The following is a 144,179-nucleotide window of genomic DNA, read 5'->3' as shown; positions in this document are numbered from 1 at the left end:
CTATAAGTATCTTAAATGGCCGAGAGTGTAAGATAGGTTCATCTCGACCCGAGCGTAGGGTGTTTTGCGGAAACGAGGTTTACCGAGCTAGGGTAGACAGTGTGTGTATACCACGTGATAAATTGCGTCATAAATGCTACGTCGGAAGGCAATGTTTTGATTTGAAAAAATAAACAAAGATATCTTCACTTTTTATTTACCATTTTAAATGAAACATAGCGCAGTCTACGCAGCTTACGGACCCCTGCCTTCGATCTTTTACCAGATTTTGATTGAGAGTTTAGTTTCTTTAAACACTTCGACAAACCTTTTCACAATACGGCCGTCTGACGGAGCACTGTCAAAACATTATTTTGGTAACAGGTTTGTCGAAGTGTTTGATGAAACTAATGACTTTATCTATTTTCGGTAATAAAACAAATGCGGTACTCTTTAAGCGGCATAGACTGTCCTTTGTTTAATTTAAAATGGTGCTGTGAAACAAAAGTTATCTTTAATTTAAGACTTCATTCTAAGCAAAATGTTGCCTTCCGACGTAGCGTAGATGACGTAATTTATCACGTGGTATACACACACTGGTAGATGCTCAGTAAAACAAAAAATGTATTTTTTGCTGGAATTCTTTGTGCGTAGTGAAAATAAATGCGTATGGATATGTGGTAATTCGTGGTTGTCATGGATATGCGCGCAGTGATGCAGATTATGTTAAAGTCAAATCGGTCATGAAAAAGTTCTGAAAAGAATGAAGAATTATTTCTTGGAAGGTGCGTGAAAACTTTTTTATGGTGACATTTGAAGCGAGAAATAATGAATAAGCATTCTAAATATTGCCACAAGACAAGGTTTCTATGATTCTACAGACTACAGTCTTCAAACAGGTAGGTAATTACAATGTGATGACTATTAAAAAGGAGTTCCATACGGGTACTTGGTTTATCTTTACCCGTGGGCAAGATAACAATTTCTAGTATTGTTAATTTTTTGGATCTACTTATTTGAGTTGGAGAAAGTTTATTTTTTAATTGATTTAAGGAAAATAGATAGTTCTAAAGAGTCAAATGAAGTATTTTATACATATAAAATAAGATTCATAGCTGACCTCATGCTTATTGGTTTTCATCAAAACGAAGTGGATGGGAAAGGCAAAAAATAAATAAAATATTTTTTCATTAATTATTTTAATTTTGGCGTACAATCTTTTGCAAGGGTAAAATGCTTTTTACAGACTGTTTATTTCCTTGAAATAAAAAAGGACTTTAAAAAGTTAAATTTTACTATGATAACAATCATGGTAAAATATAAGTGATAAGTTTCTGAACTTAACTAATGTAATGGTATTACTGAATTAATAAGTTTATTAATTGGAATATTTACAATCGAAATATAGTGTATTTGAGAAAATGCAAACGTTGGAGAAACATAAACATTAATGGTTTTTCAGGTTTTATGGTTTAACATTTAATCCACTGTGTTTTTTGGTTCCGTGGCAACCTAAAAACGCTATCTGTTGGTGCAAAGTTTGGGTGCAATTTTGTTTCCACTTTTACAATCTACACTTAGCACATAAATACATGTGATGTGAGGTTAGATATAACAATAACTAAATAACCAGACTGTTAGCTGCTTAATACATCTTGGAATTAGTAAGTGAAATAGCGATAACACATCTATCAATAAACAAATAATCGTTTAAACAAATCGACACATGTTTTAAATGGCCTAACAGGTTAATATATTTAAAATGGTTTATTATAACAGCTTCAAATTTGGCGAAGGGTTTATTCATCTTATTCATATGAGATTCAAAACTAAGACACCTACTTTTTCTATCATTTTGTCCTGGAATGCAATTCATCTCCGATCTCACAAGAGTTACAAACATTACAAATTATTTCATGAAGTTTTACATTACGCAAATCGGAGATAAGTATTACACATTATAGAATAAGTTTGGATGTGTGTCCCTCATATATGGTGACATGAGGTTAGAAGGAAGGGGGAGGTGGGTGTAATCGTCTCCCTTAAAAATCAAGGCGGATTGTTTGAAATGGTGAACTCTTATGTGTTTCATTCTTTTGCATCTCTCCAATATTCACATAAAAGTATTCACTTTGACAGTTAAAGGATCGGGGAGATGCGCCCAGTTATGCTGTTCACAGTGTTCGTGAATTTCCAATAAACTACTTATTGTGGCTCACTTACGAAAAACAAATAAAATAAGAAAGATAAAGAAACAACAGTGTATTAAATTCATTTGGTTATTTTCGTGAAAACTGAAAATAGAAACAGCCGCCACTAGTACAAGGATATTTTTGTTGGATAGTGTCGAGCATATTGACACAAGGAACTATTCTTGAAGAACGTTTAAATACAAATGCTTTTGAACTAAATTCTGTTCAACTATTCATTCGTAATTGCTAAACAAAAAGTAACTTTACACATCGATTACATGAAATGCCGCTAAGTAGTAATGGCTTAGCTAGACATGTTTTATTTAGCTCAATTTGTTTCACCACAAATCAAATAAGTTTTATTCAGCACGGCCTGGTTTCCGTCCAATCATTATTTATTCAATTAAGGGAGAATGTCCAAATGTGACTATGAGTTGAGGAGAAAAGCGCCAATGCTCCACTAACCACTCACGTTAACAAATGTTTGTCCCTAATAGTATCTTTGTTGTGGTGAGTATCACTTTCAATGATCAGTAAAATTGATTATAAACATCATTATCATTCATAACTGTTGAATATTTATTTTAACCATTAGATCATCATTGTAATACCATACCCGCATTGTACTGCATTATTATCTCTTGTGAAAAGATGTACTGTTTTGTTTCTGTTCTGTTTCTATTCTGTTCGTTCTGTTCTCTTATGTTCTGTTCTGTTCTGTTTTGTTCATCATTAAGAATGCGAAATAAATGTATCTGTGTAAATGCACGATCGCTTGAGCGCGAATGATACTTCGTTCGTTTGTTTTACGTGAACATACATATATTACGGTAAGGCATATTTCACACGCCTCAACCTCGGCACAACCTGACCGTGCCAGTAACCACTCCCAATCACGAAATAGATGTTGAATGTACATTTGACATTGACAGTGTTATACTGATGCATTGCGTGTCTGGTTTACTGCTCCAAAGCCAAAGAAAGCGACTTCTGTTTTATCACAGTATATGCCACTACAAATGTCATGTATGGCCACAACACTGACTTCAAAATAAAATCCGTTCTCGTATTTTATTCCCGTTCTGAAAGCTGAATGACAGTTCACGCAACAAGCTTATTTCAGGACTTCTAACCACGGCATTTGGCGAGAATTGTTGGACGAGTTGATTCCTTAACCTCCTACGTCAGGGAATGGAAAAGTGTCAATTTGACGACAAATGATATGATATTAAATTCGGGGCATATGTGTGGGTGTATGGTACGTTAACATTATACAAAACACACATAAGAATGTCATGAAGAACTTGTTTCGAAATACAACGAATGACTCAACAGTCAATTTAAAGGGGTGGGGTGTCCTCGTGGAATTGCCGGTCGTAAATGGTAGAACACATGTATTATTCAGTAAAATCATTTTACGTTTCTTTTGCTGCAATATGGGGTCACAAGACATCAGACATTCACATATTTGTGTGTCGGATACCCGCAGTACATTTATATTATCATTAAAAATGATATCTTTTAAACTTCTGGCCAGAAATGTTGACGTGATTGATACATGGTTCCAAGATAAGCTCACGTGTGTCGGTCGTCTGCCATTTATGCCATCTATCAATATAATCCAACCGAATCCGTTATATGGTCCAGAACGAATTCGCTTACTTAAGAGATATGGATCGGTTAATTATTTGAAAGACTTCTTCCAAACCAATCCCATTCTTCATGTGTTTCTGACTACTTGAACGGCAAATATTAATAATGTTTTGACAAGAAGTAATGAGCCAACCTAAGATTTAATACGATATTGATTCGGTTCAGCACGAGCGGCATCTTTGAAATAAATTTTGACTACGGAGACTCTTAGAGAACTTATTTTCATTTTAGCCCAAATGTACTGGTATCTACGGCTTAAATAGTTGTAAATAACTGTTGGTAGCTGTAGATAGCCTTGATTATTGTACATACCTAGTTTATTTTGTTCACGATATTTGCTATAATTTGACAAAACGCAATCAACCTTTTTGGTCCGAATAATAATCTCAGTGAATTGACACGATGTTTTTGATTTGACCTACATGTAGTGCGGGTTAACGTTTGATCGTAGCACAAGGTAGACTTTTGGTACCTTTGAATTCGTACATTAAATGCAAGTATCTTAACAAAAGTAAACGTCTTTTGGTACCTTTTTGAATTTAGCTGATACACATTCACGAATTTTAGAGACATGCTTATATCAATAATTGAAATTCCTCTCTAGTAAGAAAAAGGATAAATGAAGAAGGTAAACTTCCTAATCACGTGGTCATTCTTTCAGTTTTATATGAGGCTATATAACAGTATTATTTTATTCAAAACATGCTTGTAACTATATTGAATAATATTTGTATCTGATGTTTGATGCCTATCGTGTAATCAACGAGCCTTTAATGATGGCATTGTGCTAGTAAATTAAAAACCATTTTCGTTTTACTCACGGAAAAAATACAGACAATAGTTTTGATGTTGTATTGTTCGCGAAGCGCTTTGTTTCCTCAGGAAATCACTACAAGCTTTCCTTTTTCATAAAATTACAGCGTACTTGTTGTCGAAGTTACTGACAGCATGCCAAGCGTTCTTGGCCGCCAATTCGTCTAGGGAAGCGGGCAGAGTGACGACGAATACAGCTCACCCAAATGATACAGACGACGACTGTACACAATGTTAGCATTTTACTGGTCAAAACTACAGTAGCTGTTTATCAAAATCAATGCATTTAATACGTCTGCCAATACGTTGTTGATGATTACTTGAAGATAGCATGCCAAAGTACACGGTTTATAATGTGAACGCATCATTAATGTGCGCCACTCATAGATTTTATTATGCTGTTCACTTCAACGCATAATTACAGACCCCCTACAGAAATCACAACATTTGTGCTGAAACATATTTACGCATCATTGCTGATTCTATTTCACAGACTAAAATTATCTTTCGTGAAAGAATATGACAAGATAATTTCGAATCTAACCCTGAAATCACATTAATTTAACGAAAACAGGCATGTAAAAATCATTGCGGCTCTCTGTAAGAGTAAGAAATGAACGCAAGCAGTATAGGCGTTGTGCACATTCATAAATCGATAACATTAAACATGTCCGATTAATTTAAATTTTGATAGTTCATGTTGCCGAATTTAGCCGGAGTGTTTATTTAAAAAGTTTTCTTGTTCGTTCATATGGTACATGTGGTATATGTAATGTGCTGTCGCCGATATAGTATATTATGTCACGAAGTGCAGCATATTCATTGACAGTACAGTATTGGATCTTCAGTATGTTGCTTATTGAGATAAAACTTGATTATCCGTCAAGGCCGGTCGGTATTCACAAAACATCATAAGTCATTTCCCTAAGTTAAGTATCGTACAGTTCATATGATATAATAACTTGATAATATCTGAAATACTTTATTCTTATTAATTGTATGTAATATACTACTTTTTTTATAAATAAAGCTGATATTTTTTCTTCAAATTTGACTATGAAAATGTAAAGAATTCGACTTAAGATGTTATGAATACTGGCCAAGGTTCCACATGAATCGCAAATGTAACATTGGAACATGGATCGTTGAAGATGGGACTTGGCGTAGCATATTCCAATGTACAGTATCACACTTAGATTCCAACTACCGGTAACAGTTGGAAACTACCGGTAACAGTGGAAAACTACCGGTAACAGTGGAAAACTACCGGTAACAGTGGGAAACTACCGGTAACAGTGGAAAACCTTGCTGAAAGGCATCGTCTGTGTGTTTCACTGAAATCGATGCTCTAGCATTGGAAAGTCTGTGCAACGGGAATGCCATTTCTTTTGAAATCTGATCATTGAAATAACCACACTGTTTCTGAAAAGTAAGTATAGTATACAATTCATATAAACATCATTTTGAGTTGTCATAAATATAAATTTTTCCTTACACAGGAATGATGTTTAACATAGGCATACAATATCAGGAAATATGTTACCGATTGTCTAAATTATAACAGAAAGACATAATGAAAAAATATCATGGACCCCAATCATAAAGGGCTTACACATTTATGTTCGTATCGCTACGCGTATGTTTTCGTAAAGATTTACTGAATGTGAATGAATCTTTTCTTTTAATAAGAAGAATAAACGGTGACAAGATATCTTAACATTTCGTATATTACTGTGTCCCAACATAGGCAAGCTCACGGGAATAACATGTCTTATACTACCAGAAGACAACCTACATCGTTGAACCACACATGCGGTTTATCATGACAGGTATAATTTTGAGTTTTTTTTCTCGGATTCAAACTATAATCAATCAAACTCAGAATATAAGTGGGAAAATACAGGTAAAATCTAACTATTCAATTATTGTAATGATATATTTTAAAGGGGTTGCCATGATTAGTAGATACTTAAAGATCGCGGTCAAAAGTATAAATGTTTAATTATAAACGATGACGATCCGTGCTTTTTTTGTCAATAGTGACCAAATTAAGTATCCTGGCGAAAAGGAATATATTTCGCCTCATTTCTATGAACCATAGTCTGTTCTAAATATGACGTTGAATAGTTTTATTTGAAATTCCCATTTCCCCATTAAAACGCGTACTTTTCGCGATAATGATTAAGGTGAAAACAACGTTTTCAAATGTTTGAATTTGCGATTGTTTTATAAATCTATCAGTCATTAACCCTCAAAGTGTTTTAAAGACATATATCGCAATTTATAGCGAGTGTTCAAGAACAAAACTATTATAAAAATGTATTTTTCTTCAAAGAAATAAAGGAGTTGCAATAGTAAAAAATGAGTAAAACGATACTTTATGTTATGCTATCCAACATATTCACTTTCTTAAATATGAAATAGGTTGATTGTCGAATACACTTCACTGCCTTATGGATATAACTTAAGGAAAGCCAACAAGCAGCCTCATTGATGGTCTTAAAGATTTAGTACTTAACATATTTACAGTTATGGTGCATTGGTTCAGTATATATTAATAAATAATAGCACAACAACACCTACGATCGTTACCATCTTATTCAGGCTATAAAACATTGGCGGTTGTTGCAGATGGTAACGACCTCAAAAATGTATATATTATATCATTATAATTAACTCCTCATGTATCTAGTTAGAACGATTCACTTACTTTCCGATTGAGTATAGTTTCATTAACCAGATGATATAGAAACTACAACAAAGGTGCACAGCGGATTTCTGAATGTTTCTTTAAAACCATCAACGGTAATGCAGATCCCGTACCGGACTTACGTCACGTCTCATTATTATTTCGCCATTGTGATGATCAGACTTTACATCAGTTTTCGATTTGTAATAAACGCTTAAGAAGAATTTATCTATAACAAGCTGTTTTGTAGAATTCTCCCGCAATGTTTACAATAAGATCATTAGAACGGCATTTGGTTCTAATATTTGTATGTAGTAATATACGAACAGTCAAATACCAGAGTGAAACAACCATTTTGAAATAACTCGCGAGGATCTTCGTGCGCAGCGCTGATACATGAGGTTGTATTCTTAGCCAATAAGATGACCTGAATTGGAAGAATTAAACGGTGTTACTGTAATACGTTTAATGAGGTACTGGAGGAGTTATAGTTGATCGCATACATCCTTGATAATTAGTTAAAGTGATTGAGTAGTCGAGCCATCACGTCATACTTAATTAACCGCTTGACTGAAATAAACTGTAATTGTATTTCAACTCAAATGTGTTCAACTCAAATGTGATTCGCTGTTTTCCGCAGCCTTTTATTACTTTAACTCTTTATAATTGATGTGGAAATCAGTAGAACTACTTAACGTTTGATCTTGAAATCCTGCTTCATTATGAATTAATTTAATGTATGCCATTGATGCTATTAAAGATGCTTGTTTCAAGTTGTACTTAAACTTCCATTAGCTAATTACAATTGATCTGGCAGCATACAGAACAAAATTCTTTCAGGCAATATATATACTGATAATTAGAACCTTCCTTCCAACTCAGCAAAACCTCGGAAGGGAATCGGAATAAACGTGTGTTTTGTTTCCGGTAAAATTAAACTGCCTTACAAAATTTGTGTTTGCCGATGTGAAAATATGGGATACATCAAGAGTCGTCATATAATAGACAATTTTATCTAACGAGTTTCTTGGACTATTTGAATAAAATTGTGCATTGCATGATGACGAGTGTCAGATCATTTTTATCAAAATTATTTCCAGTAAAAATGTCAAAAACGACCTTCCTGTTTCATCTGCTCTATTGATAAGCCGAATACCACAAAACAATGCCATTTTCCGCGCTACATGCATTGCGGAAATGTAGTACCCGTAATAATTTAAAACCAGAGATGAGATCTTTTTAATCCTGTGTTTAAGTAGAATGCATGTTAAGGTGATATCCATAATTTGTGAAATGTTCATGACGTCATTTCCTGTTTAAATACATTAAGTACCGACCGTCTTTATTCTTTAAGAATGTGCTCACGAAATCAAGTGGAAATACCACGCGTTCCTTTTAAGATTTCTTATACCTAGAATATTGCCAATTAAGCAATTAGTTTTACCAGTTAATTTGTTTACAAACAGGCGGACTTATATATATGTTCTGACCAATAGAAAAGAGCAATGCTTTATTACATATGTGTAATACAGAGAAATACATGATGACTATGTTACCAGAAACTGGGTTTAGCATGTAGTATATATGCTCATGCCTTTAAATGTTTAAATGTAAACAGCGTAGTTAATTTGTTAATTTTCGTTCTGCTCTTTATATAAAAATACATTACTTAACGTCCTGCTGGGGAAGGAAGATCCAGGAACTTTTCCATGCCACCACAAATTTGGAGGCGGCACGTATAGTAACACTTGTTCGTCTGTCCGTTAATATGTTGGTAGTCACTTCATTAACCAACTGAGACAAACATTTATTACGAACGTGAATACATATTGTTTGTCGAAGATCGTATGCATCATTTAAAGGAGTTCCTTCAGATGAGCAGGCATCACGGGCAAAAATCACCACGGAAAAATTATGTGCTGCGTTATGTTGACAATCGTGACCATTTGTTAACTTTTCTTTCTGTATATCGGTGGCCACAGCCGGTTGGATAGCGCATCAGAGTCAGAATCAAATGCTTTGATTCCTCCACGGTGCTTGATAAGTACTGGATAGCATCCTGAAGGAATGATTATATGTTATCATCGATTTGATTCATTCTTACCATATACGTTCTCGTACGGAAAGAAGGATCTTGTGACGCATTCGTTGTTACCAGAATATTGTAAGTATTCTTGTTATTTTATGCGCCATACCAGTTGAGACACGTACAGTGGTCAATATATGTACGACAGTTAGTCCGTACATGCCTCTGGTTGCTCGAGGTGCTCAAACCGTGTATTTCGAATTGCTTAAGCGTCAGACATCAGAGGGAAGGAGTTTGTGATGCAATGATTTTGAAGTTTGGCTTTGTTGCTCTTGTCTTTTACGAAACTCCGTATGAACAAAACAAAATGAGAAAAGGACTGATTATCTGTACACGATTAGTGTGGGAGTCTTCAAGTCCTACAGAAACTCTTTTAGTGTTTCCCTGAAATACGGGTCAGCACGTTTCAAGGCATACCGTAAACTTTCATAATTATTCTATGTATTTAAAAAGCTACATTCAACGTTTAAAAGAAACAGATTCGGAGGGATGGACAGTACGTCAGTTAATACCAGTAATGACAAACGTAATGATCCGAGCAATTGATGAATTCTTACTGCTCATAGTTAAAGTTAAAAACAACATTATGCAACCACCAGATTACATGAAATATGAAATACATTTTGAAACACTTCTTGCTTATTGAAAAAGTATTTCCGTAGAATAGACACAAAACATTATTAAGACATTGTTCTCATCGTCGTTGTTATGTTTTCTTTTCAAATGTTTTCTGACATCCATTAATTAACAACTGAGTTGAACGAGCATAAGCAGACAATACATATCTGTACTGTGATTATACAAATTATTTTCACATGTATATCGTCTAAAGATAAGAAAGAGTCTTGTAAAAGCTCTCCGATTTAGGCAACTACAGTCGCGGACGATGCATATATTTAAAAAAAACAACAACTATGTTTTCTTTTACTCGTGTCTTAACCATCAGTGGGGGCCCTGATTGAGCAAACATTAACCTTTATGGTGATAAAATTGTTTATTTGTACCGCAATATATTTAACAGATGATCATAGCCCAATCAGATATAAAAGATCTACGACCGTTTTTCGTTGCATCTAACTGATCCTCATTTAATGTTATCAGAGTTGCACCACATTGTTATTTTATTCTTGAAAGCAAAAACACGTGTTTGAATGGTTGGTGTGATATAATTGCAGTTGCTTTTGGTTTTAGAACATATGCAGAATGGTTGATGTTTTGATGTAGAGATGTGCTCATTCAATTACTATTCCAGGCCTTTACACGGGGTTTTCATGAACTCAATATATCATCAATTTCTCGTTATGAAAAAAGATAGAATAGGATGATAAACCCGGTAGTGTAATTATGTTATTTACGAGTACATTTTCAAAAAATTGACCTTAAAAAGCATGACCATTATCATAAAAAATGCAATTTAGTATTTCATGAATATAAAAATATCCAAAGACAAAACGGAAGAAGATTGGGGTATCGTTTGGTATTTGTTTTTTTACGATTATCATAGAAAGTCGTTACATTCTGACGGACATCTTCCGTGCACATGTTTTTGTTGGAATTCGGCGAAGCAGTTCAAGATTTCAAGATTTTCAAGATTTATTTAGCTCATGGGTTATTACAACTATGTGATCAGAACAATTACACCTTAACAAACAATTAATTAAACATATATATATAAACAAAAGTAGAAATATATTACATACAGTTTCCTATAATAGGAAATACTAAGACAAGGAAGTCGTACTGTTTTAAAGGAGAATGACTATTTGACATTAGATAAAAGGGTCTTACAAAATATAGCCAATTTTTAATAAGTTCTTTTTTTTGCATTTACTATCCATTAATTGATCTAACTTAATACAATTAGAATTACAACAAAAGTACAATTTAATATTTTTCTTTTATCATCAGAAAAATGTTGACATTAAAACAAGTAATGAAATTAATCACCTAAACGATTACTACTACACAAATGGCATGTTCGACGAAATCTCTCAACATTTTGACCACGCCCTACTTCAATAAATTTGTGATTCATTTTTCTAAATTTAAGCAAATACAATGAAAGATTCTTCGGTAGTATATCAATATAGCTTTCAAACACAAAATCTTTTTTGTATACTTTATATATTTGACATTTTGGTGAATTTGAAACAATGCTATACCAATTTTGAATAAATTAATCAGATAATCTGTTTTTAACCTCATTCTTAAAAACAATAACACTATTGACATGTTGTAAATCAAAGTACATACTTAATCCTAAATCATTTAAAGCATTCATAGCAAAGGAAAGCCATGGGAACGTCAAAGAAGAGGTAACATCATTGTGCAAAGAATATGCAGTATTATACAATAAGTGACTAATTTTGCTGCTGCTCACATCAGCAGAATTCCCTATTTTACTCCAAAAGGTCAAAAGCCTACTTTTAGCTTGTAACGAAATTGGTTTTAAACCAATGATACCAACACTTTATAACATCACGTGACCTATGAACCAATCTCCAAACAAAGACCCTTTTTATTGATAAACACTTAGACCGTGATAAACATCTTCTAACACAAGACAATAAAAAGGTAAATCGCATCATCAGAATGTCAGAATAGTGATGGCTATCTTGATATTTCAATTCACAGACGTTAATGGAATATCTCCTATTAAATGAAGATGTCTTTCATTATATTCTATTACTTTCAACAGAATCCCTACACTATTTTACAGAGATACATGTATTGTTCTCCCAAATGGGAGTAATTATTCGCAGGTCTCTGTCTTTCTTTTCCATGAGTACCAACTGGAGATTTAATATGCGTTATATGATATATTACTTAAGAGAGATTTCCTTCATGCAATATTCTGATTGTGTACTATTATGTTTGTTCTATTATCAAAATGATCAGTTATTTAGACACATCAACAAAAATGCTCTGTTTGATAATTAATTTGAAATACAGTAAGTTATCCGGAAATGTCATTCATTTCCTACAATATATATATGTGTTTTTTTTCACAATGCTTCTTTCAAAAGTTGTCTTTGTTTGGTTTGTAACATGTTCAAATATTTGTAGCGTTAAAGTGACGGTAACCACAACCCATGTCTTTGAATGTATTCACAACGACCGCGAAGTTGGAGTTATGTGTACTTTCAATCATCAGTAAAATCTTCTACCAATCATAAAAGCCTTACACCATTATTAACAACTTGAAAGAGTGAAAAAGGCGATAAATATAATGAAATTCAATGCTTCCTTCTTTATTACGTCGTAATGATTTTGTTCTGTGATTATATCACTTGTCTATTTATCCACGGATTATTGTCACAATAATGCCTTTTAATATGTCCCGAACTTTGTGTAGCTGGAAATGGAAACTGTTTGATTGATATCAAAATTGTTAAGACCAATATTGAAGGTTGAGAGTAATGTTTTGTACTACCATATATTCCAGCTTATCGATCCAAAAATAACGTGCATATATTAAAATATCGGTATGACTTATCCGCACCCTACTTATAACACGATTAGCTTGCATATTAAGTTCCGCCTACTTAGTACCGATCTGATATAGGAACTTATTGACGAGAATGAAGAGAACACTGGCCAGTATGGCACACTATCTGATACTGATAGACTTAAACATCTCTTTGTTGAGCATTGTACAATACCTGATGAAGGTAAGAAACCCCTCCCTCCCAATTAAATCCAAATTATATGAATTATTAACAAATTTCAATTCCAATGCCTGTAAATTAAAAAATAAAAACACACACAAAAAACCTTAATATTTCTTGCAGGGATATCAATTTCTTATGATGTGAGTTGCAAGATGATTTACAACGTTTAACAAGACGATATTTCAAGCAGAAAGTATTTAAAAAGACACTCAGATACAAAGAACGGGCCGTGTATCAACCATCTTTCAAGTCATTATTGCTGAACCCTCCCGAGAAAAAAACATTTTGTAGTACATTTCACATTTCTTTTTAACACGAAAAACAAAACTTGGAAAAGAACAGTGTTTCTTCTTCAAATATTAACATTAATTGGTTTTTAAAAGAGCATCGATTTTTTTCTCGTTCTACAAATTATGTTATAACTTATTTGATTTGTAAAGATAGAATATAACAAATCTTATATATATATATGGTCTCCATCGTTGTTCAAAATAATACACGTATTCAAACAACATGAATATTAATTACTCTACTTCTGACCGATTACCAGCCGACACATCTAGGAAATGATTTAAAAGCCACACGATATGTAACATGTCATAATTTTTTATATCATTGTGGCTTCCAAAGAAGAGTTACATAATAGATAAATATAAAAAATAGGAAGTTGTATGCCAGCAAAGGTATTAGCTGATTTCTATTTATCATTTGAAATTTTATTTTCAAATTATTGACTAAATAAAAAACCAGAAGCAAACACATACGTCTGTATAGGCGTGCTTAAAGCTGCACTCTCACAGATTGAACGTTTTGACGTTTTTATTTTTCATCTTGTTTTGAGAAAATGCATGGAAACCACTTATATAAGACTGTTGACAAAAATCAGGTTTTCATATTTATAATACAAATTTATGCTTTATGCATTTTTCTGAACGCGTTAGTTACGCTTTTAGCCATATACCATTAGTTTTCGATTATAAATATGAAAAACTGTGATCTGCTTGTCAGCAGTCTCTTACCACTGGTTTATAGATATCTATGCAAGAATCGGCTCATTCCAAGACAAAATAAAAAAGTTGTCAAAACGGTAAATCTGTGGGAGTGCTACTATTATTGTTCTAAAAGCAAGTATTCTTAAAATATGTACTGTCGTACGTTAGAACAGTTTCGCAAACATACCTTTCACTGTATTTTGCATCAATCATTGCTGCCATCGTAATAGTTCTATGATTATGTTAGACAGCCACACATACCTCGCGCACATGCGAATTAAAGACAACATGCATTGTAGTTATCGCTGCATGGTACCAGTTGTATGCTATAAGTTGAATTGTTATTTATTGTAAATGCACTATAATGATGGATATTTGACTGGTTATTAGATGCAACTTCACAGAACAAACCGTCTACTGCAAGTTTGATGCTGAGGAACAGATGCTGTATTATCATTTATAATTAACTCAACATCATGTTGTCAATGCGCTATATGAACGTCTAAAAATAATTCTACTTTCACGAACTAGTCTTACAAATGCTTACAGATGTTTTGAATATTACGCGTGACTTGAAAAACATGCGATTTTATGGGAAACATATTGATGCTAAAACGCGATTCAGAGTTAAACTAAATGATCATACGCCCGCATCCGAAGGTAATTAATAATGTTACAGAACGGATATTCTTTCTTTATTTCATGATCTGACCGTCCATGATTTGACGAAGTGTAGTTTACGTAGACAGAATAAAATGCAATATTGTTCTGTCTAATAACAGACCGGAAACAGTTTATCATATGACGTCATAATAACGCTGAAAAATCACAGCATAATTGACCTGTCTTTTTATGAAAACAGTATATCATATGACGTCATAATATATCCTGTGTACGGTTTCACAGAGGTGACATCCGCAACAACACTTAATCTATACTTAGTAACTTGTGACCACGTCTTCGTAATTTGAGGCCACAACATAGTATCTTGATGCCACAACTTAGTACATTGTGGCCAGAACATAGTAAAGTGTGGCCACAACTTTGTAACTTGTGGCCATGACTTTGCTAAGCCAATCAAAACAGCCTTTTATGGTTATACCACAGTTACCATCCCTGATAATAAAACGCCATCCGTACCCAGCATAAGTGAATACTATGGACAAAGACACAAGTGGCCTCGAGTATTGTGGCCACAATATAAATAAAGTGTTGTCACCTCTGTACCATAGTACATGTGACATCATGTAATAAAACAGTTATTTACTTATAAGCTGTGAGATATGCAGTTTTTAATACATATGTTACTATATATAGTAACACATTTGTACATGGATTACGCGATTATTTGCATGACCCAGCGATTATCAGTTTTGCGACCCGGGCCGATTTTCGATTATTATTTTGCGGCCCGTAGAACGTTCGCAAGTTAATTCAATTTTCGCCTTAAAATCAATTTTGGCTACTGTTTAATAATGCCTTGACTAAATAATCAAAATTTATTGATCTACTTGAACATATTTATTATTAAAATCCTAAAGGGAGGCAAACGCGAACGCAGTTTAGGAAGATAGATATGCTAGTGTTTGATAACCAGTGTGGCGTTTTTTATTCTGCGTTGACAATCAGAAAACAAAACAAAGGAAGCGGCAAAATTAAATTTACTTGAAAAACAGCAACTGTTCATACATGTTGACATCAATAATACGAGGTATTGGTTTATTTAAGTACAAACAGTCATTCTATTGCTAAGTGTTCATGTTTATTGAATTGAACTCAGTTATTCAGGAAAGGACAGACAGATGTCAGTGATTCGTACAGAAAAAATCGGATATACGTTGTGGATTTTTCATGGTGTTCAATTGAAATTGGAATGGGAACATAAAAGTGACAACAAAATGTTGTTTGCCTGTTCGGCCCACTCTCAAAAACTATATAATAAAAAGTAAATTTAATTTGAGAGTGAGTTGACTCATCGTAGTCAAGCCAGAACGAAATAAGAATGCACAACTGGATTGCAGGTAAACTTTAAAAAGCAAACTTTAAACTTGCAAAATAAGATAATCAACATGTATTATGTCTCGGGCCATTATGAGTCACTCGGGCCAATTATCACATAACGGCCCGGCTACGCCGTGTATTAACCTCTAATATTGACCGCAAAATCATTATTGACTTCGGCAACCGCCTATTAATACTAATTTTGGTTAATATGACAGCATTTTTCACAGCTTATACGTAAATAATCATAACTTCAACTATGTTACTATTCTAGTGACACGGTGGCTATACATTTCGGTTTGTTTAGGTAACAACACAAAGGAGATTTTGTTTACATTACCATTGTTTAAGTTACATATAAAATACAGCTTTGAAAGATATAAGTTTGCCTATAAAGGTTCAACCACATGTTGGACCACAAAAATCACAAAATAGAGTTTTCTTTAATTTGTGTTTTATGTTTAAATTTGAATAATAAATCGAAATATGTCAAGGAGGCAAGGAGTCATCTGGGCAGGGTCTTCTTGTTAAACACGTCAATTCACTTGTGTATATTACGATGTTTGAAAAGCAATTCAGTAGATTTTAAATTGTTTTAAACTATCAGTAGTTAATCTTCGACTTCCGGGTCAATCAAAAACACGTACAGAAGAAAATGATATCTATATCTCTGGTATGATTATCTGTTGAAAACGGCCAGAGCATATCATGAGAAGCAAGTCAGATTATTGTTATTAATTATAAAGTATTTTGTACGAAAATAGCCGTTCTTGTCGAAGACCTTCAATAACAGATAGTTATTTATAATGGCACACACAAAATAAAAATCTGTATTAGGAAATAAATCATATAGAGCAAATTAGGTCAACAGACAGCTCTTATGGATATCGAATTAAGGAAAAGAACCACAAATACTTTCCTTTCGAATCTCTGTCAACATGTGTTAGGGATTTTGTTAATAGTAATTGAGCTACATTTGCTAATGTTATCATTTAGGACTTTCATGCCAATCTAGGTTTGGTAAGAGATATTCCATTAGCGCCTGTAAATCAAATCACTGGATAGTTATCACTATTCAATTGTTTTCGCATAATGTTGCCAGGGATCATGTTTAACAATACATAGCGAACTTTCTAAATATTTTATGCACATCTTTTAAAATACAAGTATGTATTTTCTTTCAAATACATGTGTAACCATTATTATTATGATTAAGTTAGACGAAAGCAGTGAAAATAATATGAATACGATGAACGAGTTTCTCACATAACGTTGCAGAGATTGCATACATATTAAAGGCTTCAGACAAGACGATATTTAAAAAATATCAACGACGGACAGACATCGGATAAACGATGATCACAATATTTCACATTGAGCTTTTCGTGCTCAGGTGAGCGGAAAATGAGCTTTTCGTGCTCAGGTGAGCGGAAAACAATCAAGCGATCAAACGCCACAACACCACTAACAACTACCATTATTACGTCTACAAATACCATTACCACACGCAATGTCTCCAATCATTGCGGAATTACTGCTCCTATAACAATACTTATATCTTAAATTACAACAACAACAACAACAACAACAACAACAACAACAACAACACTCGCAGCACCAATTATTCTTACATTTACCGCATCAAAACTTTAATCAACAACAAATATCTATACAGTAACAGACGCTCAGACGTAGTAGTTCCTAGTTTGAATCTCGGTCGGTGATCGTTCTTACAGAACATTTCCCATGGACAATCAATACTGGTGAGTTTGAACCAGGACGCCGACTCGAGAGTGATTAAAGAAAATACCAGCTTCCTTCAAAATGAGCAAATATAAAATTATTAAGACAAACTTAACACACCGACGCCTATAATAACAATTGAACAAGCAAACAATTACCTTGTCTACGCCTACACCGACCACCATTCTACCGACAGCAAGCAAACAATTACCTTGTCTACGCCTACACCGACCACCATTCTACCGACAGCAAGCAAACAATTACCTTGTCTACGCCTACACCGACCACCATTCTACCGACAGCAAGCAAACAACTACCTTGTCTACGCCTACACCGACCACCATTCTACCGACAGCAAGCAAACAATTACCTTGTCTACGCCTACACCGACCACCATTCTACCGACAGCAAGCAAACAATTACCTTGTCTACGCCTACACCGACCACCATTCTACCGACAGCAAGCAAACAATTACCTTGTCTACGCCTACACCGACCACCATTCTACCGACAGCAAGCAAACAACTACCTTGTCTACGCCTACACCGACCACCATTCTACCGACAGCAAGCGAACAACTACCTTGTCTACGCCTACACCGACCACCATTCTACCGACAGCAAGCGAACAACTACCTTGTCTACGCATACACCAACCACCATTCTACCGACAGCAAGCGAACAACTACCTTGTCTACGCATACACCAACCACCATTCTACCGACAGCAAATAAACAACTACCTTGTCTACGCATACACCAACCACCATTCTACCGACAGCAAATAAACAACTACCTTGTCTACGCATACACCAACCACCATTCTACCGACAGCAAGCACAACAATTCCAACACAATTCCCAGCAACGACCACACTTCCATCTACCACTATTACCCATACACCTACAATTCCCAGCAACGACCACACTTCCATCTACCACTATTACCCATACACCTACAATTCCCAGCAACGACCACACTTCCATCTACCACTATTACCCATACACCTACAATTCCCAGCAACGACCACACTTCCGTCTACCACTATTACCCATACACCTACAATTCCCAGCAACGACCACACTTCCATCTACCACTATTACCCATACACCTACAATTCCCAGCATAGACCACACTTCCGTCTACCACTATTACCCACACACCTACAATTCCCAGCAACGACCACACTTCCATCTACCACTATTACCCATACACCTACAATTCCCAGCAACGACCACACTTCCGTCTACCACTATTACCCATACACCTACAATTCCCAGCAACGACCACACTTCCGTCTACCACTATTACCCACACACCTACAATTCCCAGCAACGACCACACTTCCATCTACCACTATTACCCATACACCTACAATTCCCAGCAACGACCACACTTCCATCTACCACTATTACCCATACACCTACAATTCCCAGCAACGACCACACTTCCATCTACCACTATTACCCATACACCTACAATTCCCAGCAACGACCACACTTCCATCTACCACTATTACCCATACACCTACAATTACGACGCCAACAAGAACCATTCCACTATTCCTTCTTATACCACTATACCCTTAGAGCAACAGCGTAAAACAAAAACAACAACATCAAATTAACTCAACTATCTCTAAAGCAACCGCAACTGCGTCTACGACTGCAGCCAAGTTGAGAACTAACAGCAGCAACAACCAAAAACACCAACATAAGTAACGATTATTCATAACTAGAATATAATCGCATACATGTATATCAACAAAATATATTTGCAATACTGACAATAGCAATCTGTTTTGTTAAATTTGTTAAAAAAATCATACAGTTTCTGACCTGTGAGGAATATGATTCCATGGTATGCAAAAAACCGGCTTCAATCACAAATTGCCATTAACAGGACATATATGTTTGAAATGTGTGACAAACGAGATCTTTTTCCCAACTGTGAAGAATAGGATCATATGTACAAGGGAAGAATATGATCTGGGGAAAATAAAGTCTTTCACAGCACACTACGCAGTTGTAAAATGAATAAACATTGTGCAGTTTTTATATCTAGAAATAAATAAGCTTTTGGAAATTACATGACAACAGCTTATATCTTTACACTAAGGATTTTACCACCACTGAAACTTTCATAATACAAACACTAATTATTTTGAATCTTCACTTTGATAGAAGTAAAGTGGGGTTCATTACTAGGGCGTTCAATGTTTGTTGGCACTTAGGGATAATATGAAACATTTTGAGTGTATGAATACTGTAGTGCGGCTGACAACACTCTTCCAGCACTGTCGAAACACGATGGGTTCTACTTATAGCATATTTGATTTTTAGTAATGAAAGCTTATATATCTTAGACTCACTATACTTATGATATTCATTGGTCTTCATAAGTATAAATTCATTACAGACTACATGTATAAAACAGGTAACACCAATATAGTTCCGTATACTTATATATAGTACGCATTTCAAACATTTTTTTTTTTAATGTTCAAATGCATATCTCAAAACAATTTCTTTCTAAAATGTTCAAAATATAATATGAATTATCAATCATAAATATATAACAATAACACAAAACTTAGCAGCTCCTGTATAACACAAAGGCAGCACTTATGAAGGTATATAACTGCTACAGAGTATTTGGTAAATACTATTTATAAAATATAATTATAGTAATAGAAACAACAACAAAAACAACAACAACAACAACAACAACAGTGACAATAATAATAATAATAATAATAATAATAATAATAATAATAATAATAATAATAATAATAAAAATACTACAACTACTACTACTAATAATAATTTTTTCGTCATCTATTTCCCGAAACAAGCATTGCCATTCATTCTTTGAATGCTCAAACCTATATTTGTTTACAAGAGAAAGTCGCAATAACTTGCCCCGCACAAGGCGTTTACCTAAATCTTTGGCATTGTATGCATGGTCTTCATTCAATCGGATATTGCCATTATTTTCAGAGCAAAAGAAAGCGAGGTATTTTCAGACATCTCACGGCGTCGCGATGCGCTTTGAGAGGGTTCACTATAATCCGAGACAAACACATATCCACAAAAGTACTGCACTTTAGAATTGAAGGGCACTATTCACGAACACACAAATAAAGCCGCCACATGATAAGAGTGTGGTAAAATATTGACATTCTTAACAAACGTATATAAGTGTATAAGTGTACATCAGTGTTCTCTTGAATACTTAATGGGAGAGTTCCATCAAAACCTTCAAGAAATAGCAGCTGTAAAGAGCTTCGTTCATAAGCTTTTTGTAAGCAATTAATTTTAAAGACAGCTGTTCTGGTATTACCTTCATGAACGGATTGGTAAGACCAAGTTGAGCATGAGACATAGTTAAACTGGTCGACCAAGTACCAAACTAGTTTTAGAATGATCGCCCATAGAGGTTGTAACTCGGAATACGTAGTAAGGACAGTAGACCTGAACATTAATTTTCCATTCACACCACAGTCTTGGTTTCGTTGAAACTGTTCATTGAAGGAATAATTTTATTTCCATGGATTTTTTTATGACATATATGTAATTCGGCAGACCAGTACATAAATAAATAAACCTAGGATATTGTAACACATAAAATACAATGTTATTGTGAGGTACTGAAAGAAAAATAATAGGTCGTTAGACATTAACTTTCATTACTTTTGCAGGTCCGTGTTTTTGAGTATCATCAGGGCATTTTATTTTGTTGAGTTGAATATACAAATTCTTTATTGTCCCTTTTCGTTTCAATATAAGGCCATGGGAAGGCTGGCAGCGTACAATGATTACAATGACCACTAACACAAGACAACCAAGCTCACCTGTTCACTCTTAACTGAACCTTCAATGTCAATCCTTCACATAAACCATGAGGCGCATTACTATTTTTCATTGAACGAACACATTTTGCTTTCAAGGTCATCAGTTACGAACCGTGTCAGTTTTGAACGGCCTGGTTGAAACATGGCCATTATGAACATCTGTGTATCCTCGACCTATAGCCTTTTCAACGTAAGTTTCCAAGGGTCTGATAAGAATATTTGTGGCAGATTTACTTTAGTTGAGTCCTTTTTTTCAAAATCATTCAGGAGATCAATGCCTGTTATTTATTATTGTGACGTCACTAACTTGGTCGGTAGGGATTTGTTTTGTATTTAAGTCAAAATATATATGTTCAAATAATTGCATGACACAATAGCCGGGACGACAAAACCAAACTAAAAGATGGTGCCTTAAATTGTCAGACACGTTTGCTGATAAATCATTTTCACGCCTCACTCAGAATCGTAAACTTTAAATTGACACAAATCCTTTACCAAACGTTGGTTGTATAATTTGAATAGTGGTAAACGATTTGGAACCTTTATTTGGTATAATACAAAATCAAGAGGGCAGAAAGAATACGCATACTCGAATTTCTACAACTCATTGGGCATATTGTTATATCATCATGTCAATTTAAATATTATTGATGTAACATGTTTACATGTATTTATAAACGTATACCGAGGAGCCATTGTTGATTAATCAAATGTATAATTTCCACCGTCTCCGTGGCCTAGTGGTTAAGCACCGCCTACAGAGCGGAAGGTTTAGGGTTCGAATCCTGGCCGCGTCATACTGAAAGACGTTTTAAACGTTGGTGCAAATAGCTACCTTGTCTGGCGCTCGGCATATAAAGGGTAGTGCATGGGAACGTGGTGTACTCAGAACTGGTTTAACACAGGAAAGTTGTAGCCCGTATATCGGTTCTTTACACCGAGCACGTAAAAGAACCAAGGGGTCTCTTCGAAAAGAGCTAGGTATCGCACCCGGACTTTCTTGTATCCCACCACTGTCTCTTCCGCGTGCTGTCCCATCAGCAAAAAACAAAGGAGCCCGTTTGAAATAAGTGCTTGCACTCTCAAGGGTTGTCCTTGACCGCAAATTCTAAAGAAATACAAATACAAACACCATTGGTGCTTTCGCATTTGTACATTTGCTCAACTCAGTGTTTCATATAAATTACTTGCTCCGAAGACGTTCAGTTAAAAATATCTTAGTCGAAATTGTTTTTAGTTAACCAAGAACCACCTGAGCATGTTGGGCTTCGTGGAATTGACATCAAAACAACTTCGCTGGTTTATGTTGTGATTTTTGAATTGCGATTCTAAGACTTTTAAATTATCAGTAATCAGTAGTAGGTATCATCCTAATTTGGACTTGCTAACAACAAAAACATGTACAAATCAAATTTGCCTTTGTCATGATATCCATATTTATCAAATGCATATCTTGTGGAAATTACAAGAACGCATTTTAAGTTATAAGCCATATTAATGTAAGCAAATGTTTGTTTATACACATATAGCAGTTTTTTTGTTGAAGGGTTTCAATAACAGTTCGTGATTGACAAATTCACATATAAAATAAAACTCGCATTCACACAGCAAATGAAATTACCAGCCGGTTCTGATGAGAAACTTGTAAATAACTACTAGAACTTTCCTTTCAAAACAATATCCTTGTCAATTATGTTTCTGTTAATAGTAATTTAATCATTTGAGACCTCCGTTATATTGATGTTTCCATCATAAATATTTCTTTATCGTATGCCAATAGTATCATTATTCAAAAGACTTTCTGGTGTATAGAGTCTTTTTCCCACGCTTTGAGGAAATATTATAACATCAATCAGATTGATTCGGATAAGGGTTGTGCGTAAGTCGGCGTTTATATCGATAATCCTTGATGACATTTTCAGTAAACGGTTTAGCGTGTAAGGCCTTACAAGTAAAATATCGAATGTAACGTAAATGACAGAACACATGCTGGTTTAATGTTAATGAACAAAACTGAAGAATGTTAAATCATACAAAAACAATGGCAGCGCACTACATTCCACTTATTACTTTTAACATTACACATACCTTGTTACAAATAAACTTTTGATACAAAAATCTAATTAAACTTACATCTTTGAACTATGGCATTATAACTACTTAAATAACATTCAAATACAGAAAATAGTTATATGGGAAAGCTCTGCACATCAATAGCAATATAACTGGGTTAAATGGGTCAAGATAGGGTTTCATCAGAGCTAAAGCTTGAGTTTGATTATTCATCAATATGTTTTAGGCACTGAGGCATCATTTGTTATAACCACACACGTGGCCGCAACAAAGCTTTATAAATAAGATCAGTGGAACAGCAGCAATAAATGGCATGGTACAGTTTTGCGTTGATTAACTTTTAAGTCTAAAAACTTTCAATTTTTTAAAGAAAATATATGAAAAATCAATGATACTGAAAAGATCATCGATAAAGTTTTTCGCAAGATCATATCCGTCACGTTCATCACATTACGGTAATATTGTACATTGAAGAATGTAGTATAAAGCCAGAGGCGTATCATGCCAATTCTAATATTTTATATCTTGGGTTGAGTTAAAGGAATACATAAATATATATCTTGATGTTATTGATCGTCTGCTCGATTATGATTACAAACAACCCCCCCCCCCTCCCAAGAGAGATCATTGGCACACACAAAATACATCCAAGGATAAAAACTTTCTTTTGTCAAAAATGGTGAGTACACCACTGCGAACATCCTGTCTCACTGCATTGCAGGTTGTATTGGAATAGATGTAAGATTTGACATTCGTTTCTCTTTTATTCTCCCGCGTTACCCGATGTTAATCAGGCACATACTTTTATTAATTGTTCAGCTCGGTTTTTATTCCTTAAGGAAATAGTCGTGTCACAATAAAGCCCGTATCTCTGGCTTTAATAATTGTTGTATCCCTCATTTTCAAATGAAAAAATAGAAAATTTTGAAAATTAAATTGGCGTTTACAAAACGCACATATAACGGCATTGGAAACTTCAAATATTTTATATATTACCAAGAGTTTTAGGGAGTTTTAATTATACATAAGCATGAAAGAAATGGCTTTACGAGCTACACATTCGATAAAGACTGAATTGCGTAAGAGACAGTGGTGGATTTGTTTAAAAAAACAACAACAAAAGTATGAGAAATTTATTCGGAAGAATCTGAACACTAAATCCAGTAACATTCAGACAAAGTCGCAATACTATCACGATGGCAGCTGTTCAAACAGAATACCCTCCAGAAGTAAACAACACTGCGAGTGTTGTCAAAGCAAAAACAAATATGATAACATTGTGATGGTTATTTTTTTTAACTGTGATGAAAATCTTGACGGATAAAAAACATAACAATGTGATGGAAATCCAAACAAACAAAATATAAGAATGTGATGGAAATCCAAACTAACAGATTCTAACATTGTGATGGAAATCAGAACAAACATACTATAACACTATGATGGAAATCTAAACAAACATAATATCTATCTATCTATCTTCTTTATTTCCTCCATTACTGAAGATATACAAGTTATGTACAAATTATTACAATAAACATATTATAAATGGAAGGGTTACATAATGTTTAAATAAAAAAATAAATAAAAAAAATAAATAAAAAATGGTGATGTACAATGCAGCATATATGTAGTTAACACAATATGTGTACAGCTTTTGCGTGTCGGTCAGGTACATGCATTTACATATGTATACATGTATATATTTCTATAAACGTCAGCAACATGTCTTGCGTGCCCTACGCATTACCTTCCCTAAAGGGGGACTTTAACACAGTCGAAGATGAACTTAAATGATCGTTTGAGGAAAACAAGGTTTTCCTCTTCATTCAACAGTGGTAAGATAGGAGCACCGAGGAGTCTTAGTAAAAAGAAAGTTCCATCTAGATGCAATAAGTCTGCTAGGAATTGCGTCCCAAAAACATGAATGTCACTTATAAATGACGTGCGTAATGTCGATGTCGCAACGCATACATGTACACTATGTACTAGCACATCTGTCATTGGAAAAGAACATTGATCGCAAATATTATGCTGGAGTTTGACGCTGCGGCACCAATGCCTTGCAATAGTGTTCATTATACATCTGTATCCGCTGTGAAAACACACTTTGTATACAATACATGGACGGACGTTTGGGTGAAGAACCCTAAAATATTGAAAACTCTCATCACAAAGCACACGCGAGTTCCACTTGCTCTCTTCAAACTGGTAAACTAAGGTCTTAACGTGGCTCTAATCTAAACAAACATAATATAACACTGTGATGGAAATCTAAACAAACATAATATAACACTATGATGGAAATCTAAACAAACATAATATAACACTATGATGGAAATCTAAACAAACATAATATAACAATGTGATGGAAATCTAAACAAACATAATATAACACTATGATGGAAATCTAAACAAACATAATATAACACTATGATGGAAATCTAAACAAACATAATATAACACTGTGATGGAAATCTAAACAAACATAATATAACACTGTGATGGAAATCTAAACAAACATAATATAACACTATGATGGAAATCTAAACAAACATAATATAACACTGTGATGGAAATCTAAACAAACATAATATAACACTATGATGGAAATCTAAACAAACATAATATAACAATGTGATGTAAATCCGAACAAACCGAATACTTATATAACACTGTGAGGGAAATCCAAACAAACATAATACAACACCGTGATGGATAACAAAACAAACATAATATAACACCGTGATGGTTCTCAATACAAACAGAATATATCAGAGTACACTTTCGTCAGGAACGAGACAGAGAACCTCTCCGTAAAATCATTTTAGTCTTAAAGCGTTTTATCTGTTAACTCTGTTTGTGACAATTTGTTTTGATGTCTAAGGACTTTACTACGATAAAAGTGTGCGCGTTAGTTTGTTCCTGGAATATCATCTGAATATGTTCAGTAGACCGTGTTTGTCCCAGAGATCTCATTAATCTGTTAAAATTAAATATAAACGGTAACCTGCGGAAACGTATACACCTTAGGATAATCACTAAAATAACGAATGATAAGGTGGCCAAAAGTGAAGTGGAGAGTCTCGGCCAGTCGTTTTCTTTGCCCTCCATATAACCCATTTATTTGTCATTCTGATAAATGCGTTTGAACGTTAGTGAATCATGTTGGCTTGCAAATTGAATGGAATGCCAATGCGAGAATACACGCTGTCATCTCACAGGGTGGAACGCAATTGTCCTCAGAGAAGAGTACAATAACATAATGTGTTCATTAATATCTCAAAAAAAACCAGTTTAAATAAGAACAGTAATATCTTATAGCCATGTCTTTTTTTCGGCTGAAAAATCAACAAGCAGTTAAAGAAAGTTAATTATCCTGTTACTTGCATACAAACCGGTCCAATAACAAGGTGCCGTGTAATTGTTAGTTTTTGTAGAATTGTAGACCGCGTGATGATTTTCTTCAATCAGTTGGTCATATGACTGTGCAGCATTCAACGAAAGTTAATTCTATTTCTCTGATGAATGACAGAATCCCACTTACAACAGAAACGAATTATCCCCTTGCCGGTGCAGTTCCTAGCATCCAGCATTTTATCCTTTAATATCGACATGAAATAAATCCATTTTATATGTGGCGATTGTTTGTAAACACTCGTTTTTTTTGAACCATGACCTGTTCACTGTAGTCTGTGACTTTCGGATATTTAATATATTTTAAATTTTGAATTGCTATTGACGTATTGAAATGCAATTAATTTGACTATGAACCTATGGAATAATATAAAAAGTTTTGAGAATTATTTTTGGGGCAAATTTCAACAAAGATACCTAGTGAGCCGATGTCAACAGGAAAAAAAAACTGTTGTCCCCCCTTTTTATGTACTTATTAATTTTAAGGTAATTTATCGTTGTTTAATAAACAAAGCAACAGGATAAATAGAATACTAGGTTAGTGCCGTGGATGGAGAAAGTTTGCCTGGCTCGGCTACGAAGTTCATCGGGTTCGCCTTTCCATATAAACTTCCACAGTTATAACCTAGTATTCTCCATATCTTTACAGTCAACGTCGTTTGTAAGACGTTCTCTGCGATAAGTAAAAACCAGCACTTATATACTGTCAATTTTAGTATTTCAATTTCATTATACAGTTTAAATTTCAATAGAGAGTCTCTCAAATATCTATTTTGTCTGGTATGACCAATAACCTGTCGATATAAGCTGCAGCTATTCGCACGTTGTAAACTGAAATATTCAGTTGTACATTTTCCCTCAATTAACAGAGGGGTAAGTAAGTTTATTTTTGTGACACGAGTTTAGGTTTTATAGAACAACTATAATGTTGAAATTAAATTGAAGTATCTCTATGATGATAAAGATGATACCATTTTTTATCAAATGAGAAAATTTTAACATTAAATAAACTAAAAAAATATTCTTTAAATATTTCAATCAAGCTGTAAATAATTTTCTGTTACTGTTTATTAAACAATGAAAACTACAGGGACAATCTCAGTATTCAATTAGATAAAGATCCTTGATGAACGTCAATTTCATACCAATCACGTGTGTATGTCATTGGTAAATGTTTGGTAAACTGCCTTGGCACGGTCGAGGCAGTATAATAACTATCTTGTGGTGCTTAGCGGTGTGTGGGCGTACGACCTCACACTTTCAACATTGATCTATAATTGGAAAGTTAAACGTATTGGAATTAGGGTCATCGGAGTAACGTGCATGTTATTTTTCTGAATTTTCCCCATTTTCCCTATCCCGGACATAGTAGTTGGGATTCAAGCGCTTTCTGGTGGCTGTATACTATCTCACCGTACGTTTTTTTATCGTGGAGTTAATTTTTGTTGTTGATATCAATTGGTAAATCATAAAAAAAGATAATCTCCCAAGCGATTTGGTAAGTGTTGCACCTACTATTACTGTCAATGAATGCCAAATCAAGCCCAGACTGCTGACACAATATTACCCAAACCTGTAATAGTCAGTGTTGCACCTGATATTGATATAACAGTGTCAACGGTAACTCCTAATCCAACAAAAAATGCTAACAGAATACCACCTAAGCACTCAAAAGTTAGTGGTGTACCTAATATTACTATCAATGAAAACTCCAAATCAAGCTGAGACTGCTGACACATATCAGCCACTCTTGTTATATTTAGTATTGCATCTACTTTTACTGTCAATGAAAAGTGTCAATCACACCGAGACTACTGAGTTTATGCGTTTTCAATGTATTTTGTTCTTTAGAATTTATTAAAGATGGGGATTAAATTGACGCTCTAAGCCTTGATCGGGTCCCGATGGTTTCCAGTTTCTTTGCAAATCGTTTGGGACCAGTGTAACATGCTCTTGCGTACGTTTGGTAAAATATTATGATTCGCGGCTTCTTCCGGTGGTTTCCATTATATTCCTATATGTTTATGTCTTCGTGTGTGGTTTCGAAATATTTCTGTTAGAGAATGTATATTGTTTGTTCGTCCACGATGTGACGGTTATAATGGTTTATAGTCAAGCTCGACTTTGTTTTTTGCTTGTCCTTGTTGTTCTTCTTGCATAATATTGAAAACATAATTACATCGGTTACTTACCAGTGATGCACATTCCGAACCATAATCAACAACACTGACTGAGAACTAAACTACCAAATTCTAATGATGTAATTTGGAAATGAGTTAGTATACACAGAACAACTATGTTTAAACAATAATGGAATAGAGTCGCACAATTGGCTAAATATACTGCAAATATAAAATGCCATTCAAGATGCCAATTTTTATCAAGAGTTTATTTAATATAGACAGGTTAAACAAAAACATAAAGCTGAGAAAACAATAGCCATTTCTATTTTTTTATTATTTTAAATTCACAGAATAACTTTTAATGAATCATACACACAATAGTATAGTGGTAATAAAAACGGTTCCTGACATCATGCCAATGGTAAACAGGTGACATGAAATGTGCATTTATGCTTTTCGATGGTTTATAGACATTTTAGAATAAAAATGATATTACACTGAATAAAGCAGTGAAAAAAAATCACTGTTTTGAAATTTTAGCACGCTATCATTTTAAATCAATCATCGGCTTGCACGAGTGGAACACATTTCACCGAAGTCATTTCCAAATTGACTTTCGTTCGCATACAGTTTGCCGAGTTAAACTACAATAAAATGTAATTTTAAACATTTAAAGGGATCTTATCTAAAGAAAGAAATGCCAGTTTAAGTGGAAGATCGCAATGCATTTCACCTCGTGAACTCCAAAATTACATGTTTGACTTGTAGCTACGCCACTCGTAAAATATAGCATTTGGTGCATCCCGAAAAAGATAACGAGCTTATACTGAAACTCCTTTATCCTGTTTGAGTAAAATTGTAACATAAAAGTACAAGAAAAGTAGAGATGGTGCGACAAACGTTAATAACTTAGTCGTACCAAAATATAAACAGTAAAATTAATGTGGGTCTAAAAGGATAAACAGTCAGCTGCTGTTCGCCTCAAAACGATTATACTCCTGAATACGTGGACTGTTTTGTGGCTGTATCTCGACTCCTGTAAAGACAAACTTCATCATATTCTTCATAACGGTATTTCATAAATCATATGTGAAGAACATAATGAAAGAAAAATATGCAAATATATCGATCTCGACTTGCCAATGAGGTGACTCAATCATTTACCGATACAGATATTGTGATATGCTTGTAATGTGTTTTGTGGGAGTGTGTGTCTTTCGTTTAGTGTTTTTATCCTTGATTCTCGAATTAAAATTTTGATCATTATTTCTATTTGTGCGCTTTCTGTTAATAAGAAAAAAAAGAAATCTTCTCCAGTCTTTTGTTTTCAACTTTAAACAAAGGTAGAAAGTAAGTTTTGTTAAGTTGAAGATAACCCTTTTCTAAAACCAGATTTCTCCAAAAGAGATTCTACGACATACCGGCACCCGGTTTGAAGAGAATACTGTATTGTGCGTTTTACAACGCTCTAGACACTGTCTATTACGACCAACCCGGATCACCACCAGGATTTGAGGAGAAACAAAAAACGTTTTATAACGTAACAAGTGCACATAAATAAAATATACTAAACTGTCGATACTGTAGTTATGAGGACACATGAGAACACATTTTTGATCCTGAATATGGCATTCGTATATTTTCATCTTATCACAAACACATTTTGAAAGTTATAGGGACAATTAAAATAACCTTATTTGGACAATTTAATCTGTTAACATTTGTCTAGATCTATGGAGTGAATTTCCCAAATATGTATGCATGTGTGCACGAGTGAAATTCAATTAAATGGAAACATTGATTCTGATAATGCGTGTTATGACGGGATATAGGTTCTTATGTGAATCTATGTGCTAACTGATGAATACAGAAACACTATTCATATCTTTAAACCATAACATACATACGTTATGATAACGTGATAAATAAAAAAGAAAGAACATATTGTATAACAATGGTTATTCACTAGAAGAGACGTTTAGCTCATGAAAAGCTTTCACAATTTTTGAAACACAGTAAAATAACGAAGGTGATTGGGAGGCGACTGGATCACGATAACAAAGTCTATTTTCAATGAACACACCTGGAATTAAGGTTAGAATTTATGGTGGGCATACTTTTGAAGGTGACCTTATAACCATCGTTAACCCCACACGTTTCCCTGGCCTTCTTGCAGCGACAATGGAGACAGGTCATCACAACCTGACGGAATGCCTTCCGGAACTTGTCTGAAATCAGATTGGATACATTATAATCTAAAGATGATACAATAAGAAAAGTAATTGCTCTGAATGCAAATATTGTTGCATTCTTTAAGTGTTCCAGTTTGCCGCTTTCTTAAAAGCATAGTTGGGTGTTCGATATAAACGTCAATGACATTAAGGTTAGTGTTGTCTATTCCGAGATCAATGATAGGCAATTGACATTATTGTTCAGATTTAGTTATTACATTAGAAACGACATTGCCGTTTTAGAAAAGATAACACATACTTTTAAATACATACTAGGCGAGAAACATGCATCCAAAGTATGAAAACAGCATTAAGAATTGATTGTCAAGTGCAGTTATCGAACATTAGCACAATCTAAGGTGGTGTTTATTTTCAGGTTATCATTGAAACATATTTTCAGTGCCTAGAAGGACCAGGTAATAACTATTTACACTGTGGACAAAGTACTGGCCCAATACATTATTTATCGTCAGTTGTTGTGAAAGATAAATCTATTGTGTAAAAAATAAGCGGTGAAAGGAGAAAGGAGAAACAGCAAACTAGGAAAAAGTATTAAATGGATGGAGTTTGATTTGAATTAGACGTCAATAACCAGTAATATATTAGCTTAATGAAACCACACCTTTGATATATACTCACCACTCATGAAGTTATAAATGATTGGATTCAGACAGCTGTTAAGAAATATAGCAAGATGGGCAACAAGAGCGAATGTTTTGACGTTCTCCACATCATTCAATACACCAGCATACCTAAAGAACGAGAACAATTTGGAAATACTTAATTCTAATAGCATTTCCGTGGAATAGTAAATAGAGATAATTATTTCATTGCTTCGCAAAATTACTATACTTATATTGTTTTTGTTTGAAAAAGGGTTTCTACAATTCATCATTATAAGTATATTTCTTTTGAAAAAAAAACCCCAAGTCAAATGGTCTAAAGTAGATAAGTTCTATTGTACAAGTTGTTCGATTTTAGGCATAGTAATAAAAGGGCTGCATTTGTCAACATTACCACAATGCACTTTATTACAATTCTTTTCGTATCAATATAGTTCGTTGTTATCAAAAGTTATGCAAACACGGACTGTACATTGTTTTAACAAAACATTTATACGGCGCATAAAACAATTCTGAATTCAGGTTCTTACCGCAATATATTCAACAGATGATTAGGTAAAAAGCACAGCGCAAATAGAAGAACAATTGCAAATAACATTTTCGCGGCTTTTTTTCTTGCATCTAACTGAGCCTCATTTTCGTTTCTAGAACTGCCTAACATTGGCCCTTGTGTTCCTGAAAGCAAACACAATCATTGTTGTAAGCCATAGTTACACTATAGTTATATATTCGGAATGACCGATTTTTTATTTAGAAATATGATTATTTTATCCCAGCCTTTTTACAAGAAATAGACTTTTGAGTAACGAAGAATATATCATTAATTTCTCGTTATGACAAATATTGATAAAACAGAAATACAGATGAACGATTGTGGTATAATACGAGTACGTAATTAACGATATTCATTTATGATGATTTCACCGACTCATGGCGTAATGTCTATCAACTTGTTACACTGAAATTATAGCGTTGAAGTTTTGTATTCGTCGCCGATTCGCAACTATATCAACCCGAAATGATATTTCAAAATTCTCTATGGATTGAAGGTTTTGGTCAAGGTTGAATTTTTTAAACGCCGGCGACGATAACAAAGCCCAGGACGAAAACAAGGCTGTGACAATATATCAACACTTTTCTTCGGAAAACATAAGAGATCAAGCGTATTCAAATGGATACCCAGTTATCAAACTAAGCATAATTTGGTTCTGTCTACATCAAAACCAAGTAACAAAAGGAAAACATTTCGAATGTTTTAAAGATAAAGTTGCAATACAATTTAGCTCATTAAAATAAGTAAATAATCAATTGCATTAGCATATCTCAATTTTAACTGGAAACGCTGTCGCTTTGCTGGTTTGATATGAATTCTCACGGTACATCACAAGCTGTTATGAACGTTTTCATTACGTATCAAAGGACTCGAAACGTATGGTGTAATACAAGGTTTGTGGCATCTCTATGTCCCCCAACATAAGAAAGATTTCTTTTCGAAGAAGCCATTATCATGTATATTATTTATTATATCACAATTATTTTAACAATCAAGCTAGTGAATACTCACTTGGTTCTCCCGGTACTCCGCCAGTGTAGAGTACGTATGCAATATGGGTGTATGTGAATCCCATCAGGCAGATCGGCAACACGTACAACCCGATGATCAGGCAGAATTGCCAAATCATTAAACCAGTTAGCCCCAATTTCACAGGATAGCAGGCGGCAAATAATACATATTCGTGCCATTGACGCACCTCCTCCGCAGCGATTGTTTCGGGCAATGCAACGCACGAGGACAGTAGCCAAATGCCGAAAATGATAACACGTGCTCGCCGAACGGTGCTATGGAAACTGAGAGGATGACAAATGGCGTACCAGCGTTCCACAGAAATGGCTGTCAGCGTGAGCACAGAGACTGCGATGGATATCGTCTGGAAATAATTATTAAGCGAATATATCCCTGTTTTGACATTGAATTAATGACTTTAAAATGTTTCAAATACATTGTTTTAAGAATCATTGATATTGTACTGCATACTCGTAACCCCCCAGAAGAATTAAGTACACGAATTAAGTAGATTTTCATCAAATTATAAAGTCAAAGCACCAAAGATGGAAGCTTGAAATAAAAGAAATATGATCAAAATGGAATCTCAATAACTTATAAAGATTAAATACTTAAATTTCTCTGTAAGGTAATATTTGTACAATGTCAACGTCATCTGCATTGAAACGAAAACCGCTTCATTTCTACAATCATGTATGTTATCACACTCGTAACTGGGCATAAATGCTTTTGAAATCCACAGGAAGGCTGCTGGGCGTATTATTTCTCTGCAATACGCACTTTAAGGTTAAAGTGGAAATGCGTAAGTGTAATATTTAATATCAAATGAAAAACCCTATTAAGCACTAATAATTGGTTTAATGTCTAAGGGTCAGCACATTTAGAATGAATGTTAAACCTACATCTAAGTGATGGTGTTTATTGCAAAATGCGTTATGCGCCTAATCGGCAAGCCAATACGAGGTTTCAATAACATCATTTGAAAATGATCTCAAAAGTCCTTAACTACTATTATTTTCTTACTTTAATAAATAAGGTGTTCTGTTATTTTACGTGTTCTTTCTTGTGGCCATTACAAAATGTGAACTATAAGATTGTTTTTCAAAATCTGATTTGGTTTAGTTTAGGTTTTCACATAAGTATTAGCTGTAAAGTATCAGGTGATAGCTTAATGTAATGCGATTTACAATTGAGTAGCGCACTCAAATACCAGTCTTGCTTTTTGCATAAATATTGAAGTATTTTGCATTAAACATATTTCGTTTTCAAACTTTAAACCACTCCTTCAATTTCACTTTTATGTGACACCCTTTAAACTTATTTGCACATGCAATTCTCAACTGATGCAGTAAAGAGATGTGTAAAAAGTTTAAAGTAAATGTCATTACTGAGGACGTTTGTTAACAGCATACGTAAAAGCTTCTGATTTCCTGAAGTTAGTTAAATCATCAGATCGCTTAACACAAGACAAGACAAAGATTTCAGATTTATATTTAAGATTGTATTTAAAGGCGCTAATGGGAAAGATCGTTTAGCATTTCTGGATGGACACATCCATAAAATAGAAGTCTTTAAACAGTACATAAACAGATGAAGCACAAAAGCCCGAACATATTTTGCCAGAGACACTGTTTTCCAAAATAGTTCTTGGCAAGTGAATGCTATTCTTTTCCTGAATTTGACACTAAAGACAGCCGACAGGAGATTTAATTTGGTGATGTGATTTATATCCCGCGAGTTATTTTCTTTTAAGATATTCTGTTTGTGGTATTTTAAAAAAAGTATCTGTAATTAAAACACGTCAACAAAAACTACTAAGTTCGTAAATTATTATGAAGTTTGTATGCGGTATCTTCATTTTTAAACGTTAACACCGCCTTTCCACCTTTACATGTATTAGATTTGTAACATACTGCTTTCCTATAATTGTAAAAGTCACAATGTCTATTTTAGTGCATTTTATTGATACCTCCTAACAAGTTAAACAAACTTCCTCATTGCAATTATAACGCCTATTACATACTGAAACATCATTTTATATCTAGAATTTCCTGTCAATATTTATGAGAAAAACTTAAGAAACAAGCTCAGTAGCAAAAAGTTTAAACATAAACCCGGTTTAATGACACTGGGCAACCGCCAAAGATATAGAACATAAAAACAAAAAATCACAAACAAGGAGCATGGCAGAGCAGCACAAAACTCCACAAACAGCACAGTGCATACATACTATATATAAAAACTAGGTATGTTTATCAAGGATTGTTAGGTACCGCCTTGGAACGGTCAGTAAAATGTATATTTACTGGGGATTTAAACCAGTTTAAGTGCATAAACCTCACTCTTATGCCAATGTATATTTACTTGGGGTTTAAACCAGTTTAAGAGCACAAACCTCACTCTTATCCCAACAATCCTATACTATCTAATTACTACTTACTACAACTTGATTTGCCACGGTACTTTCTGCGGTTGCGTTATTTTACGATTATTTTATGTTTGCGTTTAATTTACAACATCGCCATGTGCATTTTCAAGCAGACACAACATTTAGTATTCAATTTGACTCCAAAATGCAGAATTCCAACTGAAAAAAACAGTAATATTATTTTAGTGCAAACCATCTACATCTTTAAAAACACCTTCCTTGGTTTGCTGGAACTTTCTAGTGTTGATGTTAATCTACTGATTAAATATATCTGAAAAAACAACAACAACTGTATGCAATATGTAACTTGAGTAATGATTCCGTTCCAGTTTCATTCATTCGAATATTAAACAAGCATAATATTGTACATTAGCATGCCTTCCAAGGTCATAACCAATAGTTCACTAAGATTGAAATAGTTGAGATTCCAGTAGATAGAAATACTTACTTTCGTGCAGGATTATTTAGACTTTTGACTTGAATCGATTGATATTCATATACCGTGCGGAATGATTAAACACATTTTAAGGAAGCCCGGGTTCCTCAACATTCTTGAAGCATATGTAATCATTTTTAGAGATGATATTGATGCTTCCATTTTAAACACAACGTGTCAGAAAAAAAGACGGAACATGCTAAATACATATATATTTGTCAGTAATGATAATATATAAGCGTCTTCCAGTGAGTATATACTTGCAGTGTGCCTAAGACTGTGGTATTATTTCATGGTTGATGGCATAAAACCCAAACTAGAGTTAAACACAAAGAACACGATGAAGCAACGAAGGCTTGTAGTAAAGAAGTATTTTTTATCACCATCGCTCTCCATGTAACCGAAAAACGATAGAAATATTACTCTATATAAACATGATCCTGCAGACAAACTACTGATGTACTGAAAAACGTTTTGTTTTGTACTATTAGAAGGTGGATTAGAAAGATATTTACCGTTTAGTGTAATATTGTATTCGGTCAAAGTACTCTGGAATGGAAACATTTTCAACGTACAGTCAAATTCCAGATGGAAAAATTAAAGTAAGCCCAACACATTTTTTGGACAACTAGACAATCATGGAGTACAAAGTTGATTGTAATACAATGAAAGCTACATGGACATCCCTAGCAGCCACACTTTCAAGAATGTCTTGTTAAAAGGCACAAGCCTAATGCACAATAAACACTGAACGAGATACACCCAGCTTTCATAAATCACACACTGACCACACAATCACCAAGACATCTTTATCAAAGTATGGTGGGTTCACCGTTTTCAAACGTTCAGCGAAGCAGGTTCAGTGGGAGTGTTAGACAGTTGTGTACATAACCTCAATAAAACAAACCATTTCAGCTTATATGTCAGACATTAACAGCAATCAAATAAATCAAGCCGGAGCAGCAGTGCCAACTCCTCGAAGATATGAGGACTCATACAAGCCTGAAGGACAGTTATCCGACGCAGCTTAATATAAGACTCAAACAACGTATCATATCCAGCAACAAATATCGTACCGGTTAATCATCATTCACATTAAATTTGAGAAAATTGAAATTTTACTTGTCAGAACATCCATAATTCTTATATCTTTTTTACTACTTTGTAGGCATTGGAATTTAAATTCGTCGAACATTTTCAAACTTTCGTCGGATATTATACACCTATAAAACCCATACACTCAACATTCAACTATTTTGTAAGAGAGGTGAATGATTCTGTTTGTATCTGGTACTCAAAATTACAAGCAAGCAAAATGCTAAATACAGGCACGGGCGATACAACAATGTTCATGTAAACGTAACACTGAGAAAACAATTAAGTATAGCAGTTTATGTTCATACGCTTTGTTGATATAGATCTAATGGAACACTCCTTATATTTCCAAGTAATCTCATGCAGATAGGTAATCATTTAACGGAAATTAAATCCCCAGTGGGCTCACATGGGTATCATATTCAGTGACGTACTTATGTCGATGTTAAAATGTGAGGGATTCTGTTGATAGACATTTGAGTTCAATTTAGTAATGTAATCGTGTTTACCCCTTTTCGTATCGATGTGTCAATCTTGTGTTTCGTTTTTAGAAGTCTTTTTTAAAAAAAATGTGTAACGTTCCGCTGTAGTCGTAAGTGCGTTCGTAGTACTTTGTTGTACTTGATAATAGGCAAATAGGCATATCCAGGTCTCCGTGTGGACGGAGAATATACTATGTGTAAGACCAGTCGACCGCTTCAAAGTTAAGCATGCGTTTCTCTTCAGGGATCAGTTGGCCTTGTTGGCCTCGTGTGTTTCGAATGGGTTCAGCGTTGGGATGAATACTACAGAAACAAGCTCAGTAGCAAAAAGTTTAAACATAAACCCGGTTTAATGGCACTGGGTAAACGCCAAAGACATAGAACACACAAAAATGTCAAAAACAAGAAACATGGAAGAACAGCACAAAAGATCACAAACAGCACCGTGCATACATACTATATATATAAAACCACTAGGTATGTTCATCAAGGATTGTTAGGTACGGCCCCAACAATCCTAAATAAAGAAAAAAAACGTAAAAGGTAAATCTTATCAAAGTATGCATTAACTTGAGGAAACAAATAATAATACCATGTCAGTAACGGTTTCAATATCTGCTGGAGTACCACAGGGTTACATATTTGGACCCCTACTCTTTCTTGTCTTTATAAATGATATCGTACGGGACATAGAATCACCAATATTTCTTTTCGCAGATGATACTACCTTGGATATTATTGTCGATGATCCTAGGTCTGCAGCTCAGCAACTAAATGATGACATGAACAAAATCCATTTTTGGGCAGAAAGGTGGCTTGTATATTTCAAACCGGCGAAAACCGAATCATTTTTAATATCTCGAAAAACAAACAGACAGGCACATCCACCTATGTATATGGATAATGTTCAAATAGCGGAAGTTACTACTCATAAACATCCTGGCGTGACATTCGCCAATAACTGTTCATGGCATGAGCATATCAACTCCGTCAAAACCAAGGCATGGCAACGTATTTACATCATGCGATCATTTAAATACGTCCTTGATCGCAAATCGCTAGAAGTCCTATATAAAACATTTATTCGGCCACTGTTGGAATACGCAGATGTAGTTTGGGATAATCTAACGCAAGCTGAAGCAGAGGACTTAGAAAAGGTTCAGTATGAGGCAGCGCGAATAATTTCCGGAGCAACGCGACTTGTCTCCATTTTAAATCTTTATATACAAACAGAACTTGAATCTCTGAAGGAGAGAAGACGTAAACACAAACTCACTCTTTTCTGCAAGATTTTTCGTTCTCTTACTTCAGTCTATCTCACTACACTTATTCCATCGCGAGTTGGTGATACAAGCTCGCACAATCTTCGGAATTCTGTGAACCTTCGTAATATTCCTTGTAAAACTCTGGTGTTATTCAATTCATTTCTTCCAACCACAATATCCTTATGGAATGCACTTCCGGAAACTGTTCGTTCTTCGACATCCCTGCCCTCCTTTAAATACAACCTTAACAAGAATAAAAAAACTGTTCCAAATTTCTATTATGAAGGCGATCGCAAATGGAGCGTCATACATGCAAGCCTGCGGATGCATTGTAGTAATCTTAATGAACATCTGTTCTCTAAAACCATTATCAATAGTCCAAATTGTCAATGTGGTGAAATCGAGGACACCTACCATTTCTTTCTCATCTGTCCCCTTTATCGTGCACAAAGGCATCATCTACTCGAACATCTGTCTACTATTTTGCCTATGTCACTTCAAGTACTACTGGTCGGTTAAAAAAATGCCACAAACTTGACCAACTCAACAATATTAAATCACGTTCAACACTACATTCGCCAAACTAAACGCTTTCGATCTACTTAGGATAATAAGAACAAACCAGATTCTGCAACTGATCTGACCCCTCTCTCCCTCTCTCTCTCTCTCTCTCTCTCTCTCTCTCTCTCTCTCTCTCTCCCTCTCCCTCTCTCTCTCCCCCTCCCTCCCTCCCTCTCCCTCTCCCCCTCCCTCCCTCCCTCCCTCCCTCCCTCCCTCCCTCCCTCCCTCCCTCCCTCTCTCTCTCTCTCTCTCTCTCTCTCTCTCTCTCTCTCTCTCTCTCTCTCTCTCTCTCTCTCTCTCTCTCTCTCTCTCTCTCTCTCTAGTATAAGCTTATAAGCTTCCTTCTCAATTCTGTCGTGAATATTTTGTTATGTGCATTATTGATTATGCTCTAACCTTGTGTATTTCTCAAAATGTACTTGATGAACTAAATATTGTTTAAACCAAATAATAATAAACTTATAGGTAAACCCCAAGTACTTCAATGATTAGAGATCCCAACTCTATCTGCAGACGGAGGAATATAACTCAGAGTACCTAATACAAATATTTCTCACGCTTTGAAAATTTATAATAAACTTATGTGATAAAATGTGTGTATGTCCCGTTTGTGTACTAGTAAATCATCATAACCTTTTTTTGTGAGACAGCTCAAATGAACTATTTTAAGTAAATATACATAAATGCCATTACATGAATGTTACATAAATAGGTTATTGGCGAATACAATATTTATGTGAAAAACTACAGAAACGAGCTCAGTAGCCATAAGTTTAAACATAATCTGATTACACCACAAATACATAATTGAAACATAAGCAATCAAAACATGAGTGGAACAGAACAACACCTAATAAAACCTGTGAGGATCGGTTTCTAATATTGTGTATAACTTCACGCCCAACCCAATTGTATATCAATACAAAACCTTGCGGTGGAGTTTGATATGGTATTTTAGCATGAATCTATCATTTTCCCCACAGGGAGGCCTTCTGTGGAATAAAGACATCTGTTACAGCAATATGCTGTATAAACAGGAATTTGAGACATCAACCATCATAGGCGCGCATCAGTTTATGCCATTGTTCATCTTTGGATTTAACAATGCACATGTTTTCTTATATTAAATCACACATACAATATTGTTTTAAATAACATCGTTTAAGTAACACGCAAGCTGTTATTTTTAAGAACACAAGTGCCAATTATGTTGATCAAAATAAAGTTATTTTCTCATTGAAGAATATTGTATTAAGCGAAAGACTCGTCATGACATGATATTTACGTATATTCACATTATTGGTGTTTGAAATGGTAATTATTTCACATATAGAGGTATATATATATATATATATATATATAGTGTACGAGGGTAAAACACATTCATAATGATCTGTCTAACACACGCCTTCTAATTGATTAAGTCGGCGTGTGCATGAAATACATTTTTTCTGCTTACTGAAGAAACGCTATGTCAAGTGTTTTTTATGATATAAATTATTGACGTCTAAGGAAGTTTAATCCCTGTTTTATGGTTAATAATAAGGTGATATATACAGAGACAGGCAAACGTTGAGATATATGGACCATAATATGGCCTTAGCCGACATCATTAAACTATCAGTCTGTAATCAATATTAAGACATGATGCTTAAATAAATTATCTTCATCGATTAATTACTTAAATTTGCACTGCACTACGTGTTTCATGCCGCTACATACGAGGGTTTATTTACACAGGAACGATTTTGTCCCGTTAACGCAGTGAATGTGAATGTTGTGTATGGCCACCAAGCCGGACCAGTCAGTTTGCTCCGGGATTCCTCTCACAAAAGTAAGAACAATTGCTCGCGCAATATCATTCCATTGAAAATAAAATGCATTAGCATTAGTTTAGATGACTTTCTTCACATTCGTGGTAAAATAAAATGTATATTTTTGAGATATGAATTTTGCGGTTACAAACTGCACAATTCATGACTTCGAAAACTGAATATTTATGCAAAAAGCTACAGAAACATGTATATATATATATATATATATATATATATATATATATATATATATATATATAAATAATTGGTATTTTATCAAGAATTGTTAGGAACCGCCTTGGAACGGTCAGTAAAATGTAAATTTACTGGGGGTTTAAACCAGTTTATGTGCACAAACCTCACTGTTATCCCAAAACTTATCAATAAAACAAATAAAACTAAAAATAAATAAAGGTAAACCCCAAGTACTTCTATGATTAGAGATCCCAACTCTATCTGCAGACGGAGCGAAACAATACAGAGCACCTAATACAAATACTTTTCAAAGATACGATGCAGTCGTTGTTAGAAACCAAAATCATCACACACAGTTTGCCTTATAAAATAAAAGGTTTAAAACTGTGTGATCATAGAGTTTCATAATAAAAAGAATCATTGTACTAAAACTGAGAACAAATAAAGAAAAACATTATTAAAAATAAAAGCGACTTATATAATGCTATTCACTCCTTCCAAATGATTTGAAAACGTAATTTTTTTGAAGAAAATAAACTCACAGCCAAAACTCCCGGAGTCAGTCAACACGTGTTCGCCAAAAAAGGTTTTAAAGATAACATGAATTAGCAAATTCTTCATAAAAATCAAAGCACTGAAAGTTTAGTTATGAAAGGATGCTATATTCAACCCAATATTTTGTTTCAGATATTCATCTTCAAAAACAAGAAGGCAAGTGCTCTTCAAAATATTGCCTTTATATCCACGGTTTAAATAAAATCCAAGTAATTCATTAAGACTATCTGCCCAACTACCTGCTGGAAACATTTTAATTTTACGATTTTTCTTTCATCACCATAAAATCGGGATGAGCAATACTATCAGCGATTTCAGACTACTATTGTACTTTGATATGATATTATAATGACCATAAACAAATTTTGAGAAAGTTTTCCTTAATTTAAAATATCTGAAACCCTGTTTTAGAAGTTTTTGAGTCATAAGTTTACTTTAAAGTTTAAAGAAGGGTAATTAATTATTTTAAAAATAAAATCATCACGTTTATCATAACGATTGATGCTCAATATATCTTTTTTTTACTTCTAGTTGCAAATCTAAATAGGATGCTTTTAAAACGGATGTATTAGATTTATTAAGTTGCAATTGTGAAGGGTATATCGAATGAATGTTATCTGTAAACACAGGATTATCTAAACTTAGAATATCATCAATATATCTAAACGTGCTATTGAATTTATCAACATGAGCTAGATATCTAGACTTCAATAATTTTAACATATATTCACTTTCATAGCAGTATAAAAAGAGGTCTGCAAGTAAAGGTGCATAATTGGAACCCATTGGAATTCCAATAGTTTGCTTATATAAACATTTACCAAATTTAAGAAAAGAATTATTGAGTACAAAATTTAAAACTTCAATGACATCTGTGCATGTCCAATAGATATATTTATCTGAGCGATTATTAGTAAAACAAGCTTTTTTAACATTAACTGCCATGTAAATAGTTTTCTCCCTCGCAAAAGTTTTTTCGATAAGAGGAGTCAATTTGTTTGTAACTAAAGATTGTGGAATAGATGTATAGAGCGTTGAAAAGTCATAAGTATTAAGTACTGAGACTTTATACCGTCTATTTTCAAAATCATTAACTAAATCTAAAGAAGTATTGATAGACCAAAAGAGATTAATTCCAGAATTCTCATAAACTTTACTACAGTATTTTTTCACATGAAACTTTATAGCAGTTAAGCAGGATGTAAGTAAAATTGAAACTTGTTTAGTAGAGCAAGAAATAGAATTAACAATAAATCGTGATTCATACGGATTTTTATACATCTTAGTCAACCAGTGTATTGTAGGAATGTTTTTATGATCATCATTCAAAAGAACTTGAAATTTAGCATTATAATCAATATGATTTTTAATAACACTTTCTTCATCGAGTTGGCTAGAAATGTAAGTTCTGGAAGATTGTAACTCTTCAATAATAGTATTTACATAATATAAACGTCAAACTATGATTACATTATTAGCTGCTTTATCAGCTGGTACAAATACAATTTTTTATGTAGGGATTTGATATCCATTATCAACTTTGGAGTTATCGAAATAGACTTTGGGCGAAGTGCCAACGGATTATTGTTGAAAAACTCTATTTTCTTATCTATAAGGTCCAATATTTTATTCATCCACTGTAACATTATATTTTTTTACCGAACATTTAGATAAAATAAAATATAATATAGCAGCAAGGAAATATGGCTTTACGGTCAACGCCTACTATTTAGACCAACTGGTTCAGGAGACGGATGTGGGAAATAAATGAGAAAACAACAACAATGATTCCGCAAGATTTCGCTAAACAATAAACCAATTAACAGACAGGCCAAACCCGTAGGCGAAAGGATGATATAGCACTTGTCTGCTTTTCATTTTGAGATATGAAATTGGTGATTACAAACAGCACAATTAATACCTTCGAAGACTAAAACGGTTTCATTTTTTACCGTTCATTTAGACGATTAAGATTATTAGATAGAAGCAAAGTAATTATGGCTTTACGGTCAACGCTTACTATCGACTTATCTTTCCGCACTATATGGTTTATATTATGATTGAATACGATGCAAATCAAAATATTACATACAATGGCAAAAACTGGCCACATCAAATTAGAAAAACGTTACAAGAACTTGGATTAGAATAAATGTGGATAAACAGATTTGATAATGATATTCCTTTTCTTGTCATAAAACAAAGATTATTAGACATGTATTACCAACATTAGTACTCAGATATCAACAATTCTCGAAAATTAAGGTCGTATTGTTTGTATAAAGTCGAGTTTAAATTAGGACCATACTTTGATAACATTAATATTTTGAAATATAGAATCGCCTTAACGAATTTCAGGGTGTCTGCTCATAATTAAGCCATTGAAACAGGGAGAAACAATAATACCCCTGAAGAACAAATATTGTATGTGTATTGTAATATGCAGGTTATAGAATCAGAGTATCATTTTTTATTAGTATGTCCAGCATATAGAGATTTACGTTTGAAATATTTTAAGTCTTATTATTGTAGATGGCCTTCTTTATACAAATTTGAAAAATTAATGTCTTTAATATCAAGACCGGCATTAATCGGTATTTCGAAATACATATATTTTGCAATGAAAAGAAGAACTTGACTTGTTTTTTTTTGTACAAAACTTGTTTTACTTTCTAAAATGCATTGTATCTTACACATGCTAAATGTTAATACCACACTTCGTTCTCCTCTGAATGTTATACTTTTACTACCATCCTGTTTGTTATCGCTATAAACTTTGTAAGTTTTTATGCGAAATATACAAATATTGTATTATATTAAGATCAACTGGTTCAGGAGACGGATGTGGGAAATTAAAGTGAAAACAACAACAACAAATGAATGGAAACATGAGTTCACATGATTTCCTTGAACATTAAAACCATTACCAGCGAGGCCAAAAGCTTTATATATCTTACCGTACAATTTCGCCCGTATTTAATTGTTTCAATGCATAACGAATTGCATATATCGCTATACATTACGAGTAAGTGATAAACATAAATCATTGTAAGCATGGTAATATATTTGAACTACTAATACTTACCCTTGTTTGATAACCAAAACCTAACAAGACCGAGGATTTATATTTTGTTTATTGGTCTTTTTTGTTTAATACTTATGTGAAAAATACAGAAACAAGTTCAGTAGCAAAATGTTTAAACATAAACCCGGTTTGATGGCACTGTTTAAATCACTTTAACAATTACACTTGCTCTCACATCTGCTTATGTTTTATGACAACCATATTATAACTAGTTAAACATTTAAATCAAAAGATAACACCGCTCCAATATCTGCCGAATTCCGCAATTTTATATTTCTTACTTCCTAAAATGGAGACTAATTGAGCTGGCTGCCTAATCTAGGCAATACATTATGTAAATTAATTAGGAACCATACTGGCAATAAATTATTTTTGAGCATTTGTGATTAAATTATTTTCCAAAGAGAAGAAATATAAATCATAACCATTAAAATCATTCAATCAATCTATCTCTATTACGAACTGTATAAATGTATGTTAACCGTGCCATAAAACTGCTCTGTCTTTGTAAAGCGATTGTTTGTTAAGAAGTATTTCAATTTATCAATTAAATTTGTAGAAGCCTTTTTCGATGACAAAATGCAACGCAGTTATTTAAATTATAATAAAATACTTTCCAAGCATTTATATGTAAGCCCTTTTGAGAAGCACCTCATGTCAAATATCGTCTAAATTCTAAATCGACTTTACGTTAATGGACATATAGCAACGTGGCTTTAGGTGAACATTAATTTAGCTAATCAATCGGGCATTTTGGAGAAGATACCAATGTCAAATATCACACAAATTCTAAACCGATGTTTACGTTTAATGGACATATCTTCAAACTTGTAAAATTATTTCGAAGACAGAGTATGTATGTCTTCAGCTGTCATTTCCGAACACCATACATAGCATTGTAGATATTGTTATGCAAATCCAAAAACTAAGACACGCAATTAGTGTTTGTGAATGCCGAACAAAACGTTGTATTTTTACAAAAAGTATAAGCCAGACACAATAAACGTTCATAGTAATGACAATATGCATTGATCACATACAGGGAAAAACAGTTCTGATGGATGTAAACACTGTCGATGCATGCCTTATGATTAATAAATGAGAAGACGCTTGTTGACATTATGCTGCAAGACATACTTAGAACAAGAATACCGTTTCTTAGATGCCCTTGGCTCTAAGTAGTGGTAAACTAGAATAATTGCACAAAGCCATAACTGTGAAGTGTCTCCAAATGATTACAGGCTTTGTCAATTGCCCAGTTGATAGCATACTTGAATACAAAGGTTTTCTTTATATTTTATTTACTTCAGTCAATAAATATACTGCTAAGTTGGATGTTTTATTTAACATACTAGTAGGATTACAGAAATTCCATTGATTGAAATGACAGGCCTTGTCATTAGAGAACGAGGATACTAGGTATTAACTAAAGGTAAATTTTTAACACCATATTACACAGAATACAACATTCATATACATTTGCAATAAAAATAAATTAGAATGCATCGTACGAGTGTGATTTGTATATTATGAATATGGTATTTTCTGTTTAGCACTACACAACTATGATTCACCTTGCCAACATTGTTTATTATCCATTTCCGTATTTGGTATTATCGTTAGACAGTTTGTTTTTAACAATGCATATATACAATTGAGGTCAGTTTCAAATTATCTAGAAGCACAAAAAACGTGCAGAAATTACTATATGTTGAAACATACCAAAAATATGATGTGTTCAAACGTATCAGGAATAACAATATGTTCAACATTCTAAGACTGACAATATGTTCAACATACCGGGATTTACAATATGTTCAACATTGCAGGAATTACAATATGTTCAACATTCTAGGACTGACAATATGTTTAACATACCAGGAATTACACTATGATCAACATAACAGGATTAACAATATGATCAACATAAAAGGACTTACAATATGTTCAAACATACCAGGAATTACAATATGTTCAACATAACAGGAATTGCTATATGTTCAAACATAACAATAATTACAATATGTTCAACATACTAGAAATCATAATATGTTCAAAATTCCAGGAATTACAATATGTTCAAATCTACCAGGAAATACAATATGTTCCAACAAACCATGAATTACAAAATGTTTAATATACCAGGAATAACAATATGTTTAACATACATTTTCATATATTCAAACAAACCAGTAATTACAATATATTCAAACATATCAGGAATTAAAATATGTTGAAACATACAAGAAATCAAAATTTGTAGACATGTATTCTAAAAATATATATTTTTCTGTTACTTCAAAGTTTCTCTAATAGTTCTTTAAGATGGTAAATGGTGTTGATAAAAAAGTAAAACAAAAATGGAATTTGCTTTTATTAGACTTAAGTTTTTTTGTTTTGTTTTCAAAAACCTAAAAACCTATATGCAAAGCAGGCAACAATTTCAAGAATAATCTGTTTAAAGGCACAAAGCGAATATTAATAAATGTTGGGGGCTTCCGTCTTCAAACGGTAAGCAAAGCAGGTTCAGTTTTTTTTTTAAATATATGTGTACACAACCTCAATAAAATAAGCCAATTCAGCTGATATGTCAAACATTACCAGCAAACGAATGAATCCATTCATAGGAGCAGCGAAGAACATATGGTACAGGCATACAAGCCTGACGGAGATATATCAGACACAGCTAAATTTCAGGTTAAATACCATGTACCATATCCAGCAAAGAAAAACAACGTACCGGTTATTCATCTGACAAATTGCATTTGGGAACATACAAACTTTAAATGGCAGAAAATCCGTTATTTTTATATATTGTTTCACTACTTTGTTGGCATCGGAATCGGAATTCGTTTATTGGTCGAACCTTTTCGGACCTTCGTCGGGTATTATCCACAAAGACAGAAAAAACAACAACATACACTTAAAATTCAAGTTCTTTGTAAGAGAGGTGCAATATTCTGTTTCTGGAACTTAATATTACAAGCAATCAACATCTTAAATATTAAGTACAAGCACGGTTATCATGAAATCGTAAGACTGAGAAGAGACTGACTATATTTCAAATCAAAATTAAATATAGCAGTATATGTTGATGCGTTTCGTTTATGTAATAGTACACTCGTTATATTTCCAAAACATCTCACGCAAATACGCAAATACTAAATCATCTTACGCAAATTAAATCACCACTCTTCTCTCGTGAGTATCGTGTTCAGAGACTTACTAATAACTACTTTTCTTCGGAAACTTTAAGTAAAATCCCTGGACATTCTTCGCTATTCTGTTGTTCGGATGCTACGTATTCAAGTGCTTCTCACACTCTGGTGTGAAATACAAAAATAATCTGATTACACCACAAATTCATAATTGAAACATAAACAACTAAAAACAATAGTGATACAGACTAACACCTAATTAAACCTGTGGTAAGGATCGATTTGTAATGCTGTGTATAACTTCACGCCCAACCCAATTGTATATCAATACATAACCTTGCGGTGGAGTTTGACATGGTATTTTAGCATTTGCACCACATGGGAGGCATGTTTTGAAATAAAGACATATGTAAGAGCAATATTCTGTATAAACAGGAATTTGAGACATCAACCATGATAGGCGCGCATCAGTTTATGCCATTGTTCCTCTTTGAATTAAGCAATGGCATTCTTGTCTAAGATTGAATAACACATTCATACATATTTTAAATAACTTCGTTTCAGTAACACGAAAGCTTTTATTTTCTAGATCACAAGTGCCAATTATGTTGATAATGATACGTTTCTTTTGCATTGAAGAATGAAGTATTAAGAAAAAGACTCATCATGATAATGATATATTACATTCACATATATTTACATTTTTGGTGTTTATAATGGTAATTCCTTTACATATCAAGTGTACAAGGTTAAAACAAATCTGCCTAACACACGCATTCCAATTGATTTTGTCGGACTGTGCATGCAGAACTTACTATGTTTTCGAATTACTAAAGAAAAGATATGTTAAGTGCTTATATAATATAAATAATTGATGTCTAAGGAAGTTATATCCCGTTTTATGATTTATAGTGAAGTGATATGTACAGAGGCAGGCAAACCGCGAGATATATGGTCCATAAAATGGCATTTAATTCGACATCATTAATTTATCAGTCAGTAATTATTATAAAAAGGATGCTTTTGCCAATTATCTGTATCATTTGCTTAAATTTACGCTGCATTATTGTACGCGTTGCATGCCGCAACATATGTGGTTTGTTTGCACAGAAACCATTTTGTCCCGTTAGCGCAGTGGAACACGCCTCTTCCAGTGTGTCCCTGGTTCGATTTCCAGCTCGGGTCTATATGAGTTTTTTCTGTAGTCGCCAAGCCTGACCTCTTTTATACTTCATGTTACGTCTTCATAAGAGATGTCTGTCATTCATTTTAAACTGTTGATACAGCGCTTGTCTGATTTGTATTTTGAGGTATGAGATAGACGATTACAAACTGCACAAATAATGACTTCAAACACAGGAACTGTTTTATTTTACCGAATATATTGATGATTCAGAATTGAATATAACAGTAATATAATATGACTTTACGTTCAAAGCTTACTATTAATGCCGACTAGTTTAGGAGACGGATGTGGGAAATGCAAGAGAACACAACAACTAATAAATGGAAATATGATTTCACAAGATACGCCTGAACATTAAACACATTATCAGTTAGGTCAAACCTGTAGGCAAACGGATCATAAAGATGTAATACTTCGGTGGAATCTATCAAACCAAAGACGAAACAGAACACAACGACATTGTGATGCTTATCAAAACAAACATAATTAACTATAGAACGAATGAGACAGACAAAAACTTCTGGAAGGGAGGTGATGATTTTGTTTTGAATATGTTGTTAGTATGATAACTATATAATAAATAATTAAATAATTAAATCCAAAATTTACACCAATCAGATATCTGACTACACCTATCTTTTTTCTCCCTAAATGGAGACAGATTGAGCTGGCTTCCTAATCTAGGCAATACATTCTGCAAATTGTTGAGGAACCATACAGACGTTATTATTGAGAATTTGTCATAATATTATTTTCCAAATAATAGAATTATAATTTTTATCATAACCAATTAATTCATGCAACCAACCTGTATCCAGTTCGGATTGGATGATGTTTGTTTACCGTGGCATAAAACTGCCATGTCTTTGTAAAGCGAACGTATGTTTAGGAGTATTTATGTCAAATCATAAAAAACACACAATTCATCATATTTTTCATAGCATTTGAATCGAAGCCCTCGCAATTCAACCAAGCATTTTCGAGAAGCACCCCATGTCAAATATCTTCTAAATACTAAATCGATCTAACGTAAATGGACATACAGTAAAGTGGGTTTAAGCGAATTTAAGTTCACAATTTTTTCAGAAGCCTGTTTGGATCATTAATGGCAACGCAATTGCTTAAATCATAATAAAATATTTTATCGTAATTTTCTAAGGATTGAAATGTTAGCCCTATCAATTTAATCAGACATTTTCCAGAAGCTACACATTTTCAAATATAGTACACATTCTAAACCGATCTTACATTTTATGGACATATCGTAAAACTTGTAAATTTGTTTAGAAGACAGAGTACGTATGTTTTCAGCTGTCATTTGCGAACACCATACATTGTATTAAACAGAGGTTGTTGATATCGTGGTATAGTTCTGCACAATGAAGACACTCAACAATGATATCGTATGGTTTTTAATGCAATTCATTATGCATGATATTATAGCGATGCTTAAAATATATGGATTTTTATGATGGTAGCAAGAGCCATTAATACCCATATTGAGACTTCTTGAGAGACAGATAATAATGGAGCAGAACCACGTGCCAAACTTGCCAGAAAATGAATTGCCTAAAAAAACAACATATAGGAGCAATTTAGCGTTTATATGAAAATCAAAACAAAATATCATTGTCTGAGAGGATTATCCTAGAAAGTAAGTACGCTATCAGAAACGCTGGTAATGCTAACCGAAAAAAATATTGCATTATCAAGAAGCTATTGTGAATGCTGGAATAATCGTAGAAAAAGTAAAAGCCAGACACAATTAACGTTCATTTTAATGAAAATATACATTGATCACATACTAGGAACGATAATTTTGATGGATGGGAGCACTGTCGATGCATGCTTTATAATTATTAAAAGAGTAAACTCTGGGTAAACTAGTACTTAAACACAAAATAAAAACACTCATACCATTACTTAGATGTACTTGGTTCTAAGAAGCGGCATACTAGAATAATTGCACATAGCCATAACTGTGAAGTGACTAAAATCATTACATTCTTTGTCAATTACCCCGTTAATAGCATTCTTGAATACAAAGGTTTTCTTTATTATTTTTACTTCAGTCAGTAACTATACTGCTAAGTCTGGTATTTTATATAACATACTAGTAGAATTACAGAAAACTTCATCGTTTGAAATGATAGGCCTTGACATTAGATGGGCAGACGAACGAGGATACTAGTTGATAACTAGCGGTACATTTTGAACACTTCATTACACAGCATACAAAATAAATATATACATGCATTTAATATATAAAAAGTAACATAAGAATGCTTTGTAAACGTGTGTTTTTGTATTATTTGTGTTTAAGACAAATGATGAGAAAGACAAGTACATCATATTTTAATATTTAACTTTCTTGATGTTCCACGGTCTCGGTTACCACGGTCAATAAAAAGTAAATTGATACATGTTTTTCTTATATCCGTAAAAAATCATTTTAAATTCTCTTGAAGCATATGAAACGTGCAGAAAATACTACATGCGCAAACAAAGCAGAATCTTTGATGTATTCACACGTACCAGGAATTACAATATGTTTTACATACCAAGGATTGAAAATATGTTCAAACATACCAGGAATTACAATATGTTCAAACATACTGGGAATTACAATATGTTCAAACATACCGGGAATTACAATATGCTTAAACATACCAGGAATTACAATATGTTCAAACATACCAGGAATTCCAATATGTTGACACATACAAAAAATCACAATTTGTAGACTTACATTCTAGAAACATTTCTTTTTTCTGTAACTTTAAGGTTTCTCTTACATTTTTTGAAAATTGTAAATTGTGTTGATAAGTAACATTACAAAAATGTAATTTGTTTTTATCATACTTAGTGTTTTTTTTTTCAAAAACGTTTGTTTCAATCAAATTTGACCCCCACAAAGTGTTTCCTAAAAGAGTTTGTTTATAGGCGAGTTATATCGAAGAAAATATTTTTTAATACAATTTAAGGATGCACGATGGGTGGGGAGAATTTTTGAACCCGAAACATTTGTTTATGGCATGGTCATGCGTGTCAATACTCAGTTGTCTTAGCCTACTTACTGGGTAAAAGTTAATCAGAGCTTTTGGATGGTGCACCGTACGTAGGAATTGACCCAATTATAGGAGCAAACATATCTTTGTACATTACTGCTTTAGCAAAATATATTGGTTGTTAAATTATGTGATAAATTAAGTACCTCCTCTTAACAATATTTTCTAAACATTTTTACTAGTAAGTCATAGTAAACCCCGCAGTAATTTCCATGTACATAATGCTCCTTACAACTTTGCTGTATAAATGTATAACATTATCATCCTTAATTTATATTACTGAAATAACTAACCGTTATACAGTGATATGTAAACTAGCGTTTGGATTAGCCGTACAGACGGGAAAATTATTTGATGCTATCATCTTACTAGTATGAAGTGCTCTTATCCATCTTACTTATTGTACTTGTCTGCATGAATATTAAGACTTTTTGTAAATAGTTTTTTCCCATGTGTTACCTTTTTCGAATATGCATGTATTTCAAGGTCACCAATTCATCATTATGTACTGTTTTATTATGTATGAATGCTTTTCATTTCTAAATATAACTCATTGAAGTTATGTTTTATGATATACCCGACTTAAAATAAATATCCTTAAATATTGTATCTTGTATCTCATATATCAGTGCTTTACATATCTTCTCCAATGTTAATCAACATAAATACATATGGTCTAACATGAGTGATCTATAAAGTACACAATCATATACAACTGATAATTATAAAAAATATATATTTATTAAAAATAAGAAAAAAACAAATTGAGCTTATTTCTTTAAAACAAGATCATTTTGATGACTTATGATATACGCAACAGTGTGTTTAAATGATTTAAATTAAAGGTTGTCCATGGATAAAGACACTTGTAAAGAAAACCAAATGCGTATAATATGTATAAATGAAGGTACCTTTAACAAAAAAGAAATATATTTGCTTTTAATTGCTTTTAAACAAACATTAAAAATGAGGTGTATAAGGCCCTTCTCAGTTTGATGTCACCCTTATGAAATACACTGAATTTGTTATTTTTTTTCTATATATTATCAATATTTGTCTCTTTTACTTACCATGGTAAACTGGTTAATCTTACACATAACTGTGCCTAAAAACCACGTTTCGGTTATATCAACCAGCAAAGTGAGCGGCAAACACATGACTATAACGGCAATATCCGCAATGGAGAGGTTTACTATGAATATGTTGGTCACAGTCCTCATGCTGCGGTTCTTCCATATCACGCAACATACCAGCACATTGCCCACAAGTCCGACCAGAAACACGACAATGTAAGCTGCAATAAGAATCCACTGGCTTGTGTCCGGAAAGATGCCGGTGGTGTACATATAGTCAAAGTACTCGCTTTCAACCATGCACAGGTCATTGTAATAGCAGTTCCGATTGCCCACAGCTGACATTACATAATTTCCGCTATTGTTCATTTCGATAAAACGTCCAGAATCATTACCCATTTTCGCAATTTTGTTAAATTTCAATTCCACTTACAATTATTTTTCCAACTGATAAAACTAAAATGAACACTATTTGACTGTTCCTTGTGGATGCAAAGCGACAATGCAACAATTCCCGCGAGAGGGACACTTATCTGCAAGCCTCTCTGAGTTCCACTGGAATGATAAACCAGCGCAGTACCATGGGACTCGTAAAAATACTGCCATCTCAAGACACATAAATACGAAATATAAGATGCTGTAGAGAGGATAAATCCGATTCTTCAATAAAATATCTGTTAGTGAAGCAAGAAATAACAACTTAAACTGAAAAGATAAACGATCGTAATTCGGACAGTTGATGGCATTAACCGTGATTGGGATAGTAAAATCAAGTTTTATGTGTGTCCTAATCCTGGCTTTACATCACTTTTCCATTGCGCGCAAATTATTCCATTAAGGATTATATGACAAATAATGTAATTCTCACAATTTGTTTAAGGAAGGAACATTATATGACAGACAGTGAATTTTTTTTAAACCTCGCCTAAAAATCTAATACATTTTAAATTTCACACATCGCAAAATCACAACAAAACGGACTTACCTATTGCGTTTAAACGTCCAAGGTTTTTTAAAATTTAATAATACACTCATAATATGAATCCAAATTTCTTTATTAAATGATTAAATTCGGAAATAAAATGGATATATTTAATCTGAAAGTCTGTTTTTTTTTCAGAACAAAACTAAAACCCATCACATGTATCTGTAAAGAATTGATAAATTATTTTCTAATAAATCAGTGAACAGTATCTTATGAACTGTGCTTTTTAACAAACTAAGTAATCCCGTACGTACGTAGACTGTTCTTTCCGAAAAGTTCTGTCATTGTGTTTTGACTATCTAAAATGGTGTCGGGTTAATAATGAAAAATGTATTTTAAACAGTTTTGTGATATGAATCGAGAACAATATATATGCAAAAAGCTACAGAAATACGAGTTTGAATAAAGATAACAACAACACAAACATCATTTTTTATATATTTGGCTTAAAAATGCTCATTTCACGTTCGTTAAATGTTAAATTAATATTAATCCGTGCGTAAACCCGCATCCACACCTTCTCTCAAACATTGCTCATTTTCTCATTTTTACATGAACAGTCTATGTACTTTTGCTTTTATTACTTGTGTTTTCATAAACAAAATTATATGCTATCCAATTGCTATTTGCATGGCAAACTTTTTCTTAATGAGGTTTGTCTTGAATTATTAATGAATTTATAGAACAATACGAACCAATATTACTTGGGGAAAAAGAAACTTCATACGAGGGGAATTCAATATGCACTGCTACTAAAGTTCGTTTACGACTAATATTTTATATCTAATAATGTCCTATATCTACACGTTTGTGATCCATATGTTTGGTATACAGAGCAGCTAACAGAAGTATTAAATTCTAGTATTTCGAAATTTGTAGCTGGCTTACTTCATACCCACCAAAAGAACACTGCAACACTTTTATAACGATCAGTCGTTACACGTTTGTGTTTGCGATGAATGTAATAATAAGGGACATTCGGGACATGCGAACTTACGTTTGAAATGTACTTAACATGTGCTACTTTCCCTTTAATCAGATTCGAAAATGGATCATTCTTTTCATGAGAGTAATTAATTGTGTTATATTTTGTTCTAGTCAAGGCTTATATCGGAATCAAGAAAACTTCGAGACAGTACAATAATGACCAGTTTCAGTTTAAACAAAATATTGAAGGAATATTTCCAGGAGCTCTATTCAATACAATTCTTATCCTTATTCTTTAACACGCCTGTTTGCTTTTATTCACTTTATTTACCAGTTATTTTAACACTCCAAACAAATTACTTGGATTCTAATTTTAACTTGCACCTCACTAAAACCCGCTTTCACTTCTCATACCCAATCAGGTGTCACCCTTGAGCTTGCTTCAGTGAAAGAACTGTTATTGGAAGCTTCCTTAGCGCCTTCGACCCGTGCTGTGTATTCCAAATCTTGGACAAAATTCAAAGATTTTCATGCCAACTTTGCATCAAATCAAACTGTTCTGCCATCATCTTCCGACACAATCACCTCATCACCCCCTTAGTTGCCCATCTTTTTCAACAGGGTCTTGCTCTTTCCACAATCAACAGACACCTGTCGGCCATTTCTAACTTTTATTCCCTTTTTGGGCTACCCTGACCATTGTGTGAATACCCCCGCAGTATGACATTATTTCAAGGTGTGACCTTTCCGCACAAAGCTTCACCTTACCTGCAAAAGCTTAACTGTGCCTTCATTGTACTGAACTTCTTGGGTGGGGGGGGGGGGGAAGGTCCCTTCAAAAAATGGTTACCACATTCACCACAGTTTAGGTCATTTTCCAACGAACTTCTGGTAAACGTTGATCTCCCCCAATCCCATTGCAAACTCCACAGTTTTCAAATAGGGGCTTGCACACAAGCAGCACTCCTTGGTGTCCCTGACAATGAAATCATGCGCATAGGGCGCTGTAAGTGAAATGCTTCCCACCGCTACATCCGTCTTCCCAACATCACTTCTTAATACTTTGTATCTCTGACCTGAATCACTTATTCGTAGCCTACGAAATACCTTTTGGTTTGTTTTCACTCTGGGTTATTTTTATTTTACTACCTTTGAATTTTTAATTTTATTCATACGACTTGCATATTTCTTCTATTTGAGTATATCCTTTTTGTACATATGTTTTAGTTTTGCCTTATCATTTTAACATATATCCGTAACTGCCTTGCGGCATATTTATTGTGTACATTTCAAACTCTGTGTGGTACTAATGTTTCATTTTGTACTTTTTTGTGCCGTTATTCAAGTCGTATTTCATACCATGTGTTTACAACTGCCTATGTTGCATTCTGAAGTTTGGGAATAAATGATATACTGCGTTTTGTCACAATAATCCGTTTATGATGTGTTTTGTCCCAATATTCACTTTTATAGTACTTTTTGGGTAATTCTCCAGGTCATATTTCATGCAATCCGTAAACCATTTTGCATAATATTACTGTTTTGTCTCTCCTTAAGTTTCTGAGTATATACCTTTGCAAATATTCCGCCTAACTTTTGGTTCACTTTGTATAACCGTTTGACGATTGGGGTGTAGTCTTACATCTTGCCTTCTGGCCTTTGGGTTATGGCCACCTTCACTTGCATCATTTTTGTTGCTTCACACTATTTTGTTTTTTCTGTTCATAACTTTGTAAATCATCAAACGTTTTGCAAATTTACAACCTCGCTTCATTGGTTGGACCAGCTTTGTGATTTCTGTTTCACCTTCACTTTTTATCTAGATTTGAAATTTATAAAGAAATCCGTCTGGCAAAACCTATAACTGCCAGACATTTTCAACCATTTCAAAATTACTCTTTATTTCCCCTCTAGCCACAAATTAATTGCGGAACCTTGGCTGTGCAAATATAAATCTTTTCATAATATATTGAAATATTCAAAAGATGTTTCCTTTGAATTAATAAGGAATATGGTCTAAATGCCGTTAGGATGAAGAGAAGTATCTCTTATGATATGATATTAATGATGTTTCTTCGCTTAAAATGTTACTATACGTAAGAGGACTTTGAGTTTTGAAAAGTAAAAACAAGCTGTGTCTTACGTGACCAATATATGTATTTCAAAATAAAAAATATAACTACTTGGATAGGCAAAATTGAACGCATTTACATATTAATTTGTGTGTTTAGGTGTAAATAACCAAATATACCCTTCGTCACAAGCGGATTTCCCCATTCACATTCCATTTGATTGTCAAAGTAAACTTTTGTTTGTCAAAATCGACGTAAAACACAATGCTGCACCTCTTAAGAACTAAAACAGCCAAAGTGTGTTGTAATTAAAACATTTTTGTTTCGGTAAATGTGGAAGGGGAGCACGACCAAAATTGCGCCTCACACCCTATTTATGCCCCATCTTACAGCACACCTGATAATCTTTGCATTGTGTTTAAAGTCCATCCAAACATAAGGAGGAATATGAAGTCGACTTAACGTAACTTTTAGTACAACCATGTCAATAAATAATTTATCCTTGTATAATTGATATTTCTATATATTTCATATTCAGAAAACAACGTTCTTGGTAATGCGTTAGTCTTCATTGTTCCTGTTTTTACTAACACTTTAAAACTGATTAATATTTGTTTACAAAGAAATAATCTAAAATACTCTCACAATCATTGATATCTTATAAACAGAAAAGAGCAAAACAGACGTTTTAATTAGAATTGTACAACGTACATTGAGTACAAAACATATTGGTCAACGTGTTTATATGTTCTCAAAAGTTTATGACGCGTTTCTAATCACCGGAGCTTATTTGACGTACAGCAACAACATAAAAACAAAACAAACAACAGCATCAAATAAAATCAACTATCTCTACAGCAACTGCAACTGCGCCTACAACTGCAGCCAAGTCGAGAACTGACAGCAGCTACAACAACAACAACAACAAAAACAACAACAACGATAACGATAACAACAACAACATCATTAACAACAACAACAACAACGACACAAACGACAATTCTTTACAACTAGAATACAATCGCATATTTGTATATGAACAAAATATATCTGCAATAATGCCAATAGCAATCTGTGACAAATGTGACTTGAGTTGTAAAAAAATACTTTTTTGTTAAAAAAAATCATACAATTTCTGACCTGTGGGGAATGTGATTTCATGGTACGTAAATAACGGCTTCGATCACAGGAGCTGTGAAACATAGGTTCGAAAGAAGCATTGCCATTTATTCTTTGAATGCTTTAACCCTTATTTGTTTACATGAACAAGTCACAAAACTTGCCCCGCACAACGCGTTGACCTTAAGATTTGGTATTGTATGCATGGTCTTCTTTCAATCGGATATTTCCATTATTTTCAGGAAGAAAGAAAGCTAGATCTTTTCATGCATCTAACGGCGTCACAATTCTCTTTGAGAGGCTACACTATAATTCTGGACAAACACGAATCCACAAAAGTACTGCACTTTACCATTGAATGGAAATATTCATAAACACATAAATATAGCCGTCTCATAATAAGAGTGTGGTCAAATATTGACATTCTTAACAAACGGTTATAAGCGTACATCAGTGTTCATCAAAACCTTCCAGAAATAGCAGATGTAAAGAACTTCGTTCATAAGCTTTTTGTAAGCAATTATTTTTGACGACAGATGTTCTGGTATAAGCTACATGAACGGATTGGTAAGAACAGGGTTGAGCAAGCAAGATAAACTGGCCGACCAAGTACTAAACTAGTTTTAAAATGATCGCCTATAGAAGTTGTAACTCTGAATTCGTAATAAGGACAGTAGACCTGAACATAAACTTTTCATTTACACTGCTGTCTTGGTTTCTTTGAAACAATTTTATTTGATTAGGACAGACCAGTTGTCCGTTTTCTTTAGCATCATCAGGGCATTTTTTTTACATACGTGCCGATCAGATGTGCTTTCCCTATTAAATATGTTCCTTACGTTTAATAGTACACAACATAATACATAAACATGCCATTCATATTCTTCTTTTCTAATAGAAAACAATACGTGTACGCAGAATTTGGCCCCAAAACAGGATGAAAATGCCTTACGAAAATGGATAGAAAAGAGATAATATTCAAAGTTTCTCCCTTGTTATTTCAGAAACGAGCATCGACTGTTATTCGTTTAATTGTTAAACCTTTATTTGTATACACAACAAACTCACAATAGGTTGACCAACATACCAAGTATGCCATTAACTTCAAGACAATGGAAAGCGGTCAGCCGCGGAACTGTAGTTTAATTACATAACCAGAATCATACATCTTTCTCGGTATGTATATATTGTTTAAGTTCTTATAATATTAATGTGTTTGCTTTTTTTCTTGCCACTTTTGACAGCCTGCCTATTACTCAAATAAATAAAGATTTGATTCAACACATTTTTTCGTTGTCCTTTTTCGTTTCAATATAAGGCCGTGGGAAGGCTGGCAGCATAGACATGATTACAATGACCTTTAACACAAGACAAACAAGATCACCTGTCCACTCTTAACTGAACCTTCAATGTCAATGCTTATTATAAGCCATGAGGTGCATTACTATTTTTCATTGAATGAAAACATTTTGCTTTCACGCTCATAAGTTACGAACATTTTTTTAATCAGACCGGTCGAAAACATAGCCATTATGAACATCTGCGTATCCTCGATCAAAAGCTTTTTCAACGTAATTCGTACTTTTTCCAATGGTCTGATAAGACATTATTGTGGCAGATTTGTTTTTGTTGTGTCCATTTTTCAAAATATAACTCCAGGGATCAATGCCTATTATTTATAATTGTGACGCCACTTACTTGGTCGGTTGGAGTTTGTTCTGTATTTAAGGCACAATATAAATGTTCAAATAATAATAAGACAACAAACACAAACAGAAATAAACAACACTGTGATCGTTATCAAAACATAATCAAATATAACTACATTGTGATTGTTATAAAAAGGAACATTATATAATACTGTGATGGATATCCAAACAAACAGAAATAACACTGTGATGGAAATCCAAACAAACATAATATAACACTGTAATGGAAATCCATACAAACATAATATAACACTGTGATAGAAATCCAAACAAACATGATATAACACTGTGCTGGAAATCCAAACAATCATAATATAACACTGTGATGGAAATCCAAACAATAATAATAGAACACTGTAATGGAAATCCAAACATGCATATTATAACTCTGTGACGGAAATCCAATCAAACATATTATAACACTGTGATGGAAATCCAATCAAACATATTATAACTCTGTGACGGAAATCCAATCAAACATATTATAACACTGTGACGGAAATCCAAACAAACATATTATAACACTGTGACTGAAATCCAAACAAACATATTATAATACTGTGATGGATATCAAAACAAACATAATATAACGCTGTGATGGAAATACTAACAAACATAATGTAACGCTGTAATGCAAATCCAAACAAACATATTATAACTCTGTGATGGAAATCCAAACAAACATATTATAACTCTGTGATTGAAATCCAAACAAACATAATATAAATCTGTGATGGAAATCCAGACAAACATAATAAAACACTGTGATGGAAATCCAAACAAACATAATGTAACTCTGTGATGGAAATCCTAACAAACATAATGTAACGCTGTGATGGAAATCCTAATAAATATAATATAACTGTGATGGAAATCCAAACAAACATAATATATCTCTGTGATGGAAATCCAAACAAACATTATGTAACGCTGTGATGGAAATCCTAACAAACATAATGTAACGCTGTGATGGAAATCCAAACAACATATTATACCTATGTGGTGGAAATCCAAACAAACATATTATAACTCTGTGATTGAAATCCAAACAAACATAATAAAAATCTGTGATAGAAATCTAAACAAACATAATAAAACACTGTGATGGAAATCCAAACAAACATAATGTAACTCTGTGATGGAAATCCTAACAAACATAATGTAACGCTGTGATGGAAATCCTAATAAATATAATATAACTCTGTGATGGAAATCCAAACAAATATAATATAACTCTGTGATGGAAATCCAAACAAACATTATGTAACGCTGTGATGGAAATCCTAACAAACATAATGTAACGCTGTGATGGAAATCCAAACAACATATTATAACTATGTGGTGGAAATCCAAACAAACATAATATAACTCTGTGATGGAAATCCAAACAAACATAATGTGACGCTGTGATGGAAATCCTAACAAACATAATGTAACGCTGTGATGGAAATCCTAATAAATATAATATAACTGTGATGGAAATCCAAACAAACATAATATATCTCTGTGATGGAAATCCAAACAAACATTATGTAACGCTGTGATGGAAATCCTAACAAACATAATGTAACGCTGTGATGGAAATCCAAACAACATATTATAACTATGTGGTGGAAATCCAAACAAACATAATATAACTCTGTGATAGAAATCCAAACAAACATAATATAACTCTGTGATGGAAATCCAAACAAACATAATGTGACGCTGTGATGGAAATCCTCACAAACAGAATCAGTGTGATGGATATGAAGACAAACAGAATGTATTAGAGGACATCAGTAATGAGACAGAAAACCTCTCCTGAAAAGCATGTAACTTTTAGTTTTGAAAGCGATTTTAAACATGTTTTTTGTTGACTCCTTTTGTGACAATATCTTTTGATGTCTCAGACCTTAACCAGGATTGAATATTTGCGTGTTCAATTGTTCCTGGAATATCATCTTTTTTTTATCATTAGATTGTGTTTGTCTCAGAGATCACATTTATCTGTTGAAATTAATTATAAAAGGTTATCAGCGGAACCGTATACACCTAAGGCTTATAACTATAATACCGAATGATAAGGTGGCCAGAAGTGACGTGGAGAGTCTCGGCCAGTCGTTTCTTTTGCCCTTCATATAACTTATTCATTTGTTATTCAGAGAAACGCGTTAAAACGTCAATGAGCCATGTTGGTCTGCAAATTTAATAGAATGCTAATGCGAGGATACACGCTGTCATTTCACAGGGTCGAACGCAATTGTCCTCAGAGAAAGAGTAAAATAACAGTACGTTTTCATAAATATCTCACTAAACATGCGCAATAAGAACAATAATTTTTTATTGTAATGTCATTGTTTCTGATATAAAATCAACACGCAGTTGATCCTGACAGTCATCGTCGTTTGTAAGACGTTATCAGCGACAAGTAAAAATCAGCCCTTATATACCGTCAATTTCAGTATTTCAATTTCATTATACACTTTCATTTCAAATAAAATGCTTGTGTCTCTCAAATGTTTGTTTTATCTGGTATGGCCTATAACTTGTCTATATTAGCTGCAGCTAACTGAGGTATTCAGTTGTGCAATTTCCCTCAACTAAGGGAGATAGGAGTATGTTTATTTTCGTGTCATGAGCTTAGTATTTTTAAGAACAACTATATTGTTGAAATCGATGTCTCTTTATCGTGTATCCTTCTTCTTTGTCAAATTAGAGAAGTATCCATACTATGATGATGTTATTTTTATGTCAAATAAGAAAATTTGAATATCAAATAAATAAAAGAATATTGTTTATATACTTTAAAATCCAGCTATAAGGAATCCTCTGTTCCTGTGAAGTAAAACAAAGAAAACTACAGGAACAATCTCAGTAGCCTAAAATTTAACCAAGATCCTTGGTCAATGCCAAATTCAAACCAAACACGAGTGTTTCTGTTCTGTTATGATCAACAAACATGAATCAAATATCAAAATATTTTCATTGATAAATTTCTGGTTAACCGCCTAGACACTGTCGATGAAATTTAACTTTATCTGATTGTGTTTACCGGTGTGAGGGCGCTCAACCTCACACTTTCAACATTAATCAATATTTGCAAAGTTAAACATATCGGAATCAGGGTAATCGGAGTAGCATGCATGTTATTTTTCCTAAATTTATCCAATCTCGCCTATCCCTGACATAGTAGTTGGGCTTCAAGCGCTCTCTGGTTGCTGTATACTATCTCCCCGTACTTTGTTCCCGTGTGGTTATTTTTTGTTGATATAAATTGGTAAATCACAAGAAAGATAATCACCCAAGCCACTTCTAGTAAGTGTTGCAACTGTTATTATTGGCAATGAAACATCTCATCAAACCCGAGAATGCTGACATTACACCACCTAGGCCTGAAATGGTAAGTATAGCACCTACTATTACTGTAAAATCGAGAATGCTGACAGAATATCACCAAAGCCTGTTATGTCAAGAACAGAACAGAACAGAACATATTTTATTACACGTACACTTGACAGTTTTTTGGGTTAATTTACATATAAATATATCAATATTACAACTATACTATGCAGTGAGCGACTAAAATTATTGACATATAAAGGATTAACTGAAAATAGTTCTATTGCAATTCATCAAAGTGTGTACTACAAGAATATTTGACTTTCGTATACGTTTACATGTTGGAACAATCATTTCAATTATATAAGAATTACTAACATGACATATACAATATTAAATTTCTAAACATAAGGGTAAAACGTAATTTAAATATTCTAAATGTTAATGAAAAAACTACTTATTACGATGCACAATTAATAATCGGGTTATATATTAATTAATAAAGTATATCAAATCTTGAATGCTTCCGATATAGAATTACCTAACATAAATGCTTCAGATTTATTTTGTGTATTAAACAGCTCTACAGGTTTAAACATACTACGTCTATAATAACGTTTAATATACGTTCGTCTTAACAGAGCATATGGTGAACACTTTAACATAAAGTGATACTCATCTTCTAATTCATTAGAATCACATATTTGACAATGATGCAACTTTTATTCTAGTCTATCATATCTATCAGTATGTATTCTTAAATTATGAAAACAAATACGTAATTATATAAAGTGTTGCACTTACTTTTACTGTCAACGAAATGTGTCAATCAAACATAGACTGCAGAGCTCATGCTCTTTCAATGTATTTTGTTCTTCAGAATTCATTGAAGGCGGGGTTTAAGCCCGATGGTTTCCTGTTTCTTTGCAAACCGTTTGGGACCAGCTGAACTTTCGTTAGTGAGGCACTGGTGTATGTTTGGTAAAATGTTATGCTACGTGGCTTCTTCCGGTTGTTTCCATTATTTTCTTAAATGTTTATGTCATCGCGTGTAGTTTCGAAAGATTTCTCTTCGAGAATGCATCTTGTTTTGTTCGCTCTTGATGTGACGGTTAGAATGGTTTACAGTCATGCTCGACATAATATTAGTTTTGTGCTTGTCATTGTTCTTCCTCTTGCATAGTATTGGAAACATAATTATAGCGGTTACTTATCAGTTATGCACATTTCGGACCATAATTAACAACATTGACTGAGAACTAAAATACCAAAAAGCGTCAATTTTAAATGTTGTGATTTGGAAATGAGTTCCTATACACAGAGCAATTCTGTTAAAACAATAATGGAATAGAGTCGCACCATTGGCAAAATATACCTACACCATACAATGCCATTCAAGATGCCAATTTTTATCAAATGTTTATTTAATATAGACAGGCTAAAGAAAAATTAAAACTGAGAAAACAATTGCCATTTTTTATTTTTTTTATATTTTACATTCACAGAATACCTTTAAATGAATCCTTCACACAATAGTAAAGTGTTCATGAAAACAGTTCCTGAAATCATGCCAATGATAAACAGGTGACATGAAATATTAAAAAGAAACATTTTTACATGAGTATTTATTGTATGTTTTTCGGTGGATAGAGATTTATCAGTGAAATAAAGTGATATTACACTGTGTCAAAAAGTGAAATAACATACTGATATTTTTCACTGTTTTTAAGTTTTAACCCGCTCTCACATTGAATCAATCGTTAGCGTTCACGGTCGCGGACACGATTTCAAGGACTTCATTTTGGAAATGTCTTTTCGTTCGCATACAATTTGGCGCGTTTTTTTCCTGAGAAACTAGAATAATATGGGATTTTAAATAGTTTTAGGTATCTAAAATAAAGCATTAATTGCCTGTTCCAGTGTAAAATAGCAATACATTACACCTCGTGACCACCGAAAATATATATTTTACCTAGGCTACGCCATTCGTAAAACATAGCTTATGGTGCTCACTCGCTGTAACGGATTACGATCTTACACTGAAGCAAAAAAATATTCTCTCTGTATATCTATTGAATATAATGGTAGTGAATGATGAAAAGATGGTGCGACAAACGTTAAGTAAACTAGTTCCGAACAGTAAATTCAATGAGATTAATGTTGGTCTGAAATGATAAGAAAGACAGCTGCTGTTCGCCTCACCACTATACCACTGAAGACGTGGACTGTTTTGTTGCTGAATCTCGACTCATGTAAAGACAAACAGCATCACGTGTAATGGTATTTCATAAATCCTATGTAAAGAACATAATGAAATTGAAGAAAAATATGCAATTATATCAATCTCGACTTGATAAGTGATAGAACAAGTGTGAGGTTATGGCCAAACTGACTAGTAAAGCCCCAAGTAGACTCGAGTTCCAGTGAACTCTTGTTTCGCTGACCGTTCCAAGGCGGTAATCCCATCATGTAGCACCAAAGCAATTTTGATGAGGGTGTGGTTTGTTTGTGGTGTTTGTATTTGTGTATGTGATGTTGATTTGTTTGTGTCTATAGTTCATTGTCGTTTGGGCACTTGCTTGTGCCCCTAAACAGTGATAAGTTTTGCATTTTCGACTACAGGGCTTATCCCTGTATTTTTTGTTATATTGCCAAAGAGATTACCCCATTATTTACCAATACCGGCTTGTCCCTGTTTTCAATGTTTTGTAATGGAAGTGTGTCCCAAAAACTGCCACAAAACAAAGTTAAACTATTTTCCATTATAGTAAAAATATAATCGTGAAAACACTGGGATAATATCAAACGAATATATTTAGAGAAATAAGCTGATTTCAAGAATACATATACAGAGGTCATGCTTAATCAAACTGCTTTATATTTACAGTGAATGCCTAGAGCGTAATAACAATTTCCACATAGCTGGGGTAATCTTTGTGGTTAATCTTCAAACCACTTAAACGTAATAAAACGGGCATAGCCTTTGCTTGTATAGACACGGAAGCGTATTTTTGCGTTAAGTTCGTTTTATACGTATTAAAACGCAAATGTGATCCAAATTTTGATTTCTGCGCTTTCTGTTTATAAGAAATAGGAAATCTTCTCTGTCTTATGTTTTCTTCGTACACATAGGTAGAACGTACGTTTTGATACGCTGAAGATAACCCTTTTCTAAAACCAAATTTCGCCAAAAGAGTTTTTACGACGTAACGGTACCCGGTTTTGAAGAGAATGCTTTTATGTACGTTACAACGCTATAGACACTTTCTATTATGTCCGACCCGGATCAGCAGGCTTTGAGGAGGTAAAAAAAGCTTACATTTTATAACGTAACAGGTGCGCGTAAATATAAGATATAAAACTATCGATACTGTAGTAATTGTATGAGGACACATGAGAACTCATTTTTGATCCTGAATAAGTCTTTTCGTCTTATCACAAATAAAATTTGAAAGATATAGGGACGATTAAAATAACCTTATTGGGACTATTTGATCTGTTAACATTTGCTAGACTGCTATTTGTCTAGATCTATGGTGTAAATTTATATTATACACTAAACTGTCGATATTGTAGTTATGAAGACACATGAGAACTAAATTTTGATCCTGAATAAGTCATTCGTATATTTTCATCTTATCACAAACAAATTTCGAAAGTTATTGGGACGATTAAAAAAACTTTATTTGGACAGTTTAATCTGTAAACATTTGCTAGACTGCTATTTGTCTGGATCTATTGTGTGAATTTCCCAAATATGTATGCATATGTGCACGAGTGCAATTCAATAAAATGAAAATATTGATGTTGATAATGCGTGTTATGACGGTTTATAGGTTCTTATGTGGCTCTATGTGCTAACTAATGAATACATAAACATTGCTCATATCTTTAAACCGTAACGCACATACGTGATGATAACGAGTGATAAATTAAAAAGAAAGAACATATTGTATAATGATGGTTTTTCACTGGAAGAGACGATTAGCACATGTATAACTTCACAATGTTTAAAACACAGTAAAGTAACGAAGGGGAGGGGGAAGGATCGACTGGATCATAATAAGACTCTCTTTTTTCTTTGTTCACACCTCATGGTAAGGTTGAAACTCATGGTGGGCGTATTATTGAAGGTGACTTTGTAACCATCGCTCACCCCGCACGTGCCCCGATTATTCTTGCAGCGACAATGGAGGCATGCGCTCAATACCTGGCGGAATGCCTTCCGGAACTTGTCTGAAATCAGATTGGATACATTATAATCTAAAGATGATGCAATAAGAAAAGTAATTGCTCAGAATACAAATATTCTTTTATTCTTTACGGGTGTGAGTTTGCTTTGCAGCTTTCTTAAATACATCGTTAGTTGTTTAATATAAACGCCGATGACATTGAGGCTAGTGTTGTCGATTCCAATATCAATGATTCTTAATAACAGGCAATTGACATTATTGTTCAGGTTTAGTTGATACATAATTGGCTGTTCATTAAAAACGCCATTACCGTTTTAGAATAGATAACACATATTTATAAATACATTCTGGGAGAGAGATCCATCAGAGGGAATATAAGTATCTATCATGTGTTTCCGGTACGGATAGAAAAAACAGACCCGAAAAACATGATTGATATTTTTTCTTGCATATCTAAATTTATCAATTAGTGAAAAAATGACGTAGAAAACGAAATTTTGTACAATTACACCAAAAAGCGCGTGCGACGTTGTTTACTGACGTCATAGAGCGCAGTAATTTTAAATAACTAAAAATAGCGTTTTTTACGATTATTTATATTCAATTTTAATTAAAAGTCTTGCTAACATATATATTCGATTGCGCTTTATTGAAATGGCATAATATGCTTTTCATAAACCATACAATAAATGAAATAAGAAATGGCGCCTTGTTGCGCGTGACTCATCTTACATGGGACATGTAAGATGGGGTTTTCCAGTACTGGTCACATGACCGGAAACACACGTCCGGTATGCAAGAAACATGCATCCTTGATTGTCAAGTTATCGAACTCTAGCACTAGCTAAGGTTGTGTTCTATTTCAAGTAATTATTAAACCACATTCAAGGAGCCTAAAACAACCAGACAATAAATATCTACACTTTTGACGAAGACGTCTTTTTGCAGCACAACACTTTACTTAACGTCAGCTGTTGTAAAAGATAAATATATTTTGGAAAAAAATAAATTGTTAGGAGACACAACAAACAACAAACTAGGAAAAAGTATCAAATGTATGGAATTTAATTTGCAATAAACGTCAATCACCAGTAATAAATTAGCTTAATAATAATACATTTGATGTATACTCACCACTCATAAAGTTATAAATTATTGGATTCAGACAGCTGTTAAGAAATATAGCAAGATGGGCAATAAGGGCGAATGTTTCGACGTTCTCCACATCATGCAATACACCAGCATACCTGAAGAACGAGATAAATTAAGAAATAATCCATTATAATTAAATCAGCATTTCCGTTAAATAGTAGATATAGATATTTGCTTAATTGCTTTGCCAACTACTATATTTCTGTGGTTTTTATTTGAAATAGGGTTCCTACAGTTCATCATTATAAGTATATATCTTTTGAAAGAACACGACAAACGGTTTGTAGTATATAAGTATTATTGTACAATTTGTTAAATTTGAGGAAGGGTTATATAAAAGCTGCATTTGTCAACACTACCACCATGCACTATATACAATAACAGCTTTTTACCGCATCAGTATAATTCGGTGTTATCAAAGATTATACAAACACGGACTGTGTATTATTTCAACAAGACTTATATACGGTGCATAAATCAATTATGAAGTCATGTTCTTACCGCAATATATTCAGCAGATGATTAGGTAAAAAACATAGAGCAAATAGAAGAACAATTGCAAATAACATTTTCGCGGCTTTTTTCCTTGCTTCTAACTGAGCCTCATTTTCGTTTCCAGAACTGCCTAACATTGGTCTTTGTGGTCCTGAAAACAAACACAATCATTATTGTTAATTATTGTTACACTATAGTTCAAAAATATGCGAAATGATTTTGTGATGAAAAAAAATGTTAATACTATCCAAGCCTTTTTACAAGAATAATAATTTTCAGTAATCAGAATATCATTAATTTCTCGTTATGACAAATATTGATATAACAGAAATACAGATGAACGATTGTGTTATAAAACGAATACGTCATTAATGGAATTCATTGATGTTGAATTCACCAACTCATGGCGTAATGTCTATTAAGTTGTAATTCTGTAATTAAAGCGTGGAAGCGTTGTAATTATTGAAGGCCGAATCGCCACTATATCAACTGGAAATGGAGATTTGTATATCCGATATGAATTGCGAGTTATGGCCAAGGTTAAAGGTTTCAAACGTCGGCGCCGATGACAAAGCAGAGGACGAAAACAAGGCTGTGACAATATATCGACATTTTTCTTCGGAAAACATACCAAAATAACGTATTCAAATGGATATCAAGTTATTAAACTAAGCGTCATTTTGGTAATGTCTACATCACAACCAAATAACAAACATGAAAACTTGAGTTCGAATGAACATAAAATGTTCGAATGAACATAAAATTGCAATATAATCTAGCTCATCAAAATTAGTCAAATTCCACTGCATATGCAGGTGTAATGCAAGGTCTGTGACATCTCTATGCCCCCATCATAAGGATTGTTTTAGAACAAGCCATTGTTAATTGCTGAACGGTGGACTGTATATATTTACTTTTGAAATATTTATGATAAAAAATATTTTTAACAACTAAACTAGTAAATGCTCACTAGATTCTCCCGGTACTCCGCCAGTGTAGAGTACGTATGCAATATGGGTGTATGTGAATCCCATCAGGCAGATCGGCAAGACGTACAACCCGATGATCAGGCAGAATTGCCAAATCATTAAACCAGTTAGGCCCAATCTCACAGGAAAGCAGGCAGCAAATAATACATATTCGTGCCATTGTCGCACTTCCTCCGCAGCGATTGTTTCGGGCAATGCAATGCACAAGGACAGCAACCAAATGACGAAAATGATCACACGTGCTCGCCGAACGGTGCTATGGAAGCGGAGAGGGTGACAAATGGCGTACCAGCGTTCCACGGAAATGGCTGTCAGCGTGAGCACAGACACCGCGATAGATGTCGTCTGAAAATAGTGATTAGGCGTATATATATCCCTGTTTTGACAATGTATGAATGACTTTTAAAAGTCGCAACACCATTGAAATACATTAGTTTTGAGAAACATTGATCTCGTATTGCATACTTGAAACGCTCCAGACGAATTAAGTCCACATCTTTCATCAAATTCAAATATCAAAGCACCAAAGATTTCAACATGGAAACCGGAAATAAAGGAAATACGTTCAAATGGAATCTCAAGAAGTTAAAAAGATTAAATATTTAAATATTCCTGTACACGTAACATTTGTACATGTCCAATAGTGCGTAATCGTCTTCGTTTCAGTGTCAACGTCATCTGGACTCAGCTTTATTTCTACAATCATATATGTTGTCATAGTCGTAACTGGGCATACATGCTTTTAAAATATACAGGAATGATAATGACGTATTATGTCTCTGAAATAAGCACTATAAGTTTAAAGTTGAAACGCGGAGGTGCAATAATTTAATATCTCATGAAAAACTTAAATTAGCACTAATAATTGGTTTAATGATAAAGGGTCAGCACATTTAGAATGAAAGTTAAACCTACATCTAAGTGATAGTGTTCTATACCAAAATGCGTTCCCGTGAAATCAGCAAGGCAATACGTGGTTCTGGTAACTTCATAATAAATTATCTTTTACTTCATTAACTACTATCATATCTTACTTTATTAAATAAGCTGTTCTGTAATTTTACGTGTCTTTTTCTGTAGCGATTACAAACTGCGTACTACAAAAGTGTTTTTCAAAATCTGATTTGGTTTAGCTGTAAAGAAACATGTGATGGTTTTGCATCTGCGATTTACAATTGAGTAGCGCACTCAAATACCAGTCTTGCACCATTTAGCTTTCTACATTTTTCGTTTTCAAACTTTTCAAAACGTCATGTTTCTTGTTTGTGATTTTATGTTCTATGTCTTTGGCTTTTACCCTGTGCCATTAAACCGGGTTTATGTTTAAACGTTTTGCTACTAAGCTTGTTTCTGTAGCTTTTCGCATAAATATGTTTGTGCACACAAACTGGTTTAAACCCCCCAGTAAATTTACATTTAACTGACCGGTACCTAACAATCCTTGATTAACCTACCTAGTTTTTTATATATAGTATGTATGCACTGTGCCGTTTGTGGAATTTTGTGCTGTTCTTCCATGTTTCTTGTATGTGATTTTTTTGTTTTTGTGTTCTATGTCTTTGGCGTTTACCCAGTGCCATTAAAACGGGTTTATGTTTAAACTTTTTGCTACTGAGCGTGTTTCAATAGTTTTTCACATAAGTAATGCAATTCTTTACTGATATAGTCGAGAGAGTTTAAAGTAAATGTCATTACAGGGGACGTTCGTAAACTGCATACGTATAGGTTTCTAATTTCCTGAAGTTAATTAAATCCTCAGATAGTTTAACACAAGACAAGACGAAGTTGAGACCATCTTAAGATTTATATTTAAAATTGTTTTTCAAGGCGCTAATGGGAAATATCGTTTAGCAATTCTAGATGGACACATTCATAAAACCGAAGTCTTTAAACGGTGCATTAACAAATGAAGCACATAAGTCCGAACATATTTTGACAGAGACAAAGTTTTCCAAAGTAGTTATTGGCAAGTTAATGTTATTCTTTTCCTGAATTTGATACTCAAGAGAGCCGACTCGAGATTTAATTTGGTGATGTGATTTATATCTCGCGAGTTTTGTTTTCTTTTCAAGATATTCAGTTTGTGTTATTATGAAAAAGTATCAGTTATTTAAACACGTCATAAAAAACTACCCTTTTTGTGAATTATTTGGAGTTTGTATACGGTATCTTCAATTGTAATTCATACGTAAACACCGCCTTTCCACATTTGACTGTATTAGGTTTGTAACATACTGCTGTCCTATAATTGTAAAAATCATAATGTATGTTTACTTTGTCTGTTTTGGTGCGTTTTATTGATACCTCCTAACAAGTTCAACAAATGTCCTCATTTCTAACGTATAGTGCTCCTATAATTGTGAAAATCATAATGTATGTTTACTTTGTCTGTTTTGGCGCGTTTTGTTGATACCTCCTAACAAGTTAAACAAATGTCCTCATTTCTAACGTATAGTGCGTAATGATAAAAAACATGTTCAAGTAATACCGATCTCCTTAACATTCTTGTAGCCAGTCATATGCTTTTTCAGACGTTCTTTAGATGGATGTTCCAATTATAAACTGAATATGTCAAAACAAAAAGACAGATCATGCTTAATACATATAGATTTGGTAATTATGCTAATATAAGCGTCTAAGTGTGCCTAAGATTGCTTATGTGGTATTATTTCATGACCGATGGCATAAAATCCAAACTAGTGAGAAACACTGAGGACATGATGAAGCAACGAAGGTTTGCAGTAAATAAGTATTTAAAAAAAAATCCCCATCGCTGTCCATGTACTTGAAACTCAAAAGGAATATTGATCAGAATAAAAATGGCATCCCGACCACAAACTCACTTCTGATGTAAACGTACTAAAATTCTTTGTATTTGTATGTCGATTACTATTAAACATGTAATATCCCAAATGTTTCATAAACCTTAGAAGGTCTATGAGTTAAATGCTTGGCGTGTAATGTTGTTTTGTCTTCGGTCAAAGTACCCTCGAATGGGAACATTCTTACTGTACAGAAAAATGTCAAATGAAAACAGTTAAAGTAAACCCAACACGTTATTTGGACAACTTGATAGTGTCATTTTATATTATTATATGCCTTTTAATTTCACGTCTCGTTCGGCGAGTAAACACATATCCGCATCTGCCTGCGGTCTCGACGAATACGTGTTTAACACCGAAATCGACGTGATACAGGTTACCAGAAAAGCGTCCTATTATAATATTACCTATTACCTGTACTAAAAAATATTAAATGCAAAGTTGATACAATAAAACATACAGGGACAAGCGCAGCAGCCATAATTTCAAGAATGTATTCTTTAAAGGCCGAATACTAATGCATAGTAAACACTGAACGAGAGACACACAACGTTCAAACAACACGCACAAACCACACATTCATCGACATATCTTTATCAAAATGTGGTTGGCTTAAAAACATAAACTCAGCATTCAACTACTTTGTAAGAGAGGTGTATGATTCTGTTTGTGTTCATGTAAACGTAACACCGAGAAGAGACTGACTATATTTCCAATCAGAATGAATATAGATATGGAACACACGTTATATTTCTAAAGAAATCTCTCGCAAATACTTTCATATTACGCAAATTAAATCACCAGTCGATTCTCACGAGTATCATACTTAGGGACTTACCAATAACTACTTTCATTCGGAACACAATTTCTATGTCAAAATGTTAGGGATTATGTTGATAGTAATTGAGCTCCATTTAGTAATGTTATCATATATACTTCTTTTTTATGTGTCAATCTAGTGTTCCATTAACGACTTTGAGTAAAATCTCTGGACATTCATCACTGTTCTGATATTCGGATGCTACGTCTTTAAGTCTTTTTTAAGATGTTTCTCACGCCCTGGGTTTTCATAAATTGTTTATGTAATCACATGGCTTAAGGTTCGAACTTGTATGTAGGTCACGTTTTTGTACTGGTAAAACATGATTACCCTTTCTTTTGTGAGACAGCTCAAGTAAACTTTTTCAAGTAAATATACATAAATGCAATTATAGGATTGTTTAACCAATAAGCTATTGGCAAATACAGCAAATAATCTGATTACACCACAAATAAATAATTCAAACATAAACAATTAAAACAAGAGTGGTACAAAACAACATCTAGTAAAACCTGTGGTGAGGACCGGTTTGTAATGCTGCGTAAAACTTGACGCCCAACCAATTGAATATAAATATAATATGATATATGACCATATATTTTGACTGTGTTATATATAATAATTAATGATTAAACTTTACAAAACCTTACGGTGGAGTTTGACTTGGTATTTTAGCATGAGTCTATCACTTGCCTCACAGGTAGGCATGTTGTGAAATACAGACATCTGTTAATGCTTTGTTCATCTTTCGATTTAACAAGGCCATCTTTTCTTAGATTAAATACCACATACATAAATATTTAAATAACATCGTTTAAGTAACACGCAAGCCTTTCTGCTTCAGTACACAAGAGCCAATTATGGTAATCATGATACGGTAACCGTATTTTTTGCATTGAAGAATGTAGTATTAAGCAAAAGACGCGTCATGACAATGTAAATATTTTGTTTCAAAAGAACATCTTCAATCACTATATAACCTTTTTAGCTACATGCTCAATTATGATTTCATACATACATATGCTGGACAAGAAATACATCCATGCTTTAGAAAGACAACAGTTTTGGTTTGATTGCGACTGTTTATGAACAACAATGGTTGGTGCGACACTGTCAACGACCCCTGAAAGAGGTTTTCTTTTTCCACGAACTACCAAGTGATAATAAATGATCCAAAATGAACATAACGAAGTTAACTAAGGAGCAATTGCGGACGACATGTTAATGGCTTTAAATTTTTCTGTAGCATGACAAGCGTGCCATAAGTGCTTATGGCCTATCACTCACCTGTGCAACAAGTACGTTTATCACAAATACAAGAGCTAACCCTGAAAAAAGATGTATACATGTTATAATTTTATCTGAATTAACAAACGAGTAACACTTGTTTCGAATGTAAAATACTTAGTAAACAACTCACAGGCAAAACAAATGGCATAAAAGACAAATAACACTCTGCTATTATAAGGAGAAATACTTGCTTCTTAATTTGACCATACATTACAAACCTCGAACTTTAAACAAAAAATCGAATTTGTCAATTACAGACGACATTTTTCCTGCAATGTCAGGCAAATTGACAAAAAAGTTTCAATTTAATCGTGTACATAGACAAGTTTCACGTATATGATTTGTATCTAAACATATATTTACATTTTCAGTGTTTGAAATGGTCATGATTTCACATATCAAGTGTATACGGGTTATACAAATCATAATAATCTGTCTAACACACGCATTCCATTTGATTTACTCGGCGTGTGCATGCAATACCTACTCTTTTTCAAATTACTTAAGAAACGATATGTCAAGGGCTTTTATAATATAAATAAGAGACGTCTAAAGAAGTTTAATCCCCGTTTTATGTTTTATAGTAAGGTGATATGTACAGAGACAAGCAAACGTTGAGATATATGGTCCATAAGATGGCATTGAAGCCGACATCATTAATCTATAAGTCTGTAATTATTATAACAAAAAATCATGATGCTTTTATCAATTATCTTTTATCAATCAATTACTTAATTTTGCCCTGCATTACGCGTTGCATACCGCTACATACATGGGTTTGATTACATAAACCATTTTGTCCCGTTTGCACTCGCCTCTCACCAGTGTCCCTGGTTCGATCTCCAGCTCGGGTTTATGTGAGTTTTGTCCGTTTTCACCAAGCTGGGCAAGTCGGCTTTCTCCGTGTACTCTGGATTCCCCTACAAAAATAAGAGCTCATTCTCGCGTAATATCGTTCCATTGAAAGTGCATTAGCTTAAGTTAAGATTACTTCCTTACCAAAAGTTGTAAAATAAATTTAATAATTTAAACTATATCTCTTTTATAGTTCATGTTACGTCTGGCCAATGTGAGTCAAGCGTTTTATACTCATTGATAAAGCACTTGTTTGAAGTTGAATTTTTATCTTTTGAGATATGAAATTGACGATTACAAGGTGCACATTTAACGACTACGAAAACTGAAAATGTTTATGTTTTACCGAATTCTTAGATGTTTAAGGATATAATATAGGACTAAAGAAATATGGCTTAACGGTCAATGCTTGCTATTAAGATCGACTGGTTCGGGAGACAGATGTTTGAAATAAAAGAGATGAAAACAAGAACAAATGAATGGAAACATGATTCCACAAGATCTCCCTGAACATTAAACACATTACAAGCCAGGCCAAACCTGTCGGCAAACGGATCACAAAGACAATGGAATCTACCAAATCTAACGGCAAAACAGAATATAACAACATTGTGATGATTATCAAAACAAACATAATAAAATATAGAACTAATGCGACAAAAAGCTTCCGGAAAGGATGCGATGATTTTGTTTTGAATCTGTTGTTAGACATAAAGAACTCTTTGCACTGACATTTATTTGTGGCCATATTGTTTTGGTGTTCCTAAACTCAATCAGAGTAGACTGTTTTGTTCCAAGCCCGAAGCAGAGTAAATGTTGTTCCAGTAATATAAAATTTTAAGCATGCTTTAACATATTAACTAAAGCTTTATAAGTAATACTGTATAATTTCCCCCGTACTTAGTTGTTCCAATACATAACTAATTGCACGAATCGCTAAACACTTCGAGTAAGTGATCAACATAAATCATTGTCGGCATGTTAGAATAATGGAACTACTAATACTAATCTTTATTTGATAACCAAAACCTAACAAGACGACAACTTATATTTTGTTCATTGGACTGTTTTGTTTAAATCATCTAACAATTGCACTTGGTCTCACATCTGCTAAAAATTCCACGTATGTTTTATGATAATCATATAATAATTAGTTAAACAATTTAATCCAAAGTTTACACCGCTCAGATATCTGCCGAATTCCGCAATTTTATATCTTTTCCTTCCTAAATGGAGACAAATTGAGCTTGCTATCTAATCTAGGAAAAACATAATGTAAATTGATTAGGAACCATACAGACAATTTCTGAGCATTTGTCATTAAATTATTTTTCAAAGAGAAGAAATATGAATTTATATCATAACCAATTAAATCATTAAATCAATCTGTCTCCATTACGGATTGGATGAATGTATGTTTACTGTAGTATAAAACTGCTATGCCTTTGTAAAGCGAACGTATATTTACAAATTTGATTTTTTCAGAAGCCTTTTTCGATGACTAAATGCAACATATCTACTTAAATTATAATAAAATACTTCATCATAATTTTCTAAGCATTTATATTGAAGCTCTCGCAATTCAACCAGGCATTTTCGAGGAGCACCCCATGTCAAATATCGTCTAAATTCTAAATCGATCATACGTTAATGGACATATAGTAAAGTGGGTTTAAGTGAAATTCACTTTACAGGTTGTATTTTTCAGAAGCATTTTTCGATGATTTAAGGCAACGCAATTTCTAAAATCATACTAAAAAATATTTTATCGTAATTTTTAAGCATTTAAATGTTAGCCCTAGCGATTCAATCTGACAGTTTCGAGGAGCACCCTATGCCAAATATCATACACATTTTAAACCGATCTTACGTGTTATGGACATATAGTAAAACTTGTAAACTTGTTTAGAAAAAAAGAGTACGTATGTTTTCAGCTGTCATTTCCGAACACCATACAAAGAGTTTAACAGCGGTTGTTGATATCGTGGTAAAGTTCTACACAATGAAGACACTCAACAATTAGTTCGTATGATTTATAAACTTATCTGTATATACAGCATAATTTAGTTTGCATGATATTATAGCGATACGAAAAATATATATGGTCTATTATGACGATAGCAAGAGTTATCAATACCCATACTAAGATATCATTAAAATTGTGAACTCCTTGGATAACGTTCACATACATGTCTACTTGAGAGTCAGATAGTTATGGAGCAGAACCACTTGTTATATAGAGAAAGAATGGCATCAATAAACAATACGCATGAGCAATTTAATATCAATTTGATATTCAAAACGAAATAGCATAGTCTAAGCGGAACATCCTAGAAAGTTAGTACGCTATCGGAAAACATTGGTTATGCGAACCGAAAAGCTAAGATACACGATTTCCACGATATTTTTGTGAATGCTGAACAAAACGTTGCATTTTTGCATAAAAGGTTAAGCCATACACTGTCGATGCATGCTTTATGATTAATAAAAGAGTAGATACTTGGTGCCATTATGCTTCAAAACATAGGTAGAACAACAATTCTGTTTCTTAGATGTCCTTGGTTTTTAGTAGGGTATACTAGAATAATTACACTTAGCCATAACAGCGAAGTGACTCCAAATAATTACAGTTTTTATCAATTGTCCGGTTAATAGCATACTTGAATACAAAGGTTTTCGTTATATTTTATTTACTTCAGTCAATAAATATACTGCTAAGTCAGATGTTTTATTTAACATACTTCATTAATTGTAGGATCCATCGTTTGAAATGATAGGCCTTGAAATTAGATGGGCAGACGAACGAGGATACTAGGTAGTAATTAAAGGTAAAATTTGAACACCACACTACACAGAATACAACATACATATACACATGCAATACATATACAAATAACTATATTATAATGCATTTTAAGTTTTTTTTATATTATGAATATGGTAATTTTCTGTTTAGCATCACGCATTCATGATTCGCCTTGCCAAAATTGTTTATTATCCCTATCCGTGTCTGTTATTATCGATGCGTGTTAAAAATCTGAAGTCAATTTTAAATTCTCTTGAAGCACATGAAACGCGCAAAAAATTACTTGTTCAAACATACCAGAAAAGTTGATATATTTAAACGTACCAGGAATCACAATATGTTCAACATACCAGGAATAGCAAAATTGTAACATAATATAAATTACAATATGTTCAACATACCAAGAATTACAATATGTTCAACATACCAAGAATAACAATATGTTCAACATACCAGGAATAACAATATGTTCAACATATCAGGACTTACAATATGTTCATCATGCCAAGAATTACAATATGTTCAACATACCAGAAATAGCAATATGTTCAACATACCAGGAATAGCAATATCTTCAACATACCAGTAATAACAATATGCTCAAAGAGACCAGGAATTACAATATGTTCAAACATACAGGAAATAAAAATTTGCAGACATACATTCAGAAATATATGTTTTCTGTTCAAAGTTTTGCTTATATTCTCTGGTAAATGATGTTGATGAATAGCAATACAACAATGGAGTTAGCTTTTATAAGACTTAGGATTTCTTTCTTTTTTCAAAAACCTAAATTCTTGAAATTCTAAATTATGAAACTTTTCACATAATGCTTAAAACAGTAGCTTTTTATTTTCTTATTTTGTCATTCAGAACAAGACTTTTTTTTTGATTGCTCACTCGTCCTTAGTTATGCTTGTATTCTCTACGGAATATGTTACTGTCAAACTTTATTTTCAACAAAAGTTTTAGTTTGTGCATTAAGACTTTTTAAATAACCTTTGGCTAATCAAGTTTTTGTTTACATTTTATTCTTGAAATATGATTATGTATACAGAATGTTGGTACATTTGAGAGGAAACGCTATCAAATGAGTGAAATGACTTAACTAGGACTCTTTCATTGACCTCTTATTGAAATACATTAGTCTATGTTGTATTTTAGGGTAAACAGAATAGGTACCAAAGCATTGTTAACATAATGAATACCCATTACATAAGAAACGTTTAAAGAACCTCGGACACTTTTATATGCATTTGCATCATAATTGTTAAAAATAAACGTTCATAATCATGTTCGTATATTACATGTTTTAAATAAACTAAGTTTAACGGATAATCCAATGTTTTTAATTCTCAAATGTTTGATAACTTTTCGAATTGTACTACTGTATGTAAGGTATATACGAATTCATTTTTTGTTAAATAAAAAAATTACCCCCTCCAAGGGTATCCAAACAGAGTTTCTTTATAGATGTAGTATATCTATATATATATATATAGTATATTTTGAGGATGCACGCTTTGTGGGGGAAAAGTACTAGAACTGAAAACATCTGTACATGGCATAGACATGCATGTCCCTACTCAGTTGTCTTAACCTACTTACGGAGTAAATGTTAATCAGAGATTTGGATGATTACCCGTAGGTAGGTATTAATCCAATCATAGGAGAAAACGTATCATTGAACATTACTGCTTCAGCAAAATATATAGGTCCTTCAAAGTACGTGATTAATTAAGTACCTCCTCTTAACAATACTTTCCAAATATTTTTTTCTAGAAAGCTATAATAAAAAATAAATAACAACATTTATTACCAACTACACATTACTATACCATGCTGTAATTCCCATGTACATAATGCTACATGCAACTTTGCTGTTTGAAATGTATAGTTTTTTCATCCTTAATTGATATTCCTGAAATAACTAACCTTTATACAGTGGTATGTCAGCTAGCGTAACCGTGCGCGTGTGAATAAGCGGTACAGCCGGGAACCTTATTTGATGTATCATTGTATGCAGTGCTCTAATACATCTTACTTTTTGTTATTGTCGGCATGAATATTTACGGTCCATGTGTTACCTATTTCGAACTATATGTTTTTATTTCCAGGTCACCAATTCATTGTTAAGTATGTTAAATATGCTTGTTATTCATTTCGGAAAAATAGCTCATTGGGCTAATGTGTTTAAGTTATCATATATACGACTTTGAATAAAGATTCTTTATGTTGTTGTCTTGTTTCCCTTATATCACGTTTACCTATCTTTTCCAATGTTAATCACAATCAAAACATGAGGTCTTTAGGACTATAAAGTTCATAATAAATACATTTGCGATTGACAAATTTAGTGATATTTCTCTAATGTTTGGGTACTTCAATGACATAAGTGGTACACTTATATATTTGTGTTTCATTTAATAAATTATTAAATATATATTTATTAAAAATATATTGAGCTTATGTCTTTAAAACCATGTCATTTTGATGGTTTTTGATATATGCAACAGTGTGTCTTAATCAATTTAGATACGCAACAGTTTGTTTTAATAATTTAGATTTTAAGTTGTCCAAGGATAAAGACAATTATAAAAAAAAACAACAAATGCGTAGCATAGGTATGCATAAAGGTATCTTTAACAAAAAGAGGAATATACGTGACCTTGATTGCTCAAAAACGAACATGTAAAATAGATTGGGTCCGAGGACATTCCCGTTTGATAATACCCATATCAAATACACTGAAAACATGTTATTTCTATCTATATAGTATATACTATTCAGATGTGTCTCTTTTACTCACCATGGTAAACTGGTTAATCTTACATATAACCGTACCTAAAAACCACGTTTCGGTTATATCAACCAGCAACGTGAGCGGCAAACACATGACTATAACGGCAATATCCGCAATGGAGAGGTTTACTATGAACATGTTGGTCACAGTCCTCATGCTGCGGTTCTTCCAAATGACACAACAAACTAGCACGTTGCCCACTATTCCGACCAGAAACACGACAATGTAAGCCGCAATAAGAATCCACTGGCTTGTGTCCGGAAAGATGCCGGTCGTGTACATATAGTCAAAATACTCGCTCTCAACCATGCACAGGTCATTGTTGTTGCATTTCCGATTGCCCACTTCCGTCATTACATACTTTCCGCTATTATTCATTTCGACAATATATCCAGAATCATTTCCCATTTTCTTTATTTCAATACAACTTAAAACCATTTTTTTCAACTGATGACACTAAAATGAAAACTATTTGACGTTTCCCTGTGCACGGAATGCGACAATCCAACAATTCCCGCGACAGAGACACTTATCTGCAAGCCTCTCTGAGTTCAACTGCAATAATAAACCAGCGCAGTACCCTGGGACCCTTAAAAATACTGCCATCTCAAGACACATAATTACGAATTACAAGATGCTACAGAGAGGAAAAATCCGATTCTTCAATAAAATATTTGTAGGGAAGCAAGAAAAAACAACGTTAAACTGAAAAGATATACGATCGTAATTCGAACAGTTGACGGCATTAACCGTTATTGGGGTCGTAAATTCAGATTTTATGTGTATCCTAATCTGGATTATTCCATTAAAGATTATTTGACAAAATTATGTTTGTTTAAGGAAGGAGCATTATACTTGATTATCTTTCAGTTATTGCTATCGATTTCAGACAGTAGCTTATTCGTTTTCTAAAAAAATGTCTACCAGTCTTTGATAACTACTAACAATCTTGTGAGTTTTAGAACAAAATCAAGGAATATCAATAGTTCGATTTTAAATTGCTTTCTGTTGAAAACTCTTTATTATAACATCACCTAAAATATATTACTGTATATTTTACACATCACTTTGAAACAGACTGACCTATTGTGTTAAAAACAATCGTAATATGAATCCAATTATTAAAGTCGGAAAATAAAATGGATATAATTAATCTCAAAGTATGTTTTTCAGAACAAGACTAAAACCCATAACATGTACCAGTAAAGGAGTGATCGATTATTTATAGAATAATACATGGTTGACCATGGCTTTTGGTTGATAATTGCCCAAGTGGAAGGAATAATTGCCCCGAGGGCTTTAGCCCGAGGGCAATTATTTTCACTGGGGTAATTATCAACCAAAAGCCATGGTCAACCATGTATTATCCTGTATAATACATATGTTTTGTAATTTGTCAATGATTTCAAATGGATTTATAAACGTGATCTTGTGGAATAATGAGGGATATGTAATATAATTAGCATGAAGTCTGAAAGTCTTTAAATTACATACTGGGTTTGAATGACATTAGCTGCGAAAAATAACGAGAGACTGGAAATCAAAATAGCAAACCTTTTCGTACGTGTTTTTAGAATAAGCGTGCAATTTTTCCATTCTTCAAATATTTCCTGTTTTACATCGGCTGATTGTGATGTTTATTTCAATAGATGAGCACAGCTAGGGTCGATCAAGCCTAGGAGCAGTTTCATAAGAATCTGGGCTTGAATGACCCTAGCCACTACGCTGGAATAATTAACATTTCTCAGCGAATAAAGTAAAACAAAACGTTTCAACAAAACATTTCCTTGTCTCACTGCTGTATAACCTTTATCGAATGTAAACATCCGTAGTACTCGTTACCGAAACACGGAATGTGTCATTATTTGTAAAACTATTTTCACTATTATTGCACTGATAGTTGCATTTTAATCCCTTTAAAGCTCTTAATAATGTTTAAATGTTTGCCTACCAAGAATGCGGCGGCCATTTTTATTTTCGTGAAAATGACGTCATTGTGCACGTTTTCGTCTTCGTCAGGCAATTATGCCATAATCGCCCTGACGTGCCGTGATAATCTCACAGGCGGAGACGATAATCATTATTGCGCGAACGAATTACTATGGTAAAATGTTACTATTTATAGTAACATGTGTATTATTTTCTAATAATACAGTGAACAGTATCTAATAAATGTTGCGTTTTAACAAACAAAGTTATCCCGAACGTTGTCCTCATTCTGATTACTAGATTCCCTCCTACATTCCGGATCTGACATTGTACCTCACTTACAACAGTTCCGATCAAACCGAGATGGTTATTTTCATACTTTTGATGAAAGCATATTTCCAGTTAAGTAGTCTGTTTCTTCCGAAAAGTTCTGTTATTGTGGTTTGACTATCTAAAATGGTTTCGGGTTAATAATGAAGAATGCATTTTAAACAGTTTTGTGATATGAATCGAGAACAAGTTTGAATAAAGATAACAACAACACAAACATTAATGTTTTATATTTAGCGTCAAAGTGCTCGTTTCACGTTCGTCAAATGTTAAATTATTTTTAATCCGTGCGTAAACCCGCATCCACACCTTCTCTCAAACATTGCACATGTTCTCATTTTTACATTAACAGTCTATGTACTTTTGGTATTATTACTTGTGTTGTCATAAACTAAATTTTATGCCATGCAATTGCTATTTGCACCGCAAAATATTTCTTTATGAGGTTTGTCTTGAATTACTAATGAATTTATAGAACAAAACGAACCAATATTACTTGGGAAAAAAGAAACTTCATACGAGGGGCATTCAATATGCACTGCTACTGAAGTTCGTTTACGATTAATATTTTATATCTAGTGATGTCCTATATCTACACGTTAGAGATAAATGTTTTTGGTATGCAGAGCAACTAAAAGAAGTATTAAACTTTAGTGTTTCAAATTTTGTAGCTGGCTTACTTCCAACCCACCTAAAGAACACTACAACACTTTTATAACGATATGTCGAGACACGTTTTTGTTTGTGAAAGATGAATGTAATGATAAGGGACATTCGGGACATGCGAACTTATGTTTGAAATGAGCTTAACTTGTGAGATGTGAGACTTGCCCTTTAATTAGATTTGAAAATGTATCATTTTCTCCATAAGAGTAATTAAGCATACTACTGTTAATTAGCATGCCTTCCAAGGTCCTAACTAATAGATCACTACGATTGAAATACGTGAGATTCTAGTAGATAGACTATCAGAAGAAAACTTACTTATTTTCGTGCAGGATTATTCAGACTTTTGACTTGCATTGAATCGACTGAAACTATTCATGTATCGCGCGTAATGATAAAAACATGTTCAAGTAAGACCGGTCTCCTTAACATTCTAAAAACCAAAAGTATCCCTTTCAGACGTTCTTGAGATGGATGTTCCCATTATAAACTAAATATGTCAGGAAAAAAGACAGAGCATCCTAAATACGATATATATATATTTGTTAGTTATGCTAATGTATAAGCGTCTACCAGTAAGTGTGCCTTATATTGCACATGTGGAATTATTTTATGACCGATGGCATAAAATCCAAACTAGAGTTTAACACTAAGAAAATGATGAAGCAACGAAGCTTTGCAGTAAATAAGTACTTTCTAAATTGTTCTCGCCATCGCTGTCCATGTACTTGAAAAACAATAGGAATATTAATCAAAGTAATTGCAGACACGCAGGTAATCTCGACTCATGATTAAATACTTTAATCTATATGCTTTTACTGTTTACATGTTTCTCTATAATCATATTTAAGATTTCGTTATGACAGTTGCATGTTTTTAACGGTAATATTCATTTGTTGCAAACGGCGATACAATACCATTCAGTTATTAAAGGTAACATGCAACTAATATTTACAGTAAAATAGGATGTATGTTGCACTATAGAAAATTCATTTTATTATGTTCAAGATAGAATCAAGCATTGGCTTTAATTATTTTTAGGTTTAATTTGCATCAAGTATGCCATCGCCTGTCGTTGGGAAAACTTTAGAGAAGAAGCAAAGTATAAAAACATATTTGTAAAAGGAAGTAACATGACTTGAGGTCAAATATGTCGGTAACACAAGACCGCCAAAAATGTTGCCTGTCTGTAAATAAATTATGTCGTCATGTTGTACAACGAGACTAGCTGTTAAAAATGTATCATAAAAATGTTTGTGTGTTACATTTATGCGTGTTAAGGAACGAAAAACATGTATTTTGTTCCTTTACAATGTTCTTGTCGTGTTTCAAAATTTTATCATGAAAATTCAACAAAAAACTATGTACGATTAATTAAACGAATTTAATACGAATTTTATTAATTACTCGGAATCCCAGGTTCAACCAGAAAAAGCGTTTCATATAGGTCGCCCCCTCACATTCACGTGATCCTGACCGCAAACTAACTACTGATTTAAAATGTACTGAAAATCGTTCTGGTTGTAAGTCGACTTCTATTATACATGGAGTATTCCAACTGTTTTCTAATTTTTAGAAGGTCTTTTAGTGAAATTGTTACAGTATGATGTCATTTTGTCTACGGTTGAAGTACCCTGGAATGGAAAATGTCTACATATACAGTAAAACATTTGAAGAAGAAAGTTCAAGCAAAGCCAACATGTTATTTGGACAACTTGGTAGTGGTAGTCTATCTACCTAAATGATAAAATTCAAAGTTGATTGTTATACAATAAAACCTACAGGGACAAGCCCAGCAGGCAACAATTTTAAGAAAATCTTGTTTAAAGGCGCAGCAAAAATATCAATAGATGTTGGGGGCCACCGTCTTCAAACGGTCAGCGAAGCTGGTTTAGTGTTGTTTTTAAATATATGTGTACACAACCTCAATAAAACAAACCAATTCATCTGATATGTCGAACATTACCAGCAATCGATTGAATCAAGCCAAAGGAGAAGCGCCATCTCCTCAACGATACGGTACAATCATACAAGCTTGAAGGAGATCTACCCGACACAAAAAATGACAAAAAATCCATTATTTTTATATCTTGTTTCACTTCTTTGTTGGCATTGGAATCGGAACTTGTTTTTTGGTCGAACCTTTTCGAACCTTCGTCGGTTAGTATACACCTAGACAAAAAATAACATACACTAAATATTCAACCTCTTTGTAAGAGGGGTGAATTGTTCTGTTTGTATCTTGAACTAAAAATTACAAGCTAGCAACATGTTAAATATTTATTACAGGCACGGTGGTCATAAAACGTGACACTGAGAAAAGACTGACTATATTTCAAATCAAAATGAAATATAGCAATATATTATACCTTACATAAATATGTCCCTTCTTTGTATATATAAAACAGATCGGTCCTTATATCACTGTATTCTTATTAAATTCCAGTTTTATGACGTCAGCGGTCTATATCATATTTTGGCCGGTCCAGACCACGCCAAAAAAGTAATATGGACCGGTGACGTTATACTACTGGTAAGTGCGGCTTGCTATTTTCATAACGGCGAAAATTTGTCGCAAGAAAACTTTATTAGCTTTGTTCGATAAAACACATTTAAAGAGCTTTATTTTTTCCATTGAATGGTTATAAAAATGTTCGGTATAATATAAGAAATATTTACACACCACTTCGGCCATATGACATTATAAGGACCAGCTAGTCAGCCACCGCACGTTGAATGAACCTCGGCTAACGTCTCGGTCTATATACATTTTCGGTGGTTGACTGGCCGGTCCGTATAATGCCATATGATGTGTAATATTTCTTAATTATGTTGATACGTTTCGTTGAGATAATGGAACACTCGTTATATTTCCAAAACATCTCACGTAAATGCGCAAATACTCAATCATCTTACGCAAATTAAATCTCCACTCTTGTCTTATGATGATCATGTTCAGACACTTACTTTAAGTAAAATCTCTTGACATTTTTACTATTCTGTTGTTAGGATGCTACGTCTTCAATTCCTTTTTTATAAATGTTTCTCACGCTGTGATATATCATATAAATCTTATGTAATCAAATGGATAAAAGTTTGAACTTGTGTGTAGGTCCCGTTTTTGTACTGGTAAATTTTGATAACCCTTTTTTGTGAAACAGCTAAAACGAACTAATTCAAGTAAATATACATAAATGTCATTACATGAACTTTTAACAAATAAGCTATTGGCGAATACAAAAATAATCTGATTACACCACAAATACATAATTGAAACATAAACAATTAAAACAAGAGTGGTACAGACGAACACCTAATTAAACCTGTAGTGAGGATCGATTCGTAATGCTGTGTATAACTTCACGCCCAACCCAATTGTATATCAACACAAAAACTAACGATGGATTTTGACATGGTGTTTTAGCATGAGTCTATCATTTGCCCCACAGGGAGGCATTTTGCGAAGTAAGGACATCTGTGACAGCAATATGCTGTCTTAACAGGAATTTGAGACATCAACCATGATAGGCGTGCATAAATGTATGCCATTGTTCATTTTTGGATTCAGCAATGGCCATCTTTTCTTAGATTAAATAACACATACATAAATATTTTAAATAACATCGTTATAGTTACTCGCGAGCTGCTATATTCCATGACACATGTGCCAAATATTTTGATCAAAATACGGTTATTTTTTCATTGAAAAATGCTGTATTAAGCAAGAGACTCGTTATGACAATTATGATATGATATTTACGTATTTTTACATTTTTGGTGTTTGAGATGGTAATTGTTTCACATATCAAATGAATGACGGTAAAACAAATCCATAATAATCTGTCTAACACACGCAATCAAATTGATATAGTCGGCTTGTGCTTTCATTACTTTCTCTTTTTTCGGCTTACTTAAGAAACGATATGTCAAGTGTTTTTATTATATAAATTGTTGACGTCTAAGGAAGTTTAATCCCATTGTTATGGTTAATAGTAAGGAGATATGTACAGAGAAAGGCAAACGGCGGTCCATCAAATGGGTTTTAAGTCGACATGATTTAGCTATCAGTCTATTGCAAATGCATGAGTTTGGATGGCTTTCTTTACAATCGTTGTAAAAAGTATAATTTGAACTTTGTTAAAAAATCTTTTAATACTTTATGATTCGTCTTAATGGTCAGCGTGAGTCAATCATTTCAATCTAATGTCTGATTTTTATTTTTTTGAGATATGAAAATTAATGACGTCAAACACTGTAACTGCTTTATTTTTTATCGAATATTTAGATGATTAAAATGTAATTTGGCAGCAGAGAAATATGGCTTTTCGGTTAACGCTTACTATTAAGACCCATTGGTTCAGGAGAATGATGTAGGAAATACAAGAGAAAACAACAACAATTGAATGGAAATATGATTCCACAAGATTTCACTGAACATTAAACCAATTACCAGCCAGGCTTAACCCGTAGACAAACTGATCACAAAGAAATTTGCCTGTACTACGATGAAATCTATCAAACCAAAGACTAAACAGAACACATCAACAACGCGATGGTTATCATAACAAACATAATGAAATATAGACCTAATGAGACAGAAGAACTTCTGCAAAGGATTTGATGATTTCGTTTTGAAATTGTTGTTATACATAAAGAACTCTATGCGCCGTCCTTTTTTGTGGCCATATTGCTTTTTTGTTTCTAAACTCAACAAGAGAATTTGTTCAAAGCCCGTAGCAGAGTGAATGTCGTTCCAGAAATATAAAAGTTATATGCTTTCTTTAATCTTCAAAGCTACAAAGTTTTCAAATATTTTTTCTAGAAAGTTATAGTAAATTTTTTAGATAATAACGTTTTTTATCAACTACGCAATACTATACCATGTTGTAATTCCCATGTACATATTGCAACTTTTCTGTATGAAATGTATACTATTATCATCCTTAATTTTTATTCATGAAATAACTAACTGTTATACATTGGTATGTCAACTAGAGGAACCGTAGGCGTGTGGACTTGCCGTACAGCCGGGAAAACTAGTTGATGCTATCCTCTTACTGGTATACACAGCTCTAATCTTTCTTACTTATTGTAATTGTCTACATGAATATGAACGACTTTGGAAATACATTTCAACATGTGTAACCTACTCCGAATTATATGCATGTATTTCAAGGTCACCAATTCATCATTATGTACTGTTATATTATGTATGAATGCTAGTCATTTAAGAAAATAGCTCATTGAACTAATGTTTTTTATGATATATCCGACTTTAAATAAATAACCTTAAATAGTGTATCTTGCATCTCATATATCAGTGCTTTACCTATCTTTTCCAATGTTAATCCAAATTAATACATATGGTCTAACATGAGGGATCTATAAAGTACATTTTTTATGTATAAATAATCAATATTTTGTTCTTATACTCACCATTGTAAACTGGTTAATCTTACATATAACTGTGCCTAAAAACCACGTTTCGGTTATATCAACCAGCAACGTGAGCGGCAAACACATGACTATAACGGCAATATCCGCAATGGAGAGGTTTACTATGAATATGTTGGTCACAGTCCTCATGCTGCGGTTCTTCCAAATCACACAACAAATCAGAACATTGCCCAATAGTCCGACCAAAAACACGACAATGTAAGCCGCAATAAGAATCCACTGGCTTGTGTCCGGAAAGATGCCGGTGGTGTACATAAAATCAAAGTAGTCGCTCTCAACCATGCACAGGTCATTGTGGTTGCAGTTCCGACTGCCCACATCTGTCATTACATACTTTCCGCTGTTATTCATTTCGACAATATATCCAGAATCATAACCAATTTTCTTTTATTTCAATATCGCTTACAATTATTTTTCCAACAGATAAAAATAAAATAACAACTGTTTGATGGTTCCCTTTAGATGCAATGCGACAATTCAACAGTTCCCACTTACATGTATCTGCAAGCTCAGTTCCGCTGGAAAAATAAACCTGCGCAGTACCCTGGGACTCGTAAAAATACGTCCATCTCAAGACACATTCATACGAACTACAAGATGCTGTAGAGCGAATAAATCCGATTCTTCAATAAAATATCTGTTAGGGAAGCAAGAAATAACAACTTAAACTGAAAAGATATACGATCGTAATTCGGACAGTTGATGGCATTTACCGTGATTGGGATAGTAAAATCAGGTCTTATGTGTATCTTAATCCTGGCTTTACATCAATTTTCCATTGCGCGAGTATTATTCATTTCAGGATTATTTGACAAATAATGTAATTCTATCAATTTGTTTAAGGAAGGAGCATTATACTTAATTATCTTTCAGTTGATGCAATCGATGACAGATAGGAGCTAATCTGTTTTCGGAAAAATTGTCTACCAATCTGTGATAACTACGTACCATCTTGTGTGTTTAAGAACGAAATCAATGAATAAGAATAATTTGATTTTTTAATTGTTCTCTGATGAAAAATATCTTTTAAACCTCACCTTAAATTCTATAATTTATTTTATATTTCACACATCGCAAGATCACTACGAAAGGGACTGATCTTTTGTGTTTAAAAGTCCAAGATGTCTTGAGATTTTTAAAAATAAAATAATACACTCATTATATGAATCCAAATTTCTATATCAAATAATTAAAATCGGAAATAAAATGGATATATTTAATCTGAAAGTACAAAACTAAGACCCATAGCATGTACCTGTAAAGAAGTTATAAATTATTTTCTAATACATCAGTGAACATTATCTAAGGAATGGTGTTTTATAACAAACAAAGTAATCCCGTAGGTTGTCCTCATTTTGATAACTAAGTTCCCACCTACATTCCGGATCTTACGTACTACATCATGATTCCAATTATATCAGTTCCGATCAAACCAAGATTGTTATTTTCATACTTTTGATGTAACCCAATTTCCACTTTAGTAGTCGTTTTCTTCCGAAAAGTTAAGTTTTTTTTTTTTTACCATTTTAAATGGTGACGGGTTCTGTAATGAAGAATGCATTATAAAACGTTTTGAGATATGAATCGAGAACAAGTTTGATAACAATAACACAAACATTATTTTTGACGCTCATTTCTAGTTCGTCAAATGTTAAATTAATATAAAGCAGTGTTAGAAGGCATCGGCGTAAACCCATTTGCCTTGAGTTATTAATTGATATTTAGAACCATAGGGACCAATATTACTAGGGGAAAAACTTCTTACGAGGGGCATTTAAGATGTACTGCTAATGAAGACCGTTTATGATTAAAAAATTATATTTATTAGCGTCCTTTATCTACACGTTAGAGATTTATATGTCTAGTATACAGAGAAATTTAAAGAAGTATAAAAGTCTAGTATTTCGAATAATGTAGCTGCAAGACCTATTTTCATTAATATGTCAATATACGTCTGTATACTTCTTAGACAGTGAAGAGGACTTTTAACATTGCAAAGTACAAACAAGCTGTGTATTACGTGACCAATATATCTGAATCGAAATAAATAATATATCTATTTGGATAAGTAAAAATAAATAATCGTATTTATCATTTTGTTGGTATGTTAAGTGGTAAACAAAATATACCGTTTGACAAGCGTATCCGCAATTCACATTCCGTTTAATTGTCGAAGTGTACTGTAGTATGTCAAAATAAAACACAATGTCGCACCTCTTAGGAACTAAAACAGCCAAATGGTGTTGGGGAATGAAGTACAAAATCCCACTCCATACAATGTAAGAAAATACCTCTCGGCTAATGTGGAAGGGACTCACGACCAATATTATGGCCCACCCCCTATTTACGTCCCATCTTACAACAAACCTGATATTCTTTGCATTATGTTAAAGATCCTTCTAAACATAGGGAGGTATATGTAGTCGACTTAATCTAATTTATAGTACAACCATGTCAATAGTAATGTATCCTTAAAAGTATAACTAATTTTCTATATAGTTTCTATTTTGTAAAATCATCGTTCTTAGAATTGCGTTAGTATTCATGGTTTCTGTTTTATTGACATCTTCAAACTGATTCAAAAATATTTAAAGAAATACATGTACAATTTGGTTTTCCAATTAACTCGTAATCAGATTCTTCCCAAAACAGAAGAAAGACAAACAACACATCAACATTGTGTTTCTGTGTCATATAGTGTGATATATTATCAAATATCACGGGACGAACGAGTTGGTTAACAATATTTATCTGATAACCGATATCTAATTGAAACATATAGCAACAGTACAGAAAGGTTAAGGACAGCATCTGCAGCAATCAAATTTGATAATTTAAAACTGCAGTAAAACTATAAAAATCAATTAATGGTAAATTAGGCCAAAACAATAGAAAAACACGTGGTTAGGTAAGGGCTCAGTTGAAAGGTTGAAAAATACTTAAGCATCCAAAATTTTAATCATAGTGATTGTATTTTAGGATTGTATGCCTTTGTTGCTTTGCAGATACATAGATGCATATAGCCTATGCAAATTAAGTATAACCTTGTCGTCTCGGTTATTGTTCTTCTCAACACAATGTGTGCCCAAGAACAGGAAGGACGTTGTTCCAGGAACCTTGGAATCTGTTTTAACGGTTTATCCAAGATTCTTTGATTGCTAGAACATCCCCGCCTCTCTGGATTCAGATAACCTTCCAGATTTTAACTGATACATTTGTTTAAAAATATCAAATGTTGTTGTGTGACCAGTGAAATGTTCCTAGATATATTTAAAGACTTTCCATAATTGGGCAATGAAAAGCAGATATTTTTAATATTTATATCAATAATGTAAGTACTCTTTTATAAATGAAACTGAATCAATGCGCCTTATTTATAAGTGACACCCAATTATCATAGGTTCCTCCTCCTTATTTGTTTATGTTTAATTATAGAACTTAATCTTGGAGCGTTCTTTACAACATATATCATGTACGACTTGATCACTATTGACGTAATGTTGGGCGTATACCTTATACTGAACTTTTATTGTACTACATACAAAATCAAATACAAAATAATATCCAGGCATCTGATACGTTCATATAATCGCATTTAAACAAAACGACAGGAACAAGCTCATTTTCCCCAATATATCGTAATTTAACAAGCAAAGGGTGTGTGTTTCTTTTCAAATGAATAATATATATTTATATGTGTTTTTTATATAATTAGTTCTAAGGTATATAGTTTTACACCATATACCTACAGAGTAATGATTCAATATTGTCTATCAAAAAAGCAATCAGTTGCTAACCAATAGCGTTTCCGTTATGTTCTCTGATCAAATTAAGATCATACTAATTAGTTCGTCAAAAGTCGTAATGTGGCATGGGTTCAAAGTCATCCTGTACGTTGTCCTCATTGTAATTACTTTTTTCCTTCCTGTATTCGGGAGCTGACATTGTGCGACATCATTGCAAACCTAGATGTATATTTTTATACTAGTGATGTAAGTAAATTTCCAGTTAAATGATTCTTTTTGAAGTTTTTTTTTCTTTTTTTCTTTCTAATTTACGCATTTTGTTTGAAATCTGATTACGGATCACGCGATCTACGCCATCTGCTTTGCAACAAAACGAAACAATCCTTTTGTTTTGTGCCAACTTGCATTCGACTAAAAAAATTCAAACATGTTTTTGTGGCTTTTCAATGACATCATTTTAAATAAGAAATCATAACAAAACAATTATAGATTGGAAAGTGTCAACTGTTTTTGTTCTTAAATTAATTTCTACACTTGCAGATTTTTAGTGTGTAATACAAATTCTTTTCAATTCAAAACTGATGTCAATAGTTTTGCGCCGCTTTTCACGACAGTTTATTTTACTACAATTCTAAAATAATTTTATATGAAAAACTACAGAAAGAAGTACAGTAGTCGAAAGTTAAACATAAACCCCGTTTAATGGCACAGGGTCAGAGCAAATGACATAGAACACAAACACAAACAATTACAAACCAGAAACATGGAACAAAGCACAAACAAAAACTAGTGTGTAAAAATGGTTGTCCGGTAACCGCCTCGGAACGGTCAGTAAAATGTTGATTTACTAAAGGAGTTAAACTAGTTTGTATGTACGACCTCACTCTTATCCCAACAATCTTGAATAAAGTAAAAACATAACAGGTAAATCTTAGTATGCATTAACTTGAGGAAACTAAAGAATAAAACAAATGATAATAAACTAATAGGTAAACCCCAAGTAATTTTATGATTAGGGATCCCAACTCTATCTGCAGACGAAGGGAAACAATTCAGAGTACTTTTAAAAAACTTTTCAAAAACTGTTCAACGATATGATGAAGTTATTGTTTGAAACTGTAAAAATCCTAAACAGGATGCATCAGCAAATAAAATGTTTAAAACTGTGTGATCATAGAGTTTCATAATGAAAAGCATCATTGGGAATAAACAAAGAAAACAGTAAAAAATAAAAATACAATATATACTTGCCAAAATCTTCCTAACATCATATGCGCAAATATTCCGAGTGAACCAAACGAATGGCAAAAAACAAACGGTTTTAAAGATAACACGAATCTGCAAATGTTTACTTAAATCAAAACTTTAAGCTTAGTTATGTAAGGACGCCATATTTCACTTTATAGTTAATTTTATAAGGAATTCATTCTCACAAATCAGAAGGCAAATACTCTTACCATTATATCCACGGCTTACATAAACTCCCAGTAATTCATTTCATGAAACTTCTGACATCTGTTCATATTCTAGCAAATCTTATCAACTTTGAAACAAAACACCATATGATGGTAAACTAGGAACATCTCCATTAAAGAAGAGTAATTCTTTATTTTAAAATTAAAATCATCAAATTTATCATAAAGATTGATATTCTTTTTATCTTCTCTAACTTCGACGTGCAGATCTAAATAGTATGCTTTAGATTGGACGTATTAGATTTATTAAGTTGCAGTTGGGAAGGGTATATCGATTTAGTATTATCTGTAAATACCGAATTATCCGAACTCTAAATATCGTCAATATATCTAAAGTATTATTGAATTTATCAACAAGGGCAAGAACTCCAAACTTAGATATTTTAACATATATTCACTTTCACAGGAGAATAAAAGGAGGCCAGCAGGTAAAGGTGCATAAGCTTCACCAAAGAAAAATGTTTTGACACTGTCTGGATTATTTTAAATTTGAAAGGAGAATGCACTCAAAATATTCGCCGATAGTAGGTAACATCTACGGATAAAATACAAACGAACAACAGCTGATTATTTTCACCAGACGTATGTCGAAATAGATCAACATGACATAAACGCGCTGAATTTAACAGCAACATTACATAAAATAGCATTAATCAATTCTTGACTATAGGCATAAGTAACATCAGGGCCACTGTTACTCAGGCCAGGTCATAACAAAAGTATTTTTATGAAACATTTAATAACAAAATTATCAGCAAATATCGTATGTTCAAAACATAACAAAACAAACAAACATGTATATTAAGGAATATAAGAGTTCGAACGAGTATTCATAGTTCTATAAACAATAAACGTAAATTAAATCATTCTGGTTTCCATTGTTTAGTTATAGTTAATGCGTTTGCTCATAAAATAATCTATGTATCTGGTGTTAAGCGTTCATATATAACATACCAGTTGAAAAATGTATGTCAATCAGGTTTTATAAAATGTATTTTGAAATCAAATGCTTTATGCCTAAAATTTACAAGCAAAAGTGATATCAGAACAGATAGTTATAAAATAGTTGTTGGTTAACGTGATTGAGTAAGCTAGGTGGTCAAAAGGTCAACTTGACCCAGACTAATTAGATTTAGGATTATAAATATTATTGAGCAGCGTATGACATAAATATGAGGTACGGTTTAGTTGAAAAATATAGTTACGGTTTTAATATGTTAATAATGTAATATGTTAGAAAGAATTTGTAATCAGAAACAACAAGGCAAACTTTTTGTAAAAAGCAATATTGCTGTTAACAAAATTGAAAATTTCAAGCAGATCAATTTTAACATTAACAATATTGTTTGTCTCTAGTACAATAGAACATATAAATAAAAGACATTCAGAAATTCTTCTTTGACATTTTCTCTTATTTGTCTCTTGTTTGTCTCATTGAAAAAATTGCAGTCTTAATGTTACATATGATAAATGTTTTGCTATTAACTTTAATTGAAATATCTCATCCTTGGACTGCCAGACAATATTTTAGCTTCACCAAAGTTCCGAGCTATAATAAGGTATCAACAGATCAAAAATAATTTGAAAAAGTTTTATATAAACAGCAAATTATAACTGTTTTAATACTTTTTGACTATATTTAAACATCGGGTCACAACTCGAACAATCACAACAAACAGGACTCTTATAGATTCATCTACAAACCACCTTTTCGCAGTCAAATTACCACACTAGGCCTTTTGCCGGTTGGTCATCTGTTCATCTTGCAATGATACAATGAGAATTATAGGGACAAGCCCAGAAGCGACACCATTTGTTATGCCCATGTTTAAAGGCATAAGGTTAAAGCACAAGACAAAATACCACAGACATAGCACATACAAGACACCAGACATTCCAGTCATGCATCGACTTGGCGCAGTCACATTAATACACTGGACCTTAATGTCCGACAGAAGCTCACATATGCAACCCCGATTCAGAAGTTCAGCTTACTTACTGTACGTTCACTGAAACCACATGTACACCCTTTCCGAGAATTGCATGGCACAGAAGATTACAAAGATCTGTTGACTGCTCTTTTTATTCCAACGATGCGTACAGCTCACTAGCAAGAATAAAACAATCTTAATAATCAGCACTGTTCCGATCACCACTCTTTTAACAAACAATATCTTATTTCTAATATCTAATTTAACAGTTAAAATATCTAAGAGAACCGAGAACCGTGACTTTTACACTATCGGATCACGTGATCCAACAGATTGGATTAGGACAATGGATTATTATACTCCATTATTATTTTACTAGGAAGGTTCACCTAGCGCACATCAATTTCATCACAAGCTTAAACGGCTTATTGTGAATTCCTTTACACATACACAGTAATAATTCTTAAAATTACCAAATGGAATAAAAAGCTTACTACTTTTAAACATGCTTTGATCCAAACAATACAGATCGGTAATATCATTTTTAAATAAGTTTGTAATTGTACATTAATAAAAAGAAAATGAAACTTATCCTCCACATTGATACAAGATGGGCATTTCCTCTCAACAATTCGTCCGTGTTTGTTCATCTAATAGTCTCAATATTGCATCAACGCATTTATAATCTTAACTCAGTTTACACGTCTTAACCTCTTTCATATTAATAAATTTATCTGAATGTTTTACCATATTCCTGTTATAAACTGATAACAATAAACAACGGGTTCTATTGAGTGATGTCATAGAAATTAAAAACATCCTATTGTATAATAGTATGATGATAATCTCAATGAACGTTGTAACGATAACACTATTTTAAATTAAAAGTAAAACGATTCTCATCCAAATTCAAAAACACACAAGAAAATAGCCTTTGATATAATACCCGTATTTATCATATGCATATTCTGATAAAACAACGCAGAACACAGAAGTAGCAAGAATAATGTTGGGAGTATCTATTTATGTTAAAATAGTCATGCTTGTTTCATAGTATCAATAAAAAATCGTGTTCGACAATGACATATAAAAGAAAATATATCGCAAGTAATAAATCATATTAAGTCAACTAAATCACCAATCGGCTCTTATTCATAAGTTCAGGAAAAGAACGACAGAAATATGTAAATTACTGCTCTTTGCCAAATATGTTCGAGATTCTGCTTACAGTAACTGAGTTCCATTTGGTTATGTAATCAGATGAATCATATATATAACAATAACGTCTTCAAAATGTAATCACTGTTAAAATGTCATTCTGAAATAATGTGTCAATTGTTCTTGTCCTCTGTTTGAAATGTTTCTCGCGCTCCGAGAATAAATCTTAACCACAAAGAATCAGGGGATTTCGTTTTAAGCGGAGTCCCTCTTTTATATCGATAATCTCTAATGCCATGATCAGTAAGTATTGAATATTCTGCATGTTAGACCAACCAAGTAACGCATTGAATACGAATCGTGTTATAAACATCTAGCTTGATTACTCATGCTGCTGTAAATGTAAATGAAGAACAGTGAAGAATGTTAAATCGTAGAAAGATAACTGCAGCGCACTCAGTCGTTAAGTGAAACCCCAACGCATAGTTGTATATATTTCTAAATACGAATCATCTGTTAATAAATACATCAAAACAACATATGTCTTTCCACTAAGGCATACTCACCACTAAAATAACATTCACATACAAGCCATACATTTTAGGAGCTGCGCTGAATATAGTAATGTCGGGTTTAAAATGGGTCATGGTATGTTTTAATTATCAAGAATATCCAGGTTTGTATGCACTTATGCACCATACAAAACAGACAACATGCTGTACAAATATGGCCAGTGGGATTTCAGTAATGATAGGCGTGGTACATCTTTTTTCACTTCAGAATTTACGTCAGTTATTTCTAAGAAAATTTGATTAAAATAATACTTAACAAATCATCGCTGAATTATTTGCAAGCTAGCTGTTCTAATACAAACCCGCCAAATGCGGTAATAAGACTGTAGTATAAAGCAAGATACGCGTCATGTCAAATTTGATATATATACATCAGATATGTAGCTGAGCAAACAACCCCTAACAAACTATTAATCGGATCTTCTAATCTCTCGAATGATGATAATGTTGTAATATTCACGGAAGTACATCATTAAATAATCTACAGTATTCGTTTCTTTAACACTCCACAGTAAGCACAAGGAGTACACCACTCCTCCCTCCCATCCTTCCCCTTTTTCTCTCTCTCTCTTGAAATACCTCTCCCATCAATTTTATATCTTACACATAGCTCTATCTATCCTTTTTTAATTATCATTTTTTGAAATACACGATATATGAGTATTGCATATCTGCATGAGCTATTGCATTTGGTTAGAAAGTTTATGTCAGAACGTAATCACTTAATCGCTTTTCTAGTGACGTTTTGGGAAAGGGCACTAACTTATGTTTGAAAACTTCGTAGTCCAACTCTTTTGTTTCTTTATATGAAAGAAAGCTTTGTTTCAGCGCACTGATTCTGTTTCTTCGTTGTTTTCTTTATCATGTAAATGGGTAAATGTATCGTCAGGTAATAAAATATGTTAAAATCATGCAGCTGCTTGTATACATTTGCTGATGTAATTGATTGTATATGATTATATAAATAAATACATTCCCAAACACGCAAAATGCACCCAATATAAAATAACAGCAGTTTTAGCTCATTGTCACGAACGTGAAACACTGTTTCAGATAGTTTTTCTCTGCATGTTGTTTTAGATTAAAAGTTTGTTAACGGTATTTGTATCCATAATAATCTAAAGCTGTCAATGATATTGGAATCATAAAGCGTGTTGCTAGAGACAATACGCAATTCACATGCCCATGCTTCATGCTTCATTTACCAATAAGGATACATTTGATGCGTCTGTGGTTGGTCCGTGTTGTTTTGTACTTTGTGTGTCTCTCGGTATGTGAATCCTAGGCTTTCACCATTTGCCTTCAAATATGGGCTTTTTATAGTTTAGCTATTGCATCGGCTTGTCCCTCTAGTTGTAATTGTTTAATGTAATTTTTAAGAATAACATTACTACTAACTTTCATGCTATGAATACGGTTCTCGTTGTACGCATTTTAGTATACGCATGAATTAATTATGCGCTTCTCAAGGACAGTGGTCATCGAGATTAGCTTCACCAGAGAAAAAAAGTTTTGACACACGTCTGCGATATTTATACTTGTCGGAGGATGCACTTAGAAAGCTGGTAGAAAGTCATATTTACTGTATTGACTGAGGAATGTATGAATAGTTATAAATTGTTATTTGTAAAAAACATACAAACAATAGTAGATTATTTGTTAATTTTATACATAACATTGTATTATTTTAATTATCAAAAGGACCAACCCTGGAAGTCAATCACGCGACAAAATTAGCCTACCTGGCCGGAAAGTATAAATCAAAGTCTGGATCAATGGACCGATCTCTGTATAGGTCAAATGTTAAAGTTTCTTTTCAAACATCTGTGGTTACTTTTCACGTCTCAAATCATGGTCAAACCTGTCATAGCTAACCTGTTATGACTGTTATCATTGGGATGGCATTAAAAAAAATACAAGTCCTAAGCAGGTGTGATATACGCTCCAGCAATATATAAATACATATAAGCACCATAAACTTAAAGTTTTCCATTGCCCCTCATTTGGCTCTGATTATCATCGGATAGGATAATTGTCTAAGTCAAGGCTTTGAGACTCTCTTTTGGAGGAATTCGTTGCAACCGACCGGACTGTGTGCAAAAAGGTCGATTCGGCCACCATATATGGGGAATGACTCACTTTCTTCTTTCGGACTAACATCTTAGGACGCGGATGAATTCCACTTCCCCTTTCAGCTCTAAATTCCTCATTAACTACACAGAGAATCCAGTGATTTAAAGCTCTAAACAGACCTGTTTGCATGTTTGTTTTGGTATAAAAGATATTTTCTTAGCACAAGCAAATCATTTAGGAACCATCAAACAGGAATAATGGAATTTTTGAGATGTTATTAAACGTATAAAATTGCACTTCCTCTTCACAAACCAGTTTCTAATGTGATAAAAAATACGTTCATTTTAATATCAAACGAGGGCTGGAATGCAATAACAGTCGTTTTTTCTCATTAAAGAGTCTTTCATTTTCGTTTAAATTATATTTCTGTTTGTTGATCCTATTGATGTAAGGACTGACTCTCTTAGGCATTTAAAATTAAGACACTCCCAAAGAACATAATTAATATCATTTGTTGTGTTCAAATGCCAAATTTTGAATATCAAATTAATTATAAACATTGTTTACATACTTCAAAAACATTAGACAGATATCAAAATGTCTTTGTTGGTTAACGTTTTGTTAGCCGTCTTTGAACGATAGATGAACTTTAACAAGCAACTTAGGGGTTTAGATCGGTTTGAGAGCGCCAAGCCTCACGCTTACCCAAATATTTATCAGTAATTGCAAAATAGAACATAACACTCGTAGCGAGTGAATGTCGTTGGAGTAATATGCGTGTTATCTCTCAACATCCATCCTAGTTTGCCGACCCCGGATATGGAACCCGGCTTTAAGCGATGTTTGGTGGTTGTATAATATCTCTCTTTTTCTTACAAGGTATCTATTTATGTGTTCTGATCTATCGGGGTCATTTGATGTACATTAATTTCAATGACAGAATATCACCCAAGCCAGTCCAAATCAGTGTTGCACCTACTAATACTGTAGGTATGAAAAAATTAAAAGTCTCCGACAAACAAAGAATGCAAATCAATGCGCCTTATTTAAAAGTGACACCCAATAATCATAGGTTCCTCCTCCTTATTTTTTTATGTTTAATTATAGAACTTAATCTTGGAGCGTTCTTTACAACATATATCATGTACGACTTGATCACTATTGACGTAATGTTGGGCGTATACCTTATACTGAACTTTTATTGTACTACATACAAAATCAAATACAAAATAATATCCATGCATCTGATACGTTCATATAATCGCATTTAAACAAAACGACAGGAACAAGCTCATTTTCCCCAATATATCGTAATTTAACAAGCAAAGGGTGTGTGTTTCTTTTCAAATGAATAATATATATTTATATGTGTTTTTTATATAATTAGTTCTAAGGTATATAGTTTTACACCATATACCTACAGAGTAATGATTCAATATTGTCTATCAAAAAAGCAATCAGTTGCTAACCAATAGCGTTTCCGTTATGTTCTCTGATCAAATTAAGATCATACTAATTAGTTCGTCAAAAGTCGTAATGTGGCATGGGTTCAAAGTCATCCTGTACGTTGTCCTCATTGTAATTACTTTTTTCCTTCCTGTATTCGGGAGCTGACATTGTGCGACATCATTGCAAACCTAGATGTATATTTTTATACTAGTGATGTAAGTAAATTTCCAGTTAAATGATTCTTTTTGAAGTTTTTTTTTTCTTTTTTTCTTTCTAATTTACGCATTTTGTTTGAAATCTGATTACGGATCGCGCGATCTACGCCATCTGCTTTGCAACAAAACGAAACAATCCTTTTGTTTTGTGCCAACTTGCATTCGACTAAAAAAATTCAAACATGTTTTTGTGGCTTTTCAATGACATCATTTTAAATAAGAAATCATAACAAAACAATTATAGATTGGAAAGTGTCAACTGTTTTTGTTCTTAAATTAATTTCTACACTTGCAGATTTTTAGTGTGTAATACAAATTCTTTTCAATTCAAAACTGATGTCAATAGTTTTGCGCCGCTTTTCACGACAGTTTATTTTACTACAATTCTAAAATAATTTTATATGAAAAACTACAGAAAGAAGTACAGTAGTCGAAAGTTAAACATAAACCCCGTTTAATGGCACAGGGTCAGAGCAAATGACATAGAACACAAACACAAACAATTACAAACCAGAAACATGGAACAAAGCACAAACAAAAACTAGTGTGTAAAAATGGTTGTCCGGTAACCGCCTCGGAACGGTCAGTAAAATGTTGATTTACTAAAGGAGTTAAACTAGTTTGTATGTACGACCTCACTCTTATCCCAACAATCTTGAATAAAGTAAAAACATAACAGGTAAATCTTAGTATGCATTAACTTGAGGAAACTAAAGAATAAAACAAATGATAATAAACTAATAGGTAAACCCCAAGTAATTTTATGATTAGGGATCCCAACTCTATCTGCAGACGAAGGGAAACAATTCAGAGTACTTTTAAAAAACTTTTCAAAAACTGTTCAACGATATGATGAAGTTATTGTTTGAAACTGTAAAAATCCTAAACAGGATGCATCAGCAAATAAAATGTTTAAAACTGTGTGATCATAGAGTTTCATAATGAAAAGCATCATTGGGAATAAACAAAGAAAACAGTAAAAAATAAAAATACAATATATACTTGCCAAAATCTTCCTAACATCATATGCGCAAATATTCCGAGTGAACCAAACGAATGGCAAAAAACAAACGGTTTTAAAGATAACACGAATCTGCAAATGTTTACTTAAATCAAAACTTTAAGCTTAGTTATGTAAGGACGCCATATTTCACTTTATAGTTAATTTTATAAGGAATTCATTCTCACAAATCAGAAGGCAAATACTCTTACCATTATATCCACGGCTTACATAAACTCCCAGTAATTCATTTCATGAAACTTCTGACATCTGTTCATATTCTAGCAAATCTTATCAACTTTGAAACAAAACACCATATGATGGTAAACTAGGAACATCTCCATTAAAGAAGAGTAATTCTTTATTTTAAAATTAAAATCATCAAATTTATCATAAAGATTGATATTCTTTTTATCTTCTCTAACTTCGACGTGCAGATCTATATAGTATGCTTTAGATTGGACGTGTTAGATTTATTAAGTTGCAGTTGGGAAGGGTATATCGATTTAGTATTATCTGTAAATACCGAATTATCCGAACTCTAAATATCGTCAATATATCTAAAGTATTATTGAATTTATCAACAAGGGCAAGAACTCCAAACTTAGATATTTTAACATATATTCACTTTCACAGGAGAATAAAAGGAGGCCAGCAGGTAAAGGTGCATAAGCTTCACCAAAGAAAAATGTTTTGACACTGTCTGGATTATTTTAAATTTGAAAGGAGAATGCACTCAAAATATTCGCCGATAGTAGGTAACATCTACGGATAAAATACAAACGAACAACAGCTGATTATTTTCACCAGACGTATGTCGAAATAGATCAACATGACATAAACGCGCTGAATTTAACAGCAACATTACATAAAATAGCATTAATCAATTCTTGACTATAGGCATAAGTAACATCAGGGCCACTGTTACTCAGGCCAGGTCATAACAAAAGTATTTTTATGAAACATTTAATAACAAAATTATCAGCAAATATCGTATGTTCAAAACATAACAAAACAAACAAACATGTATATTAAGGAATATAAGAGTTCGAACGAGTATTCATAGTTCTATAAACAATAAACGTAAATTAAATCATTCTGGTTTCCATTGTTTAGTTATAGTTAATGCGTTTGCTCAGTCCAAATCAGTGTTGCACCTACTAATACTGTAGGTATGAAAAAATTAAAAGTCTCCGACAAACAAAGAATGCTGACAACATACCAACTAAGTCATTGCTACGAAGTATTGTACCTACAACTATTGGTAATAAAAAGTCTCAAACAAACCAAGACTGCTTTGAAAATATGTTATTATTTCTGTCATCAGCATTCATTTGAGATTTGGTTTGAGTTGGCACTCTATGGTCGGTTCGGGTCCCTGTGGTTTCCTGTTTCCTCTCGCTGACAATTTCAAACCAGTGGAACTCTCGTTAAAAGAGGCATTAACGTAAGATTGGATACATATTATGCCTTGCTTCTCTTTATGATTTCTTTGTTGCTGTTTTTTTAATTAGTTATGTTTTCTCATGTCTTTTCAAAATATATCTCTTTCAGAATGTATCTTGTTTGTGCGATTTTCATGTGACGGTTATAATGGTTTACAAATCTATGTTTTGTATAAATATATTTTCTTGTGGTTTGTCCTGCAAAATATCTGAAATTTGATTCTGGCGTTTATTTATCAATGATGGATAAGCCGGACCATAGTCATTCAGGCGGACTGAGAATTTAAGAAAAGCCTCAATTGTATCCACACAAAGCGAATCTGTTTAACCCAAATGGTGTTTCACTGCCGAAAGGTTATACAAATCTAATGTATATATTTCCAATTTAATCAAGAATAAAGTTATAATGGACAGGGTTAAAATACAATATTTAGAAATGAGTATGATTGCAAATAAAAACATTTTAACATTCACAGTATAACTTTATATGAATTCTACACATAATTATATCCCAATTGATTCCTAGCAATTCATACCAATGAAAAACTTTTGGCAAGGAATGTTCAATGGAAAGAGTTTATAATGAGCATGAATATATTTTTATAAATGTATACAGATGGTACGACTATCGTTTAGCAAACTTGTACCAAACAATAACAAGTTAACTAAATGTGGGTCTAAAGATAAGCAATTCAGCTTTTTATGCCTCATCACGACTATACTGCTGAAGACGTGGTCTGTTTTGTTGATGCATTTCTACCCCTGCAAGTATAAATATAATCTTATGGAACGGTATTTCTCAAATCCTATGTGAAGAAATTAATGAAATTTAAGACAAATATAATATGCAAATGCATTGACCTCTTCTTGTCAATGAGGTCACCCCATTCTTAATTAATGCAGATATTGTGGTATTTTGAGCAATTAAGCTAGTAGATGTGTATTGTTTTGTTTGCCCTTTAACTTTAAACGATAGACAGGATCTTGGTAGCAAGTTCGGCTACAAGGCTGGTCACTGTAGTAGTTTGCAATTACAGTGTGCCCCCAAATGCACAAAATCCCTCTCTGAATGATTTGTCCGACACCTTTTAGTTTAAAGGCAATGAAGCCATACTATATATGTTATGCTTTTAAATAAAGCATTTTAAATGTTTAGGTATAATGCAGATAAATAAATTTCATCGAAAACACTGGGACATCACTTGAAGATTATATGTAGCTAAACACATATTTCACGCTCATATAGTGGATTTGTCAAGTCAATGAACCTTAAATATCCCTTGCATCATTTTGACAATAATTATTTTCTCCTCCTAATCTTTGGAGCAGTGATTGCAACTTTAACGACTTATTAAAATTATGTAAATTTCCTCTCCTCTAAACTAAGTAAACTTAGCTGCAAACTACTTAAACTAAATAAAACGTGCACTGTACTTGGATGATTCTATCCGGAAGCGTAAATTGTATTATTTTTATACGATTTGCAATGCAAATTTAATCAAAAATCCGCTTCTTACGCTTTTAGTTTGAATGACGTATATAAATACACTATTGGAATTGCTTTCTGTCGTTTATTGTTGAGGTACATAAAGTACAATAAACTTTTTGTTTATTATCGTTGTATATCCGTGTATGCGAAACTCAAATTTAAACAAAAGATGGTATACAAATCCCCCATGGTTTCTCCGACGAAACGGTACCCTGCTTCAAGGGAATCACTTTCATGTTTGCCTTAACAACACTATAAGAACTCTGTGTAAAGATCGACTAGCCTTTGAGAAAAGAAAATGCTTTTTTATTCATTTCCTGCTAAAATGGATCCGGATTCGAGTAGACAGCAAATGCATTCGCTTCCTAATTTGAGAAGGTGCACAAAGGATATAAAAAGTATTTATAGTGTAGTCGGACTAGTTGCTATTCGTGCAATTTTCTCAAATCACAGCAATTTTCCCAAAGTTATAGGACAGAGCAAAAACATCTAATTAAGATATTAACTGTTGTTAAGATCTGCTAGACAGTTATTTGTCAATATTTTCTAATGTACATTTCCCAAAAATATCATCGTTTTATTGCAATATTTCAATGCATAAAAATATTAATGCAATGATGTTTTATAAACTGCTCAAATCTTTGTATCAGATCGCACATTAGTAATGATAACGAGTGGTAAAAAGAAGATAAATATATATAATACTAGTTTTGGATCAGATGATACGAGTCTCTATTTTCTATGTTCGCACCTCATGGTAAGGTTAAAAGTCATGGTGGGCGTTCTTCTAAACGTACTTTTGAAGCCATCGCTCATTCCGCCTGTGGCCCGTGCATTATTACAGCGGCACTTGAGGCAGGACCACATGACCTGGCGGAATGCCTTACGGAACTTGTCTGAAACCAGGTTGCATACATTATTATCCACAGATGATATAAATTTGCCTGGAATAATAATGAATTATTCTTTACGCCTAGTTTTCATAAGTACTACATAGTGATTCATTATACATTTGATTTGTGTCAATTGCGACTGATAAGATACGAAGTTCAACAGAAACGCTAATGATATTTAGGCTAGTTGCATTAAATGACGTTAGCATTCAGCTTCAGATTATACATAGTTGTTCATTAGGAACGCCAATGCAGTTCGAAAAAAAGATAACACATATTTATAATTCATTCTTTGGAAGAGATCCTTTCGAATGAACAAAGCATCCGAAGTATGTAACTTATGTCGTTGAATTCTTTCCAAGTTAAACACTTTAATCGCCCTATATTTAAACGTCTAAATAGAACATACAATACGTTTCTTCATTATGGACAAGTACTGGGCGACGTTTTGCAGTCATGACACAGAACTTAACATCAGTGAAAAGTTAATACTTTTCCGGAAATAAATAACCATTTGGGAGAATTCGGAGGCACAAAGTAAATCCGAAGTGTTCAAAAAGGTATCGAATGGATGGACAGTCAGCAATAGTAAAACAAAACATTTGTGACACAACAACGTCAATCACAACTTATAAATAAGTAGTAAAACAAAACATTTGTGACACAACAACGTCAATCACAACTTATAAATAAGGTTAAGATAATAAAATCCAAACGTTTGATATATACTCACCACTCATAAAGTTATAAATGATGGGATTCAGACAGCTGTTCAGAAATATAGCAAGATGGGCAACAAGGGCGAATGTTTTGGCGTTCTCCACATCATCCAATACATCAGCATACCTGAAGAATGATGTACTATGAAAATGCTTCATTCTTATTGAACAAACGAATAGTAGATAGAGATTATTGCCCAAAAGATTGCCAAAACAAATTGTGTAAGTTTTCGTTTGAGATATGTTTTTTTAATTAAGCAATGGCAATGAAATTCTTATATGAAAGGACAAGGAATACGAATTATACTAAATGAACGGTATTGCTGAATTTAGGGAGCGTAAGAAAATGCACAATATTTCATTTTATGTTAGCATCAATAGAATTCGGTGTTATCAAAAATATGCTAACACGAACATTGTACTGTTATAACAAAACATACATACGGTGTTAAAAATAAATTAAAGATTCATATTCTTACCTCAATATATTCAACAGATGATTCGGTAAAAAACATAGAGCAAATAAAACAACAATGGCAAATAACATTTTTGCTGCTTTCTTTCTAGCATCTAACTGATCCTCATTTTCCTTTCCAGAACTGGCTAACATTGGTCGTTGAGTTCCTGAAAGCATCAAAACTCTTTTTGTAAAACATTGTAAACCGTTGAATTGAAAGATATGCGTAATGTTTGCATTATAAATGCATGTACATACCATCCTTGCCTTTGAACAGGGATAGAACTATTCAGTATTCAAATACATGATTAATTCCCTCGTGAATACAAATATTAAAGACACAGAAATGCAGATGGACAACTGTGTTATCAACTAAAAACGTTATTTAAAAAATATGTAGATAATACAACCTCCTTTGAAATGTTGGCATAACTTATTTATCCTCAACAGAAGCAACGAAAACGAGAGCCATCACTCGTTAGTTGACTTTTCATCCCAAAGGGGCTTACTTTAAACATTAGTATAGCCTAACGAATGGGACTCGCTTCACATACGCGTACGGTTTATGTCCTGTCCACTTAGTCATAGTTCTTTATACAATTCAAATGAGTGAGAATGGCGGTGTTGCAATCTCTGCATGGCGCGTTCAGTCTTTCGTCTGTGTACTAAATAATAGTCATGAGGTCCGTCTACAGTACAACGAAGTAACAAACAAAAACAAATTAAGTCTTATGTTTTAACATATCATTGAAATACGATTTAGCTCATCTTTATTGTAAAACTATGTAAACGCGGTGGCATATCACCAGTCTATACTGGAGACCCCGTCCCTGTTGCTGATTTGAGACTTATTATAATTCGTATAGTATAGCATACGCTGATTACACCGTTTATATTGAATTGTAAAGAACCAGTAAATGCATAGATTCATTTCAAAGATAGTAAGTCTACATTGACAGACCATTATCAACGTTCATCAGCTTAATAACGTTTACTTTACCGACATCAATACCGCGTGGCCATCAGAGAGAGACTAAACAGATATTTAATAATGTCATATAATCCATTTATTCAGCAATGCTTTGATAAATGACTTGGAATGATCAGTTAAAACAATTTGGAAATCAAAGAGATTAAACCAGTTTTCAAGCAGATAATGTAGCATCAATATTTTGCGCATCTATTTCTATAGTGTCTCCGTGACTCCTATCATTAGGAAGAACTAATTAAAACAAGCATTGTCTTTGAAAAAGTTTTAATTGATATGATACGATGTAATTTTAACAAATTAACTAGTAAATGCTCACTAGATTCTCCCGGTACTCCGCCAGTGTAGAGTACGTATGCAATATGGGTGTATGTGAATCCCATCAGGCAGATCGGCAACACGTACAACCCGATGATCAGGCAGAATTGCCAAATCATTAGACCAGTTGGCTCCAATCTCACAGGATAGCAGGCGGCAAACAATACAGAATCGTCCCATTGGCGAACCTCCTCTGCAGCTATTGTTTCGGGCAGTGCAATGCATGAGGACAGCAACCAAATGACTACAATGATCGCCCGTGCTCGTCGAACGGTGCTATGGAAACTGAGCGGATGACAAATGGCGTACCAGCGTTCCACAGAGATTGCCGTCAAAGTGAGCACAGATACCGCGATGGTTGTCGTCTGGAAATAGTGAAAAAGCACATAACTTATCTCAACAGTTATCTGTTTCGACAATGCCTTTTAAAACTTGAAAGATCAACACCATTGAAATTAATCAGTTTAAAAACCCCCCATTAATTTCATACAACTTGTATACTTAAAACGAGCCAGACGAATTAGTTCGACTATCGACAAATCCTTAACTTTGTTGTAGTTAGATTTGTAGAAAAATATCCCTACACGAAAAGAGGAAATAAAGGAAATAAGTATAAAAAAGGAATTTCGAGAAAATGTTTTCTATGAATTTCATAATATTTTTTGTGTAAACCTTATCTGGACTTAATAGGAGTAACGCGATTTTTGACATAGAAAAACAAGAATTGTTTAGCCATTGTAACCGTATAACTCTGATCAGATGTCGACCTAAAAACTCGATTTTTGATGTTGAACCTTGACAATTTTCGATGTCACCGATTTAACCGGTTGTGACCAATGCAACCGCTTAACCTGACATTTCATAAAGCAAAAAACAACAACACGTTTTCAAACTGTTCAGAAATGTTGCTGTAACTCATTGTAACTATTGTAACCGCATAACTCTAATCAGATGTCGACCTGAAAACTCGTTTTTGATTAAATTTTCGATGTATCGATTTTTGAGGTTGAACTTTGAAAATTTTCGATGTAACCGATGTAACCGATCGTAACACAATTTTCAGCATACACGCCTTACATAAACCAGTGTAACTAATGTAACTATGGTCTTATAGACATTTCACTATTCATAGCTTTCATTTCATATGGGCCAATTTTGTGCCTTATCTCTTTTGTCAAGTCGTATAGAAACGTGAGCTGGTTTTGCGTAGGCGATTTAGTATTGAAAAGTGCATTCAAACGAATATCTTGAGAGATTTTACATTCTGCATAATCAGTTATAAAATTAAAACTACTCTCTCAGTTTCACTTTTATATTACACTCACCTAGTAGAATGAATATCAAAACAACCATTTTCAGAAAGAGTTATCTATTCTTTTGACTTGCGAAAACAAAAGAAACAAGAGATGTTTGTCAAATATTATGCCCCCCCCCCCCACATGAGCGCCATGTTGTCAGGATTATATGGACAATTGAATGAAATATGCATTGACCGAAAAGACAGCTGATTTGTCCCTGACATTGGATGCCGTTGAGGCAGTTTTAAGATTATGACCATTCAAAGTGTAAGGATAGAGTGTGTTATGACCATGACCTTTAACTCTATGACCTCAAAACTCTATGAGTCATCAGCTGGTCACAAAAAATCTACTTGTCAAGTTTGAGGGCCATGGGTGCAGACATTGACATTGCAAATATGCATTGACCGAAATGAAAGCTGATTTGTCCCTGACATTGGATGCCGTTGAGGCAGTTTTAAGATTATGACCATTCAAAGTGTAAGGATAGAGTGTGTTATGACCATGACCTTTAACTCTATGACCTCAAAACTCTATGAGTCATCAGCTGGTCACAAAAAAATCTACTTGTCAAGTTTGAGGGCCATGGGTGCAGACATTGACAAGTTAACACGCAGACAAGTTTTTTCGTTCAAGGTCAATGAGACTTGACCTCTGACCCGATGACCCCTAAAATCATAAGGGGTCATCTACAGGTCAGACGAAACTCAAAGTCAAGTTTGAGGGCCATGGGTGCTGGCATAGTCGAGTAATCACTCGAAACATTTTTGCACTGGGAGAAGATTTGTTAACATTTTTGCGTTAAAGCTTACTCTGACTTTGACCTTGGCCCCATGACCCCCTAAGTCAGGACGGGCCATCTACTGGTCAGGTCCAACCATCATGTCAAGTTCTATGACCATAGGTCCAGGAATTTTCGAGTTTGCTTTCAAGGTCACTCTGACCTTGACTTTTGCCCCGATGACCCCCAAAACAACAGGGGTTATCTACTGGTCAGGCCCAACATCCAAGTCAAGTTTGAGGGCCATGGATGCAGGCATTGTCACACGGACAACATTTTACCATTCAAGATCACTGTGACCTTGACCTTTGGTCCGATGACCTCCCAAATATAAGGGCTCATCTACTAGTCAGGGCCAACCCCCAAGTCAAGTATGAAGGCCATGGGTGCAGGCATTGTTGAGTTATCACTCGGACCTTGGCCTTGGCCCGAAGATCCCCCAAAACAATAAGGGTCATCTACTGGTCAGGCCTATCTTCCATATCAAGTTTGATGACCATAGGTCTAGGCATTGTTAAGTTATCACTCGGAAAAGCTTTAAAATTCTTTTACCATTAAAGGTCATTGTGACCTTGCCCTTTGACCCATTGAGCCCTAAAATTAATAGGGGTCATCTACTGGTTAGGCCCAACCTTCATGTCAAGTTCGATGACCATACGTCCAGGAATTCTTGAGTTATCACTCGAACAATCTTTGGTCTACTGACGGACCGACCGACCGACATGTGCAAAGCAATATACCCCTCTTCTTCGAAGGGTGGCATAAAAATGTTTAATGCATATGCATATATTGGTTTGTAAATGTAAGTAATAATAGGCTAGTAGATAAGCGTTTTCCAATGACTTTAAAATTGCTCTGTGTAACAGCAATATGGCAGTTAAACAATGTCAAATTTCATTAACAATAGCATCAAAACTAATACAATTTATTTATCAAATACAAACAAGATTACAAAGCAACAAAGGTTTGCAGTTAATACATAATTTTGAAATGGTGATTTTCGTTGGTGTCCGCAGTGATGCATGTGCAATCAATAGGAATATTTATGAATATATTTATCATATATTATCAACATTCACATAGGATAGGCTGGATTTAGAAGTTGTACTAAATTAGACAATTAAATATTTAATAGGATATATTTATTTCTGTATAAAATGTATAAAACATGGTAACATTATACACCCAGCATAAGTAAAAACGTCGATGTCAACTACATTGTACACAAAGGATGTCACACAAAAAGAAATTATAACTCCCTTATTTCAATTGTTGTCCGTGTGGTAGAAAATAGCTTGACATAGTTATATTTATGCGAACAGCTGCAGAAACAAGTTCAGTAGCAAAAAGTTTAAACATAAATCCGTTTATTAGCACTGGGTAAACGCCAAAGACATAGGACATAAAATCACAAACAAGAAACATGGAAGAACAGCACAAAACTCCACAAACAGCACAGTGCATACATACATTAAAAAACTAGGTATGTTTATAAAGGATTGTGAGGTACCGCCTTGGAAAAGTCAGTAAAATATAAATTTACTGGGGGTTTAAACCAGTTTATGTGCACAAACCTCACTCTTATCCAAACAATAGTAAATAAAGATAAAACGCAAAAGGTAAATCTTATCAAAGTATGCATTAACTTTAGGAAACAAATTATAATAAACTTATAGGTAAACCCCAAGTACTTCTATGATTAGAGATCCCAACTCTATCTGCAGACGGAGGAATACAATTCAGAGCACCTAATGCAAAAACTTTTTAAAAGATACGATGCAGTCATTGTTTGAAACTATGAACATTACACACAGTCTGTCCTATAAAATAAAAGGTTTACAACTGTGTGATCATAAGAGTTTCATAATAAAAAAAAACTTTTTACATTTAAATGATAAAATATATCACAAAGTTGAGGAAAGATAGTTTGTTAAATAGCAATCATAAATAAAAAACACACAACATAATTGCACAAGCTAATTGATATACTGACAACGAAAACTAACATAACTGTAATGCTAAGGAGTAAAAAATTTGCAGTGTACCATGAACATAAAAACTTAACCAAATGTTATAATAGACTTTGTGTTTCAAATAAATAACGACTTATGAACTAATAATAAGTTTATCTATCTATGATTGGAAACCAAATTAAAACAATAAAATCAGATAAGAATAGCCTTAGTCCACCAAGTACGCCTTACTTTGGTAACATGTAGCTTATTTCTTAATTTTCGAGTAACAGAATAAAAGCAAAGAGTTGAGGTAAATTCGAAATGGCACTGAATAAGGGACATAAGAAGTAACTTCTTGGTATGCTGGGTAAGGCAATCGCGATTACTATACAGAAACTTTTATCTTGCATTGGCTTCTTGATAACAAACAGACAAAACCATATTATCGAAATATAAACACTTATCAATGGAAACATCATCACAAGTGCCATTAAGTTTCTTTGTGATATAAGCCTCTGTTTTGACCCAAATAATATAGTTTTTGTTTTACCAATGTGTAAGGATAGTTTGTTGCAGATGAGCCACTCACTAACAAACCCCAGCTCATAGCTTAGAGAAAACTATCTCGTCTAAATGTTTACCACATACTAAAATGGCAGACTCATCAGCATATAGGAGCAACTTATGCCTAATTGCAGCTAGTATGTCGTTTACATATATCAAGAAAGAAGAGGACCAAATATAGATCATTGAGGCACACTACATGTTGCACTGGCCTGAGAAACAAACGTTCCCGAAACCTCAACTAACTGCTGCCTGTCGCTGTCGGAAAAAATAGGAAGAAAACCATCTGATAGCGGACTTTAGTAAGGTCAAGGGCTTCACGTTTCATAAAACTATAGCATGATTCACTGTATCAAATGCTTTCTGTAGGTCAAGAATGGCCATGCCGACGAGTTTTTCTTTATTCATGTTAAAGCGAATATAGTTTGTCAAGTGTAAAAGGCAGGTCTCAGTAGAAAATTTGCGTCTAAAACCGGATTGGAAGTTGATTATTGTTAGATACTTCTCAACTTGATCATAAATGGCTTTTTCTAGAACCGTAGACTTCAAGAATCCTGTTTAATTGACAAATTCATAATGTTGGATGAAGGGTTTGCAATGCAATGTGCAGAATCCATAACAGAACGAAATGGAATGCCATCCAGACCGGTGGCCCTGTTGGAGCTAAAACTATTCAGGTATTTTAAAACTTTACATTCAGTTACAATGGCAAGATCATAGCTGTTAGGTCTAATACCTTTAGACAAATAAAATTGAAAAAAAAAAGTTTCTACCAAACGTACTTACACAATTTGGTACTTTTTCAACAAGTTTAGCAGTAACGGACTTGTAAAATGAATTATTATTTTTTCCTGCAACTTTTAAGCTGCAAAGCAAAGCAAATTTCATCATTAATATCTAAACCAATATTAAATGAAGACTGAATTTTCTTGGACGGTAAACCTAACTGTTTAAGGCTGTTTCAAAAAGATTTCGAGTCATTTTTGTTGTTTTCAAGGGTATTTTTAAAATAATTCTTTTTCACGTTTCCAGTAAAGTCTGAGCCTTATTTTTCCATATTCTAAGTATGTATATGTTTTCATTTGTTTGGTGTCTTTTATTATGTATTCATATTCACACCGACCACTTTTATGGTCTTTTTGATGCCTCACTTACCAGAAGTACAATATCAAACACTAGCAAGACCTAACACTGTAGGAATATGTATATACGCTATTTATTATCATTTAACATGGATGGTATAACTACAAAACAACCTACGCAATTAACATATGAAGTAAATAATTTATACAGAATTTTTTCTATGCAAAGGTAGCAAATATTTTTTCGAAAAAAAGCTACTTGTAAACGCCAGTCTTGACAGTTATATTTAAATGTGCACGAAGACAAGTTTAAAAAATATGATACACTTTATATTTCAACTATTTTCTTTCGGTGTTTGAAATGGTAATGAATTTCACATTTAAAGTGTTTATAATGGTAAACAATATCCAATAACAAGATGTCTAACTCATGCATTCCACTTGCGTATGCATGGAAGATTGTCTATTTTTCTTATCTATTATAGTACTACAAAACGGCCTGCGAAACACGAAATAAGACTGATTTTTATCTCACTTATTGACTTATGAGGAGCTTTACCCCCGAGAAAGGAATTCAAAGTTATAAATGAAACTGTTATATTTACAGAGACAGGCAAAGATAATGAGATAATTGGTCCGTACAATGGCATATACTGCGACATCATAAGTATGTCAGTCTGACTTATTATACCCCCCCCCCCCAGCTTTTAACAATTATCTCCATCAATCAATTAATGTGCACTACATTGCTCGTTGCGCTGTTAAACAAGTGGGTTTTATTACATAAACACGTTTGTTCTGTTAGCGCAGTGGTTAACGCACTCGGTTCTCACACATGCATCCCGAGTTTGATTCTGATTCCCGGTCCAGACATATGCGAGTTTTGTTTGTGGTCACCAAGCCAAGTCTTACAAGTGGGGTTTCTCCGGGTACTTTTTATTCCAAAACAAAACATAAAACCACACGCTCAAGCTAACGAAAGTGACTTATTTTAAGTTCATATGACTTTATTAATAATTGTTCTAAAATAAAGTTTGTTTGAAGAAAAACCTATTTTGATCAGTATTTTTATGGCAAGTTTTATTGCCAATGGTAGTCAAACAATTCAAACTAATTGATATAGCACATCTTTAAATATGTCGATGTTAAATGCATGGGGTATGAACTTGGCGTCAGCAAGACTGTTCAATGTTTTACGAAAGTGTTAAGATAAATACGGGCATAATATAGCAGCAACGAAACATGGCTTTTTTGGTCAACAAACACCCTTTAGACGGACTGCTTTAGGAGACAGCTGTGGGGATAAAACACTCAAACATATGAATAGAAATATGATATGAAATCCCTTAACATAAAATCCATTACCAGCCAGGCAAAACCTGTCGACAAACGTATCACAAAGACGTATGTCAATAAAACAAACCAAAACAGAAAATAACAAGATGTTAATCAAAACAATCTTAATGAATTATAGAATTGAAAAGCTTTCTGGAAATGATATGAGGTTTTGTTTTGAATGTGTTGATTAATATAAAGCATTCTTTGTCTGCTTTTAATTCTGACTTTGGTCTTTTTACACGTAACAAGTGTAGTTTGTTTGTTCCTAAATGCTAAACACAAGTACTGTATGTTTCACCAGGTATTTAACTAATCATTTGATCAACCATTTGTCAATATGTAAGTGTCCCTTTACATACAACTGCAATGACCACTGTTTCACGTGTGCTTACCTTCCAACCTTAAACATAGAACATAGAACAAAGAACCCCAAACGCTTACTAACCTATATCGTGAATTCGTTGAATAAAATTGTGTATTAACTTTCTTTGTCTACCTAGAAATAAATAATTCCACTATCAAAAGAATTGTACTAAATTCAGACAATTAATGTTCTATTACCATATAAAATTAGCTAAATTCATTGCAGCCGCATATTTTGTTGTCGAAATTATCTCTACTGTAGATATACGAGATACATATATATTCGCATTATTATTTATTTTATTTTATAATGAATGTTTTTATATGTTTGATGTTGTTAAACTGCAGCATGTAGCATGTTTTTTTCAAACAAGCAGCAATTGTTTAAAAATTTTAAACTTGGTGTCTTGTAGGTCATTACGTCAATAAACATATACTTTCTTATATGATGACTCTTGACAGATCCTCCATATAAAAACCCATTTTAAGAGGAGATAACGATATCAAATGGACATATATGTTGTCTAAATGCAACAATAGAAGCATCTTCTGTATCGTATACAAGTAAGTTTTGATTGTCAGCTAAAGCAACATTTCTGTTGATTACGAATTAAAAGTGATTTTTAAAGAAAAGATTTTCAATAATATTTTCCAAGAATATACACTTTTAAAAAAGCTGGTTATTTCTATAATCCTTAGGAATATAACCCAGACAGTTCCGGGAAGCACGCCATGTTAAATACCTATTTATATTCTAAAGCGATCGAACCTTAATGGAATTTTCGCCTATGTATACCATTATATTGAGCCGAGTTGTATTACGACATGACAATTGTGACTTTCAAAATTCCTTAATTTTCAAACCCATCAAGAAAATAGAATAAATATGCAATTTCCTGTCATTTCTTATCACCCACAATAAGCAAACACGAAACATAATGCAAGACATCGCGTTCAATTGCGGTTATTGATATCATTATAAATTTTTGCTCTATAAAGGCACTCAACATATGCTGAATGTTTTAGTGTATATGACTTATATTATAATGATGTTGTATGTGTTATTATTCCCCGTATTCAAATACTATTAAAAAGTGATCTCCTTAGATACACCACTGTAATTGAACTCCTTACGAAATATATCTGTGCGACTCCGTTAATTACCTCTGTATTGACGTTTCAAATACAGATCTTTTCCGAAACACTAACAAAGAAATTGTTGTTACATTTTAAAACTTTGTATTGCAAATATATTAAACAGATTATGTTCAAAGAAATGCCATTTAAGAGTGTTCTTAGCGGTTCGTTGGACAAAGTTCACATTGAACCATGTCTTGGTTTACAGTACAAGAATAGCCTGAACAAACAAAAAACATGAGAAAGTTAACATTAATATGATTTGCAGAAGAAATGTCATAGTCCAATTGGTAGTATAGAACTACAAGGCATGTTTCAGTAGTCCTTGATTCTAAGAAGTGTTATTCACTGCACAATGGCATACCGCCATGACATTGACTCTAAATGATAACTTATCGTAATGAAATATATCGAATAAAGTTTTTCTTTATATGATATTGACTTCATTCAACAAAAGAAATATATTATTAAGCCAGATTTATTTATTCAACATAATGGTATTCGAAATTATTTCAAGTTTGTTTTAAAGATGGACAAGAACAGACCGTTTTCAATTTTGGAAGAACAGAACTGACCATTTATTATAAATGAAGCATATACAGCCCATCGTCGTACTACACAATATAAAATATACACCCCCCCCACACACAAGTGCGCGCCACACACACACACGCACGTGCAGGTGCAGACACACAAACATAATAAATACATGCTTATAAAGAATCGTTGTAAAAATGTTGCTTTTTTATTTTGAAGATGTTTCGTCAATTCTCGAATCTGTTCTCATCGAAAGACAGTTCGTTTACAAAAATGGGTATTAAAACCCTGATTATCAGCTTGTGCTGTTATAATTTTCAGGTAAGAATATACAAATGATTAGAAAGCCATGTAATCTTTGTCATAATCCCACTTCTTATTTTTGTAAAATATTATTATGTTTTTTTGTTTTGTTGTTGTTTTTACTCACCATGGTGAACTGGTTAATCTTACATATTACTGTTCCTAAAAACCACGTTTCGGTTATATCAACCAGCAACGTGAGCGGCAAACACATGACTATAACGGCAATATCCGCAATAGAGAGGTTTACTATGAATATGTTGGTCACAGTCCTCATGCTGTGGTTTTGCCATATGACGCAACATACCAGCACATTGCCCAAAAGTCCGATCAAAAACACGACAATGTAAGCCGCAATAAGAATCCACTGGCTTGTGTCCGGAAAGATGCCGGTCGTGTACATATAGTCAAAATACTCGCTCTCAACCATGCACAGGTCATTGTGGTTGCAGTTCCGATTGCCCACATATGACATTACGTAATTTCCGGTTATATTGATGTTGATTATATGTCCTAAACCATCACCCATTTTCGCAAAACAAATGTTTCAATACCACTTTTTTCCAACAACTGTTTAAACGAAATTAAAAACTATTTGAAGGTTCCCAGTGGTCGTAATGCAACACAATCCTTTACTTCCCGCGAGATGGACACTTATCCGCAAGCCTGTCTAAGCATCATTGGAAAAGCGGTTCAATGGGAACGATCGCCCCTCTCTAATAAACCACCACAGCGCTGTGGAACTCATAAAGATAACTCCATCTCAAGACACACAAGAAAGACCATTGATGCAGAGCATTAATGGGCGCGTTGAGTTTATTTGTATGAAAAATGAATGACAAACGAAATTTATTACACAAAAATATTTCGTATTTTATCGGTTTCAATTAAACACCTCATGGCGGGCTCTTGTCCAGTCGATGTGTACAGCTAGGGTTAAACGCTACACACTAAAGAACGTATTGTGATGTATATTGCGATATGATAGGCCAGTACCATCATGAAATGATATATTGCGATATGCTTTTGAGTTTATCAATGACCGTCCGGGCCTATTGGAGCTTGAATTGGCCTATTGGAGCCCCAGGACTTGAATTGTGTTGAAATGCCATAAGTGACATCAGATAGCTGTGACTGCAATGCCCAGTAAACGTAAAGCACAGATACACGGGATACAACTTTCCTAGGTTTAACAAGTACTGAGAACACCTTTTCCTGAATGCATGTACTATCCTTTCAATGCAGAGCGCTAGGCAAGGGAGCTAATAGTACAATATTTTAACGCCTCTCGGTTTGACGCGGCCAGGGTTTGACCCAGTGATCTTCAATACACAAAACAAACATTCTACCACTGAGCTATCCGCGCAGTCATTTTTGCGATACCCTTTTTAAATGTTTCAGTTAGTTGCAACGTGACTGCTATCCTCAAGTCAATGTGTTCAACAAGGTAATAACGCTAAAAATCATATCGGAATATACATGAATACAAACATGTAAAACGGCATTTTGAGTTATGTATTATTTCAATTTTGGAAGTCTCTTATACCAATGTTTGTATTTTATAATAACAACTTTTCATTAACTTGCTATTTTTATTTCTTCTTATTTGTCTGTTATCATATTTATTGACTGCGGCATTTCGCTGATATTTACCCCAGTGGGAAGAAAACTACCAAAGCTTATCCGATGCTGTCATTTGTCAATCTTTTTTGAAGACCCGGTTTTGGAAAAACCCCCAATAATTTGGAACAATATAGAAGTATTTATAAATCATAGGATTTGATTTGCAGGAAGCTTGACAGGTAGAGGAAATTAGATATAAGAATTTGCATTAGCTATTAAAATAACGAATAACATGTAATTTAGAAAGCAAACCTTTTGTTACGTGTTTACGATTTGATGATCAAAAGTTCCTTCTTTCATTTCTTGTTTTTATCAGATGATCGCTTATTTCAGATGTGAGCACAGCTAGGGGCGGTCAATACTAGGAACAGTTTCATAACAATCTGCGCTTGAATGACCCTTGCCATTTCGTGTGAATTATTAAAATTTCTGCAGACTAAGATTTCAACAAAACTTGATTCATGGCTGTAAACTACCGATATGAGGTTACATGCAACAAATATTTACAATAAAATTAACCAGAATGAGAACTCTTTAATCTGTTGTTGATCAAATCAAGTCTTGAATCAAAAAAGTAGTTTTTCATATAAATATTGGACTTAACTTTGATTAGTTTAATTTGCATAGTGTCTAACATTGCCTGTTGTCGGCTAAACTAGAAAAAAGAAAATATTTAAGCTTTAAAACAAATTTTCAATGGTTAGGAACTGCCGAGGCGTTACGTTAAAATGTAACATATTGTCTGCTACGCTTTTTTCACAACAAGGGGACAAGCTGTTAAACATGCTGAACAACCATGTAACGTGGTAAGGAATTACAATAACAAAACTTTACTTTTTTACAATATGTTTGCTGTTTTTCAAAACAATTCATCATTTAACTTTGACCGAAAATATGAACGATTAATTAAACTAATTTAATTTATAGCTCTGCCTTCTATATGCAGTTCCGAAGCGGTTTTATATACACAGCGCATCGTTTCCATGAGGCGTCAATAAATAGGAACTACAAGATGCCAAAGAGAAGATTAATTCTTCAAAAGAAGTTGTTAAGATAAGCAAGAAATTAGAATTTAACTGAAAAAATATACGATCATAATTCGGACAGTTGATGGAATCAGCCGTGATTGGGATCGTAAAATCAAGAGTATCCTTAATTGGGCTTAACTTTACTTTAAAATATTTACACCTCAACTTCCATTCCTTAAATGAACTGCCTTTCGGCAATTCGATGAACGCAACATCTTCGGATATGTTCGGATCGCAATTAATCGCATAATAATATACATGAAAACTATTGATCTTGTAATTGTTTGTATTGTGTCAGCAGGTCCCGTAAAATATAAATCAACATTTTAGAAAGTGCTAAGTTATTATATTTGAAACGATTTGATGCCAAAAGTGTTTCAATTTTACGTTTTAAAGTGATTTCAAGTGGTTGATCTTTTCCCACATTATTGTGACGTCATTTGAAAATAAAAATTCCGGTAACAGTCCGGTCGTCCTATTTACAAAATGGGTAAGAAAGGATTACTGAAAGGTAATCCGAAATGAAATGAATTATTTTTTTGACGTGTCTTGAATAAAATAATGAAATATTGGTGTAAATATAAGGAATGAATTGCGGGGTTGATGTCATTATCGTGGTATGAACGCAATTGGGCTGGTCTAAGTGTGTGGAGTCCGAAGGACTCCACGCATACTTTGACCAGGCCAATTGCGTTCATATCCCCGATAATGACATCAATCCCACAATTCATTCCTTAAATGACGCGCATTTTTTCGTACACGATTAATTGAAAAATAACGTCATGCTGTCACATTGTATGAAGAAGGTACATTATACTTTATTGTCTTTATTTAATGCGATTTATGACAGACAGTAGCTTTCTGGTTTTATTTAATACGTTTTCGAAATAAAGTTCTGAAAGCTTTCGATAACTATTAATCATTCTGTGTGTTTCAGCACGATATCAAGGACAATTACAAATAAGATTTTATATTGATTCATGAAAATTATTTGTTGAACAATACGTCTAAGAAAACTATTATTGTTTTTCGCATCGCACACTCTAGAACCGCGTTGGAACGGACTTGCCGATTGTGTTCATACGTGACACGTGCATTCAGGCTCTGAAATGTTTTTGCTTGGAAATCCGAATTTGACAAATTTCTGTATTCATGAATAGCTTCCAAGACATATTGAAAAAGAAATTGAATAATGAAATAGGAAAATGATAAGCCTCAAGTTGATAATTAATTATTTTCTAATAGAGCAGCTAACAGGTCCTTACCAAAATGATGTTTTCTGTATGTTCTTTAATGAAATTAAGTTGTATTTTTCATAATGGAATAAACTCCAGACCATGTACATGCAAATTGGTATTTTTTTTTTCTAATAAAGCAGCGGACAGGTTCTTACCAAACTGAGGTTTTATGTATGTTCTTTAATGAAATTAAGATAAAACTATTTAGTTCGTCATTAGTCTTAAATTGGCGTGGCTTCAAATAGTTACCACGTACGCTGTTTTCATTGTAGCTACTAGTTTCCTTCTTGCAGTTGGGAACTGACATTGTACGGCACCGCTCAAGTGGATGCTCGCGTTGCTGATAATGTTGCACTTTAATCAAGACCAATCAAACCGAGATTGCTATTATCAGAAGTGTGATGTTAACAAATTGCCCTATCCTATTGATTTTGTTATGTATTTTCGTATCTAAAATGGTACCAAGATTTATAACGAAAAATATATTTAAAAAAATGTTTGTGACATACATAAAGATCATATTTAAATAATAAAACAACAACAACAACAACAACAACAACATTAATTTAATAAATTTGACTTCTAAGTGTTCATGTCACTTTCGTCAAACGTTAAAATAATATTAAGCCGTGTAAAAAGGTCTCGTCAGGAAAGCAATAAGCATCCACACGAACACTGCGGATGTTTGCTATTATTACTTGTGTTCTCAAAGACAGAATTATAGGTTTCACATTTGTTCTTTGCACTATATAAAGCTTTCCCCGCCTTTGCCTTCAATTATTTATTAACTTTAGAACAACACCAACCAGTTTTAGTTGAAAAAAAAACTTCGTACGAGGAGCAGTCAGCGTTAAATGCTACTGAAGCTCGTTTATGATTAATATTTCTTATTACAACTTCAATTATAAACACGCATGGGATTCATATCTCAATTTTCATGGAATTTAAGAAAAAATCGAGACTGTCCAATCAGGATCAGTTTCATGGACGGAACATATAGTATATATTTTTTTCCTGAACATGCCGTTCATGTTTGATTTTCGACTTCTGGGTTTGTCCCTGTAGTTTTACTCTATAATTGATCGGGAGTGTGCTTTATATTCTTAAATTGAAGTTAAAATGAAAACTAAACGGGAATGTCACACATCTCGAATGAAAACCCATGCTGATCAAAATTAAAAAAGTGAAAGAAAGTTTTAAGAAAAACAAAACAATAGGAAAGTGAGTTACGTATTTTGTCGGAGATCTTATTTCGTATCATACGAACTACGCAATCTGCTTTGCACCTAAACGAAGCCATTCATTGTTTTGTGACAAAATGTATCCGACTATAAAATGAACATTGTTTTTTGGTTTTGTAATGACATAATTTAACATAAAAAGCTGGCAACCATAACAAAGAGCATGGTGGATGTTGTGAAGAATTGATGTTCTTAAAAACAATTTCTACACTTGAAGCACTTTTGTCTGTAAATGCAAATACTTTTCCTCTAACTTGTGTTTTAAGTTTTGCTCCGCTCTTCAAGACACTATCAATGTTGCCACTAGTCTGTTTGCTAAAGCAGTGCTTAGGCATTCTGTCGCTATTTGTATAAATGAACCTTATCAGCTTTGATCAGGGGTACACCAAAGCTATACACATATAAGGATGCATAAGTCCGCATCTACACGGATTTGGAACGATACTTTTTATGCAAAACTACTTTTATTTTTGGAATGGCGCTATTGCCATGCACGATAACAAATAACATATTGTCAATATTTACATTGAATGATTTGTATCTTAACCAAGATAGTCAGATCTAGTATGTCGTCGGAAACCGTTATTTATTCAGTAAAAACATTAAGTCTGAACCTTCATTCAATATCCTGCTGCCTGTTTTGAACGTGGATGTTAACGCCCCTGAGAAGTTCCATTAACCTTTGCAAATAAAACTTAATGAACTACTGAATGTATTTTACCGCATTCGTATGTTAGTTTATATCTCGTTAATCACTGCAATTACATGTTTTGTTAAAGGCGTGGACGTGCATATCAATCACATCATTATATCTGGAATTATGCAAAAGATGGTGCCTTTGAATTTATGAGGAATATGGCCTGGATGCTCTAACAAAAACGAGAGGAAGCTCTTCCGACAAGACACTATTCATATTTTTTGTGTTTTCTATTGGAACTCTTTTGATAAATATTAAAGATGCACTCCTAATCCCAAATAAGATTAACCAAAATTGATAAAGTTGTTTTAATATACTAAAAGGGATGAATAAATGTCGAAAACGACTATTTTTATGAAGGATACCGAGTAAACTTTAAAAGAAAGGTGCCGAAAACACGCTATTTCGACATTATGACGCTATAGTAAACCACAGTAAATATTTTAGCAGTCGCCAATCATTTAATATTTTACGCTTTCATCTATTAAATGTTTTGATACAATTCTGTTATTAGTATTTAATATTTTCCATTAATGCATTATTTGATAAGTAGTTAAAGGATGTTCACTCAAAATTAATGTTTGTTATACATGTGTATTTACTGATTTTAAATAAGAGCGTCACTTTAACAATTGTTAGTATAGCTACAACTTGGGCAGTGCAGAGAACTTTTATTTTGCACTGTTTAAACAAGCTGTGTCTTACGTGACAAATAATATGAACTAAGGCGCTACCTCTACGGGCTTGAAGTGCTATTGCCGGACACTAAGTTTACTTATTAATAATAACTAAGTGAAACATACTAGGAGTAAAAGGGAAACGTTTTTTTTGTATATGTTAATAAAAATAACAAGCAGTTCTGTTGCTGTTAGCAATTTATTTAGTGTATACGCAACAATCTTCAATAATAGTGTATACATTATATATAATGCATTACTTTATATTTTATATGAAGTTTAGAGTTATTCTTCTTAATTAACTTAGTTAACTTAAATAAAGCTACTATGCATTTGAGATCAACTACACAGACGTATTTGAGGAATATGTTACAAACAGAAAATAAATAAAAACAAGCGCTGTCACAGAGACAGCGCGCTCGACTATTCCACCGCTTTTCGGTGTATGGACTGAAAAGTTTTGGAGAAACATGCATTGATCACTGTTATATTAGATTTCAATGCAATACATGATGTGCTGAGATATTTACATTAATTGAATTGGAAAATATTGGAGGTGGTATGCAAACTTTAACATAAATTGTAAGTTGAAAAGGGGGCATAATTTTGTCAAAATGCTTGAGGAGTTACCTCCTCCTGTGTACAGGTTGGGGCATGATGGTGAACAAGCGTGCAAAGTTTCAAAGCCAGATGTCAATGGACTTTGAAAATATTTGAGGTGGTACGCAAACTTATACGTAAATTCTAAGTAAATAAAGGGGCATATTTCTGTCAAAATGCTCGATACAGTGACCTCCTCCTGCGTACAGGTAGGGAGCATGATGGTTAACAAGCGTGCGAAGTTTCAAAACAGTATGTCAATGGATTTTGAAAATAATTGAGGTGGTACGCAAACTTTAACATGAGTGGTTATGCTGATGCTGACACTCGGGTGACTAGGATAGCTTTCCTTATTCATCGAATAGTCAAGCTAAAAATCATTACATACCAATAATGTTGCACTGAAGTATATTACAAACAAGGGTAATTATAATTTTAACTATAATTGAATGAGCAAAAATATATTTAAATATGATGGTAAAACATGGCAAAACATTTAATCAGTTACTTATAATTATGATTGTATATGAACAATATGTAGCCAAGCAGCTCTGGAAAATTGTTTGCAAAATATCTCAGTGAGAATACAGAATATATTCTTATTTGTTTGTTACAAAAACATTCACCACACCTCCGCCAAAAAAGTTGCAAAATGTTAACTATGAACAAATGTGTTGTTTCGATTTTAAGGGCAAATACAATTCTTCTTAAATTACAGAATTATCTTAACAATGCTTTCAAGGTGTAATTACAAACAAATGACTTCTAACCCTCACATAATGTTTAACCCACAGGGTGATCTAAAAAGAAATGATAAATTGCAATTACAGTCAACATTCAACAGAGCTGAAAATATATTCTAAATTAGCACCTATATAGAATATACAATAAAAGTAATCAAGTCAGTGATATTGTTGGAACTCACCCAAATAAGAACCCAGTGAAAAACTGCCAGCTGAGCTCACTAAGCACTATTTCATATATTTTTTTTATATTTGTTGAGTGTACAAGCCAATAGAGCAAGACCAAATTTCAGTACCAAAACCATTTATATATGAAAACAATTGAAACAATTAAAATGATTATATTATATAATTTATACAGAATGACATCATGAGGCTATTCAACTATTCACATATGTTAATATGCACAAAATAAGGCTACAGTTATCTACTATTAATTTATATAGATTTGAAAAAATGCTTGCAATATGTACAGTGTCAAATTATGTTGATAAAATTCAGTGTTCTCAAAAGCACAACTGACAGCTGGATCTTCAATGTTTAACATATATATTAGTTCAACAACATACAGTGATCTTGGATTCATTGACAGTTAAAACACCATAACTATTATACACCGAACTGGTGTCTTCTTGAAAAAATCATGAATAAAAGAAACCGAACAAACCGGCAAAAACTGAAAGTATCTGGTTTTAAATGCTAAATATGGCACAAAATTAACAGAACAGAGTTTTGCAACTGTCTATACGTTGCTCAATTATTACATATTTGCTGTAAATGTCACATTTTGTATTATTCACACAAACAAGTTGGACAGGGGTGACTAACATCTGCATTCTCTTAAAATATGGGATTCTGTGCTGCATCCAGTTTCAAATTGTTTGACCACTTCAGGCTGCTGGGACATCAGAATCTGCAAATAACATAAATGCAATGTTTTTAACAGAATAAAAGTACTAACTACTACTGTGAAGGTATACCAGTTAACAATCATTTGAGGCATACGCACTTCTTTATGTAGTCATAAATTTGATATAGTCACATATGGTGATAATTAAAGAAGTCCAACTTCAACACAAATTATTTATTTATGAAACAACGTTTTGGCCATTCGGCCTTCATCAGGTTGTATGTATATAATGAACAGGAAATGACATCAACATCAAATGACGTCAACGTTGATAACGTTGATATAGTCACAAAATGATAGTCATAGTGTAATTTGACGGATTCAAAGATCAAGACAAAATAGATGAAATATATTATGTTTGAATATTTTGCAATGAGTATTAAACAACTCCAGGTAATCGAATACAAAGAATACAAAGAAGCATTTTAGAGGAGTCAGAAATGCACTTGCTTAAAATCTCTTCTTACTTGAAGACATTTTCCATTTTCTGGAGGTGGTATGGAATTCCAGACAGAACTATCTTGAACAGGATTTTTTGTCCATAAAGGTCCTCTCGAGCTTCAGCAACCAGGTGGCTATAAAAAAAAGATCCAATACATTTGTGCTTTTACAGAATGTTGAAATGTATTAAGAAGTATTGAGAGATAAGACAAAAACCTGAAATTTATAAAAAAGCAAACAAAATAGTTCATTAGAAAATGATATAATCTCATGGCCGTGACCGGAAATAATTTACAACCAGCATGAAACAATGTTATTTAGGAATGAAACAAACAGAAAACATAAACTTAAAAGATTCAAACCCGCTACTGTTTGGATACATTCTCATAAAGTGATTGTGAAATACTAATAATTTACCGCATGATGTCTAATCCAATTTGAGTTCGGCTGGCTGGTCTGTCATCATCCCCATCTCCAACCTGTTGCAAACAATAACGAATTAATATTACCCAGTAAGTTATTAAGGAATTGGATTACTAAAAAATGTCCACTATATCTGGTAGATGTAATTACTAAAAATCTTATTTTCATAAGGACATTCACTAAAGGCTTTGAGTTGGGTTGGTGAAGCTAGCGTTTATGCACCAGTCAATTATAACCATCCCCCCAGGTCCGGGGAATAGCAGGGACTTTGACTTCTGGTCAAGCCAACCCCGGCTAAAATCTCCGCCCTGTGGGGACGAACAAATGGTAAAATCCCTGCCAAATGCCCCCGCACCCCAGGGACTCTTGGTAAGCCCATTCCCCGCTATATTTTGCGCAAAGACAAAACCACCGCATTCATCCGGCACTGCGGGGCCACCTGAAAGGTAACTAGAGCTATCACTGAAGGTCATTAATATCCCCGAACGCCGCCCTGATATGAAATTGCAGTCAACTATTTGGAAAGCCAACCTATATATGACAACTTTATGTTATGAACAATTGTCATTGTAATTTGCTAAAATAGTGTGATGATTCATGTACAATGAACTCCTTCTTATTGTGCTGTACCATTGTATAAAGTTTTATTACATTTCAACCGGTAGATTTCAAGTTATCCTCCGGACAAGAAAAAAGTAACAAAGGGCAATAACTCTGTAATTGGCTCAAATAGAATTGCGGTTCCTATACACTGCACTTCCGCTCATTATGATCTATCACTGTATGAAGTTTTATTAAATTCCATTCAATAGTTTTCAAGTAATGCTTCGGACAAAAAAAAATAACAAAGGGTAGTAACTCTGTAATTAGCTGAAATAGAATTGAGGTGCCTATACACTGCACTTCCTCTCATCATGATCTATCACTGTATGAAGCTTTATTAAATTCCATCTAATAGTTTTCATGTTATGCTAGGGACAAGAAAAAAGTATTAAAGGCCATAACTCTGTAATTAGCCAAAATAGAGTTATGGTTCTTGTGCACTGCACGCACTTCCTCTCATTGTGCTTTACCATTGTATGAAGTTTCAATAAATTCCATAGAGTAGTTTGCAAGTTAATGTCTGGAGAAAAAAAAATGACAGCAAAAAACAAATAATGGGAAATAACTCAGTAATTAGCTAATGTAGAGTTATGGTTCTTGAACACTGCACTTCCCCTCATTGTGCTTTACCATTGTATGAAGTTCCAATGAATTCCATCCAGTACTTTTCAAGTTATACTCCAGACCAAAAAAGAAACAAAGGGCAATAACTCAGTATTAAGCAAGAATAGAGTTATGGTTATTATACACGGCACTTCCTTTCATTATGCTCTACCATTGTATGAAGTTTAATCCAATTCCATGCAGTAGTTTTTAAGTTTTGCTCCGGACAAAGTTGCAACGGGCCGACCGACAAACCGACCGACCACAGGGAATAAATATTATTAAAAGTTAGAAAAAACAACATCATGATAGTATTTAACAGTTTTTTCCATTGATTTTTTAATTGAATTGTCCCTGACACGAGGAAATAGTAACTAGAATATATTTTACTTCTTATAATTGATACTTATTGTTCTGGTTGGTGAAAGTTATATTAACAGATTTCCTAAATAAAGATGAAGTTTACAGACGCAACCTCACATTTGACAGTTTAGACATTATTTAGTTTTTGTATTAGATGAAAGAATCAGCTAATTTTTGTATCATTACAAAAACAGATCTCAAGTGTATGAAAATGTCTCTTGAATTACATTTTTCCTCAAACATTATTAAGCAACATGGCTTTTTCTGCCCAATTCGGGAAAAAGATCCTAGACATTTTGGATAATTTTGCGTCGTGAAATTGCTGACATTGGGAAAATTAGCTGTTAAAAGAAAAAGCTGTCTAGTCTCCTGGGAATTAGGAAATGATTTTATATTAGTTTAAATCCCTTAAATAGAACCAAAATGGCTGAAATATCAATCCTTGGGTGTAAATATCTATTGCAAAAAATCAATCAGGACGGGTAATATTACATACAGATATATCTGAATGTGATGAAAATCAATGATTTCCGAGTACAATTATCAAAAAAACTTTACATCACATAATTTATTAGGATATTGAAAATTAACCAGTACCAAGAACCAAGACTTCCTAAAAAAATCTGAATATTTGGAAAAACATCCTATATTTTGCTTTGGTCCGAAAGTCGAACCCGTGGGTACTATAGAAAAAGCCCTGAGTCAGTACTACGCTTTTAGCCATGAAACATATTTTTTTATACTAAATAAATTCCAATGAAACTGTCCAATATGTATCTAAAACTCACATTCGGCAGCTAGATGGTTTATGAAAGGGCGTGGTTACAACTGACTGGTGCATAATTTAAAGGAAATATAAAAATCTGCAATCAGATCTTTTATCAGCAATCTTTTATCATTTGTTTGCAGATATCTACGCAAAAAATTGCTCTTTCCACGGCAAAAAAAAACAACAACGTAAAAACGGTAAATCTGTGAGAGTGCAGCTTTAAATTCAATCACTGAGAAATGAAAATACATGACATGAATAGGATCATAGCTCCACCTGCTAAATTGTCATTATTTATTGTCAGAATTTGAATTAATCCATTGAAGTACAATTGGGACAGAAAAATGTATGACAATTGCAGGGCTGGAACCCGGGACCCCTTTGCTAACAGGGCGAGTTCTTCACCAACTGAACTACTGAGATGCATTCACATTTTCTGACAATCTAAATATGAGAGCTGGCTGAAATTTCAAACAGTAAAAAATATCAATATGTTTGAATCAGTGAAAGATTGTTTTTCTATTGTTTAAAAATGTCTATAAATCACCACAAAGCATATTTAATAAAAATGTTTTGAATTGCTATGCCTATGCTTTACTCTACTACTCAAAATTTGATAGGGATCATGTTTTTTAATATAAAGTACATACGTATTTCAAGAAAACGATATATCAACACTAAATGTTATCAAATGGCATTGTTTCAGGTTTCAAATGTCATAAGATATCAGTACCAAACCAATTCCGTTCAAGCGTAACAGACTCCTAAACATAGGGGTCAAAAGCAGGCGTATATCAGGTTGTCAACAAATTTGGAAAGTCAACAGAATACCTTAGAACTTTTCTTAAACCAATGTTAGTAGCGTGTGTGATGTCCACGAGTGTCAATAAAAGCTTGACATCGCCTCCGCATGTTGCTGATAAGCCTCCGGAGCTGTTGCTGAGGGAGTCTGGCCCATTCCTCATGGAGCGCTGTTCTGAACTGATGAACCGTTGTTGGCTGGACCGGACGAGCAGAAACAGCTTTCTGAAGCATGTTCCAGGCATGCCCGATCGGGTTCATGTCGGGGGAACGAGCTGGCCAGTCCTTTCTCTCGATGGTAGCATTTTTCAGAAATTGGTTTGTGATGTTTGCTCTGTGTGGGCGCGCATTATCATCCATGAGAATGAAATCAGGACCGATTGCACCTGCATACGGTCGAACATAAACGTCCAGGATCTCGTTTCAATAACGAACAGCCGTCAACGTACCGTTTTCAATTACGTGTAAGACTGTTTTCCCGTGCATGCTGATTCCAGCCCATACCATGACTGAGCCCTTGCCATAACGGTCATGTTCGGCGACACAAACAGGAGCAAAACGTTCATTACGTCCCCTCCACACTCTGGAACGTCTATCTGTAAAGTCAATACAAAACTTTGACTCGTCTGTAAAAAGCACTGTGGTCCATTCGTTTAACGTCCATCCAACGTGTTGACATGCCCAATCCAAACGCTCCTGGATGTGGTATCGGGTCAATGGGATGCGAATTGCCGGCCGTCGTGCCATCAAGCCAGCACTATGCAAACGATTTCTGATGGTTTGCGTTGAAACTCTTACGTTTGTGGCGTTCTGGAAGTCATTACGTAACGAAGTGGCGTTACGAAAGCGGTTACGTCTGGCTAAAACTGTAATGTAACGATCCTGAACGTCAGATGTAGCCTTTGCACGACCACCACCATGTCGATGTTGAGCATTTCCATTCGTTTGATAACGATTCCACATCATGCAAACTACACTTTGTGACACATTCAGGTGTTCTGCCACAGTCCTCTGAGACAACCCTGCCTCCATCATTCCAATGCCAACATGCATTTCATCAGGAGTTAAACGTATTCTGTTTAGCATTTTGAACACAATGTGCTAGATGATCCGAACAAAAATCGAATACACGAAGCGAAAAACAAGAAATGACCACATGTTTAAGTTGTTACATGTATGCCAAATAGCCTTATTTCGTGGATATGCAGTTTTCCGGGCCGCCCGTGCACGCGCTGGTAGCAATACAATCAAAATCATCGAACATTTTAGAGGCCTGCGAAGGGATAAAACTAATGCTTTGAGATTAAATAAGCATGCTTATTTGGTTAAGTTTTTACAAATAACTAATCAAGTGATCCTTATCAAATTTTGAGTAGTATATATTAGAGCTGGCATTGTAAATGTCTTGTTAATTTTACATGAACAATATCGCTTTTTAAGTAATTCATATAGATTGTGTTTGAAGAAAAAAATTGGGAAGAAAATATTTCTCGACCATATTCTACCTCAAGTCGAAACAGCAGTTAGGAAGAGTAAATTGCACACTGCATAAAGAAAAATCACTAATCTACAAGCATGTTAAAAACTTCTGAAAAAAATTGCGAAAACCGCCACTGTTTTTGTGCTGAACTGATGACCCCGCATTTTCTGATTATATGCAGAAGAAAAAAGGTATTATAAACATTGCTTGTCGTGAGGGGAAACCCCTCCCGAACCCACCCCATTTAAATAATTAATTACTTAAATGCCATTTTTTACTTTGTAGGAAAGAGTTTGTCTAAAACTGTCTTGTATGCTTATACATGCCTTCAGCTGAATAATTTTGAAAAGAGGTTAACTTAAAGAAATTCTGTGCGAAAATATGTGCCAGTTTAAGCGAGACATGTCAATACATTTCATCTCGCCTAAAGGTATCCTTCTGAAAACCTTGGTAAAAAATCACCAGTAAGACGCTGTAGCTATAGTGTTATCATGTAATTCTGCCAAAAAGAAACGCTGCCTTTTATGCTGAAATCTCCCCCCGGTTCATAATCTATAATATTCACATTATTATGCTTGTTAAAACCAGGTCAAACATGCCAAATTTGATGGTTGTCGGGAGGGTTTCCCCTCCCCCCTTCCGAACCCTCCCCTGAAAAACAAATTATGAATTACTAAACATTTGATTTCATTATTTGTGCTGAAGTGGTTTTCTGTAATTTCATTCATACATCTTTATCGCTTAACGTATTCGCGAGTCATCTGCCCCACTCTGCCATGACAAAAATATTAATTTTTATTTTATCATCTGTAAGACAGCCCCTTTAATGGGCGACCGAGTCTAGCCTGTGTGACCAGCTGCCCGTTCAACTCAGTTGGAAAGAGCGCCGTGCTAGTGTTCCTGCGGCCGTGAGTCTAAGCCCCACACCAGGCACACTTTTCTTCTCAGGTTTACCATAATCATGCACAACGATTTTTAATGAAAAACAAATGTTTTTTTTTAGATTTAGTTTTCACTACTTAGCGATGAAAAAGAATATTTTATTAGATTTCTATTCAAAAAGCATAAATTTTTGTAACCCGGAAATGAATTTCAACCGCGAAAATTCATTATCTTTCAGAATAACATTCTTATTTGACAAAATATTATCAGGATCTCTCAAGACATTGTTGGATAAATATTCTGTGGCATTTTGACATAATGACGAAGTACTTGCCTTATGTCGACAGATTGTTTCGTAATAATGTGAATGCTTTTTGATCCATAATCTGTTAAAATCTTTTTTTGTAAAATTTGTCCAACTCTTAAATAACCCCAAACATGTCGCCAAGAATAAATGTTTTAACCCCAAAATGATCGTTTCTCAAATCTAAATAAAACAAGCATTTTCAACGTTTTAGTTTTTGACCTTCCCCACCCACTTTGGAATTGATGTGGATACCGTTTGAATCACTTTAGCTTGTTCATTACGTAAAAACCAACGTTATGTCATTATGATGTTCAAACAGCAACGTATGAACGATTGAATTTACAATAACACGTATAATTCTTAGTTCAACTCACCGTGAAAACAACGTTAAATCCGTGTTATTGCATCATGATATTGATATATGCAAATCATTGTTTTCATCAACTGTCGTAAAATGCGCATAAATACATTTATCTTAATTATTTAGATATCCGGTTTAGATGGTATTTTTTAAGATGTGGGGGGGGGGGAACAATTGTTATGACAAACAATTGTTCGTTTTGTATTATTATTGCAGAGTTATGAAATATTATTTCCGGTCAAAAGAAGTACTCTTTAGACGTGTATTCATTATATGTGTTATCCACTCCTTTTATGGAAGTGCCTAAGGTGGATTGTACATGTACCTCGGGTATTTCCGTATTGATTTCCATTGGATAACGGAGGTCAAACCCCGCCCTAAACATGTACAATTTGCTTGCCGGCATGCAGGCGCTTTATATGAACAATGTATGACGTGCTTTTCTGGTTCTCATTTTCACAGTTCAGTGGTGCCCAAATTTTTTAATGCCTATCACTCCGGCAAAAAAGAAGTAATCCCTTGCATACACGTACAAACCGTAAGAGGGCTTGTACAGACAAACGCTTCGCGTTTGTCTTCAAGCTCGTAATATATTTGTTTCGAAATAATTAATATAACTACTTGGATATGAAAATGTGATCGGACGAAACGATGGTTTGTAAGAGAGTCCCACCTTCACCACTATACACCTGGCTTTGTGACTTGGTTATTTCATTGCCATATTACCTATGATATCTGTGTAATCCATGTTGTCTAACCAAAGATTTTTAAGCGAGTCGTAAATATCAGCCATCAAAGAGCGTAGCTTATATTAATTTCGGAGCTGGAATGAACTAAATATTGCTTGGTCAGACACTGGTGGCTTTACAGGAAAGTTTCTTGGTTGACCAAGTTTTTGACGCCGTTGCGACTCGTACAAATCATTGCCTGCCTGATGGTTGTTGCTTTTCAGGATATGACCAAAAGGAAAACTTCAAGTTGTCAGAATCGAACAGATCGATTATCGAATGATTTACATGTAATGTTCCGGTTTCTGAACCGTCGTGTAAAATAAAATTATCCTCCGTTTACAAATAAGAATATTATTTTTTATATTGAAAACAAAAAAGAATCATCTTAATTTCAATTGCTTTGAAATGATCATGAAACACAAGTTCACTGGAGGACATGCTCACTGGCGTCTTAAACAAGTTTATACGAACATAACCTCACCCTTGTCGCCAATAACAACATTAGAGTGAATAAGAATAAAGTTAAACTGGCATAATTAAGTATAGGTAACTAATAGGTAACTAATTAAGTAGAGGTAATTAAGTAAAGAACCGGATAGAAACGTCCCCTTGCAAACGAATGAATGAAGCCGGAGCAAGAATGCCAACTCTTTAAAGGTATGATGCATTTTATAGTTCAAAGACAACCATGGTTGAGAGAATCTATTAATGAATAAATGATTACACAAACAATGTGGTTAAACGAACATAAAATAACCAATGCAGCCCAGGACAAGCTAACGTCGTAAGCAGTTGGGAAAAGTCGACAGATGTTTAGATAACACATTTTAACGAAGATGAAATAATCTCGATCCCAAGAATATTGTGTTCATCCGATGTGAATGCGGTAGAAAAGATCCGTGTATATAGAAAGTTATGGTTCTAGTAAATATAAATCAGAATGATATTGTCTCGCACAAAATAGCAAAAGTATTCGATTTAGAACAGGAACAACTCTGAACAAAATAGTTATACCATTCCATGATCATTTCAACCAAGGTCAAGCTAATTTAGTATGATGTCCAGTTAAAATATTGTCCGATCCATACATAACATAGTTTAACGAAAATTAAATAATTACACGCACTGGTGCTCTAATAGAAATGACAAGAATGTATTATTTACGTCTTCTTTCGAATCTTTCCAGATAATGGATATAATTGTGTAACTGTTTTTCTGCTTAATGCCAGTTCGGGAACATAATTGTGCAGCCGTGCTATATCAATGCCAGTTTGGGAACATAATTGTGCAGCCGTGCAATATCAATGCCAGTTCGGGAACATAATTGTGCAGCCGTGCAATATCAATGCCAGTTCGGGAACATTATTGGGCAGCCGTGCAATATCAATGCCAGTTCAGGAACATAATCGTGCAGCCATGCAATATCAATGCCATTCAGGAACATAATTGTGCAGCCGTGCAATAGCAATGCCAGTTCGGGAACATTATTGTCAGCCGTGCAAAAGCAATGCCAGTTCAGGAACATTATTGTGCAGCCGTGCAATATCAATGCCAGTTCAGGAACATAATCGTGCAGCCGTGCAATATCAATGCCAGTTCAGGAACATAATCGTGCAGCCATTCAATATCAATGCCAGTTCAGGAACATAATCGTGCAGCCGTACAATATGGTCAATAAGAACCTACAGTGCTTCACACAAGTCATACGCTGAACTTTATGGCAACAAAACATGGTACAAAGTGAACTGTTAATCAAAGTTTAGTGTTTATCAAAGTTAAGTGTAAATCAAAGTATATTGTAAGTCAAAGTGTATTGTAAATCAAAGTGTATTGTTAATCAAAGTTTATTGTTTATCAAAGTTTATTGTTAATCAAAGTCACCAGGTCAAAAGTCATAAGCCATGTGGTGAAGTTTCATTTCGATTTAGTTGGACTGTATTTAATTCCCCAACATTTGAAAGCTTGTAATTATGTGCTTTCCAAATCACTATTTAAACTAAAATAAAGAAGAAAGAATAACCTTTAATTAATTTAATTTCATGTTTTTGTTACTATGTTCACAATTTATATTCTACCAAGATAGTTTTTGGTATTTTAACAACCCAACCTTGCTTTATATAGTCTATCTATCTCCACTCAGAACCCCGCGAAAGTACACGTGCTTTATAACTATGATCTCCGTACAGAAGGAGATATCTTCGGCCATTACAGACAGAGACATCTCCGTCCATTACAGACGGTGATATAAAGTACAAAGATGTTGACGTTTAAATGGTTTTGGGCGGGAAAGTGAATTATACCACATAAATAAATATTATACATGAAACATATAAGAATTATTTGAGTGTCAATTGCTGTCTTATGATAAGGCAATAATTACTATTAAGCATTATTTATAATATAGTTCGTTTTATATAAGAAATTCGCGTTCTTTGCGACATGCCATAAGTATTGAGAACATAAATAGTGAAAAACGCATTAATGAAACTTGACAAACCAAGCATAGATTTTTATAGAGTAATAGAAGTATTCAAAATAATACTTTCAAATATAAACTTAAATTAAATCATAACATGTCTGTTTTATGGACGGTGTACAATTACAGTTAATTTGCATGCCCATTCACTAATAATGGATAATGGGTACAACGCTTAAATATACCGTAGCAGTTGAACCATAACATAATTTATAATATTGTCAAAATACTTTAAGCTAGCGTGTGCAAGTGGGACATTCAGTTGCATGTATTCAAGGCGCGTTTGGTAAAGCGAACAATACCTAAGTTCTCGTCTGCTATTTTCTATTATACTCGTGTGGTAGGTATATGAACAAGTATCCATTTGGATCCAGATTTTTTTTCGTGTTTATAACAGAGGGCTTGATGAACTTTTTATGCCGGATGTGAAAATGTCGAATGCCATTTCGTCCCTTAATATTCTTACCACAGTTTGGACACGGACAGTGCCGTCAAAGAGCCGGACTCTCCGTATCCTGGTGTGTAAACGGGCCTTTTTGCAGAGTCTTAGCCCAGTCAATTTGAACGCTGGACACATCAGTCAAATAAGTATTTTACATCTTTACTTGACAATATGGACTTACTATTGTGACAATAAAAATCATTGTGTATCATAATGTGTTTAATTAAACTAGAATTTGATAATTTATTTCACAACAAAGGTTCATCTGATTTGCAATGTTAATCCATTTAAGTCTTATGAGTACACGAGTACTAGAAGTTATGACTATATATGAACATGATGCGATATTTAATATACGAATCGATAATACTGTTCTGGTCATTAACAGCTTAAAAGGTTCAAACTTGTTTAGCTCCCAACAATATTTGGTAATATATTTGTTTTAATTAATGTTAAATTTATCTTACAATCAAAACGATAAATTGAAACTCATCTTCAACAAATATACAAGTCCTCTTATAATTTATCTGCTAGTTTCAATATTGCAATAGCGTAATGATTATCTTAATTATAGTTAAGAATCTTAACTTTTTCAATATTAACAAACAATATTTATGCGAAAAGCTACAGAAACAAGCCCAGTAGCAAAAGGTTTAAACATAAATATTTATGCGAAAAGCTTCAGAAGCAAGCCCAGTAGCAAAAAGGTTTAAACATAAATATTTATGCAAAAAGCTACAGAAACAAGCCAAGTAGCAAAAAGGTTTAAACATAAATATTTATGCGAAAAGCTACAGAAACAAGCCCAGTAGCAAAAGGTTTAAACATAAATATTTATGCAAAAAGCTACAGAAACAAGCCAAGTAGCAAAAAGGTTTAAACATAAATATTTATGCGAAAAGCTACAGAAACAAGCCCAGTAGCAAAAGGTTTAAACATAAATATTTATGCGAAAAGCTACAGAAACAAGCTCAGTAGCAAAAAGGTTTAAACATAAATATTTATGCGAAAAGCTACAGAAACAAGCTCAGTAGCAAAAAGGTTTAAACATAAATATTTATGCGAAAAGCTACAGAAACAAGCTCAGTAGCAAAAAGGTTTAAACATAAATATTTATGCGAAAAGCTACAGAAACAAGCTCAGTAGCAAAAAGGTTTAAACATAAATATTTTTGCGAAAAGCTACAGAAACAAGCTCAGTAGCAAAAAGGTTTAAACATAAATATTTATGCGAAAAGCTACAGAAACAAGCCCAGTAACAAAAAGGTTTAAACATAAATATTTATGCGAAAAGCTACAGAAACAAGCTCAGTAGCAAAAAGGTTTAAACATAAATATTTATGCGAAAAGCTACAGAAACAAGCTCAGTAACGAAATTGTTAAATATAAACACGGTTAAATGGTAAACACCAAAGACAAAAATCACAAACAAGAAACATGGAAGAACAACACAAATCTCCACAAGCAGCACAGTGCTTACATACTATATATAAAAAAAACTTGGTATGTTTATCAAGGATTGTTAGGTACCACCTTGGAACGGTCAGTAAAATGTAAATTTAGTGGGGATTTAAACAGTTTAAGTGCACAAACCTCGCTCTAATCCCAACAATCCTAAATAAAGATAAAACCCAAAAGGTAAATCTTATCAAAGTATGCATTAACTTGAGGAATCTTACCAATAAAACAAATAATAATAAGCTGAATACTCAGTAAGTCCACCCAGGATGATTAAAAACAGTACTTTTCATTTAGACTATTTTCAACCATCTTGTAAAAGGAACGTTACTTATTTAGCCCATTGGCTAAATGTTACCTGTCTAAATCATTCAACATGGACTTCTATAACACATAAGTTGTGTATGCAGGAGTTCAATTTGAAGCCGATATATATTCATATAAGATTTGCTTTAAAGTCAGACGATCTTGACCATTCGTCTGTAAATGGAAACATAAAAGCAGACATGAACGAATCAGAGATCTATCATTGTTATTTTGAAATCAAAATTGTAACTATTGACGAAGTTTTATCTGATCAAAGTTCTTATAATTAAAAAAGCTAACAAGAATGCCAAAGTGAAAAGAAATGAAAAGCTAAAAGCTAAAAGCCAGGTCACATGTTTAAATTTGTGATTTACACCACACAGAAATAAATATTTTCGTAAAAATTGATTTTTCATTTCATTTATAAAACGGGCAATCAGTTATAACACCCAGCCTCATTCATGTATCACAGATTTTTCAAACAGCTGAAACTGCTAACTTTTTGAAAATCGGATGTATCGAAAGCTCATCAAGAGTAACAACGGCGGGGAGGGGGGGGGGGGGAGTAACTTGTGCCTTTAAACAGTATCTTGGTTAATTTTTAGGCTACCGGACTTATACCTATAGTTTCTTTTGTCCCTCAAGTACTACCGCCGTCGGATATAGCTCAATAAGGAAGTTGGCTGTCGATAAAAATATTACTTAATGACCTTAGTGCTTTTGAGTCCAATTTAAGAGATTTCATAACTTATAAGAAATTTGAAGTTAATACTCTGTGTCTTTGAAGTGTACAATAGGTAGGCACTCTATCGGACCATTATGAATTATGATTAATTTCAATAATCCGAAGTTAATGTTAATAGAGCAATTTGATCAGTCACTGTAAAATATTTATAAATCGCATTTTTCCTTTAAAATGTTGAATATCATAATGTCTTAAACAACTATGAACTTTGAATAATAGACTAGATTAAGTGAAGCGCCATAATAATATCTGTCTGCCGGATTTTGATACAAATGTTCTAAAATATTGCGAACCACAAAATGTCCAGAATTCACTTACGGTCACAAACTGGGTTATTTTACAAAAAGCTGTCCCCAGGAACCAGGTTTCGGTGACGTCTGTCAAGACTGCTGTAGGCAGACAAATAAATAGAACGAGGATGTCTGCTATTGACAAGTTCAACAGAAACAAGTTTGTCACAGTACGCATGCTCATCATTCGGTAAATAGTAAAGCACACGAGCATATTCCCGGCAAATCCTACGACAAAAACAGCAAAGCTAATTGATATAATTATCCACTCGTACGGCTTTGGATCTGTAATATCTTTAAACATATAGTCAAAATAGTCTTCTGACTCCATACAAAGGTCATTGTGGTCGCAAGGCGTGTGTATAAACTCCTTGTTCGATACCGAGGACACTTTTTCCGAGCTGTTTTCCATATCCGTTTCTTATTTATAAGAATCTGCAATATTGTCAACTTTTATCGAAACTTAGTTCTTTAAGATGAAGTTTAACTTTATTTTCCTATAATTTCATTTTTATCCAATTTTCACATAATTCACTTATTAGAATTTGGTGTTTGTACCTAGCTAGTTTAACTTCCTGCTATATAAATTCATTGCAAGTATACATAAAATTTGAATGCATTTAAATATGAAAAAGTAACATGACACAAACATGCTGAGTGTTCAGTAATATGAATATGATACCCGGATTTAACAGCATGTTAAATGTTAAAACGTTAAGTGTAACAAGATATTGAGTTTGTGTTAAGGCATCATATGCAGTGCATCAAGTTACGCGCATTCATCGTTCGTACCGTATATTGTGCACCCTTTCATGCGGTATCATGGACATCGATAAACTTAATATAGCCTGATTTTATAAACTTTTAATTGCCGTGACAGTTTTGTATAGCTTATTTGATATACTGCATGTCATGCACGCGCCATATGTTTATCATCTTCAGTTACTTAATGATAAATTGCAAAAGGAATTAGTCAGTATATTCGCCATGTTTTGGAATATGATGTTCTTGATCTAGTTTATGTTTGAACGAAACATATGGATTTAATTGTTTTATATGAAGCATATGTCATATCTAATTGGTTAAATATAATACAAATATGTCGGGATATGTCGAAATAAGTATTTTGATAAACAGTATGTTAATTTCATATTGATTTTATGAACCACTGAAGAAATATAGGTTTTCCGTTCTGAACGTAGGAAGAAGTTGGTAGGAATTGTAGTTAGGCAAGGACTGACCTCAAACTTATGTAGTCTAAAATGCACGCACGTCTGATGCTTATATCTTCTCTCACCAAACAAACCTCGTGGCATCTGTTGCTTATCGTTCGTCAATCATTTATTACTCCAAAGGCCGTTGTATATTTCATTGTATCTTCTATTAGAATTATTTCGGTTTTACCTCTTTAAGATCACATTAAAGATTAAATCACCAACGTAATACGTGAGTTATGGTAACCATGAGTCTGATTGGAGTCATACATTTGGTTTCGAATGAACTGGCCAAGCCACAATGGCCAATAAGACGTCAGTTAATGACTTGGTATGTAATACAATGATACACATACTATATTTAAACACATTAAAACGAAAGCCGATATTATATCAGCTTCACGCTTCTTTTCAAATACTACTAGTAGTAGTATGAGTTATGTTTAAAAATGCACTGCTGAGTAGTGAAGTAAGATAAAAACCAAAGTACAAATTGAATTCAATCAAAACACGTATATGAAGAGTTAAATTCTACAAATAGATCTTCATTCATGAGAGTGTCATAAAATTTGTAGATACATTACCATATTTTAAGCAGGT

The 144,179-nt window shown here is 33.6% G+C and overlaps 3 protein-coding genes and 1 long non-coding RNA gene across 7 annotated transcripts; all 4 read right to left on the bottom strand.

The window, feature by feature from the left end:
- Positions 1-29,577: 29,577 nt before the first annotated feature.
- LOC128230189 (orexin receptor type 2-like) lies at positions 29,578-54,670 on the bottom strand. Of its 2 annotated transcripts, none has more exons than XM_052942250.1 (6): positions 54,100-54,670; positions 33,702-34,065; positions 32,668-32,812; positions 32,154-32,266; positions 31,367-31,511; positions 29,578-30,319 (listed from the first exon to the last, which is right to left on the bottom strand). In XM_052942250.1, exons 1-6 carry the CDS (start codon positions 54,499-54,501, stop codon positions 30,274-30,276), a joined length of 1,215 nt encoding a protein of 404 aa, XP_052798210.1. In that variant the 5' UTR covers positions 54,502-54,670; the 3' UTR covers positions 29,578-30,273. The 2 variants fall into 2 exon arrangements, with proteins under 2 accessions (XP_052798210.1, XP_052798211.1); XM_052942251.1 differs by having other exon boundaries at positions 31,401-31,511.
- An 11,099-nt stretch (positions 54,671-65,769) lies between these two features.
- LOC128232610 (orexin receptor type 2-like) lies at positions 65,770-82,973 on the bottom strand. Its single transcript, XM_052946276.1, has 5 exons — positions 82,467-82,973; positions 71,046-71,409; positions 70,082-70,226; positions 69,563-69,675; positions 65,770-68,471 (listed from the first exon to the last, which is right to left on the bottom strand). Exons 1-5 carry the CDS (start codon positions 82,896-82,898, stop codon positions 68,293-68,295), a joined length of 1,233 nt encoding a protein of 410 aa, XP_052802236.1. The 5' UTR covers positions 82,899-82,973; the 3' UTR covers positions 65,770-68,292.
- A 22,454-nt stretch (positions 82,974-105,427) lies between these two features.
- Positions 105,428-143,052, bottom strand: LOC128230277 (orexin receptor type 2-like). Of its 3 annotated transcripts, none has more exons than XM_052942413.1 (6): positions 120,256-120,679; positions 110,772-111,135; positions 109,487-109,631; positions 109,022-109,134; positions 108,193-108,291; positions 105,428-106,668 (listed from the first exon to the last, which is right to left on the bottom strand). In XM_052942413.1, the coding sequence occupies exons 1-6, from the start codon at positions 120,655-120,657 to the stop codon at positions 106,607-106,609; spliced, it is 1,185 nt and encodes a 394-aa protein (XP_052798373.1). In that variant the 5' UTR covers positions 120,658-120,679; the 3' UTR covers positions 105,428-106,606. The 3 variants fall into 3 exon arrangements, with proteins under 3 accessions (XP_052798373.1, XP_052798371.1, XP_052798372.1); XM_052942411.1 differs by having other exon boundaries at positions 105,429-106,668; positions 108,147-108,291; positions 120,256-120,674; XM_052942412.1 differs by lacking the exon at positions 120,256-120,679 and adding an exon at positions 142,394-143,052 and having other exon boundaries at positions 105,433-106,668; positions 108,147-108,291.
- On the bottom strand, positions 128,245-129,865 carry LOC128230278 (uncharacterized). Its single transcript, XR_008260194.1, has 3 exons — positions 129,744-129,865; positions 129,353-129,460; positions 128,245-128,888 (listed from the first exon to the last, which is right to left on the bottom strand). It is a non-coding gene; the product is annotated as an uncharacterized LOC128230278 (long non-coding RNA).
- Positions 143,053-144,179: the final 1,127 nt, after the last annotated feature.

This window comes from Mya arenaria, chromosome 4 (assembly GCF_026914265.1).
Source record: "Mya arenaria isolate MELC-2E11 chromosome 4, ASM2691426v1".
In the NCBI taxonomy this organism is placed as follows: Eukaryota; Metazoa; Mollusca; class Bivalvia; order Myida; family Myidae; genus Mya; species Mya arenaria.
Note: the sequence above shows the minus strand (reverse complement) of the source record. Positions and strands in the feature narration are given on the sequence as shown.

What these genes read in the sequence shown, in the direction of transcription:
- LOC128230189 (XM_052942250.1), bottom strand. Translation starts at nt 54,501, where the DNA reads ATGGGTAATGATTCTGGACGTTTTATCGAAATGAACAATAGCGGAAAT. An exon ending in AGATTAACCAGTTTACCATG is followed by an intron (nt 34,066 to 54,099) that starts GTAAGTAAAAGA and finishes AATTATTTCCAG; the next exon opens with ACGATATCCATCGCAGTCTC. An exon ending in AATTCTAACCTTAATTCCAG is followed by an intron (nt 30,320 to 31,366) that starts GTGTGTTCATTG and finishes TTGTCTTTACAG; the next exon opens with GAGTCGAGATACAGCCACAA.
- LOC128232610 (XM_052946276.1), bottom strand. Translation starts at nt 82,898, where the DNA reads ATGGTTTTAAGTTGTATTGAAATAAAGAAAATGGGAAATGATTCTGGA. An exon ending in AGATTAACCAGTTTACCATG is followed by an intron (nt 71,410 to 82,466) that starts GTGAGTAAAAGA and finishes CACTATTTTCAG; the next exon opens with ACGACATCTATCGCGGTGTC. An exon ending in AATTTATAACTTTATGAGTG is followed by an intron (nt 68,472 to 69,562) that starts GTGAGTATACAT and finishes ATCTGATTTCAG; the next exon opens with ACAAGTTCCGGAAGGCATTC.
- LOC128230277 (XM_052942411.1), bottom strand. Translation starts at nt 120,657, where the DNA reads ATGGGTGATGGTTTAGGACATATAATCAACATCAATATAACCGGAAAT. An exon ending in AGATTAACCAGTTCACCATG is followed by an intron (nt 111,136 to 120,255) that starts GTGAGTAAAAAC and finishes CACTATTTCCAG; the next exon opens with ACGACAACCATCGCGGTATC. An exon ending in CATTTATAACTTTATGAGTG is followed by an intron (nt 108,292 to 109,021) that starts GTGAGTATATAT and finishes ACCTGGTTTCAG; the next exon opens with ACAAGTTCCGTAAGGCATTC.